The sequence below is a fragment of the Neltuma alba genome, unplaced genomic scaffold (assembly GCF_004799145.2).
Source record: "Neltuma alba isolate B1F8T4 unplaced genomic scaffold, ASM479914v2 tig00011597_pilon, whole genome shotgun sequence".
Lineage (NCBI taxonomy): Eukaryota > Viridiplantae > Streptophyta > Magnoliopsida > Fabales > Fabaceae > Neltuma > Neltuma alba.
Window position 1 is genome coordinate 47,362 of NW_021636249.1, and position 114,038 is coordinate 161,399.

Genomic DNA, 114,038 nt, shown 5'->3' on the forward strand with positions numbered 1-114,038 from the left:
ATACCAGTACTTCGGTTAGCATGAAAAAAACCAGTACTTTAATTTGCATTCAACTTCATGAATAGGCTTCAAAGGAACTAATTGCAGTACTCTCTCTCTCTATCTCTCTCTCTCTCTTACAGTCTTCCTTGGCTTGCTACTTTGGCATGTGGTTCACAATCAGATTTGGATACCATGGTAACCTCCATTGCGGGTGACTAGTGGTTCTAGTAATTACAATCCTTGTTAGAAAAAGTAGTAGCAGTGTAGTTGGAAAGTCGAGCTCATGGATGGCATGTATATTGGGGCAGGAACATGAGCCATTTATTAGTGAGAAAGGAGAAGATGTTGAATGAACCCAGAGGGAAAAGCTCGTTCTAACAAAAATGTTGAACTTTGTTGATGATTTTTAATTTCAAGGATGAACGTTGCTAACGGTAACAAGTTGACGGATCTCATAAAAAAAAAAAAACTTCAGGGACCTAATTCAAAATAAGCCAAACTATAAGGATTTCCATATTAATTTTTCCTTTTTAAAATCCCCAGTTATTAGATCCCTTTTTGTCACAGAAAATAAAGTAAAATAAAAAAGAAAATTGCTAAAACTAAAAAATAAAGGCAAACGCCATAAACTTTATAAACCGAAGTTGATATCTTCGAACTTATTTAAAGCTCAAGGAAATCAAACTGAACGTATTTTAATCAGTCTCAATTTTATTAGTTTTTAGCATCAACCTCATCAATGGGGTTTAGTATTCCTTTATATATATATATATATATATATATATGTATAAAATAGCTGTTTATTTTTTAAGGAATTATAATGGAATTAATTAATAAGTTTGATCCATAAATCACTAAAAAATATTGTGATCTTCAGAATATTGGGTTGCTGTACTAGCTAGCATTTTGCATGTCTAGTATGTGTCCCCTGCTAATCCCAAGCCTTTCTTTCCAATTTCCACTTCAAAACATTTGAGTTTTTCTCTGAAATAAACAACATTAATTTCATTCAATCGAATTCACTTAAAAATCAAGAGAACATGGGTTGGTAACTTGGTATCACGAAATAATATATGGTCTTCAGTGATACCCCTCACAATTCCATACTTCAGATTCGCAGCAATTTTTCACTCAATGCTCAAATTATTCGCAAGTGGCAACTAAACCTTGTTTGTATGGAAATAAAATAGGGAGGAAAGAATATAAGAAGAGAAAACTCTGAAAAATAGTACAAATTTTTTTATTATTTTTGAAAAAAAATTCCTATTATCTCCCCCTTTTATTTTCCTCCCATTTTTCCGTCCATCCAATCCAATCCTAAAAGTGGCATGAACCAACAATTTGCATTTCTAATTATTGCTTCATTTCCCTTCTAGGTAATACAAAGTGTCCATATGCCGATGAAATCTCCACAAGAGATGATCAAAGTATAGCCCCCGCGTACAAGGCTCACAAACAGCTCAAATTCTTATGTTTGGCTTTCTCAATCATAATTAGCAATATCAAGCTTTTATAAAACATTTTCTTTTTTTGGTCATATAGGTCCTTTAAGACTAGAAACAACAAATACAGAACCTTCAATGCTTATACATATTGTTAGAACAAAGCGAACTAACAAAGAGTTTGACTAAGCGAAATAAATCTCTGGTGAGATTATGGAGGATCAATTCAGAGAAAGACCATGCATTCCTCTACCAGCAATACTACCCAGCAGATGGAGGTGAGTATGATCTAGACTGAGAATAACTTGTTTCCAATGTCGTGCTTGAGATTAAACTGCTGCTTTCTGCACTTTCAACTGATGTTTCCATAGCCACACACTGCTTTATTAGATCAATCACAACAGAACTTATATCAGGTCTTTGGATTGCAGATGGTGCGATGCAAGAAATGGCTATCTCCAGGAATTTCCATGCTGAAGCACTACTGAATTTCCCTTCTGATCTTGGATCCATAATGGCTTGGATGTCCCCAGTCTCAAGCTTTGGATTTACCCAATCAGATATGTGTCGTGTGCCTTCAGGGGTTTCAGTTATTGCTCGCTGGCCGGTGATTAGCTCAAGCAAAATTATCCCAAAACTATAAACATCACCTTTTTCTGTTCAAGTTTCCAGTTCTGTGGAACCTGCGAATTTTGCAAGATTAACGAGTCTTTGAAGAAATTGATTAAGCTCAGCAGGTGGTTTAATTTATTTTTAACCATCAATAATAAATTTCAAGGCTGTGGTTATTACCTTGTACAAGGTTTCAATTTGATCCTGTAACTTTAAAAAGTATATTTTTTGTCCTTTAATCCTAAAATTTTTTTAAAAATGATGACATTAAGATTTTAAATATTGATAAAATATTCTCAATCGTTAATATATTAAGTTTAATTTCAAAATATTCATGATTGTTACAAAAAAATATCATTAAAGCCTAATGATTTTAGGGTTAAAGGACTAAATATATGCTTTTTAAAATTAAGGGACCAAATTAAAATCTTGCACAAAGTTAAAAGACCAAATGTATACTTTAATCAATTCATTTTTATCTCCAATATTTATCATTTCTTTTAAAATTAATTTATCTAACTTATAAATTGATATATAATTTAGTATCATACATATGTATTTTAGGGAGATTAAGTTAGACTTCTTAGAGATAACTCAGTTAAATGTAACAAATTTTTTCTTCATTTTTTGGCCATCCATTCTTTTCAATTTTTTCGTTAGTTTTATGCAGCTTGGCAAATAATTTTTCATTAATTACAATATGGTTATGTATATAAATTATATACGAAATTTACTTTTTGCTTATTTAACTATTATCCTCTTAATTTAAAATGTTAAAATGATGATTATTTTGATTGAATTTTAGTTATTTAATTAATTTGAGCCCTTTAATTTTCTCAAAAAATATTTGTTCCCTGAAGAGCTGTAATTTATTATGCAAGTCAACATCTTTCATAAAAGATGAGAGATAAAAAAGTTATGGCGAGAAAGCCAGATGCTTCATAATATCTGATACTGATGAATAGGAAGCCTTTATCTAACCTTTTTGATCCAAGTTCATTGTAACTGAGAACAACATATACTCCTCCTGTCCTTAATATAAGATGTATTTAACTAATTTGATTAGATTAAGAAAGTTAGGTAAGTTAATTAACTATAAGAAATATAACATGTTTTTTCTAAAATACCATAATCATCTTTCTTAACATCCTCCTTCTCTCTTCTACTTGATTATGCGTGAGGGAGTATTCATAAAGGATAATTTAGGAAAAATTGATAAATATGAGAAATAGTCTTATATTGAAGACCAAAATCAATTCAACAATTAGGTCCTATATTAAGGACTGGAAAAGTATTTCAGATAACAAATTCTGCAACCTATTAAGTATTTAAATTATTTAAGGGTTAATACCATTTTAGGACTATAAAATTTGACCTAGTTTTGATTTCGGTACTCAAATTTTAAACGTGTGATTTTAATCCTGAAATTTGTTCCTAAAACAAAGACTAAAACCAAAATAAATTTAAGAAATGAAAATCAGAATAAAATTAAATTTCAAAAATTAAAATCAAAGAAGTCAAATTTCAAGGACAAAAACGATATTAACCCATTATTTAATTAATAGGTGAAATAATTGAGTTACGTGGTTTGGGCAGATTGATATAATTGAGCTGATGTGGGACAAGAGAAGGACAAAAGAATTATGTAAGGTACTTTAATACTCTATGGAAAAAGATAGGCAGGTTATAATGTGATGTTCGAATTATTAAGCCCGTGTTACACGCGCACGATGCTAAAGATGAAATTAAAGTAATTAGTGGGTTGGAGAAATAAAGCTAAAGCAAAGAAAAAGATGGTTGTGACACGCATGAAATGTTAAATAGCAAAACCGACTGATATAAAATTTATAATAAATTTATTATTTATAAAGTATGAGTAGTTCCAAACTACAGTACTTCTTCTTAGATGTTATATATTCTTCTGATTCTTAATATAAAACTTAATCAATTTATTTGACTAAATTAAGGATGTTAGATAAATTAGTTAATACACCACATTTTTTCTAAGACACTCTAAACATCTTCTTTAATTTTTTTCTCACTCTTTTTGTTACTTGATTATTATTAAAAAAAATATCAATAGAACTAATTTAAAAATAATAATAAAAATGTGAAATATTTATATATAGAACTAATATTAACTTTCTAATACATTATTAGAAAAAAAATACCTAGCCGGCTGAAAAAGCTGAAAAAGCAAACAAGTCAGTCAATGCCATGAGCTAATTGAGATATATATAATAAGAGCAAACATGTATTTAACTCGATTAAGAATTAAATTTAATTAATTTAATTGTTTTAACTGTTTTCTTAAAAGCAATGGTGTGATATATTTGAGATGGGAATTAAGGAGATATCCATTGCATCTATGTATTTCTCCCTAATGAGTTAGATAATTAACGATGATATATAGGAAAGGAATATCTATTACATATTTACATTTATGTAATTATTACATAAATTATTTTTTAATAAGTTTTTAACCCTTTATATTTTGATATCTTTGTCTTTATTTTAATTTTATCTAAAATAATTAATATAAATCTAAAAATATAAGTTTACAATTAAACCCCTAGTAACCAATCGTTTGAAAAACAAGACCACCTGTAACTCATAGGATTACCAATAAATAAACAAGCACCAGGCAATGGGCATCATCAAGTCTTGAATAAGGACTTAAAATCAGACTTGCAAACAATGAAGACCAAAAAAAAAATCTTGACTTAAACCAAAAGGCTTCTGAAATATACATAATGAAGAATGAAATTAACTAACAAAGTAAGAGGGGGTGAGATGAAGAAAGGTTTAAATTTACCAGAATGGCCAGTCTGATCTGCCAGAGCGTGTGCTGAGCTGATGAGAAGGAATTGAAGAAGAAGAAGGAAGCAAAACCATGCAAGACAGGAAGCCATTTTAGTGTCTTCTTGTTCTTCATCTTCATGCTAGGTTAAGATTAGAGAGCTGAGACGCCTTGTGTTCTTGTGGGAGGCCGAAAGCCGAAATTGCTCTTGCGAGTCTCCATACTTTGTTCTGTTTGTCTTCAAATGCCCCTCCCCCCCCCCCCCCCAAAAAAAAAAAAACAATAAAACCACCTCTATACAAAATCATACATGTACAGGAAAACTCTCATAATTGGATTATCGTACTTTTCCTGAGCCTGCCAGCATTTGTCAATATCTTCATTCTTTTATGTTTTAATCGTTGCCACATTGATTCATACAAATGAACGAACTCATACATCTACGTAAAAAGAGTTTATGGTATTTTAGATGAAAAAAAAAAAAATCTTTCTTTATTTCTAACTGCGCCGCTGCCCCTGCATTTTAGCGCATGAGGAGAAAGGATATGGATTTTATCGCTCTTATTTTTTCAGGTAAATATTTATTGCTAACTTAAGACAATAATACGTGGGTAGGAAATCCCCACCCGGTCATGGAAGAATTTTATCGCACTTAGTGCCCGTTTGGATTAGCGGTGAACAACTGTGATTTTAGATAATCGTGAATTTTATAAGTGATACTGGCTATAAGTGATACTAGTTAATCGTGATTTCTGTTTGGATATTTTTTTTATAAGTGATTTTAAGAATTGTGATTATGTTTGGTTTTTATTTATTAAAATCACTTATGGGTGTATAATTACTAAAAAGGACATGAAGTTAATAAAATTGTTTACATTTTCATAATTATTATATTTAATAATAAATTTATTAAATATAATTTAATAAATGACATGAATATTTAAATATTATTTTTATTTTAAAATTATTATTATTTAAAATCACTTACAAAATTTATGTGTAGTACAAATATTAAATAAAAGACCCCATATAAATAAAAGATGAACGAAAATATAAAAAAAAATTTGATTAGCAATTTTAGTAACATAGATAAGGAAATTGAATCTTCAATCAAAATTATAACTAAGAAATAAAATTTAAAAGAAAAACAGTTTCATATTGTATGTTTTTTTAAAAAAAAAATTAAAGTAATTACCATTAGAATGAGGGGTAGATTGGAGAAAATTTAGTTACTGAAAATTCATTGGGATTTTTCAAACGCATAAGCTATCTTTTGTTGCTTATCCTAAAAGTGCGGTGAGAGGTTAAAATCACGACTCATCGGGATTCTATAAAAATTATCCAAACACCCTAACCATGCTTCATAAGCACTTATTTGAATTTAAACGGGCTTATTTGATATCACACCGCTTAACCAAACAGGCTCTTATTATTAGTCACTTGTTCAGTTAAACGCAACATGATTTTTACAACAAAAGAAAAGGCCAAAATCAGAGAAGACCGTTACCCGACCCGGCTAGCACCTGGCAGGCTTCAACTGTAGACGTCCTGACTTACTCAGGTTTAGAATGAGCCCACCAACTATTCTAATAATACTTCCAGTCCTAATTATAAAACTTTTTTATAATCTATAAAAAAGTCTTATAATTAAAACTGGAGCTAATAATTCCCAACCACCTTAATCGTTCTCTTCATCTCAACACTCAGGGTCAGAAGAGATAACAAATAGTAAAAGAATTCTTTGTTAAATATCAATATCTTCTCATCAAATGTGAGTTAATAATGAGAATTGATATTGATATTACAAAAAAATAGAATTATGTAAGGATACTAACATTGATGTCATTTTAAAATATTATCTCTAGTCCTAATTTTAAGACATTGTTTATAGTCTACAAGTGAGATATTATAATTAGGACCAGAGTTAGCATTTAATAGTCAAATTTTATAATATTTGAAGTGTAAGGATACTAATATTTGTCCATCAGCTTCAACGAATCCTGTAACAGAAAGCAACTAATTTATAAATATTAAAAGAAAATTAAGTTAACTATTTACAATAAATGTAGGTTGATTTTTTAAAATTTTTTTTAAATCATTACCTCTTGGATAAAATCCTTCTTTTACTATATGTAATTAATAGGAATGGTCTAAAAAATTATGAATTTAAAAAATAAATTAATATTAAGATTTTATATTTAAAACAAAAACAAAGTCATTAATTAGTTCATACATTTATTGCTAAAAGAAATATTATATACCAGAAATAAAATTATTGGAATAAGAAGAGAAAGGCCATGCACATCATATCATTAGTTTTAACTTTTAAGAGGCTACTCTATTTAACATTATTTTTTTTCAAAGCATTTTTTGAGCAAAAATTTCAATACATCTATTCGAGAGAATTCTCAAAGTTCTTATAATTAACATAATATGCCTCAATTTCCTGTCATATATCATATTTAAAATTTGCGGTTGTTATATCCTTCAAAATAATTTTAAAATGTATAGTCTCTTATAATAAGTAGCTCTATTTCATGGTTTACCCAACTTTTCTTTCCTTTTATCTTTTAACTATATGACTTTTGAAAAGAAAATTATCTGTATTTTAAAATTTTAAAGACAATATTAATGGCTATTATTCCAATGAAACATTTTTTTACTGATATTTTTTCTTATGAAATAAGGTTGAAGACAATATTAATTATTAAATAAAAATAATTCTTACGTATGGATTTTTTTTTAATTTACGAGATAAAATTTTGAATAAATAATATCAAAATGGAGGTAGCAGTCTATTTATGAACAGTGAGAATTATCATAGATGATATACACACATATATAATTGGGGCGATCATATTAATGGGAGACAGTTCATTGATTTCGGGGCAAAAACCTTGAGAGAGGGAGAACTTTTTAGATGGAATAAGGCAGGAGTTTCCATTTCTTGCTCAATGGATGCCAAGGCAGGAGCAGATCACCAGAGTAGGTATGACACTTAAAACAATATACTCATCTAATTATTAATATAAAACCTAATTAATTAATTTAAGTATATTAAGGATATTAGTTAAATTAGTTAATATGATATGTTTTTTCTCAAACATCCTAAATGTTTTTCCTAACTCCTTAATTAACTCTCATATTAAAAACTAGATAAATATGTGTGTGTATATATATATATATATGGGAAGAAACATGTTTAAAACTTGAAAGATAAAAGAATGGCATTATTATTTTTTTCCAATTAGCATTGATTTTTCCGTGCGCCCTATGCACAGGTAGAATTTATTTTATTATGAAATTTTTATCACTATATAGTGTCAACACAATAATATTACAATTTATAAATAATTATTACAATTTACTTTGTTAAGAGTTTGCATTTTTCTATTGAACCAGGACCTTCCATGGATATCACCAGGGTAACAGCCTAATTAAGAAAGAGTTATCATTACATCGTCAGTGAATTTAATGAAGTAATGGGCAAAAGATCAATGATCATTACCTCATGTACAAGTCTAAGAAAAATCGAAGCTCTGTGATCATACCTAGAATTCTGCCATGGCAATGCCTCCAACAATGAAATGAAGGGTGTTCCATGGCCTGCATCAATGCCTCCATCTGCTTCTTCGTATCCAACGAATCTGGAAATGTTTAAAATATTGTATAAGTAATTTTTAAATCGTGATTTATAGATAAATATATATAAAAAAAATTTATCCCAATTTATGTAAAACTTATTTATAAATGTTTTTGAATCGTTCCTCAAACAGGCTGTCTATCGTGGTCTGCCTAATGAGAAGATTTGGTTTTCAGGTCTATGTTATCCTCTCTTGCCCCACAACCAATATACGCTGTCTGCATCTAGAAAATTAGAGTCGTATAAAAGCCAACATCAATATTAATACAACCATGTTCTCAAATAATAGTCACTTTGACGTTATCTATATTTAGATTGAAAACTTAATAAATAGCTCATATTACAACGAAATGCAATGATATTTTATTAAAATACCTAATTTATTACATCTCCTCCTCTGGTCCTGTAAATAGAACTCTTTTAACCAATTCACAGAATTAATAGAATTAAGTTAAATTTTCTTTTTCTTTCCGGCCGCAATTATAGAAGGGAGATGGATGTGTGTTATCCTAACTTTATTTCATTTCTTTTTTTTTTCCAAAAAGATTTTCAGTAATTTCACAGCTGTTTTCATTCTATTTTCTCTTTCGCACCTAGTACGCTCGTTAAAAGAGGGGTAATTTAAGACAGGGCACACAATTTTTACATGACAATGATAAATAACCAACTTAGTTAATATTTTAATATGCATAAATTAGTTAATTTATCACTAATTTGTACTATTCTTCTACTATTGCTCTTACTCCCTCCATTCAAAATTTATAAGGCGTTTTTAACTAATGACTTTTTAGGACATCTAATTAAGTTGGAGCTTTCTTAAGGGGTATATATTTTGGTGAAAATATTTAAATGGAGTGGGTAACACCTAGTCGTAGTGAGTCATACTCAAGCCTAGCCAAGCACGTCCAAGACGATAAATAAATAAAATGAAATACTCCTCTGATTCTTAATATAGGACCCAATTGTTAAGTTAGTTTTGGTTCTAAATATAAGACCCATTTCTCATATTTATCAATTTTATCTAAATTATCCCTATAGATACTCCCTCAACCATAATCGAGTAAAAAAGGGAGAGGAAGTATTAAGAAAGATGATTATGGTGTTTTAGGAAAAATGTGTCACATTTCTTATAATTAACTAACTTATCTAACTTCCTTAATATAATCAAATTAGTTAAATAGATATTATATTAAGGACTGGAAGAGTAAAAACCAAGCAAGACACGAGTGCATGCTTAAAAAACTAACGAGTACAAACAGAAGCAACCGAACCAAAAAAGAAGAAGCCTATGTTCCCTCTGTCACAGTCCATGTCTTGCTTGAGAGATGGACGGTGATTAAAAATACAATAATTGCTATCTATTCTAAATGAGAGTTTACTTAAATGATCAGCAGATTTAATTTGCCAATCCCTACGCAATATCATCCTAATTTAATCCGCTAAATCGTTAAAAGGATGCTCACCATCACAGCCTCTAACAGAACAAAGTTGATGGCTTCAATATAACCGGAAAAAAAAAAGACCACAAATGTTTTTTATGCCCCCGGAGCAACACAAACTTAATTTAAATTTAATTTAAATCATAAATAAATCCAACGAGTTTCATTATTGTTGGGAATAGCAGTAAGGAGCTATTTAGGTGAAAACCAAACTATGATTTTAAAAGTAATTTTATGATACGAAATATATATGTGATGAAAATTATCTCGATTTACATAAAAATATTTTTTTAAAAGTGCTTGTGGGGTTGTCAAACACCTCCAAGACAGGAATTGAAGCCAATTAACCATCTATTATTTGTATGAAAGTGAAATTCAGTCGAACGTACGTCTTTAATGGGTTCATTTGAATAGTTAAATCATCAATATTATTAATATATGATATACAAAAAAATTTCATCGAAAAATACATGATATAAGATTTCTAATAAATTTATTATTAGCAGTTCCAAACTACAGTATTTCTTTGATTTTCCATTGCTGGCTAGAAAAGAGGGAAAAACAGACAAGTCCAAAAAGTCGTTGGCATGGAAAGTGTCCGTTTGGAATCATGTCTAAAAGCACATATAAACATGTTCCATGTAAGTCATGCTATAAAACTCCTCTTACGTATTTAACTCATATTTTATAAATCATGATTGAAAAACTATTTATAAGTCATTCTAAATGAATGCTTAGTGAATGCTAAGAATGAAAAGCAAACTGCCAGATGCCTGCTTTGATTGGAATAAGCCAATAATTTTTTTTTCTCTATAGCATGCCAATAATTGAGATCATTAATTTATTCTTATACTAAAAAATTTGCTAAATTTATTCTTATTAAAAAAAATTCTCTTTGTATTTACGAGTAATTCTCACCTCTCTCTTTTCTCCTTTCAACAAGAAATAAAGGTAAAATTACATAATAATCATTAAATACTGTACAAGTAACATATATTTAACATCAAAATTTTTTTGGACCATTTTGACCCTTTATATCTTGTTTAAATAATAAAAATGATTATTTGAAGTTTATTTTGATATCGTTGTCTGTATTTTAATTTTATCTAAATATAATGTTAAAAATATAAGTTTACAATTAAACCCCTACCCAATCGTCTTAAAAAACAGAGTCCCAGTTACTCATAAAATGACAAGTAAATAAATAGATAAATGAGGGCAGAAGGCTTAAAAATTAAACACCAGGCAACAGGCATCATGAAGACATTAGGTTCTTGACGTAAACCAAAAAGCTCCTGAAAAAGAGTGAGTATATGGAGATTCTTAAATGCACCCGTATATGCACATTACATCTAATTTTCCAACATACATTAAGGTTCAACTGTTCAAGGGAAAGAAAACAAAGCTATGGCAAAACCATAAATAAAATCAGAAAGAGTTAGGCCTTGTTTGTTTTCTTGTTTTGAAAACAATTTTTATTTTTAAAAACAGTAAAAAAAAAAAAACCTGTCTGACTATTTGTTTTTAATTAAGTGTTTTTACAACAACAACAATAAACTTTATCCCACTAGGTGGGGTTGGCTACATGAATCACACAACGTCATCATGCTTAGTCAACAACCTAGTCCTTAGATATGTAGTTGACCTGGAGATCTCGTTCAATAACCTCATTAAACGTTCTTCTCGGTCTTCCTCTACCCCTTTTTATGGGACTCCATATTGTACGATCTACCCTTCTCACCGGGGCCTCCAATGTCCTTCTCTGCACATGTCCAAACCATCTTAAGCGATTTTTAATCATTTTTTCTTGGATAGGTGCCATATCGACTCTTGCTCCGATATTTTCATTTTGAATCCTATCTTTTCGTATGACCACACATCCATCTCAACATCCTCATTTATTTGGAACAATTATTTGGATAATTAAGTGTTTTTACAAACAAAAAAAATCTATTTTCAAAAACTAAAAAACTGTTTTAGTTTTTTTTTCTTGTTTTTCTTTTTGGCGTTTCTTTTTTTTTTTTAATTTGGAACAATTGGAAAACTCTTTCTTCTTTGCTCAATGGCTTTTTTTCCCACTTGATGATTTGAGTTCTCATCAAAGTTTCACCTTCCGGTCTGAGTTTATTTGTTTTCAAATGTAATTTTTCAAAACAATATTCCAAATAATTTTTTTTTGTTTTCAAAACTTGTTTTTAAAAACAATTTTATAAAATTGTTTTGAGGAAAAAACAAAACCAAACAAGTCATTAAATTCTCTGTTTATCTAACTCTACTCTGTTCAATGCCCCTTTTCCTCAGCAAGGTGCACTTTTGCTGTAATATGTCATATGTTCGTTGAGTTATTAATCTATTATTGGGAAGAAATTGACAAATACTAAAATATTTAATTAAATATATTTACTGGATATATATATATATATTAGAAGATGCAGGCTCTGTTCTTTCATGTTTTTTCGATTTTTCCAGAGAGAAGATATACATGCAAAAGAGAGTAAGTGGGTAGGTAACGAAACTAAAACACAATAATAAATACTATTTAACAGTTTTCTCCATTGCACCGTTAGTCTCTAACGTCAAAAGCAAGATGATGTAGCTTATTAAAAAAACCCATTTGAAACACAAAAGCTAGATTGCCAAACTGCTGAACCAAACGGTACCAATTACTCAAGTCCAGCTTTGCCAGTTGGGGAGTCAGCTTAGATTTAAAAACGTGATGCCAAACACACCCTTAGACTATGCTTCGATGGGAGACAAGTGAGAGGAAAATAAGGGGAAGTACTAAGAAAGAAACTCTCAAATATAGTAAAAAAATTTTACTATTTTGGAGAGTCTATCCTCCCAGTATTCATTCCTTCTTGATTTTCTTTCTATCCAAACAAAGAGATAACATACGTTTGTACATTTTTAGCCACGGAATTAGCCACAAAATTTTTTGACTAAAAAAATTCCGTGTCTAATTTTAATTATAAAATTTTAGCTACAGAATTTTCTGATGGAAAAAGCTCCGTGGCTAATTCCGTGACTAATTAGCGACAGAATTAATTTCGTGGCTAAGTTTAGCGACGGAATTTTTGTAGGTAATCCGTCAGAAATTAGCAATGGAAATTATTCCGTCACTAATTTCGTCCGTAATTACCTGTTTTTTTGTGGTGCCATCTATTATTTGTATGAAGGTGAAATTCAGTCGAACGTGGTCTTTAATGAGTTCATTTGAATAGTTAACTCATCAATATTATTAATATATGATATACAAAAAAATTTCACCAAAAAATACGTGATATAAGACTTCTAATAAATTTATTATTAGCAGTTCCAAACTACAGTATTTTTTTGGATTTTCCATTGCTGGCTAGAAAAGAGGGAAAAACAAACGAGTCCAAAAAATTGTTTGGAATCATGTCTAGAAGCACATATAAACACGTTCTACGTAAATAAAGACAAAATTCTTCTTACATATTTATTTCATATTTTATAAATCATGATTGAACAATTATTTATAAGTCATTCTAAATATACGGCTAGTGAATGCCAAGAATGAAAAAGCAAACTGTCAAATGCCTGCTTTGATTGGCACTAAGCCAGTAATTGTTTTTCTTCAATAGCATGCCGATAATTTAGATCATTAATTTATTCTTATACTAAAAAAGTCTATTAAATTAATAAAATTTTTAAATTTATTCTTATTAAAAAAATTTCTCTTTGTACTTGCGAATAATTCTCACCTCTCTCATTAAATACTGTGCAAGCAACTTATACTTAGCATCAAAAATTTTTTTGACCCTTTTGACCCTTTATATCTTGATTAAATAATAAAAATGATTATTTGAAGTTTATTTTGATATCTTTATCTTTATTTTAATTTTATCTAAATATAAAGTTAAAAATATAAGTTTACAATTAAACCCCTACCCAATCGTCTCAAAAAACAAAGAGTCCCAGTTACTCATAAAATTACTAGTAAATAAACAGATAAATGAGGGCAGAGGGCTTAAAAATTAAACACCAGGCAACAGACATCATGAAGTCTTGAATGATGACTTAAATTAAACTTGTAAACAATGAAGACATTAGGTTCTTGACGTAAACCAAAAAGCTCCTGAAAAATATATAATGAAGAATGAAATTAATGAATGAAGTAAGAGGATGAAATGAAGAGGGGTTTAAATTTACCAGAATGGCCAGTATGATCTGCCAGAACTTGAACTGAGCCGATGGGAAGGAGGAAGAAGAAAAAGCCCCCGCCGGGAGGAACAAGCAAAACCTTGCAAGACAGGAAGCCATTGCACTGTCTTTTAGTGTTTCATCTTCATGTTATTGTTTTGATTTGAGAGCTGAGCCGCGTCGGGTTCTTTCAGGAAGTCGAAAATGGTATGGAGGGTGTTGTTGAGTGGAAACTCTAGGAACCAACCATTATTGATTCTGAGAATATACATTGGGCGAAGGGGCAGACATAAGTGTAAGAAATTTATATCCACGTTGTTGACAAAAGAGTGAGTATATGGAGATTCTTTTTTTTTTTTTTTATAGTAAAGAAAAGAGACCCAGACCACATCCTACTTGACTGCATGTTTACAGCGCAATCATTATTCAGAATCATAATAAGCTCGGAAGGAGCTTCAACAACAAAGCTAAAACCATGAACTGCCGCGAGCCCTTGTTTGGCGAGATAGTCCGCTGCTTTGTTGCCAGTTCTGTGTATAAACACAACTCTAACCTCCCAATCCCTATTCAGTAAAGTCTGCACCTCTCCAATGACGTCGTAGTCCGCATGATGTTCACTTGGTTCGTTGGCCAGAAGGTCCATCACCCCTGTAGCATCTGTTTCCAGAACGACTTTTTTATGTCCCTCATCCCATGCCAGCTTTAGACCAAGGAGACAGGCCCAGAGTTCAGCACTCAGCGCGTCGCCATCATGTAGACGGTGGATAAACCCTTTCAGGAATTTCCCTTCGAAATTTCTCAGCAAACCTCTGCACGCGACTGCTTGCCGAGAGAAAGAATAAGCCCCATCAGTGTTGACTTTAACCCAACCTTTTTTAGGGGGAGACCACATGGTATCACCTGAGATACGACTTACTCCTGAAATATTCGCACCTTTCAAAAGTCGCCGAGCTTCTTGCGTTTGCCTGACCATAGCTCTCGCATTAGCGATTGCAGTCTCGTTAGAAGCCTTCTTATTCTCAAATATTTACACGTCTTTGAGTGTATGGAGATTCTTAAATGCACCCGTATATGCACATTACCTCTAATTTTTTAACATACATTAAGGTGCAACTGTTCAAGGGAAAGTAAACAAAGTTATGGAAAAACCATAAATAAAATCAGAGAGAGTTAGGCCTTGTTTGTTTTCTTGTTTTGATAACAATTTTTGTTTTTAAAAACAATAAAATAAAAAAACCCATTGGACTATTAGTTTTTAATTAAGTGTTTTAAAAACAAAAAAAAACTATTTTTAAAAACTAAAAAACTGTTTTAGTTTTTTTTCCCTCGTTTTTCGTTTTGGCATTTCTTATTTTTTATTTGGAAAAAATTGGAAAACTCTTTCTTCTCTGCTCGGTGGCTTTTTTTCCATTTGATGATTCGAGTTCTCATCAAAGCTTCACCTTCCGGCCTGAATATATTTGTTTTCACATGTAATTTTTCAAAATATTTTTTTTTCAAAACTTGTTTTTAAAAACAATTTTATAAAATTGTTTTGAGAACAAAAACAAAGCCAAACACATCCTTAAATTCTCTGTTTATCTAACTCTACTTGTTTAATGCCCTCATATGTTCGTTGAGTTATTAATCTATTATTAGGAAGAAATTGAAAAATACTAAAATATTTAATTAAATATATTTAATGGATATATATATATAAATTAGAAAATGCAGGCTCTGTTCTTTTATGTTTTTTTTAAATTTTTCCAGCTAGGAGATACGCAAGCAAAAGAGAGTGAATGGGTAGGTAAAGAATTTAAAACACAATAATAAATATTATCTCCGGTCCTTAATATAAGACCTTATTTGACTTTTATTTTAGTCTTGAATATAAGACCTCATCAATCCACTTTGTCTCCTATATTTATGCACTTTTTTCCCCAAGTAGTCTTTTTAATAATAGTAATTTTAGCCAATACACTTGATTAGCAAAAATATTTTAGGAAAGACAACACCTATTTATTACAAATAACTAACTTAATTTATTTTCTTAATTTCTTCAAATTAGTCAACTAGTTCTTATAATTAGGACCGGAGGTAATACTTTTTAATAGTTTTCTCCGTCGCACACACCGTTAGTCTCTAACGTCAAAAGCAAGATGATGTAGCTTATGAAAAAAAAAAAAAAACCCATTTGAAACACAAAAGCTAAATTGCCAATCGCTGAACCAAACAGTACCAATTACACAAGGTCAACTTTTGCCAGTTGGAAAGTCAGCTTAGATCCCAAAATGTGATGCCACACACACCTCTAGACTATGCTTGGATGGGAGACAAGTGATAGCAAAATAAGGGCGAGTACTAAGAAAGAAACTCTCAAAAATAGTAAAAAAGAATTTACTATTTTGGAAAGTCTATCCTCCTAGTATTCATTGCTTCCTGATTTTCTTTCTATCCAAACAAAGAGATAACATACATTTGTACATTAGCCAACCAAGTAATTCACACGATCATGAAAAGCAGGGCATCAAATCCTTCCTTTGTTCATCCTATGGACAATAAACAAACACACCCTCCTAATTAGCCACCATATAGTTAACATACATTCTCCACCAACCCAAGCAAAGTACAAGCACCAAAGCAGCACCGATCTCAAGACTTCATCTAAAGACATGGGATTTGTTGTATAGCCTCACTGGCTTTGCTAACTAGGGATTCAGGGATGGTGGGCTTAACAGTAACACCACCACTCTCCTTGTTGCTCTCATCATCTCTGGGCTCTTCTTCCTTCTTTCCTGATCTTCTCTCATCATCATTCTGCCCTCTCCTCCCATTCTGCCCTCTCCTCTCATTTCCCTCGTTTGTAGTCTTCTTACGCCCCCAACAAAACGGCAACCTTAAAGCAAATGTCAGTGTCACTCCTGATACAACTGCAGCTCCTCCTGTCGCTCCTGCCACTATGCCAATTTTCTCGGCTTTACTCAACCGGTGGTCCTTCAAATCCGTACTAGCCAGATTGAAAAATGAGAAGGAATTAGAATTTGGGATTCATTATGTATAAAGATCAGTTGTCACAAAGATGAGCAAACCTCAAAGTCAAATTGCGGGTGATCTTCTTTTCCACCAGAACTTTAGGAATTGGACCTGTGAGTTTATTCCTTGTCAAGTTACTGCAAATCAACACATTAGAGTAAGACGTGTGTGTTAATAACAAAGTTAAACCCAAAACATAAAAGGATATATGCTAACTGCCATAAGAGTATTTATAGTGGGAAGTTACTCTATATTGTTACTAGATATGCACGAGAGCGTTACAGCTTACATATATTTTAATTTTTCTGGCTCTGCTAAAAACTCCGGTATTTTTCCCGTCAAACTGTTGTTTGACAAATCCCTGGAAACAGGAATGAGATAGCATTATATGAGTTAATAGCTGACAATTAACGTGACCAGCAAATTAAAAATATGGTGACAATAATTAATTATTCTTTTTTGCCAACGGTGACAATAATTAATTGGACACTTACAAGACAGTCAATTCTGTGAAATTGGAGAAAGAACGAGCTATTTCACCGGACAGATTGCTAGAGCTCAAGTTTCTGCAGCTCATATATCATATCAGTTTAATAATGAAGGTTCTTGGTTGTAGCTTCTCGTATTCAAGCACAAGAGCAAGTAAGAAAAGAGAGACTGGTATGAACTGATGATAGCACATATATAAACTCTCTTTGTTTTCTCATTCTGCAAGTTTTAAAAGATAAGACTTCATCTTCTACTCACATTGAAGTGATTCTTGGAGTTCCGCTATTGTTGCAGGAGAGACCTTCCCATGTATACTGCATTGGCATGCATGGATCTCCTTGCCAACTGACCCTTTTGATGCCATACACTCTTTTAATGTCTCGGATAGCAGCAACTGTTATTCCAAGTAGGGATTATGAATCATTATATAAACTTGGGAAACAATAAATTATATATGTAAATGTAAACATTAAACAATTAAACTCATCACCATCTCTTTTATCAGTGGTGGAATTAGCAGGCTGGGGAAGAACTCTGTAGATTTCATAAGCATTGAGCATGGCAGGTAATTGAGAGTCTGATCTGATGGAAATATTACTAACATGATAGTCTCTTTTGATATTCCTAACCAAAGTAGTGGGCTTCAAGTATTGAAGAGTGAAGGACACATTAACCCCATCGCTGAAAGTAATAACCATCTTCCTCTGCTGATTCTGTGACTTATTCTCGAAGTCATAAAAATGAAGGTACACATAGTAATCACCATCTGGATAATTCATGTTGATATCCAGGGAAGGAGATGACCCGCCAGGCTGAACAGCACTACTCAACACTTCTTTTGGCAGTTTGTAAGTATTTTCATCCGTATGACTGTCAATAGCCATCGACGTATTGATTCGCACTGTGTTTTCCATTTGTCTATTGAACCAGGACCTTCCATAGATATCATCATCTGGGTATCTGCATAATTAAGAAACAGTTGTTGTGCTGAGAAATGAAATTTTACATGCTTCATGCCAAAAGAAAAAGGAACAGTTACCATTACATAATGAACAAAAGACTGTTTACCTGATGTAGGTAGAATCTTCTTCTGACATGCCTAGCTTGGAGCGTGACATGAGCCTTAATAAACTCGAAGGTGTCTGATCATACCTAGAACTCCGCCATGGCAATACTTCCAACAATGAAATGAAGGGTGTTCCGTGGCCTGTGTTTACAAGACAAACATTGATGTCGTCATCAGTTGGAGACACATGAATGACCTCGAAACGTACAACGTCTCCTTCTGTTGGGTTAATTGTCTCCCAGTAATTGACACCAATGTGCAAATCGAACGATGGCATTCCTGTTCTATTAACTTTGTTTCCATATGCGAAGAATGCCCGTACGAGATAGTATGGGTTTTGGCTTGGTGTGGGCACTGAGTAGCAGTTCCTTTTCCCTTCTGGAAAGCTTCTTGATGTCTTCAGCTGATTCCCAATCTGTTCTTTACTGTAATTCGACAATACATTGTGCACTTCGCCGAATTCAACAAATCTACCATCATCTGCTTCGTAAGAAGAGTTGGTTTTTGGGTCTGTGTAACTCCCTCTAGCCCCACAATCAATCCTTGTGCCGCCGTCTGCAATTAGAAAATTCGAGTGGAATAAAAACTAATGTCAATAGTAAATTATTAAGATACGGGTTTGGATTCTCTCTACTTTCTTTTGCTTCTGCTCCTCTATTCACTTCCCAATTCCCATTTCAATGGTTGTTAGATCAAAGTTTGAAGAGCTCAAATTTCATATTTTATAAAATTAATAATCCACCCCTGTTTTCAAATAATAATCACTCTGGAGTTCTTTATATATTAGATTAAAAAACTTAATAAATTTCCAATATTATAACCAAAAAGGGGAAAAAGCAAAAACAAGTCAGTCAATGCCATGAGCCAAAAGCATCCCGCCAGACGCCAGGTTTGATTAGCACTAATCTTTTTTATTGCATGTCAATAATTGACATATATAATAAGACAGAAAATTTATTTAACTCAATTAAGAATCAAAATTAATTAATTTAATTGCTTTAACTGTTTTTCCCCCCCTCAAATCAGTGGTGAGGGCTGACATAAATTTGAGATTGGAATTAAGGAGTATCCATTATATTTATGTGTTTTTCTCTTAATGAGTTAGACAATGATGACATATCGGAAGGGACATTTATTAAATTATTTATGTAATTATTACATAAAAACTATTTTTTAATAAGTTTTTCACCCTTTATATTTTGATACCTTTGTCTTTATTTAAATGTTATCTGAAACAATTAATAATAAATATAACATGAGAAAACTAATTTGAAGATCCTTACCATTTTTATTAATTCTGGATCACTTCCTTATATTTACATTTTTTTTATTGGGTTTAATTTTATAATGTTAAATATATTAGTCCCTTAGAGTAAAATCTGTTAATAGTGTTAAATTTTCTGTTAATCTAAGTCTGAAACATTTTGCTTCCGCTCCCCTTCCACCATATCTAACCAAGCTCTCCCCTCTCTTTCATTCTTTCCATGATTTTGTCTCTTTACCCACCTGTCTCCCTGCTGATAATTGGCTCACCATTGCTTTCAACCTCTCCATAATTTTAGCTATAAATTTAATTTTTTGGCTCGAGGAACCAAGATTCTCGTACTACTTTATTTTTACCTCTGTGGATGATTCTGCAGCAGTACTTATTTTTGGGTGTTGGGCTTAAAAGAATCACTCACCACTTTTCTTCCCACAAACCCAATACTTTCGTCTTTTTTCATGCTTTTCTTGTTACCGTAATTCTCCAAAAGAGGTTCAGGCTAGATGGCAATGGACAAGTGACTGTGGGATGGCCGAAGAGAGTCTCGGTGACATTATAGCCAAGGGAAGGGAAGGTGTTGTGGAGAGGTTAAAAGCAGGGAGAATGGTGAATAAAAAGATAGACTTGTTGAACAAATGAAGGAGAGGGAAGAGCTGGGTCAACTACGGCGGAAGGAGAGAGGGCAAAGATGTTTCAGACTTGACTAACGGAAAACTTAACACTGTTAGAAGATTTAACTCTAAGGGTCTAATAGATTTAACATTGTAAAATTAGAGGACCCAATAAAAAGGAAAAAAAAGTATAGGAACCTGATTTAAAGTTGATAAAAACTATGAGGACCTTCAAATTAGTTTTTCCATATAAAATTAAAAATATAAGTTTAGTAGTTTAAAATTACTATCGTTTAAAAAACAAGAGCAGCTGTTACTCATAAATAAAATTACTTACAAATAAATAAATAAATGAGGACAGAGGACCTAAAAATTAAACACCATACAATAGCCATCATCAAGTCTTGAATAATAGCTCGCTGGCCAAACAAAAAAAAAACAGAATAATGACCTAAAATCAGACTTTTAAACAATGAAGACATAAGATTCTTTATTTAAACCAAAAAGCTCCTGAAATATACATAGACACATAGAAAATAACTAATTTAAACTAATTAATAGACAAAGTAAGAGAGGTGAGATGAACAGAGGTCTAAATTTACCAGAATCGCCAGCATGACCTGCCGGAGCCTGTGCTGAGATGATGAAAACGACGACGAAGAAGTAGGAAGAAGCAAAACCTTGCAAGACACGAAGCCATTGTAGTGTCTTCTTGTTCTTCATCTTCATGTTATTATTGTTTCTTCTGGGAAGCCGAAAATGGTGGTGGGTGCTTTTGAGTAGAAATTCTGGGTACCAACCAGCAGGGTGGCCTGGCTTTTATCTATTGGAGTAGTATTTTAATTACTGATTAATTTAACTGCAATTATTACTCTGCCAAACTCCATGCCCTTGCCTCCTCCACTATTCCACCTTGTTCACCGTGCCAGAAAACGACACTTACATTATTGTCTGATTCTTTTTGGACTCATTGTCCATCATGCGCCTTCTGCGTATTGAGCGAAAGCTGTTTAGAATAACTCATAAATAATTTTTCAATTATAAGTTATGTAATATGTGAAGTATATGAGAGAAGTTTTATTTTAATTTATGTGAAACGTGTTTATAAATAATTTCGAGTATTATAACAAACAGGACTTTAGATAACTAATTAAGTAATTTCAAGATATTAAAAAAATTATTTAACTTAATATTTGAGAGTAATAAATATATATTGATTTTTTTAAGACATTTTATTTGATAACTGTCTTATTAATGTAAACCCCTTTATGAATAGGCTCTGTTTGAAAAAATTTATAAATTTTGGAGATTAAATAAATTAAAATCTTATATTTAATATTAAAATAAACATCTTAATTAACTTTTATACTCCTCCAGTTTTTAATATAAGATCCATTTAACTAATTTGATTAGATTAAGGAAATTAGGTAAGTTAGTTAATTATAAAAAAAGTGACACATTTTTCCTAAAACACCATAATCATCTTTCTTAATACCCCTCTCCCTCTTATACTTGATTATGGTTGAGAGAATATCTATAGGGGTAATTTAGAGAAAATTAATAAATATGAGAAATGGGTCTTATATTTAGGACCAAAATCAATTTAAAAATTAGATTCTATATTAAAGACCGAAGGAGTATATAGAATCTCCAATTGATTAAGAGGTTGTTAGAGATGTTTAATATGATTTGGCTAATGCTCATCATCAATCATTCAATGGTGGTTAGAGATGTTAGGGACGTCAGCATCCCAACGTCAGGCATTTGGCTATTTGCTAATGAATGACCTACATTGACGTAAGGAGGAGTAAATAACTAGTCGATTTTCCTGTAATATTTCAAAAGAAAACACAAAATTTAAAAAAAAGGGATAAAATCTAACTCTGATTTTGGTGGCATTGATTAAAGATGCAGATTGGGACCCATGAAATAGTGAAACGTGGCATGTTGAGGCAAAAAGAAAAGAGAAATTCTTGCGTGCTCCCAGAGCACCAAATCATTTATACTCTGACTAATCAAAATATGCCACATCAATAAATTTAATCTGACATGCCACTTTATTTGTCATTTTTTGAAGGCTTAGTTTCCATTTTTTTCACCCGCTTCTCTCTCCTCTTCCGTCATCTTTTTCTCTTCGTCCTTTTTTGAAATCCTCTATTCTTCTTAACTTTTTTCCTCCGACTCCATCCCTACCCACCAGATGTAGAGCGGCCTTCTTTCATCTTTCCTTTCCTTCTTTCACCCAGCAAAAAATAAAAATAGCAAACCACACATAAATTTCAGAATGTAGAGAAGATAAATTTTTCCGTCATGATTTTAGATCTGAAATAGGAACAATCATGTTCAAGAACTTGAAAGAGGGAAAAGGAGGATCGGAGGAGATAGGGCCGGGGGAGTGACGGTGGGAGGAGTTGGAGGGTGAAATGCAGGTGACGCAGAGGTAGGGGAGGGAGGCAAGATGAGAGAAGATGAATCAAGAGTGAGGGAGATGAAGAAATAGAAGCAGAAAAACGCAGCAAAGAGGAAAAGGAAAGAGAAAGAGAAAGTTAGAAAAAAAAGATGAAGAGAAGGGTTACGATTAAGGAGAGAGAAGCGATGGAAGAAGATGGGCGTAAGTTTTTTTTTTTTTTAAATGACAGATAAGATAACACGTCAGATTAGACTTATTAATATAGTGTATTTTAATTGGTTAGAGTATAAATGATTTGGTGCTCTCGGAGCACGCAAGAATTCCTCGAAAGAAAAAATAAAAGGCAAGAATCCTAATTAAATCTAATTAAAATAGTTAAATTTAAATTCAGATTTATGTTTTTAACAAATTTCTAATCAGCTATAAGGTCCTATTAGGAATTTTTAATTATTATTAAATGGTCAGAATGACCCTCGTTAATTAAAAAATTAATTTTTTACCCTTTCCTAATAGTTCTTCTTTTTTTATGATTATTTTTTGGGATTAAAAAATATATAAATAAATTTATAATGTTTAAATTTCTATATGCAGCCAAAACTTTCAAAAATATTTTAGTCGAACATTTTAAATTACAATATAAGTATCTTTTAAATAAATATTTTGTATTTTTATGTTGTAAATATTTATTTTTAAGATTTTAAAATACCTTATTTATAAGAAATATTTTATTTAAAGTTGTTACAAATTATGTTTTGGGTTGGAATCCAATGCATGCTGAAATAGCTAAAACTAACGTAAATTGTAAGAGCATAATATTAAATATTTTTTGTAATTAAAATATTTTAAGATCTTAAAATAAATATTGACAAACATAGATAAAAAATATTTATTTGAAAGCTATTTATGTTAAAATTTTAAAAAAATTTTAAAATTTTTTTTAAAGCTTTTAGTTATGCATACAAGTTTTGGACACTGTAAAATTTTTTATGATTTTTGTTTCTAAAAATAATCATAAGAGGTTAGAGATTATTTGAGAGGGATAAATAATCAGTTTTTCACTTTAATTAAAGAGAGGTTTTAATTCAGATATTTTAACTAGTGTTTAAAAATCTGGACCAGACCGAATAGTCCGACCGATCAAGCTATCACCGAAACCTTCTTCGGTTTGGTTCAGATTTAAAACTCGTTTTAGAAGTTGGGCCATGTTAACTCGTCATCTGGCTTCTATTAAGCCGTCAACCGTCGTAAGTCCAGGAACCGGAGCAAGTATGTGAAAACCGTCCGGTCAGAATCCTGTCCGTACTTCCACCTCAAACGTGAGAGCTTCGTCTTCTTTCTTTGCAAGTTCGCCATTTTTCTTTGCAATTGAAAGCCCATTCGACTTCTTTTTTTTTCCCCCTCAGCCACTGTGAGTGTCTGTAACGGAAGTTAGGAGGCATGGATGCATGAAAATAAAAGACGGAAGGAGAAGGAAAATGACATCTGAAACGAGAAAGAAGAGAACAAAATACAAAAAAGAAGAAAGAAGGCCAGGGACAAAGGTGGGAATACGAAAATTAAAAAGGACTACTCGTGAGCTTTTGACTTTTGATAGACATTGTGATATGCAACAGTAGAAGAGAAGCAGACCTCGAAAAACTCAAAGAGAAGACTTGGAAACGAGAAGACAAGGTGGATAAAAAAGCTAACATAAAAAATTCAAACCTGAAATAAGTTAAATTAATATTAAGAATATATGAAATTGTTTTCAATCTAAACTTTCATGCGTCAAGTTCTTCAGCTTGGGACATGAAACGTGAGTACCAAAACAGAAATGGATTATATTGATAAATATTTATATTGAATTATTTATTATTTATAATTTCTGCTTTATTTAAAAGTAAATTACAATTTACTGCTACTTATATTAAAATTAATTAATATAAAACTGATAATTTTATTTTAATTCTATTCCGTAACCTGAAATTCAACTATTTAATTTTTTTAAATTACCCAAAAATTATATATTTTATTTTTTGCATATATATTATTATATATGGATACAATACTATTTTTTATTTAATTATTATACTACCGGTCCAACCGATCTAACCGTTTAAACCATGACCCGCTGGTCTTTCTGACTTAACTTCCGGTCTAACTTTTAAAATATTGATTTTTCAACTGAATTTTATTAGGATTTCTCCTTTTAATTAGTCTGGTCCTATTTATAAGTTACTTTCAATATGTTTCACATAAATCAAAGAAAATCTTAAATTTTATTAACTCTCATTTAAAATTCAATAATTTTCTAACTTTATTCATGTTTAATATACATTACATCTTATGTAAATAAAATCAACATAATAATAAATAAAGGACAAAATTGTACATTCATAAAAAAAAATTCTTTCAATGCCCTATAAATAGAACTAAAAAATATTTTTTCTCTCTGTCCTATAAATAGGATCAGAGGATTAATAAACAATGTTCAATATTCATAAAATTAAAGATGAAAATATTCATAAAATTAAAGATGATATAAGTCTACTTGTTAATTAAATGTCACGTGTACTTGTTAGCAAAGTTCAACATCAATAACTACAACAAAGTCTTATCTTAGGTGGGGTCGGCTACATATATGGCATAATGTCATTCTATTCAAAGCAATTTTTAGCAAAGTTCAATACACAAAATTTATAATTTACAGTGCTATGATTGAGAAAAACTTACATGAATTAACTTGTCGCTACAAACATTCTTCCCTGACAGATAATGGCGGTGAGTGTGATGATCCACATTGATAAAAACTGGAATCAAATGTGGTGCTTGAGAATAAACTGCTGCTTTCTGCACCTTCGGGCAATGTGTCCAAGGCCAAACATTGCTTTAGATAATTCTCTACATTACTTATATCTGGTCTTTTCACACCATTTGGTTTAGTGCAACACATGGCTATCTCTAAAACCTTTCTTGCTGAAGAGATATTGAAGTTCCCCTCTAACTTTGGATCCATAATGGATTCTATATCCCCAGCCTCAAACTTTGGACTGATCCAATCAACAATGTGACTCTTGCCTTCAGCTGTTCTCATAATTGCTGATCGACCCGTCATCAACTCAAGTAGAATTATCCCAAAACTGTAAACATCGCTGGATTTGTGCAAGTTTCCAAATCTATAAAATCTGAAACAAGAAATTGTTTATTTTCAGCCCACTCATTGCTCTATTCAATTCTAGATTACTTTAAAAGTTAACAATTATATGTATTGCTAGATGGATTTGAACAGTGAATATGCTACCTATCCTCAAAAATTCTGCTTAAGATTGAGGAGAATATATAGAGCAAACTCTTTAATTATCAAGGATTGAAAACAATATAGTAGAAAATATTTTAATCAATAACATACTCAGGATCTATGTAACCAAACGTGCCAGCCGGACGAGTTGAAATGTGAGTGTCGGTGTCACTTGTAAAAGCTTTACATAGTCCAAAATCAGCAATCTTAGCATGCATGTTTTCACTTAGCAAGATATTAGATGATTTTAGGTCTCTATGAATTATTGGTGGGTTACAGCAATTGTGTAGATAGTTTAGCCCTGCATTTCATCGAACAAATAAATACTTGAGCTCAAATAAAAGGTAAAGAATATAAGTTATAGAAAAACACAAAGGAAAAAGGATAGCTATAATGCAAAGATAAGGAAGAAATTGGGGGGGGGGGAGTTTACATACCACACGCTGCATCTAATGCTATTTGAAGTCTCTCATTCCACTTTAAAACATAAGGGTTTTTACCTGCAAAACATTCATGTTGTGCAAGAAGTCATGCATCGCTCTTTGAAACACCCTGAACCTTGCAAACTGTAAGGAAAAATCTAAAAAAATATTGGTCACCTAAGTTAAAACGAAAAACATACTCTAAATCTTGAATTAACATCATGTTATGTTATAATTTTGAGGTGAAAAATAAGACTTGACAAACCTGACAATTGGTGATGGAGATGTCCCTTTGCCATATATTCATAAATCAATGCTCTTATGTCACCATTGTCACAGTAACCAACAAGAGAAAGCAAGTTCTTATGATAAACCATGGATAATAATTTTGCCTGCAATTTGAACCTTTACCTTTGTCACATATAATGTGTAGCAGTATAATATAATAACCTAAACTTTTGAATATCTAATACTATTAATAAGCAATTTTAATTGCTAACCTCTGATTCAAACTCATTAAATCCTTGTTGTGATGACTTAGAAAGTAATTTTACTGCAACTTGTGTACCATCTTGTAATTTTCCAAGGTACACTTTTCCAAACCCCCCTTCTCCAATTACTGATTCGAAGTTACTGGTAATACTAAGAACTTCATCCTGACAAAATGCTTGACATTTTGGTTTAAGATCACCACCTTTCTTACACAACATCACTGCAGCAATATATACATCAGATCAACAATAGCATTATACATGTATACAACTGAATTTGGAAATGAACCCAAAATGACATATATGATTGAGCAGAATAATGAAAAGCTTTTTATTGGGGGATATGTACTTGGGGAGCTTTCTTACCATTTTGCTGTTTTCTTTTACGTTTGTGCAGCATTATAGGAACATGAACTATTATTACAAGTGCTGCCATAGAAACTAATGCTGAGGCAACAAGTGGTCCGATGAGCTTTTTGGTTTTGCAAGAGCCTGCTGTTTGACATAGACCTGGATTTCCATCCAAACTAGGAGTAGAATATATACAAGACTCAGCTTACCGTACAAGTAAATGATGGATGACGTGTATAATATTAGTAAGACATCTGAAATGAATACGACTATATGTATAGATATATGGAATAAGAACAAACCGCAATGTCAAACCGGATTTCTCCCTCAGAGTCAGAGCCTCAGGAACTGAACCAAAGAAATTATTTCCTGTCAAATTACTGCAAATATCACGTGAGATAATTAAATTGCAAGACTTAGTAAACAAGATATAGTATTATTATACTATGCCAAAGCATTGCAACTTACAGTATTTTCAAATTGGCTAGTTTTGCTAAAGATTGTGGTATTTCTCCAGTCAGCTCGTTGTTTGATAAATCTCTACAACGGAAAACTCATTATTTGTGTGTGTGTGCAGCGTTTGGAAAATGTGAGCTGACTTTACATAGAAGATACTTACAAGGACTCCAGCATCTCGAGTTTAGAGAAATAACCATCCATCTCTCCTTCTAATTTGCTTGAGCTCAAGTTCCTATTCATAAATTACAAAGAGTGGTTTATTTATTTTGGGAGTCACAGCACTTTTTCTGTTCAATAATACTAACATATCATTAATTAAGCAGCATGCATGAAAAATGCTGCAGGACAAAACTACTCACAATGAAATGACCCTTGGAAAGTTTTGAGAGTAATTGCGAGTTACGCCTTCCCATCTATAAGCTTTTGGCATGCAGGGATCTCCTTGCCAACTGATTCTCAGGATATCATAACCGTGTTTGATATTCCGCATAGCATCAACTGTAGTAGAGTTCCAGGTTTTACGAATATTAAGAAATTAAATAACAAGCCAACTTAGCCGTCGTTCATAAGTGAAAAAGGAAAAGGATACAATACAATAACAAAATAGAAATTATCAAGTATACTTGCCATCATCTGGATGGGTTGTTGAATTGGGTTGGCGTTGTACTTTATAGATCTCAAGCATTGATCATGGGAGGCAAACTAGAACCTGGCGAGGATGTGATCGAAATAGTAGTCAGAGAGACTCCTTTTGGAATTGGAAAAGACTTGGTTTGGAGTTGCTGGTATTCAAGAGCTACAGAGTCTTGGATTATATCAGTAAAAGCAATCTTCATAATTCTTTTCTGGTATTGAGATTGCTCCACGAAGTCAAAAAAATGAAGATAAACATAATATTCATGATGCGTGTCATAATCCCAACTGATGTTCAAGGAAAATGAAGGATTTAGTGATTGGATTGCCGTGCTCAAAACTTCCTTTGGTAGTTTGTACTCTGTGGAATCATTGTCAATAGCTTCCGATGATGTGTTGATTGGCACTGAGTTGTCCAATGTGGCTTTTGTGAACCAGGACCTCCCGTAGATATCATCAGAGTATCTGCATTAAGTATTTGAACAACAATGGTCACTGAAATTCCACTTATTTTTATGTTCATCATAATACTACCTCCCATCTTAAATATAACATCTGGTTTGTACCGTAACTTACACTAAAGTTAGTGAAGTCACCTGATGAAAACAGAGTCTTCAACCACACCCAAGCTAGCTCGTGAGATGAGTTTTAATGGCAGTAAACTGGCTTCATACGTGACATGATATAGACGAAATGGCAAAGGATAAAGCTCTAACAAGGAAATGAAGGGTATTCCTCGGCCTATGTTTACAAGACACACGTCAATGTGGTCAGACAAGGCGACATGAATAATGTCGGTTCTTACTATATCATTAGAACCAGATAACTCATCAATTGTTGTCCAATAATTGACACCGAGATGCATCTCAAAGACTGGAATAAAATCTTTGTGGTCATAGTTTCCGTATCTGAAGAAAGCCCTTACGAGATATTTGTTGTTTCTGCCATTTTTGGGTCTGAACGTGTAACAGTTCCTTTTTCCTTCTGGGAAGTTTCTCAAGGTGTTCAGTTGTGGCCCAAGCTGTTCGTCCTCACTCGTCAAGGTGTACTCAGAAGATACTCTTTGTAATTCCCCAGATTCTACAAACTTTGAACTATCTGCCTTATAATAAAAACCATCGTCGTCCCAATAATAACCCGTTTGGTCGAACCCACAATCGATGCTTATCACCCCTGATTATATATCACAAAATAATCACACGATATCTTAAAATTAAGCTAAGCTTGTTAGATCTAAATCATCTATATCTCATTAGGATGGTTCAGATTTGATTTCTTTTATATTTTATTTAGAAATAATCTTTTCATTATCATTTTTTCAAAAAATAGTTAATTAAAGATTTTAAATCTAGATCATTCAAATAAGATATAGATAGTCTAAATTTGATGATTTAGAATGCTCATCAGAGTGATGAGCATCGAAACTAGTTCTTCACTTAATAAGAACTTATTTTACGCCTTATGAGACAAAACCCATCTCATATATTTATCCCAGCATAGTCATTTAAAATAAGGTAGTATATGCATATACCCCTTCTTTTATTTCAGACATTTTTAATTTAACTACGGATGACTCCCCACTTTTAATTTAATCTTGTGGACAATTTGGGATTTTAATGTTAATATCACATTTAAAGAAAATATAAAAAAAAAGTAGCTTACATTCAGGTTAAATAGAGTTCATAAACTACCTTACAACCACCAAGAAAAAAATGTTTACTACCCTCCAGTTCTTAATATAGGAACTAATTAGGAAGTTAATGTTAGTCCTATATATAAGAATTATTTCGCAAATTCATCAATTTTGTTTTTCAAATTAACTCTATTGATATTCCTCCAACAATAATCAAGTAGGAGAGGGGAGAAGGAAATTAAGAAAGATGTTTAGGGTATTTAAAAAAAATTATACTAACTAATGTTACTAATATTTTTAGTCTACTCAAATTATTTAATTAAGTTTTTTTTATTAAGAACTAGAGGAGTATTTGGCATCCCAAGTTTTGCGTTTGTTGTTTTAATGAGCCCTTCTCTAATTACATACAGTTGATTCTCTTAAAATCTAATTACAATAATTAATTATTTGAAAGTGCTTTCAACAATCTCAGGGACATTTTATAGATAAAATAGTAGTATTAACTATATTGCTCTCAAAATTATGAAAAATACTTTATAACTTGAAACATAAGAATTTTGGGAAAAAAAAAACCTTATATTAGTGAGAATGGAGGTAGTATATTTATAACTCTTTATACTTTGTTGATTTAAAGGAAATTCCTCAGTGGGTTTAAGGAGTAGTCATTTTATTTTCCTCTTGCAATCTTGATCTACTATATATGTGTGTGTGTGTGTGTGTGTGTGTGTGTGTGTGTGTGTGTGTTAGTTTTGGTTGATTAAATCCTTGACATTCTTATAGTTTTTGGTGGATCTGTATTTGTTTAGTTATTTTGTTTCTGTGTTATCATATAAATATATATATATATATATATATATATATAGGTGAACTTGAGAAGCATATATGAGTGAAGCATGGAAGAAATTAATAACAAAAATTGAAGAAAATGAAGTGATCAGCTAGGAATCCTCACCCGAGTCGCTGCCATCATCTGCAACAACTTGCATGAATGAAACAATAGTCACAAAGGAAGAAGCCAGAATCCTCAGTGATGATGTGTTCTTCATGTTTTCAAGTTTATAAGAAAGAGGAACAAAGAGAAATGAACTGGGTAGCTTAAACTACTGGCTCTGCTTTCATGAGCAGAAAATGAGTTAGTATGGATATTTCGTAGACAAAAAAGGACTAAAGTAATAATAATTCAATTAATTTGGATTACTAAAGTGGCTTTAGTTAAAAGGAGGGCACAGATGGGTCTACAATATTGCTATAGTTGGTCTCGGAAATGAACTATTTGATGTTTCACTAAGCTTTTGCATGGAATATGAAAATAAGCATGACTGTAATTTATAGCCTATATATTAACAACACGCTATTAATTTTATATTTTATATTGATATTAATATTATATATGATTCTTGAAGTCATTAAACATGAAAAATTGCAATGGAAATTTGTGATGAAAACGGAAAAAAAATTTAAATTAATGTTTGATGGAATATTTGTTGTACAAAAAATAAGGGATTTGCAAAACTTAAATTTTGTGATTTATTTACATTAGAAAATCTCCTGTCGTAAATTCTATCATAATTTTTTTCTTTTGATATAATGGCTGTAGAAAGAGACAGTCGGGAAGAATTTGTAAGGCATCCTTTGAAATTTGCTTTCCACTATACACTAAGGGTGTTTGGATAGAAACCAAACCATGGTTTCAGAAGTGCTTTTACGGATTACGAAGTAAATATGTGGAGGAGGTTACCTCGTTTTGCGGAAAAGTGATTCTGAAACCGTGGTTTTGGTTTTGCCAAACACCCATTAATTCCAGCTTGCCGGCTTAGGTTTCAAGTTTCTTTATTTGGCACAAATATGATTAAGGTCTATTTGGAACAGTTTATAAATAGTTTATAAATAATTTTTTAATAATAATTTACGGAATATGAGACAAGTATGTATGAGAAATTTTGTCTTGATTTACGTAAAACGTGCTTACGGGAGATTTCTATTACTCTGCCAAACGGGGCTCACGTAGTCACGTTCCCTGAAACCAACTAGTATGGGGTCAATGATATATATACGTGTACAGATATATGAGTCCAAAAAAAAAATATACGTGTACAGATATATAGGTTTTATATACACAGACACACACGAAAAAATTCGTCAATTAAGGAAAATATTAAAAAGGGTGGATAGCTCTCCTGAAACATCACCATCTGCATATATCAAGAAGCAATCATCGAACCCCACTTAGATTATTATGCCTCTTCCTCGATAAACCCAAAAAAGAAAAGGCTGACAGAACTCCACTGGATACAAAGATCCATTTCTTTTAAGGATAAAGGGTTTTTTTAAATATGGTTTATAATAAACTTTTCAGTCATAATTTATAAAATATAAATAAATATAGAAAAAAAATTATCTAAATTTTTATGGAAACGTATTTATAAGTGTTGTATATAAGTGATGCTAAATAAACACTAAAATGTCATCTTAACGTAAGTATAATTTAATTGTAATCAAGTTATGCGATTTCCTTACTGTGTTTTAAAAAATCAACATAATTATACTTGAAACATATCAATCCTCTATGAAGGCATAAGTTGTATATTTTACATTAATATGCTATTTAAAGTTTGACAATTATTGAAATACTTAATTGTTAGCCAACGTTAAAGTAATTTTTTATGAAAAAATTAAATAATTTTAATACATATATTTTTTAATTCTTATTAATTATTTTTGTGTACGAAAAATAGACTTGATACTACCTCTGGACCAACTAATTAGAAACAAGTTAGTTAATTTAACTACAACTTGTTTATAATAGACTTGCAGGTGTTATATGAATATATATTAATTAATTTATAAATAAAACTTTTAAACATATTTATTTAAACTTGTACATTTGACACAAGATATTAAGATGAATTAGAGATTTATTACAGTGAAGGGTATATAAGCAAATAAGGCATATGTTAATATAAATTTTAATTAACAATTGGATATATAAACTTTATGTTTTCTAAATAAATAAATGTCTTTATAATTAAGGTAAAATATAACAGAAGGGTGGTTTATTCTAATTCAGATTTGTTAGGAACTTTGAACGATATATAATTGAGGTGAAGCCGGATATTGTGAAAGAACTTATACTTAGAGGAAAAGATAAGTAATATGTGGTTTGAAGGAGTAGTGACCCATGTGTTGCTAAAGAGTGAGGTGTAAAAAATATAAAAGCAAAAGTATAGAAAAAGGTTATAGTGGGAGACACGAAATGTCAAGAAAGTTAGTGCTGACTTGAATGCTAGCATAAAAACAAAGGTAGCTAAAATGGATTTATTCGTCATTTGGAACTACAGGAAAGAAATAAAGGTAATAGTGAGTAGTATCCTGACTGATTGACTCCAAATTGTGTACTGCTTTGTAATTTTTTCCAAATGTATACCTTTTTATTTTACATAATTAAACAAAGCAAGCAAACAGTTTGCCCACCCGAAACAAATCTCTGTAGTAGTTATGATGATCCAGAGAAAGACCACGCATGCCTCTACAAACAATGCTACCTTGCAGATGGTGGTGAGTATGGTGCTGACTGAGAATAGCTTCCTTCCAATGTAGTGCTTGGGATTAAACTGCTGCTTTCTGCATTTTCAATTGATGTTTCCATAGCCAAACATTGCTTTAGATCAATTACAACAGAACTTATATCAGGTCTTTGGATTGCTGTTGGTGTAATGCAAGACATGGCTATTTCTAGAAACTTCCATGCTGAAGCACTGCTGAATTTTCCCTCTAATCTTGGATCCACAATGGCTTGGATATCCCCAGTCTCAAGCTTTGGACTAACCCAATCAGATATGTGACGTATGCTGTCAGATGTTCCCGTTATTGCTGGCTGGCCAGTCATTAGCTCAAGTAGAATTATCCCAAAACTATAAATATCACTTTTTTTATTCAGGTTTCCAGTTCTGTGGAACCTGCAAATTTTGAAAGATTAATCAGTCTTTGAAGAAATTGATTAAGCTAAGCAGGTGCTTTATTAACCATCAATGCTAAAATTCAAGGCTGCGGTTATTACGCTAAGCTGAGTTATATGTATTGCCAGATGGGGTTGAATGATGAACAAGTTGCTGATAAGCTATTCTATATTATATTTTGCTGAAGTTGAGGAAAATAGAACAATTTATATTTTGGGGATCAACAAAGATGAGAAAAGAAAAAATGATAACAAAAATTTATTATATAACAACATACTCAGGGTCGAGGTAACCAAATGTGCCTACTGGACGAGTTGAAATATGAGTGTCAGTGTCATTGGCAAAAGCTCTGGACAACCCAAAGTCAGCAATCTTGGCTTGCATGTTTTTGCTTAGCAAGATGTTAGCGGTTTTTAAATCTCTATGGATTATTGCTGGCTTACAACCATTATGGAGATAGTCCAATCCTGCAATTTTTATTGAGGAACAAGATAATTTCTGAAGCTAACATAACAGAACACTGAAAACATACAGTTAAAAAGAATGAAAGCGAAGGAATATGGATTGATAATTTCAAAGAGAGGAAAAGAGGATTTTACTCACCACATGCGGCATCTAATGCTATCTGAAGTCTCTCATTCCATTTCAAAGGGCACGTGTTCTTATCTGCAAAATATTTAGGTTGTGCATAGAAAAATGTCATGTCACCCACAAACTAAGTAACCTGATTGTTGAGACTTCAAACGCAAGACTTAACAAACCTGATAATTTCTGTCGAAGATTTCCTTCATTCATGTATTCATAAACTAGTACTTTCATGTCATCATCGTTACAATAGCCAACAAGAGAAACCAAGTTCTTATGATGAACAACCATCAAAAGTTCTGCCTGCATTTTGAACTTGAGCTTTATTACCACTAGACAAATTAATGCGTTGGATTTCAATATAAAGGAAAACATTCAACTCCAACATCAAATAATTAACTATTTTTGCTTCTAACCTCTGACTGAAATTCCTTAAATCCTTGCTGCGATGACTTTGAGAGTAACTTAACTGCAACTTGTGTATCATCTTGTAGCCTGCCGAGGTACACTTTCCCAAATCCTCCTTCTCCAATTACGGTTTCAAAGTGATTGGTAATACTAAGAACTTCCAAGTGATTAAATGCACGATTTTTTGATTTTAGATTCCCTTCTTTTTGAAATGAAGAAATCTTCACTGCAATAATGGAAATAAAATTCCAACAGCATAATATATTAATAACTGAATTTAAATAATTTTAGAAATAAACAAATAATAAGTACGATAGACAATCCAAATGTGGTTTCATAAACAACCCAAAGTTTTAAAAATATAATGCACTTGTTTTCAGAAATGGAGGAAGCACGTGGGCAGGGACTTTCTTATAAATGAATGTGGTGAGAAATAATCCAAAAAAGATGGAAAGAAACGTGACACGTATATTAATGCACGAACTTCGCAAACAATAAATACTTCCAAAGATTCATGAAGGGAAAGTGGATATGTGGAAGGGTGAGGGTGTAAGCTCACCGGCATACCTTTCATATCACTTTGTTTTTTCCTTTTACGTTTGCAAAACTTCACGGATATGCAGATTACTATTGCAAGGACTGCTACAGAAGCTACTACAGACGCAGTAACTGGTATAATGGACTTCTGTCTTCTGGTTTTGCAAGCACCTTTTTGGCAGAGAATAGGATTTCGATCCAAGCTAGGGGGAAAAAGCACCAGTACATAACCGTCAGTCGTATGATAGAATATTGTCGGTATACTATGCACCTAGCATATGGCATTAATGTTGTTAATAATATCTAGTACATAGACAATTACTAGCATGTTTGAAACTAAAATAAACTAGTGAGGAAGAGAGAATAGAGCAAGTTCTTCTGAATATTCTCAATCACAACAGAAGAAGTGGCTTTCTATGCAGACAATGCCACTGCAGAGGAATGAATTAAGAGTGTTGCAACAAGCAAACCTCAATATTAAAGAAGTCCCATCCTTCTCCTTTAGAGCCTTTGGAATTGAACCAGATAGATTGTTCCCTGACAAATTACTGCTAATACATCACGTGAGAAAATCACAATATTTGTGGGACTAGAAATACGCTTAACCGAAAAAAAAAGGAAAAAAAAAAAAAAGAAAACAGAAATATGCTAAAGCATTGCAACTTACAGTAGCTTCAGATTGGATAGTTTTGCTAAAACTTCAGGTATTTCTCCCATCAATTGATTGTTGGACAAGTCTCTACAGCATGACAATTTATTACATGAGAATTATTATGAATTGCTTGGATAATGAATGTAACTAAAGAAATTCAAGTTGGCATTACTTAAATACTTACAGGGACTCCAACGATATGAGCTCAGAAAATGAAGTATTTATCTCTCCAATCAATTTGCTTGAGCTTAAGTTCCTGCTCGTAGGTTGTCAAGAATGGAAATTTCACTATAATTAGCACAATCAAGGGCGAAGAGAGATATTGGACATCGCAAGATACGACAGTACAGCTCCTTGAACAATATTCAGCAATGAACAGTATGAACAGCGTATCCTAGTCTTGAACACAAATGATCGCTATTTGGTATGAAAATATCATTGTTTCCTTAGGTTATCAAGTCTAACAAAACTTTAGAACATTAAAAGACTACTCACAATGAAGTGATCTTTGGAATGCTGTCAGAGTCCTCACAAGTCAGACCTTCCCATCTATAAGTGCGGGGCATGCAAGGATCTCCTTGCCAATTTTTGGTGATGTTATATGAATGTTTGACAATCCTCATGGCATTGACTGTTATTTTCGGTATAAGCAGCATCTCAGAGATTTAGTACATAAGCATGTTAAGTCAGAATCAAAGATCTGAGTGTTAGAAACTGATAATAATTCAAGTAAAAGAAACTCCCATACCATTAAAAATTAAAATATGATGGGAGTTAAGGGCCAATTTGTTTTAAATTATTGAAAAAAAAAAGTGATTTTGGTTAGTTAAACATGAGGGGGTTATTGGGGGCATGGGGGAAGTTATTAAAACAAGCTGTTTTCAACTTATTATCAAACTAAGCTAAACGCAGATTTTTTCCCTCTTTACATATACCCCTATGCCCCGCTTATGTTTAACCTAACAAAATCACTCCTGGCTAAAATCTAGAAGAAGAATTAAGTAAAAGGAGAATGATAAGATAATAGATATGTAATACTTGCCATCCCCATCTCGAGTTGGTGAATAAGGTTGGGGCAGTACTCTATACAACTCAAAGGCATTGATCATGGGGGGTAAACCAGAATCTGGGGTCGACTTGATTGAAATGTTCTGAAGATGTACCCCTTTAGGTATTGTCTTAACTATGGTTTTGAGCTTCCGGTATTGAAGAGTTATGTTCTCCCGGATGGTATCCGTGAAACTTATTTCCATCTTTCTTTGCTGATCTTGAGAATGCTCCTCGAAGTCAAAAAAATGAAGGTAAACATAGTACTCGTAATCTGTACCGTAATCCAACTCGATAAACAAGGAAGATGAACCGTTCCGTGATCGAATTGCAGTGCTCAACACTTCTTTGGGTAATTTGTAGTCACTCACATCACCATCAATTGCAACTGATGTGCCGATTGGCTCTGAGTTTCCGATCTTTGCTTGAAGGAACCATGACCTACCGTAGATATCATCTGAGTACCTGCATTATTATTATTTGACGAATAATTCATGCTTAATTTATGCAGGTTAGTAAATGAAAAAGTAAGTACTGACTAACGATCAAAATGATTGAAATAGTTAACCTGATGAAAGCATAATCTTCTTTAGACGTTCCCAGAGAAGAGCGTGTCATGAGGTCCAGCGGCAATAAATTGGAATCGGTTCGATATATAGACTTGTGGAGAGGCCAGAGTTCGAGCAACGAAATGAAGGGTGTTCCATGGCCGGTGTTGATAAGACACACATCAATACTGTTTGTTGGAGAAACATGAATGATCTCCATTCTTCGAACAGTGTCGGCTTCATATGATTGTGTCCAGAAATTGACGCCAAGATGGAAGTCGAAGTCGGGAACAGAACTTTTGTTGTCATAATTTCCATACAGGTAGTAAGCTCTGACGAGAAAGTTGTTGTTTTTGCCTTCTTTGGGTTTAAGGGTATAGCAATTCCTTTTCCCTTCTGGAAAACTTCTCAGAGTGCTCAGCTGCTGCCAAACCTGCTCATCTCTACTGCGATATTCAGAAGATACATTATATATGCGACCTGATTCCACAACATCTCCATCGTCCGCCGCATAATAAAACCCATTCTCGTCCCGGCTTGCTTGGGTTGTTCCGCAATCAATGCTTATCTCCCCTGGTTCAATCGGAATAAGTTATAAAACGTTACGAGGAATCTAAAAATTAGGGAAAACTGATTTGGCAGTACTTATAATTTTACTAAATTTTGAATGAGGTTTCTATAATATTTTTTCTTCTTGGAAATGCTGTTAGTTTCAATCAAAAGAGGTTAGATTGTGCCCAAATTAAAGCGAAGTCCTGAATCTTCTCGTTTACACAAAGGAATGTGCTATAGCCAAACCTTCCAACCCAACATATCTATGAAGTTTTTTTGCAGAATCACTTGCTATCCCTGTTCTCTGCTTTAGTGAATCGCTTCACTTTAGGGTATTGAAATTAAGCTTTAGTAAACCAAATTATTTAAAATCATGAAAATAATTTTGGCAAATAATCAATCCATTTCCCTAATTTGCTTTTAAAACTGAGTTAGTAGTACAGAGAATATGCACATTAATATGTATCTCATCAATCAATTCATTTTCCTGGCAAGTTACTTCTAAATCCTTACATGTACAGATTTTTTTCAGTCTTTGTGAGTTCATTTGCTAGCTCGTAAGAAATCATATATATAAAACCCAACAATCAATATATCTAACGAGCTTTTCAAGTGTGGACGAAGGAGGAGCATGATCCAGTCCTTAAGAAGCTAAAGAAGAAAATAGTGCGTCGCTGATTTTGGCGAACCATGTACACTTAAGGTAACTAAAGGCAGAGAACAGAGTTAAACGAGGAGGACTTCATGAAACCTGACTTGTTGGGTTTGGAAGGTTTGGCTATGGCTGATTCTATTGTATAAACATGGAAGTTCAGGAGTTGGGTTTAATTTGGGTGCAATCTTTGTCCGTATGTAGCGCCCCATCAGCTCCTCTTGACTGCAACGAACGGTGTTTGCAAATATTATCATCCAAAGGACTAACGCTAGTAACTAAGCAAACGGTAAGGAGTGCATAAAAAGAAAAAATATTATAGGGATCTGATTTAAAATTTAATAAAATTATAAACACTATTAGATTGGTTTTTCCCAAAAACTATGCAGCTTTTTAGTAGAGGAAAATGTGATTTTGGTTAGTTAACTTCTTTACTATTCTCCAAGTAATATTTTTGGTAGAGAAAAATGAAAAGGAGGGAAGGAATAAACTCAATTTAAAAAAAATAAAAAATGGGGTTAAAAACTTTTAATTAATTTTTAGGACAAAATATATCAAATTCTTTATATCTATTATGTCAAGTTTTCCAATAACTTATGAACATGTATACTATTTTTATTACTCTTTTATTTTCCATCCTTTTCATTAAACTTTGAAAACCTTTTTTTTTTTAATTTTTTAAATTGAGCTTATTAAAATGTTTTCTCTCTTCCTTTTTATTTTCCATTACCAAACATGAGGTTATCCGTTGATTTTCCCATACCCAACATAAGGTTATATTAAGGATAGAAAGTAATATAAATACCACCATATGTATATGTATTTAGGCTTTTCTCTATTTGAGCTCATCTTCTATTTGAAAAACACCCACTTAAGTTTAAACTTTTCACACAGTAAACAATTTAGATTTGGTTCATTTTCTACTCTTTTTTTCTCCTTTTCTTTCTCTTCATCTTATCGTTAATATTCAATTGCCAAATGAACGATTGAGATTTAATAATTTATAAAATTGTGATTTAAATATTACATTTAAAAAAAATAAATTTAATCTCAACAATAATGATTTTATGAAATATTGAAAATCAACCATGTTTCTTTTTTATTCAGGGGTAGGGACAGGACGAGGAGAAAACACAGATAAGGAGAGGATCCACATCTACAATATTCTAAAAAAATGTTTTATTTACTGATTACCCTCATGCTAAATCTCTAATTTTGGTTAAAATTATTTTAAAGAATTTAAGCGTATTGTTCTTCTTTTCTTCTATGTTTCACCTACCTATTTGTTTAATATTTTTATCATATTGGTATAGAAGCTTCAATGTAAACAAAAGAACTTGATTCAAATTTCAATTAGTTATTTTAATAAATATATACTTGACTAAATATTTTTACAAATGTTAGTAGTAAAAAAATGTGTTCAAAAATTCAAACTATAAATTTATAATTTACATAATCTCTGAAGCAAGAAAGAACATAGCAAAAGAAAAAAGAAATGAACTGAGAATTACTGAAAAATCACAATAAAAAGCAAACAATTAAAACTAGTTATTATTTTCTGCTATGCAACTTGTCATTACAAGCTGCTAACTTGTTGCTATCAGAATTTTTTGTTCCTTCCATAGGATCTTAGTGCAATTCTCCCGTATAATTTCCTATCTACCAAAGAAAAAGCAAAGAAAGAAAGACTGAAAAGCAGATGAAGATCTGACCGGAATCGCTGCCATCATCTGCAACAACTTGTATGAATGAAACAAAAACAGAGCAAGCGAGAATCCACAGTGATGGCGTGCTCTTCATGTTTCCAAGTTTATCGGAAAGAGGAACGACAAAGAAATGGTGGACTGGGTTTGCTTAAACTACTGGTTCTGCTTTCAGGAGCCACAGAAGCTCATATTGCCTAAAAAGAAGACTAACTTAAAGTAACAGCAATTCAACTAAAGCGGCTTTAGTTAAAAGGGGAAAGAGTTTGGTCCAGAGTACTCTTCCAGTTTAGAGTTTGGACTTAATCTCAGTACATTAATATAAAAAATAAATTATTTCATGGGTCATTGAGCTTTTTGCATAGAATATGAAACAAGCATCATTATTGATGAAATAAATTATGCAAAAGAAATATTAAAGCTATAATAAAATAAATATATAAGTGTTAATAAATGAATGAATTTTAATTAAACTGGCAAGAATTTCATTCGGATCACTCCTTTATAATTTTCTTTTCTACCATGTGATTTGGATTCAATTAAGATATGATATTTGTGAAAGAAATGATACTTTAATTTGAGGAAGGGATGAGAAATTGGTGCTTTGAAGGAGTAGTGACCCGCATGATGCCACTTAAAACCTGTAGGGAAGAAAAAGGAAGGGGAGTGAGTTGTCAAATAAAACAAAGCAAAAGAAAAGGGTCATTCAGTGGGAGACATGAAGTGTCAAGAACATTGTGCTGATCTGAAAACTAATTTTTCTTTTTTCCTTTTTTGGAAAAAAAAGGAAGGGGAGTGAGTTGTCAAGTAAAACAAAGCAAAAGAAAAGGGTCATATAGTAGGAGACATGAAATGTCAAGAACATTGTGCTGATCTGAAAACTAGTTTTTCTTTTTTCCTTTTTTGGAAAAAAAGCTACTTCTCAATCCTTAATATAAGACCTATTTAGCTAATTTGATTAGATTAAAAAATTTAGGCAAGTTAGCTAATTATAAAAAACATGACATGTTTTTTCTCAAATACCATAACCATTTTCTTTAATATCTTCTTATTCTCTTTACTTGATTATGGTTGAGAGAGTATCAATAGGAATATTTAGGATTAAAATTAACTCAATAATTAAGTACTATATTAATGACTAAAGGAGTAGCATAGAGGGAAGCTAATATTAGACATATTTTTTCATGTACTGATATTAATGGTTAAAATTAGACTATTCTTCCATTAGTGAACATTAATGGCACTGGCAAAAATCGCCGCTAGCAAATTGACAAAATTGATATTTTGTTTAAGTATTTTAAAAGTGATATGATTGAGATGAACTGGAATTTGTATGATCAAAGTATATCCCGTATATATAAACGGCTCACAAGTCACAAATAGCTCCTAAACATGTTTCCTTCTACGGTCAAATAGCTACTGTAAGACTAAAAACAGCAAATACAGAACCTTCAATGCATACACATATAGTTAGAACAAAACAAACAAACAAACAAACAAGCAGTTTGACTAAGAAAAATAGACAGTTTGATCAAGTCTTGGAAAGACCATGCGTGCCTATGCTACCTAGCAGATGGAGGTGAGTATGATCCAGACTGAGAATAACTTGTCTCCAATGTCGTGCTTGAGATTAAACTACTGCTTTCTGCACTTTCAACTGATGTTTCCATAGCCACACACTGCTTTAGATCAATTACAACACAACTTATATCAGGTCTTTGGATTGCAGATGGCCTAATGCAAGAAATGGCTATCTCTAGAAACTTCCATGCTGAAGCACTACTGAATTTCCCTTCTAATCTTGGATCCACAATGGCTTGGATGTCACCATTCTCAAGCTTTGGATTTACCCAATCAGATATGTGGCATGTGCCTTCAGGGGTTCCAGTTATTGCTCGCTGGCCGGTCATTAGCTCAAGCAAAATTATCCCAAAACTATAAACATCACTTTTTTTGTTCAAGTTTCCAGTTCTGTGGAACCTGCAAATTTTGAAAGATTAATCGGTCTTTGAAGAAATTGATTAAGCTCAGCAAGCGGTTTAATTTATTTTTAACCATCAACGGTAAATTTCAAGGCTGTGGATATTACTGAAGTTGCAATTATTATATGTATGGCTAGACAGGGTTGGATGATATGAACACAATGCTAATTAATAAACTATTCTATGAAGGGATTGTGAAAGAAAAAAGATAATAAAAGTTATTATATAATAACATACTCAGGGTCGAGATAACCAAATGTGCCTGCCGGGCGAGTTGAAATGTGAGTGTCAGTATCATTGGCAAAAGCTTTAGACAATCCCAAATCAGCAATTTTGGCTTGCATGGTTTCATTTAGCAAAATGTTAGAAGATTTTATGTCCCTGTGAATTATTGGTGGCTTACAACCGTTGTGTAGATAGTCCAATCCTGCATTCCATTGACCAAAAGTAAAGTGAATACTTAAGTTATAATAAAGGTAAAGAACAAAAATTGAACAGCAATGGAAAATGAACTTGCAATGCAATGATGGGGAAAAAAATAAAAGTCTACAAACCAGATGCTGCATCTAATGCAATTTGAAGTCTATCATTCCACCTCAAAATATCTGGGTTCTTATCTGCAAAACCTTGAAAACTGTCAGGGAAAATCTTAAAACAACTAGTAACCCAAATTAAAACATAAAATGACTCCTGTATTCTTAATTGTAAGAAGAAAATTCTAGAGCTGACGTAAAAATATTTTTTTAATTGTAAGTTATATAGTGGGAAATTAAGACTTAACAAACCTGACAGGAGGTGCTGGAGATTTCCCTTTGCCATGTATTCATAAATCAGAGCTCTCATGTCCCCATCGTCACAAAAACCAATAAGAGAAACTAGATTTCTATGATAAATAAGGGATAACAGTTTTGCCTGCATTTTGAGCCTTATCATTATATATCATGACTCAATAAAATAATTAAGCAAAAATGATGCTTCCTACGGTTCCGGATATAAGTCACAGGTACCTGCCTCGCACATTAGGAAAATTGGCCACAGATAGTTTTTGTGTTTCAAATAGAATTTCTTTTCAAGTTTGCCTTTGATAATCAATGTTGTTCTCTCTTTGCTCTTTGATTCTTAAAACAAGCATTTAATGGTATAGACGTAAACTCAGTTTTGAAGCCCAAGACTTTTAAAACAAATGACTTACATTTGGAACTGAGGTAATGTAATGTAAAAGAAATGATTTATAGCTGAACACAAATAGTTCACGGTTTTCACCTCTGATTGAAACTCATTCAGTCCTTGCTGTGATGACTTAGAAAGTAATTTGACTGCAACTTGAGTACCATCTTTTAGTCTTCCAAGGTACACTTTTCCAAATCCCCCTCCTCCAATTTCAGTTGCAAAGTCATTGGTAATCCCATGAACTTCAGCCTGAGAAAATCCTTGATTCTTTGATTTAAGCTGACCATATTTTTTGGAAAACAACGCTGTAGCAATGCAAAATAAAATTTCATTTGTATAAGAAATCTAATACAATAGAGTACTAGTATTTCACAGAAAACTTTCCATTTCCAACTAAGCAGGGACCATCTATACATAGACAAGAAAAAGGGTAAGTTAATCACATCTAAAGACTTATATACAAGAAAAATAAATACAAAGGATTGAAGAAAAATGGGGCTCTTGGTCACCTTTCGTGTCACTAAGATGTTTTCTTTTGTATTTGCAGAGAATCAAAGAAATGCAGACTATTATTGCAAGAACCACCACAGAGGCTGCGGATGCAACAAGTGGTTTTATGAACTTCTTTGTAATGGTTTTGCAAGACCCTGTCTTACAGAGACCTGGATTTCCTTCCAAACTAGGAGAAAGTATATATCATCAAAATGCAAGTGTCAGTTTTAACGAATGAGGAAACAAATGATGACCTGCATATATTTATCAATATCAGTAATATAAGAGATGAAGACTACATTTAACATAACAAACAGGGGAAATGAGTTAAAAACAAGTTATATAATCTTTTGAATACTCTTGTTCTGAAAAGAAGAAAAAAAATTCACTTTAGAGAATGCAACTCTACTGCGTAATGAAATTAAATTAAGTTACATTAAATATAAACGTACATCAAAGTTAAACCAGTGGTCGACTTCAAACAGGGGAAATGAGTTAAAGACAAATCATATAATATTTTGAATAGCCTTGTTGTGAAAAGAAGAGAAAATATTCACTTTAGAGAATGCAACTATACTGTGTAATGAAATTAAATTAAGTTACATTAAATATAAACATACATCAAAGTTAAACCAGTAGTCGACTTCTCCCTCAGAGCCTCGGGAATTGAACCTTTGAGATTATTTCCTGTCAAGTTACTGTAGACTTATCAGTGAGATAAATTGCAAGACTTCTTGAACAAGAAATTATTGCTGCTATGCTCAAGATTGCAACTTACAGTAGTTTCAAACTGGGTAATTTTGCTAAAGATTCTGGTATTTCCCCTGTTAATTGGTTGTTTGACAAATCCCTACAATGTGAGACTCATTATATACCGTCACATATATAATTAGTAAATAACAGAAGTTATTTGGCTTGTAGAGACAGACAATGTGAAGTTTCTATAATATATGGTAGGAAAAATATACAAAAGTTGACTTTGTGTAGATGATACTTACAAGCTCTCCAATGTCATGAGACTGGAGAATGAAGTTACAATATCTCCTATCAATTTGCTTGAGCTCATGTTCCTGTTCGGACACTGATAAGAATGAAAATGTTGTTTCCGAGAAAAACACAAGCAAAGAACACGAGAGACAAAAGTGAAAGCAAAGACAAACTTTTTTTCTGCTACTTAAAATAATATCTGATACATCACTAAACAGCATGAACAGATGAAGATGATCATGCATTAGAACTCTGAAAATTAAAAAAGATCAAAAGACCATTACTTACAAAGAAGTGACCCTTGGAATGCTGTCAGAGTAATTACAAGTAACACCTTCCCATCTATACTCTTTTGGCATGCAGGGGTCACCTTGCCAACTGATTCTCATGATGTTATAGGCATGTTTGATGTTCCGCAAGGTAACAACTGTTAAATGGAAGTGACCTTGTGACTTCCTAAATTGAAGAAAATATGAAATATGGTACAAAATTGTGGATGAACAAATGGTTTTTACTCTAATTGATTTAAAACAACTCGGATGATAGACCAATATGAGAGAGAGCTGCCTAAAACAATCAATATATAGCTAAAGCATAAGCAGAGAAAGATCGGAGTAAAATATATAAATATATATATATATATATATATATATATATATATCAATCAGTATACTTGCCATCTTCTTCATGAGATGGTGAATTTGGTTGGGGTAATGCTCCATAAATCTCATAAGCATTGATCATGGGGGGTAAGCCAGAGCCTGGGGTTGATGTGATTGAAATACGATCAACAAGAACACCTTTTGGAATTCTCTTTGCCAAGGTATAGACATCCTGGTATCTAAGAGTTACAGCATCTCGGATCTCATCAGTGAAAGTAATTTCCATGCTTCTTACTTGACCCTGAGAATGCTCCTCGAAATCAAAAAAATGAAGGTAAACATAATGTTCGCTCTCTGCTGTAAAATTAATGGAGGTCAAGTTGATATATAAGGAAGACAAATTATTCAGTGGTCGGACTGCAGTTCTTAACACTTCATCTGGTAGTCTATACTCTTTTACGTCAACGTTAGTTGCTTCTGGTGTAGAGAACCGCTCTGAGTTATCAAGCTTTACATTGAACCAGGACCTACCATAGATATCATCCGCATATCTGCATTATTATGTCAGCAAAAGACTTTAATGAACTCTGACATAAGCAGACAGATATATATATATATTCCGATTATACATAACGTTCATATTAAAACACATACCTGATAAATTTAAGGTCTTCGGACATACCCAAGTTAACACATGTCATGAGGCCTAATCAGTAAACTGGAGGAGGCTCGATATATAAAGTTTGACAAGGGCCACAATTCCAACAGCGAAACAAAGGGTATGCCATTACCAATGTTTATAAGACACACGTCGATGTAGTTTGTCGGGGAAACTTGGGCAACTGTTTTTCGTCGAATAACACTGGCATTCTCAAACTTAATTTCTGTCCAAAAGTTGACACCAATATGTAGATGAAAGGATGGAATGAAGTTTTTGTTGTCATAGTTTCCATAGAACATGTAAACCCTAATGAGATAGTTGTTGTTTTTGCCTTCCTTGGGTTTCAGTGAATAGCAGTTCCTTTTCCCTTCTGGAAAACTTCTCAATGTTCTCATCTGCTCCCACACCTGTTCTTGACCATTATCGAAGTTATTATAAGAGGATAGATTATATATCTTGCCAGATTCTACAAACTCTGCGTCATCTGCGTCATGATAGAATCCATTTGAATCCCGGATGTCTTGAGTTACCCCACAATCAATGCTTATCGCCCCTAATTAAATTGGAAGACAAACAAATTAAATAGGTTAATTTTTACGTATACGTAGTGGGGAGAGTGGCTAGACAAACATATATGAATTGTGAATCATCAATATATGGATGTCAGAGATAAAATCCATTAACGTTGACTCATTGTTCAAGTTCCACGCAATGCCTCGGAAAAATCTCAGTAAATTATTCTTTACTACTCTGTACCGTTCTCTTCATAAAGAATTTTTTTTAACAAGCATGATAACTTTTTATGGAAGGCAATTTTACTTAAAATATTGTCAGATACTAAATATAAGTATTTTTTTTAGTTAAATTTTAGATTGTCGCATTATAAGAAATTAGCTGGCTTGTTGATTTTTATAAGGACTTTTTTAACAACTTTGCCAAAAAAAATGTAAAAAAAAAAGTGTGTCAAAATCCATTAACTTTGAGTCATTGGTCAAATTCCATGCAAATGGCTAGGAAAAATGACTCCCTCCCATTCTTCTTATGAGGACTTTTTAACCACTTCAGCACGATTAAAATTTTTTTGTCATATATTTATTTAGGATCAAGAAAACTTTCCAAAAGAGGTCTTACATATGCAAAGAACCCAGAGAATACGTGGTTATAGAGCACACAATAAATATATATATTTATAGGTATGAGGCTCAATGGTGAATGATGGTTGATGGTCATTACGATTTCAAAAAATAAATTTGTAACTCTCCCTTCCTTTTTTTGTTTTCATTGACATGACGCCTCCTCAATGGCCATGAAATCATCTGAAGGTTGATGTCGGTCAATTGAGGTGAGGATCTAAATTAGCAAATTTTCCCTCTCCAAATCAAATTTGAATAGTCCTGACAATTTTCATATGATTTTTTTAATTAGAGTATACTTGTTTTTTTACAATAAATAAAATATCAAATTAAATTTTAACTTCAAAAATTAAAATAAATAATAATCAATTGCAAGACATTAAACTTAAAATATAAATTTAGACTACGACGACAATTTGAGCAATCATAATTTTTGCAAGATCATATTAATTTTCTGGTATTTGAATTTTACTGAAATTTGTAAATAAACAGTATAAAATGAAAATGAAAAGAAAAAAGATACTCAAAATTTGGTGGCAGCTGCAACTGCATTGCATGGCTTATAAATAGTCGGTAGCAGAGCCAGGAGCAGTATAATACCAAAATTTGTGAAGACCTATTGAAAATTTTGTAAAGATATAAATTACAGAACTGTAAGTTAGTTTTAAAATCATTGTCCATGATAAACCACTCTCATCATAAGCGTTTTGACTTTTGATATGTGAAAATTGGGGGGGGGGGCATGAAAACGAATCATAAATTTCCAACTTGGTGGTGTTAAAAATTACGTAAAACATGAGAAAAACAGAATAATAAAACGAGTCCTGGGATCAGAAGAATCTAAATTGGAATTCAAAGAAGAAACCGGTCGAAGTGCTTACGGCCTGTATCAGTATCATCACCACCGTCTGATGGAACAACTGCTTGCGCAGACGTTCGAAGGTCCATGATTGAAGAAGCAGCCAAAAGCAAAGCCAGAAGCCATAATGCTTCCATCTTCATGGTTTTCTCAGAGTTAGTTTTCAGCAAAGAGGAAGAGAATGAGAGAGACAGAGAGAGTGAGTGAGTGAATTGAGAATCATGAGTTGGGACCATTATCTAATTAGACTGCAATAGCTGAGAATTACTAAATACTCCTCCAGTCTTAAAGGGCGAGTTAAGAGAGTTGCAAGATATATATTAATTCATTTTTATCTCTAATATTTATCTTCTTTTTTTTTTTAAATTAATTTATCTAACTTATAAAATGATATATAATTTAGTATCACACAAGTGTAATTTAGGGAGATAAGTTAGACTTCTTAGATTTTTTTTTTTTCCGGGACTGAAGACCTCTTAGAGTTAACTCAGTTAAATGTCATTGTTTTTAAAAATTAGCATTAATTCCATTTACGCTTAGATCACTTCATAAAACGACAACTCATATTATTGAATTTGATTCATTAACAACCTTTTTGGAAGTCATTCCTAACAAAATTTTTCTTTCATTTTTGGCCATTCATTCTTTTCAATTTTTCCGTTAGTTTTATGTAGCTTATCAAATAAATTTTTCATTAATTACAATATGGTTATGTATATAAATTAAATATGAAATTTACTTTTTTCTTATTTAATTATTATTCTCTTAGTTTTAGAAGTTAAAATGATGATTATTTTGATTGAATCATAGTTATTTAATTAATTTGAACCCTTCGATTTTTTTTTTTAAAAAAATTGTTCCCTGAAGAGCTGTAATTTATTATGCAAGTCAAGATCTTCCATAAAAGATAAGAGATAAAAAAATTATGACGAGAAAGCCAGATTCTTCGTAATATCTGATACTGATGAAATAGGAAGCCTCTATCTAATCTTTCTGATCCAAGTTCATCGTAATTGAGAATAACATACATTCAGAGAAGAAATTCTGCAACCTATGAAGTATTTAATTTTAATTTTGGTCACTGAAACTTTAAATATGTGATCTTGGTCTCTGAAACTTACTTTATTTTGGTTTAGCTAAAGATTTTTTATTCACGAAACAAAAACTAATTAAAACTAAAATAAATTTAAGGAATCAAAATCAAAATCAAATCAAATTTCAGGAATTAAAATCAGAAAAGTCAAATTTCAGGAACAAAAAAAATATTAACTCATTATTTAATTAATGAAAAAAATAATTGAGTTGCGTTTTTTTTTTTTGGGCAGATTGATATGATTGACCTGATGTGGGGCAAGATAAGTACAAAAGAATTATGAATAGTACTTTAATACTTTATGGGAAAAAAAAGGCAATTTATAATGTGATGTTCGAATTATTGAGCCTGTGTCACACGCACATGATGCTAAAGATGAAATGAAAGCAATTAGTGGGTTGGAGAAATAAAGCTAAAGCAAAGAAAAAGATGGTCGTGATACGCATGAAATGTTAAATAAGTATTAACTGACCGACTAATTTACATGTTATTGACAAAGTGATAGTAATCATGAACTTGTTGGCCAAAAAAATATGGACTGGTCAGTCCATAATTTTAATTTCCCAGGTCACCACACGTAAATCGAACTCTTGTATGCTTAACGATGATTTGCTAAATGTTAATCCTCTTTTCCTATCTAGTGTCTCACGAGCACAACACATTATTAAATTTTAAAGATAAATGTACTATTTTACTTTTTATTTATTATTATACAAATTAAATTTCTTGAAAAGTGCAATTCCCAAGAGGGTTACTTCCCCTAATTCCCAGGATAATCGGGGTTAGATAAGGTCATAAATTTTAAGGGTAAAAATAGGAAAAAAACTAAAATATATACATTTAGTTTTTTAACTTTATAAAAAATTTTAGTTTATTCATTTAACTTTAAAAAGTACTATATTTTTTGTCATTTATACCAAAATCATTAACCTTAAATTATAATTTTTTTAACAATTATAATTATTTTTAAAATTAAATTTAATATGTTAGCATTTAAGAATGTTTTATTATCAATACTTGTGTCATCATTTTTGTTACTAGTTTTAGGGTTAAATGACTAAAAGTATGTTTTTTAAAGTTAAAGAGGTAAGCTGAAATTCTATACAAAATTAAAAAAATGTTGGTATTTCTTATGATTTTAGCTTGTTTTTGGCTGGTTTTTGGTATTTATATGTGAGATGCAGGTATTTATTCGAGGTACAAGACATGAGAAGGTCAAAGTAAAATTTGTGATCAGGTGACTACAGAGAACAATGCTGCGATGTTGTGGATTTTTGAAGCCAAGATTTTTCTATGAATTTTCAGAATATAATTAGACAGCAAATCTTTCACGCCTCAAATTTTACAATCATTAACATTATTTTCTTAAAAAAAAATATCGATAAATTTTATTGCATTAACGTATAATTTGACCTTTCAACTATTTTCAGGAATTATTGGTTTTTATTTGTAATTTTTATTTTTACATAATTCATGTTAGGTGGTTGTTTTCTTGTTGTATTGTTCGTGTTCTTACATTTAAATTGATTAACGTTATTTTCTCTCGCCCTTAATGTAGATATTAGACGAGTAATGTAGAGACTAAGAAAATTCAACAGCTGAGAATTAATTTAGTTAATTATTTGTGAAAAAAATGTGCATTTATTTTTCTAAAATATCATCCATAATAATTTACATTGAAATTGCTCCAATTAATAGAAACTCCTCCATTTAATATGTGTAGTTAACAATACTTGACAAGTAACTAATTATTTGTTTAAAGGAGTACTGATCCATATGGCTCCAAAGCCTCCCCAAAAAAAGAAAGAAGATGGAAGGGGAGTGAATTGGCCAACAAAACTAATTAAAGACAAAAGAAAAAGTTCATATATAGTGGGGAACATGAAATGTTGTTGGTGACTTAAACAGTAATTTACATTTTTTCCCAGAAGATATATGCTTGCACAAAACAAAACTTGTAGATGAGGACCTCATATTACTTGAAATACTTATATTCTTATATATGCATAGTACTATATGTTTAAAAAATAAACCATGCTAATCACGACTTATGAATAATGCAATTTATACCATGTTGATATTAGCGATGGTTAGATTGGGCTTTTTCTTTCCATTATTGAAGATTAACGTCATTGGCATGAACTGCAGATAGAGCGAATTTACAAGACAGGATCGGAATTTTTGAAGTGATATTTGATTTGACATGAAATGATGAAGGAGGACACATATATACAAAAGAAATTTTATATATATTGCACTTTGTGGAAGAGATAGTAAAGGTGCAGGCTTTGGCTAAAAGAAAGAAAGAAAAGGAAGGGGAGTGAGTTGTCGTTGTTAATTGTTAGTGAGAGATAAAGTACAAAAAGGAGAGAGTGTGAGGCATGAAGAAATATGTTAAAATTGTTATTGCTAGCTAGAAAGTATTTTTGACTGTATCTCTTTGTAATTTTTCAATTTATACCTTTTAAAATCCTTACTCATGGCAAATACTTAGATCTCATTTTGGCACAAAAAATAAAGGGGAAAAATGATGAGTACCTCCAGTTCTATGTATATGACCTTTTTGACTACTACATAGAAATTAACCAATTTAGTTAACCAATATTTTCACAAGTGGTTAGCAGAGTATAACCAATACATCAATGGCTCGTAAAAAGAGGTCAAATCCTTAAGTTTGACGTTTCTTGCTCATAGTTAGCACTATGTAGCTCCTATATATCACTTTTTTTTTTTTTTTTTTGTGAAGTAGCTCTCCTTTAAAACAAAGAAAAGACAACAAATACGGAACCTACATTGCGTACGCATATCATTGACCTAGTTTGGTTCATGGATTTTGCAAATTTCTCTCTCTCTTGATCCAAGCATGATCACTTCATAAGAAATGGGTACGTTAGAACAAAGAAAACAAACAATTTGACTACACAAAACAAATCTCTGGTGGGATTATGGATGATCATCAATTCAGAGAAACACCATGCATGCCTCTTACATTAAACAATGCTTACCTAGCAGATGGAGGTGAGTATGATCCAGATTGAGAATAATTTATTTCCAATGTAGTGCTTGAGATTGCACTGCTGCGTTCTGCACTTTCAACTGATGCTTCCATAGCCAAACATTGCTTCAAATCAATTACAAGAGAACTTATATCAGGTGTTTGGATTGCTGTTGGTGTAATGCAAGACATGGCTATTTCTAGAAACTTCCATGCTGAAGCGCTGCTGAATTTTCCTTCTAATCTTGGATCCACAATGGCTTGGATATCCCCATTCTCAAGCTTTGGATTTACCCAATCAGATATGTGACGTGTGCCGTCAGATGTTACGGTTATTGCTCGCTGGCCAGTCATTAGCTCAAGTAGAAGTATCCCAAAACTATAAACATCACTTCCTTTGTTCAAGTTTCCAGCTCTATGGAACCTGCAAATTTTGCAAGATCTATTACTGTTTGAAAATATTGATTAAGCTAAGCAGGCGGTTTATTTTTAACCATCAAAGCTAACTTTCAAGGCCGTGAGTATTACTCTAATTAAGTTGCAATTATATGTATTGCTAGATGGGTTTGAATGATGGGTACAAGATCGATCCTGATAAGCTATTCTATTATATTTTGCTGAAGTTAAGGAAAATAAAGCAAATTTATATTTTGGGCATCAACAAGGATTAGAAAATGAAAAAGGATAACAAGATTTATAAAACAACATACTCAGGATCAAGGTAGCCGAATGTGCCTGCTGGACGAGTTGAAATATGAGTATCAGTATCATTGGCAAATGCTTTAGATAATCCAAAATCAGCAATCTTGGCTTGCATGTTTTCACTTAGCAAGATGTTTGAAGATTTTAAGTCTCGGTGAATTATTGGTGGCTTAACACCATTATGAAGATAGTCCAATCCTACATTTCCATTAACCAATGGAAAAGTAAATACTTAAGCTATAACAAAAGTAGAGAATATAAATTAAACGACTAAGGGAAAATGAATCGCCAATGCAATGATGGGAAAGAAATAAGTAGTCTACAAACCACATGCTGTATCCAATGCAATTTGAAGCCTCTCATTCCACTTCAGAATATATGGGTTCTTATCTGCAAAACAATTGTCATGTGTCCCTCCAAACTAAGTAATTTTGTGATAGACGAGTCTTTAAACTTTGAAAACTGTTATGGAAAATCATAAAACAACTAGTCACTTAAACACATAAACCTAATATAGAGAGAGAAAGATGGAAAATTCTAGAGCTGACATTAAATTGTTCTTTAATCTTAAGAATTGAGCTTGGGAATTAAGACCTAACAAACCTGATAGTAAGTTCCGGAGATTTCTCTCTGCCATGTATTCATAAATCAGTGCTCTCAAGTCACCATCATCACAATGGCCAACTAGAGAAACAAGATTTTTATGATAAATAAAGGACAACAGTTTTGCCTGCATTCAATTTGAACCTTATCTTTATATATCATGATTGAATAAAATAATTTAGTAGTATAATATAATATTTCACTTCTAACCTCTGATTGAAACTCATTGAACCCTTGTAGTGATGACTTAGAAAGTAACTTGACCGCAACTTGTGTACCATCTTTTAGTCTTCCAAGGTACACCTTCCCAAATCCCCCTTCTCCAATTTCAGTTTCAAAGTCATTGGTAATACTATGAACTTCAGCTTGAGAAAATCCCTGATTCTTTGATTTAAGCTGATCATCTTTCTTGAACGAAAATATTACTGCAGCGATGTTCAATGAAATTTCAAAAGCATTATATCTCTGTGTACTTGAAAAATCAATATATAGAATATAATTAAAGAAAACTGGGGCAATTTATCACCTTTCTTACCACTGTGATGTTTTCTTTCATGTCTACAGAGCATCAAAGAAATGTAGACTATTGTTGCAAGAACTGCCACAGAAGCTATGGATGCAACAAGTGGTATTATGAACATTTTTGTATTGGTTTTGCATGAGCCTGTCTTACAGAGATCTGGATTTCCATCCAAACTGGGGAAAAATATATATCATCAAAATGCAATTGTCAGTTTTAACACATGAGGAAACAATTGATGATATAAGAGATGAAGACATGGAAAATGAAAGAAAAATGAGCCCAACAGTAACAGTGTTTCATTCTTTTGAATAGTCTTGCTGTAACAAAGAAGAGAAAAAACATTCGGTGCAGAGAATGCAACATACATCAAAGTTAAATCAGTAGTTGACTTCTTCCTCAAAGCCTTAGGAATTGAGCCTCTGAGATTATTCCCTGTCAAATTACTGATAATGCATCATGTGAGATAAATTGCCAAACTTTTTAAACAAGAAAAGAATATCGCCATGCTCAAGTGTTGCAACTCACAGCAGTTTCAAATTGGGTAGTTCTGCAATGGATTCTGGTATTTGTCCTGTTAATTGGTTGCTCGACAAATCCCTTCAATGTGAGACTCATTATAACCTTCACATTATAATTATTAAATGAGAGCCATGCCAAGCATATATGATACTTACAAGGCCTCCAACATCATAAGATTGGAGAATGAAGTTGCAATCTGTCCTGTTAAGTTGCTCGAGCTCATGTTCCTGTTTATAAATTTTTAACGTTAAAAATGTTGCCAAGAAAGACACAACCAAAGAATAAGAGAGATGGAAGTCAAAGCAAAGACAGACATTTTCTGTGCTACTTTGATAATATTACACACGAAAACAATCACACATGATTAAACAGCATGATGGTGAGGGGATACAAATTATATTATTTGGTGAAGTTCGATTTCCATGAAGATGATCATGCATTAGAACACTGAAAATTTAGAAAGATCAAAGGACAAATACTCACAAAGAAGTGACACTTGGAATGCTCTCAGAGTAATTGCAAGTCACACCTTCCCACCTGTACTCTTTTGGCATGCAGGGATCACCCTGCCAACTGGTTCTCATGATGTCATAAGCATGTTTGATGTTCCGCATAGCATCAACTGTGAAATAGAAGTAACCTTGTGATCTTTTAAATATATGATAGAACATTGATGAAAAACAAATTAGATATGATACGCCAACTTGAGAGAGCAGCCCAAAACGATGAGTGAAGTTAAAGTAAACACGGAAAGATAAGATAATAAAATAAATCAATCAGTATCCTATATACTTGCCATCTTGTTCACGAGTTGGGGTATTTGGTTCGGGCAGTGCTTTATAAATCTCATAAGCATTGATCATGGGGGGTAAGCCAGAACCCGGGGTCGATGTGATTGAGATATGATCAATAAGAACACCTTTTGGAATTCTCTTCACCAAGGTATAAACATCCTGGTATCTAAGAATTACAGACTCTCGGATTGCATCAGTGAAAGTGATTTCCATGCTTCTTACTTGACCCTTAGAATGCTCCTCGAAATCAAAGAAATGAAGGTAAACATAGTGTTCGCTATCTGCTGTAAAACCAATTGACGTCAAGTTGATATATATGGAAGCCGACTCATTTAGTGCTCGAACTGCAGTTCTTAACACTTCATCGGGTAGTTTGTACTCTTTTACATCACTGTTTATGGCTTCTGATGTGTAGAATCGCTCTGAGTTATTTATTTTTGCATTCAACCACGACCTACCATAGATATCGTCTGCATATCTGCATTGTTGTACGACCAGAAGACATTAATTAGTGAACTCTACTAGTTATTCTAGAGCAATTTAAATGAACACATGTCATCATTAGATACATACCTTATAAATTTAAGGTCTTCAGACATACCCAAGTTAACACATGTGAGGAGTCGTAATGGCAGCAAACTAGAGGTGGCTCTATATATAGAATTTGACAGAGGCCATAGTTCTAACAACGAAATAAAAGGTATGCCTTTACCAACGTTTACAAGACACACATCAATGTAGTTTGTTGGGGACATTTGAATGACTGTTCTTCGCCGAATTACATCAACAGTCTGTAACTTAATTTCTTCCAGGAAATTGACGCCAAGATATAAATAGAAGGATGGAATAGAGGTTTTGTTGTCATAGTTTCCATATGAAAAATAAGCCCTAATGAGATAGTTGTTGTGTTTGCCTTGCTTGGGTTGGAGTGTGTAGCAATTCCTTTTCCCTTCTGGAAAACTTCTTAGTGTTTTCATCTGTTCCCAAACTTGTTCTTGGCTATTATCAAGTGCGTCCTTATAGGATATATTATGTACTTCTCCAGATTCTACAACGTCTGCATTATCTGCCACGTGATGAAATCCATTTGTGTCCTCACTTTCTTGAGTTACCCCACAATCAATGCTTATCTCCCCTGATTAAATTGGGAAACAAACATGGAGGTTAATTATTATATAAGCATATTATAAAGTAAGAAAGTGGCGAGGCTTCAGGCCAAAAAAAAAAAGTGGCGTGACAAATAGATATGAATAATCAATATTAATGTCAAAAATAAAATTCATCAATACTGACTAATGAGTAGGAAATTAAAACATGTCTCGTTATTGTGTAATACTTCCCCCATTAGGTCATGAATAATCAAATCAAAAGGTTGATCAAATTTAGTTAAAAATAATAAATATATAAAAAATAATTTTTTTAAAAATATGTTTTTATTTATAGAGAAGGTGAACGAAAGAGAGAATAAATGAACAAAGAGACGAAGAAAAATGGGTAGAAAAATGATTTGAGAGAGATATATAATTAATTAAGAGTAAAAATAAAAAAAATTAAATTTCCAAAGAAATACAAAGTAAAACTTATAAAAAGCACCAAGCCTATCCCAAAAGTATAATTTATATAAAGGATGGGAGAGAATATATGACTATAGAACATAGTAAACATTAAGAAAAACAAATATTTTTGTTCTCAAAACAAAGCGCAATAATGATCAACAACCAAGTTACACTATTCAGTATTCAGGTCAAGTTTGGATGGTCCAAACATTTTATATGATTTTTTATTTAAATTTTCAGCATTTTTATATTTTAAAGAAGCAAAAAAAATGAAATACTCCCTTTGCTATCTAATATAAGTAATGGATGAGGTTAAGGACACAATTAAGAAATGGTTGTATTTGAGAAAAATTATATTCTCTATTTTGGCCCCAATAAAATATGTACTAGTAGTATAGATGGTAGCTGGGTAATAAGTCGATAGTTAAACGGGTTATATCCCGGGTGCTTTTGTAAACATGAAATTAAATATTCACTAAAGGTTGTGATATTGCTTATACTACATAGCAGAGGGAGTAAATTTTTAACTTCAGATATTAAAACGTATACCAATTAATAAAACAAATATTAATTTGGACCATGGAATGACTAAACAGTTTGGGTAATCATAATTTTTTAAAGGGAAAAAGCACATCCAACACCTTCAAATATTTTTTTCAGGTGCATATAATATCATAAAATATTTTGTAATGTATCAAGTATCCTGAAATATTTTTTCCATGCACATCCAAGACCCAAAAATATTTTTAGCACAATTTTACACTTAACAATTTTGGATGCCAAATACATCAAAAAATAATTTAGGGTGCTGGATGTATCTGAAAAAAATATATTTAAGAGTATTGGACACAATAGAATATAGTCTACAGTGCTGAATGTACCTAATTTTTTTTTTAAAAGTGTTAGATACACCACAAAATATTCTAAGACAATGAACACAACTGAAAAAAAAAAAATACTAGATGCAACTTAACCTCTCTTTAAAAACAAGATATCTTTTTCCATAATAAATCACGCTACTCATAAGTCATGATTGTAGAAAATTATCAGGTACTTAACTAATATATTTATTATACTTATTTTCGATTATCAAAATCATAATAGCAAGAGTCAGTTACATGACAAATAATTGGTAAACAAATTCACATGTTATGATTAGATTTTGAAAAAAAAAAAACAGAGAGCATATTATATATACAGGGTTTAGTATTTTATTTTTATGGGAAAATCACTATCATGTCCCAAGTAAAGAATTTATCACCTCTAGTCCTCAATATAAAATCTACTTTGTGGTATAATTTGCACTACAATTATATTACAAAGTCAATATTATATATTTAGAACCAGAGGTTGTAGTAATTAAAAAAGTCCCAATAAGAAGTAAATAATTTAGAATTTGTTGTTATTTTTTACTGTGTAACTTATGACTTTACTAGTTATGAGACTTTATAATTACTACTTCCGGTTCTAATTATAAGACCTCGTTTATACTTTACAAACGAGATCTTATAATTAGGAGCGGTAGTATAATTCTTCCCCGACCACACAGTAACCCCCGGCGAACAACTCGGGCACTGCATAAAAACGTATCTACTAATATAAACTTATAATACGTGGTGGTATCAACATTTGTGAAGACTCATTTATAAATTCCAGATTCAAATTCTTACAGACACACATACACACACTGAATAAATATATCGATGTTCTTACTGCCCGTATCAGTATCATCATCAGATGCAACAACTTGAGCTGACTTTGGAAGATCCATCATAGAAGGAACAGACGCAAGCAAAGCCACAATCCAAAGTACTGCGATCTTCATGGTTTCTCACAGAGAGAGAGAGAGAGAGAGAGAGATGAGGAGCATAGGTTGAGATGATTATTGTCTGTCGGGCAAAATTTACCACTGAATTAATTACCAGCCAACATGCAATAATTGGCAATTAATAATTAATAAATATTAGGAGTACTATCAAAAAGTGTCTATCAAGAAGACAAAAAAGGTTTATAAAATTATCACGGAGGATAAGTGCTGACTCAATCAAATTTGCCTTTTAGGACGACACTCTCAACAACCTTTTTGGTAGCCATTTGTAGCAAACTTTTTTTTCCAGGATGTTCATTCTTTTGAATATTTTTTTTCGTTTTACGTAGTTTAGAACTTAAATTTTCTCAGTAATATATGGTTATATATATAAAAATTAAATATGAAATTCACTTTTTGTTTATTTAAATATTATTCTTTTAATTTTAGATGTTAAAGTTGTTTTTGTTTTGAATAATTTTTAATTATTTAAACCATTTGAAGATACAAAACATTTTATTCTTCAATAAATAATTCATATCTATCTTTTTTTTGTATTTTTTCAAATTATATTATATGATTGACTTATTAATCTTTATAAATAATGAAGCTCCAATTGCTTCGCTTCCAAATTTTTCTTAACACAGATGGAGTTTTAAAAGTCATATAATAAGTGGTTTGAAGTCGTGACCCATGTGTCAAGAAAGTTAGTGCTGACTTAAAAAGTAATTTTCTTTTTTCCTGTAGTCTTTTAATTTTTTTATTACATAATCAGGTCTTGAAATTTTTCCCCCCCTTTTATCCGTGATTTGAAACTATGGTTCTCAATATAAGTCACTCGTGAGGAGAAGTTTTAGTCCTAAATATAAGTTATTTATAGTATATTTAATATTTGTTTTTTAATTTTATCTTTATTTAATTCTCATTAAAAAAAGGAAGAGATATGAGAATTATTTGTAAATATAGAAAAAAATGAAAGCTTTAATAAGGACAAAATTGAAATTTTTTTACAATTTAATACATTTCTTGATATACAAGAATGTGTTGCAAGTGACTTATATTAAGGACAAGAGTGATGTAGGGATCTGACTAAAAATTAGGTAAAACTATGGAGACTTGTAGATTAATTTTTTCAAGTTAAAGTTACCCAGACATATTTGTTCAAGTATTATATAGATAATGTAGCACGTTTATATATTTTATATTATATATCCATATATTAATGGTTGAATTAGACTTTTCTTTCCATTATTGAATGTTACTGTCATTGCCAAAAATTGCAGCTAGCGAATTGCATGACAAGGATGCTCCTAATTGAACTTTGTTTTAGGCATGTTAAAGTGATGTAAAGGGGAATTTGTATGTAAAAGAAACGATGAGGCAAAGTGGGCAAAGAAATAAAGAAAAAGAAAGCGGGGTGAGTTGGTGTTGTTGCTACAGTGAGAGGCAAAATAAAAGAAACAAAAAGAAATAATTAAGCCTTCCTTTTTCTATTAAAAAAATAGTTGGTTGTTTATGCGATTACGGTGGAATTAATTAACATAATTTGATCAATACAGCATTAAAAATTATTGCATGTGAACTTCAGAATATTGGATTGTTGTAGCAAGCATTTTGCATGTCTAGACGTACGCATCTCCTATAATCCCATGCCTTCCTTTAATTTCCACTTCAAAAACATTTTTCTCTGGCATACTTGAACATTAATTTCCTTCAATCGAGTCACTTAAAAATCAAGAAAATCAAGAGAACATGGGGGATTGATATTACAAAATCTCCTATAATCCCATGTTGGTCTTAATTGACTTGGGTTTTGTCCAAAAGAAGAAAAAGAAGACTAGGTTCAGTTTATGTAAATTTGCAAATTTCTTTATCTCTTGAACCAAACATGATCACTTTAGAAGAATTGTCAGAACAAAGCAAACAAACAAACAATCTGACCAAGCAAAACAAATCTCTGTGATGGGATTATGGATGATCAATTCAAAGAAAGACCATGCATTTCTCTGCCAGCAATGCTACCTAGCAGATGGAGGTGAGTATGATCCAGACTGAGAATAACTTGTTTCCAATGTAGTGCTTGAGATTAAGCTGCTGCTTTCTGCACTTTCAACAGATGCTTCCATAGCCAAACATTGCTTCAGATCAATCACAACAGAACTTATATCAGGTCTTTGGATTGCTGTTGGTGTAATGCAAGACATGGCTATTTCTAGAAACTTCCATGCTGAAGCACTGCTGAATTTTCCTTCTAATCTTGGATCCACAATGGCTTGGATATCCCCATTCTCAAGCTTTGGATTTACCCAATCAGATATGTGACGTGTGCTGTCAGATGTTACGGTTACTGCTCGCTGGCCAGTCATTAGCTCAAGTAGAAGTATCCCAAAACTATAAACATCACTTCTTTTATTCAAGTTTCCAGTTCTATGGAACCTGCAAATTTTGCAAGATCTATTACTGTTTGAATATATTGATTAAGCTAAGCAGGTGTTTTATTTTTAATTACCAAATCTAAATTTCAAGGCCGTGGATATTACTCTAAGTTGCAATTATATGCATTGCTAGATGGCTTTGAAAGATGAGTACAAGATGCTGATAAACTAGTCTATTATATTTTGTTGAAGTTGAGGAAAATGGGTTAAATTTATATTTTGGGCACAACAAGAATTAGAAAGGAAAAAGGATAACAAAATTTATCATATAACAACATACTCAGGATCGAGGTAACCAAATGTGCCTGCTGGGCGAGTTGAAATGTGAGTGTCAGTATCATTAGCAAAAGCTTTAGATAATCCAAAATCAGCAATCTTGGCGTGCATGTTTTCACTTAGCAAGATGTTTGAAGATTTCAAGTCTCTATGAATTATTGGTGGCTTGCAACCATTATGGAGATAGTCCAATCCTGCATTTCCATTAACCAATAATAAAGTGAATACTTAAGCTATATATAAGAAAAGTAAAGAATATAAAATAAAAGACTAAGGTAAATGAACTGCCAATGCAATGATGGGAAAGAAATAAGTAGTCTACAAACCACATGCTGCATCCAACGCAATTTGAAGTCTCTCATTCCACTTCAAAATATCTGGGTTCTTATCTGCAAAGCAATTATCATGCACATCTCAAAACTAAGTAATTCTGTGAGTGAGTGAAAGAGAGAGGTGGGGGTTATAGAACTGACATTAAATTATTATTTAATCATAAGAGTTAAGCTTGGGAATTAAGACTTAACAAACCTGACAGTAGGTTCCGGAGATTTCCCTTTGCCATGTATTCATAAATCAGTGCTCTCAAGTCACCATCATCACAAAAGCCAATGAGAGAAACAAGATTTTTATGATAAATAAGGGACAACAGTTTTGCCTGCATTAATTTTGAATCGTATCTTTATATGCCATGATTGAATAAAGTAATTTAGTAGGGTAATATAATATAAAAGAAATGAATGAAAATAAAATATATTTAATTAATAATTTTTTACTTCTAACCTCTGATTGAAACTCATTGAACCCTTGCTGTGATGACTTAGAAAGTAACTTGACTGCAACTTGTGTACCATCTTTTAGTCTTCCAAGATACACCTTCCCAAATCCCCCTTCTCCAATTTCAGTTTCAAAGTCATTGGTAATACTACGAACTTCAGCTTGAGAAAATCCTTGATTCTTTGATTTAAGCTGACCTTCTTTCTTAGACGCCAATACTGCTGCAGCAATGTACAATGAAATTTCAAAAGCATTATATCTGTGTGTACTTGAAAAATCAATATAAAGAATATAACTAAAGAACTGTGGGGCACTTTATCACCTTTCTTACCACTATGATGTCTTCTTTTATTTTTGTAAAGCATCAAAGAAATGTAGAATATTATTGCAAGAACTGCCACAGAAACTACGGATGCAACAAGTGGTTTTATGAACTTCTTTGCATTGCTTTTGCAAGAGCCTCTCTGACAGAGACCTGGGTTTCCATCCAAACTAAGAAAAAAATATCATCAATATGCAAGTGTCAGTTTTAATGTATAAGTAAACAATTGATGATCTGTATATACCTTCTTTTTTTTTTTTCAGTAGGGGACAATCACATAAAAAGAAAACACACGCACCCACCAAACCTACGCACTAGAATTTGAACTTGCAACCTCCCTGTAATTACAGGAAGTGTAAAGGTGCCATGTTGGTAATAAACTTCTAAGAGTTTTTGTTGAACATAAACATACATCAAAGTTAAACCAGTAGTTGACTTCTCCCTCAGAGCCTCGGGAATTGAGCCTTGGAGATTATTCCCTGTCAAATTACTGAGAACGCATCATGTGAGATAAATTGCAAAACTTGTTAGTTAGACAAGAAAAGAGTATTGCTATGCTCAAGTGTTGCAACTCACAGAAGTTTCAAATTGGGTAGTCCTGCTAAAGATTCTGGTATTTGTCCTGTTAATTTGTTGCTCGACAAATCCCTTCAATGTGAGACTCATTATTACCATCTCATATAATTATTGTTAAATGAGAGCCGTGCCTTGCATAGATGATACTTACAAGGCCTCCAACGTCATGAGATTGGAGAATGAAGTTACAATCTGTCCTGTCAATTTGCTTGAGCTCATATTCCTGTTTACAAATTGGTAACAATAATAATGTTGCCAAGAAAAACACAAAGCAAAGAATGAGAGAGATTGAGGTCAAACAGTACAGACACTTTCTGTATTGCTTAAATAATATCACACAAACACACACACTCACTCACTCACTCACTCACACAAAAACACAAATACGATTAAACAGCATGAGAAACAGGGGATATATACTCTTGAACGAGGATATACGTTATAGCTATTTGGTAAAGTACATTTTATCTGAAGATGATCATGCATTAGAATTCTGAAACATAAGAAAGATCAAGAGACAATTACTCACAAAGAAGTGACCCGTGGAATGCTCTCAGAGTAATTGCAAGTCACCCCTTCCCATCTGTACTCTTTTGGCATGCAGGGGTCACCTTGCCAACTGATCCTCATGATGTTATAGGCATGTTTGATGTCCCGCATAGCATCAACTGTTAAATGGAAGCAACCTTGTGATCTTTCAGATATAAGAAAATTGTTGAGCAATAGATTTTGGCTTTGATTGATAATAAAATAAATCAATCAGTATACTATATGCTTGCCATCTTGTTCATGAGTTGGGGTATTTGGTTGGGGTAGTGTTCTATAAATCTCGTAAGCATTGATCATCGGGGGTAAACCAGAACCTGGGGTCGATGTGATTGAAATACTATTTAATTTAACCCCTTTTGGAATTCTCTTAACCAAGGTATAGACATCCTGGTATTTAAGAGTTACTTGCACTCGGATTGCATCAGTAAAAGTAATTTCCATGCTTCTTACTTGACCCTTAGAATGCTCCTCGAAATCAAAAAAATGAAGGTAAACATAATGTTCGCTATCTGCTGTAAAATTAATGGTGGTCAAGTTGATATATAAGGAAGTTGAATCATTCAGTGCTCGGACTGCAGCTCTTAACACTTCATTTGGTAGTCTATACTCTTTTACATCACTGTTAATTGCTTCTGATGTGGAGAATTTCTCTGAGTTATTCAACTTTCCATTCAACCAGGATCTACCATAGATATCATCTGCATATCTGCATTATTGCGTAAGGGAAAGACATTAATGAAGAGAACTCTACTTATTCAAGAACAATTTAAATGAACATATGTCATGAGAGGCATACCTGATAAATTTAAGGTTTTCAGACATACCCAAGTTAACGCATGTCATGAGGCCTAATGGCAGCAAACTAGAGGTGGCTCTATATATAGAATTTGACAGAGGCCATAGTTCTAACAAGGAAATAAAAGGTATCCCTCTACCAACGTTTACAAGACAGACATCAATGTAGTTTGTTGGGGACAGTTGAACGACTGTTTTTCGTCGAATTGCATTGACGTTTTCAAACTTAATTTCTGCCCAGAAATTGACACCAAGATGTAAATGGAAGTATGGAATAGAGTTTTTGTTGTCATAGTTTCCATATGACATGTAAGCCCTGATGAGATAGTTGTTGCGTTTGCCTTGCCTGGGTTTGAGTGTGTAACAATTCCTTTTGCCTTCTGGGAAACTTCTCAGTGTTTTCATCTGCTCCCAAACTTGTTCTTGGCTATTATCAAATGTGTCCTTTGAAGATATATTATATATTTTTCCAGATTCTACAAACTCTGCATTATCTGCATCATGATGAAATCCATTTGTGTCCTGACTTTCTTGAGTTACTCCACAATCGATGCTTATCTCCCCTAATCAAATTGGGAAACAAACGTGGATGTTAAATTAGCAGGAAGTGCCCAGGCAAATACATATGAATAATCAATATTAATGTAAAAAAATGAAATTCATTAATACTGACTCATGGTTCAAATTTCATGCAATGAGTTAGGATATTAAAACATGTCTAATTATATTGTATAATATATATAGTTATACACTACTCAGAAAAACAAATGTTTTTCTTCTCAATACGAAGTGCAACAATGATCAACAACCAATTTACACTATTCAGGTGAAGTTTGGATAGTCCAGACATTTTTTATATACGATTTTTTTATTTAAATTTTCAGCATTTTTTATATTTTAAAAGGAAAAAAGCATAAAATATTCCCTTCGGTACTTAATATTACCTTCAATCCTTAATAGAAGAGCTAGTTTGACTTCCAATTTGCTCGTCAATATAAGATCCCAATCCACTGTCTCTTTTTTTTCCCCAAGGTAGTCTTTATAGTAGTTGTACAAGTTAAAAGTTTCATCGAATAGTAGTTTTAACTAATATACTTGATTAGTAAGGATATTTAAGAAAGACAACATATTATATTACAAATAACTAACTTAACTAATTTTCTTAATCAATTTAAATTAGTCAACTAACTTTTATATTAAAGATCAGAGTATAATGGAACGCGCAGAGTGCATGATTAAGTAATGGTTGGTTTTGGGGAAAAAAAGCTAGTCTATTTTACTCTCATTAAGCGAATGTAGCATGCAACAAATTTCCACCACTATTGACCAAGTTTTTATTCAAGAATTCCATACTCAAACCGTTCCTCATTCTCTGACTTACGTAGAAACCCAGTAAGAGACGTCGGAGAAGCGAAATACCATACGAAATAGGATAGCTAAATCTGTAAATATTAAAATGTCCAATAATTACAAGGGAAAATCCCAAAAAAAACCATCAGAATAGAAAAATTACAAATAGGGACTCATTACAATAATTTTTTTTTCGGCCAAAAGACTCATTACAACATTAGTATTGGTCTTGAGTCTTGACAATAATAGTATGAGTTTTGACAATAATTTTTTTGAACGGATCCCTATACGTAATTTTTCAATTTTTAGGATTTTTTTTGTGATTTTTTCTAATTACAAGTACAAATATTAAAATTAAAATATAAAACTTGGACAATAAACTAACCAGGCAATTTGGGTACTCACAATTTTTTAAAAACTAGATGTATTTCTCCACAATAATTCACAGCACTCACAAGTCATATGAATTATGTGTACATAGTATAATTTGCCATAAGTACTTCACTAGTATATTTATTTTCAATTAAATTAAAATAAGTGAATGTTAAATTTAAGTAGAAATTAAAAATCATAATAACCTGACTTAATTCTTAGTCACATGACAAATAATTAATATAAAAAATTCAGATGCTAAGATTTGATTGGGAAAAAAAAGATTATATATGCAATTCTAAGTGTCTTAACTCTATCCTATCCATCTGACACCTCATCGAATGCATAAAAAACACATCTACTAATAAAAACTTAAGATCAAGGCCAAAAAATATAAATTTAAAATATATATATGTATAAATATAAGATATCAACGTTTTGGAAGACTTAATTAAAATTTAGTCAAAATATAAATAATTTTTCATATATTAAATTACACCAACTTAAGATGCTGGTTTGAAAATCATGGTCTACGATAACTCTCACACGCTTTCTGAAATGGGGAAAAAAAATGCAACTGGTGTTAAAAGTTAAACAAAGAAATACTCTTGATGAAGGAGGATAATCTTGTATTGTTTTATTTTGTTTAGTAAGAGTTCAGTTTTCACTAAAAAAAAAAAAAGTAAAACACAATAATAATCATACGAGTTCTGGGACTACAGGCATCTAAAATTCCAGTTCGAATTCTTATATGTATTATAAAACACCCACACACACAAACACAGATTAAATCAAAGTTCTTACTGTCTGTATCAATATCATCATCAGATGCAACAACTTGTGCTGATTTTGGAAGGTCGATGATGGAAGAGACAGATACAAGCAAAGCCACAATCCATAGTGCTGCCATCTTCATGGTTTACACAGAGAGAGAGACAGAGGTGAGGAGCACGATGAGTTGAGAGCATTATCAGTTGGGAAAAATTAAGCACTGATCATTATTATGAAAAAAAGTAAGTGCGGATCAAGAACGGAAAAAAAGAAGACTTGGAAAATTATCACCGATTACATTTACACATCGAATCAGAAGACGACATCTCACATTATTGCATCTACTCCAAAGAAAATAAATGTTGACTCAATCACATTTCTTTTTTCAGACAATACTCTTATCAAGCTTTTTTGGGGGACCATTCCTAACAAACTATTTTTTGTCGTTAATTAGTTTTATGTAGTTTAGCAAATAAATTTTTGTAGTTTAGCAAATGAATTTTTCATTAATTATAAAAAACTAAATATGAAATTTACTTTGTATTTATTTAACTATTAATATCTCGATTTTATAGATGCTAAGATTAGTGCTCCCTTCAATCTTAAATATAAGACTCATTTTGTAGTGTAATTTGCACTACAAAATGGGTCTTATATTTAGTATCAGAGGAGTACTATTTTATTATTTAAGCCATTTTGTGTAAGGTTGCTTTTTTGTTGTGTTTAAGCTTATTTTGTGTAGCTTGTTGTTTTTTAATCCAGCATAATGATAGCAAAAAAGTTTATTTTTCTTTTTGAAAAAAATTCCGAATTGCTGGATAATTATAAGCTGTAAGTATCACAAAAACGTAACATCTCATATTTCACATCAGAGATATTCTGCAATCTATTATTTATTTAAGTTATTTAGTATGTGAAATAATTGAGCTTCTTTTTGGGCCAGATTAATAATTGAGCTGATGTGGAATATTTATAAAAGAAATTATACTTTATGGGAAAGCTAAGAAATGTGTTATGCTAGAATGAGTTTCCACTCACACTTTGCCAAAAAGAAGAAATGAAAGGAACCGTGTGGAGTGGGTAGGTGAAATAAAGCAAAAGAAAAGAAAAGAAGAAAAGATATAGTCATGAGAAGCACGAAATGTTAAACAGTAACACTTGTCTCCCTATAAGTAGGAGATGGCATGCTTGATTTCGTTGTTATGAATCATACAATAATTGGGTGGGTTTTCTTAAAGGAACCACCTTATAAAGCTTTGGGTTCCTCAACTCTACAACTGGCTTTTCAGGTGTGTAGTTCTCCTGTAAATTTGTGCTTTTTATAACGGTGTTTCACTAAGAGCCGATTAGCCAGACAAGGGCTACCTGTTGAGTGTGGTTTTTAAAAAAACTTAAGCTTCTTATAGTCGTTCGGACCATTAGTCTTTGTTTCCTTATATAGGAAAAAAAAACATTACTCCTCTGATCCTATTTACAAGACAAAGAAGGTTTTTATTGATTTTATTTATAAGTAATTTTATTAAATTTTTGACATGAGTATACTATTTTGTTCTTTAATTATTATAGTATGGACAGTTATTTCTTAAACAGTGCATGTATCATTTGACTGAGTCATGGAGACATAGACATATAAAATGAAGCAATGATTCTTTGGGATATGATCATGCGTAGTTTTGGTATTAATTATGGACTGATATGCAGTCGGATCGATCGGGCTCATTTTCCCTGGGCCCATATAATACGAACTGTTGTATGCTTACCGATTACGATGATCTATTATTTAATTATTTGTAGGCCCAAATATTATATATCTCAAGAATTATTATCTTTTATAAAATATTTTATCTAAAATATTTTGTTTTTCCAATTAAGTTGTTGGAAGATAATCTCACTTTTGCTTGGGACTGTATGCTTATATAACTCTTAAAATTGTAGTAGACAATGATGCTTGAATCTCAAATTCAGATTCGGATACCCCATCCGCTCCTTATTATTAAGGAAACTAATTAAATTGCATTAATTAAGTCGTCACAAATTTATATAATTCTCCAAAATTATCCTTTGTAAAATTAAAAAAAATGAAATTAGCTTTTCTGCATATTTGCAGTAAATTAATAGATTTTGTATTTTATTTGGAAGAGAATTTCATGGCAAATTCTACCATAATATTTGTTTTTGGTTTGTTATAATGACGTTCCAAATAAACACAGCAAGGGAAATATTTTAGGGAGAATTGAAACAAGGTCTCAAAAAAAAACATATTTACAAAAAAAAATTTATAATAACTGAACGGCTTATAATGACAAGTTACAAAATAGAAAATAATAACAGATTTGCTCATTTATCATTGAAACATTTTAGTAATTATATATATATTTTAGGATCTCGCAGTAATTCTACCAATTTTTATGGCTTACTATGAAATTTGCCTCTTACACTAATTCCAACTCATTGGCTAAAAGATAGAAAGTATCTTTGGCTGTATCTCGCTCAATGTACCCCTTCTAAAAATTATATATTGAATATAAAATCGTAATCTTGCTGAACAAAATGATGGTCGAGAATCAAAATATAAATACTGAATATCATTTCAACACAGCTAAAACCTTCTCTGTTTTTCCCTCGTCATCAGACCCAATATTATTACTTCAGATGAAGATAGAATCTCCTTACTTGCTAAGGGAATTCTTCTTAGTTAGTTATAAATTTCAAAGTCTCGTACTTTATATTGTCCCCAGTTATACATTACTACGTGAACATAACCAGATCAATAAATTCTACTGTATCACCATTCACCAAGAAAAAGCCAACAAGCTTTGAAACTCATTTTACATATCTGCTTTTTTATTCAACAAATATCCACATAACATACCAATTTACCAAAATAATAATAATAATAATAAGATTCTTCCTCTACCTTGTAATAAGGAGTGCATGCCATGGCAGTCTTTATAGCTTTCTGCCCAGAGTGTGTGCTGAGGTTTCTGGGTAACATAGGATTCATTAATGTTCTGGTTATCTCCCTCTCAATCATGTGAATACAATTATCAAGACTATTTATTACTGCTAGCTTCCAAGTAAAATTACCCCAAACAAAACCATCAACCCTATAGATGTGGCTCTTCTTTGATATACCAGAACCACAGAGAATATCATCATCAAATAATAACACGAAAACCAAAATCAAGAGTTCTTGCAGTAGTGACTTCTTTCTCTATCCATTTAAGAGCTTCCACACTATAGAAAGCTTCAAAGTGTTCTTACACAGACGTTATCAATTACATGAACATTAATGACATTCATATTTGTATGATTGATATGTGAACATTAAGGTTTAAAAATCTAATGAAAGGTTATGGAGGCCCAAAGGATAAATAAATCTAAGATAAAAAACTTCAGAACAAACTTTATATATAAATATAATGATTAAAAGTTGCCTGAGACGATTGAGAAACAGATCCAGTGCTTACCTGAATCATAACTATCTGCAATTACTAGTGCTGAGTTGCCAAGAACAATGATGAACGAAATGAACTGATCTAAACCCGGAATTCATTGCGATGCCCTCTTCATGTTTCAGAAGAAGGGAAAAAGAAACCGAAATGAACTTTATATGTAATGTCGGATGTTTTCATGTCTCCGTCAACTAGAGGTGGATTACTACCATTATTTAGGTATAGAGTTCAATTCACTAAATCCATAATGGAGAAAGAAAATTGAATGACGAACAAACTGATATATGAGGGCCTTGTTTCCACTTGAAGACATACATGAGTTTTTCACCGAATAGAAAAGGGAACAAAACAAATCTCTTGAACATAGAGCGATAATACCATGGACAAACAGGCTTATTGGAAATATATAGCAAAGAAAAGGATTTCTAGGCTGAACAAAACAAGTCTCTCCGCTTGGCTCTGCAAATAATCCTAGCCAGAACACGGAGCTGAGTTTGATTCAACTGAAAAATAGGTGGTAGTCAATGCAGAGCCAGAAATTGCACTGTTACTTTCCGCACTTTCAAGGGACATTTCCAAGTCCAGACATTCCCTTAAAACAGCTTCTACGTCTTTTATATCAGGCCTTTCAATAGCTCGTCCAATGCAAGATATGGCTATGTCTAAAAATTTCTCTACAGAAGCAGCATTGAATTGTCCCTCTAATCTTGGATCCATAATGGATTGGCTGTCCTTACTTCTCATCTTTGGAGCTACCCATTCCGATATGTGCTTTTTGCTGCCATCAGGTGCTTCTATTACCGCGGGCCGACCGCTTATAACTTCAAGTAAAATTACTCCAAAACTATAAACATCGCTTCTCTTGTTCAGATTTCTACTGGTATTGATTCTGTAAAGAATTTGCATTTTCATGGATTTGGCCAAGAAAAAAAGTGATGCTAAATCTGTTTAAATGATGAACGTACCATTTTCAAGTTATTCTGCTAAATTTTGTTAAAAGTGGAGCTATATAGATGTTCACTGCTAGAGAAATTTCACTAAATTTTGTTTCGATTTTCAGCATTGTGGAATCTATAAATTCTGCATGATTAATTAGCCATATAAAGAAAATTAAGCTAAGCAAATATGATATTTTAGTCGCAATCGCTGCTACGTTATCATTCGTGGATTATTTTGAGTTGCACTTTTATACATGTGTGTGTGATTCTAGATGTGTTAAAAATGATATATTTACAGTTATTATACTTTTCTAAAGTTCTCAGGTAAACAGAGCAGATTTGTATCAATGAATTGCTCAAAAGTAAGTTAAAGAGTTTTCACGTCAAGAACTGGTAAGAGAAGTTTAAAAATTAGAAGGAAAAAAAACGTACTCAGGATCAAGATAACCAAAAGTGCCAGCGGGACAAGTTGAATATGGAATGCTAGTATCATCAGGAAAAGCTCTCGACAATCCAAAGTCACCAATCTTAGCTCGCATGCGTGTGCTTAGCAAGATGTTGGAAGGTTTTAGATCTCTATGAATTATGGTTTGCGAACAACCATTGTGGAGATAGTTCAATCCTGCATTTTTATTGAACAACAAGATAATTTCAAAAGTTATAATAAAGGGAGAAAATCGCTAAAAGTAACAATGAAAAGAATAAAAGCAAATATGGATTGACAATTTCAAAGAAAGGAAAAGACTATTATTTTACACACCACATGCTGCGTCCAATGCTATTTGAAGTCTCTCATTCCATTTCAAAGGACATGGGTTCTTATCTGCAAAATATTTGGTTGTGCATAGAAAAATGTCATGTAATACCCCCACAAACTAAATGATGATCTATGACTTAGTTGCCATCCTTTCTTTTGTTTTTTTCCCTTTTTATTTTTAAAAAGTTGTCATAATTTGAGAAATATGCCAAATTAAAGTTCATAGAAGAATTTCTATCTAATAAATTAGAAATTCAGCTCTCTCTCTCTTTCTCTCTACATGCATATATAGTGGCATTATGGAATGGATAAAGCTCTAATACTTAACGAACCTGATAATTTTTTTTGGAGATTTCCTTCAGCCATGTATTCATAAACTAGAGCTTTCATGTCATCATCATCACAATAGCCAACAAGAGAAACCAAGTTCCTGTGATGAACAACCATCAAATGTTGTGCCTGCATTAATTTTGAACTTCAGCTCTATTATCACTAAACAAATCAATGTGTTGGATTTCAATACTAAAAAATAATTAATGATTTTTGCCCCCAACCTCATGATGAAATTCCTTATATCCTTGTTGCGATGACTCTGAGAGGATCTTGATTGCAACTTGCTCACCATCGAGTTCGCCCAGGTACACTTTTCCAAACCCCCCCTTTCCAATTTCTTCTTGAAAGTTATTGGTAATGCTACGAACTTCCCAGCCATTAAACACACGACTTTTGGATTTTAGAATTAGAAAATTCCCGTATCTTCCAATCGAAGAAATCCTCTCTACAATAATGAAAAGTGAAATTCCAATTGCATCATATATTAGTAGTTGAACTTCAATTCTTGTAGAAATAAACATACACTATAATTAGCACTTCATAACCTTTCAACTTTAACAGTTCTCCACTTGATTATAGTCAATCAATTTAAGAGTACTCGGTCAGGTTTTTTTTCCAAGGAGCTTTTAACCATTTGTAATAATTAGTAAAGGTAATTATTCTAGTTAAAAACAATAAATTTATCAATAATTTATACTATTTTGTCAAAAATTCTCTTCAATATAATTAACGTGAAAACAACTCCATTAAGTAACTTTGTGGATATTTAATAAAGGAGCGTTTTTGTCAAATAATAATAAACATGGTAGGTAATTGAGAAAATGGTCTTATAAAAAACCCAAACGTGAAAAGAAAAAAAGAGAGACTCCTATATATTCAGAAATGGAGGGACTTTCTTACAAATTGAATCCTCCTCTTATCCTATTTATAGAGAAGAGAGAGAAGAAAGTTTTTGGTCCTATTTATAACAGAGAGAGAGAGAGAGATATTTTTCATGTAAGTATACAATTTTTTCTCTATTTATTATTATGTTAACTTTGTTTTCATAGTGTATAATGTATATTAAAAAGATATAAAATTAGAAAGTTGTTAAATTTTAAATAAGAGTTAATAAAATTTAAGATTTTTCTTTATAAACATGGTAGGTAATTGAGAAAATAGTCTTATAAAAAACCCAAAGGTGAAAAAAAAAGACTCCTATATATTCAGAAATGGAGGGACTTTCTTACAAATTGAATCCTCCTCTGGTTCTATTTATAGAGCAGAGAGAGAAAAAAGTTTTTTGTCCTATTTATAAGGGAGAGAGAGAGAAATTTTTCATGTAATTACACAATTTTTTCTCTATTTATTATTATGTTGACTTTGTTTTCATAGTGTATAATGTATATTAAAAGATATAAAGTTAGAAAGTTGTTAGATTTAATGAAGTTTAAGGTTTTTCTTAGTCTGTGTAAAACATGTTAGAAGTGACTTATAAATAGATTTAAAGATGCAGTGAGAATTAATCTAACGCAACAAGTAAATTAAAGCACAAACTTGGCAAACAATAAATGCTTTTTAAAGATTCATAAAGGGAAAATGGATATAAAGAAAAGTGAGGATGTGATCTTACCAACGATACTGTGTCTTTGTCTGCAAAACTTCACGGCAATGCAGACTACTATTACAAGGACTGCTACAGAAGCTACTGCTAATGTAGTGAGTAGTATGATGCGCTTCTTTGTTTTGGTTCCGCAAGCACCTATGTGACAGAGACTTGGATTTCCACCCAAACTAGGGTGATAAAAGCACCAGTACATATATAACTCTCAGTCATTTGATAGAACGTAACATTATCCGTATATTATTCAACTAGCATATGACACTAATTAACGCTGTTAATAATATCTTAAATCAAGACAAGTATTATTATACATATTTGAAACTAAAATACACGAGTGAGAGGATGTAGAACCAATTCTTCTGAATATATATTCTCAACCAAAACAGAAGAAGTGCCATTCTATGCAGACAATGCATACTACTGGAGAGGAATGAATTAAGGGTGTTGCAATAAGCAAACCTCAATGTCAAAGAAGTGCCGTTCTTCTCCCTCAGAGCCTTTGGAATTGAACCACTTAGACTGTTCCCTGACAAATTACTGCTGACACAACACGTGAGAAAACCACAATATTTGTGGGACTGGACAGTATTATACTACAGCATTTCAACTTACAGTAGTTTCAGATTGGGTAGCTTTGCTAAAACTTCAGGTATTTCTCCTGTCAATTGATTGTTGGACAGATCCCTACGACATGAGACATATTAATCCTATGAAATTATTACCTGAGAGTAATTAAGTATTGCTTGGATAATAAATGTGATTAAAGAAATTCAAGCTGCTATTACTTGAATACTTACAGGGACTCCAGCGATGCGAGATCGGAAAATGAAGTACTTATCTCCCCAGTCAATTTGCTTGAACTCAAGTTCCTGAGAATGGAAATTTCACCATAATAAACACAAGCAAGGACAAAGAGAGATATATTGGACGTCACAACATATATATACAAACTTCTTTACAACTCCTTGAACAATATTTATTCACATATCAATAAACAGCATGAACAGCGGAATATACTAGTCTTGAAAAAAAAAATGTTGGCTATTCGGTATGAAAATATTGTTTCCTTGGGCTATCAAGTCTAATAGAAGTTTAAAAGATCAAAAGGCTACTCACAATGAAGTGACCGCTGGGATGTTGTTGATGTAATTACAAGCCAGACCTTCCCAACTATAATTGCTTGGCATGCAGGGATCTCCTAGCCAATTTCTGGTGATGTTATATGCATGTTTGACAATCCTCATAGCATCCACTGTTATTTCCGATATAAGCAGCATTTTGGAGTTTTAATACATAAAGATGATGTCAGAATCAAAGAGCCGCGTGTTAGAAGCTGATAATAATTAAAGTAAAAGAAGCTCCCATACGTTGTTTAAAATTGTTAAGGAAAAAGTAATTTTCGTTTGTTGAACACAAGGAAGTTATTGAAAGCATCGGAGAACTGTGTAGAGAACTCTCAATAATAAAAAAATTTAGGTGAATTGGGTCCCATCAATCTCAAGCATGCTTTCAGATTTAAAGAGCACTTCCAAAAGTGAGTTGTTGAGAAAACTTTATGTTAGTCATAAGGATTTTATTACGGAAAAAAATTAGTTTTTCAACGTATTATCAAAAATAAGCAAAACGCATATTTCTTTCCCACTTACCCCCAATGCTCCCAACAATTTCTTTATGTCTACCTTAACTAAAATCATTTTTTAATAATCTTGAAAGAACTGGCCCTGAATCTAGATAACAATGACTGGTTTTGGCTCTAGTTGATTTAAAACAAGAAGATAGACCATCTGAAAAGTCGCCTAATTAACATGGTCGCTCATTCTTAAGAAGTAACTAAAAGGAGAATGATAAGATAACATCAGTATATGTAATACTTACCATCCCCTTCCAGAGTAGGTGAATTCGGTTGGGGCAGTACTCTATAGATCTCAAAAGCATTGATCATGGGGGGTAAACCAGAATCTCGGGTAGATGTGATTGAAATGCTCTTAAGATATTGCCCTTTATGAATTGACTTAACTACGGTTTGCAGCGCATGGGATTTAAGAGTTATGGAGTCTTGGATAGTATCCGTGAAAGTAATTTCCATCTTTCTTTGCTGATCTTGAGAATGTTCCTCGAAGTCAAAGAAATGGAGGTAAACATAGTACTCGTAATCTGTACTGCAATCCAAGTCGATAACTAAGGAGAACGAACCGTTCTGTGATTGAATTGCAGTACCCAACACTTCTGTGGGTAATTTATAGTCACTCACATCATCATCAATCGCAACTGGTGTGGTGATTGGCTCTGAGTTTTCGATATTTGTATTGAGGAACCATGACCTACCGTAGATATCATCTGGGTATCTGCATTATTATGTGAAGAATAAAACATGGTTAGTTTATGCTGGTTGAATGAATAAGTAAGCACTGGATAACAAATTGATTGAAATATATAGTTAACCTGATGAAACCATAATTTGCTTCTTCAGACTTTCCCAGAGAGGAGCGTGCCACGAGGCCTAGCGGCAAGAAATTGGAAGTGGTTCGGTATATAGAAATCTTGAGAGGCCAGAGTTGGAGCAAGGAAATGAAGGGTGTTCCCTGGCCAGTGTTGATAAGACACACATCGATATTGTTTGTAGGAGAAACATGAATGACCTCCACTCTCACAATGTTGCCGACTCCTCTTATAACTGATTCTGTCCAGAAATTGACACCAAGATGGAACTCAAAGGAGGGAACTGAACTTTTGTTGTCGTAATTTCCATACATGTAGTAAGCTCTAACGAGAAAGTTGTTGTTTTTGCCTTGTTTGGGTTTGAGCGTGTAGCAATTCCTTTTCCCTTCTGGAAAACTTCTTAGAGTGTTGAAATTACGGAGACGGCTAATGTATTGAGAACTTACGTTATAAACACGACCCGATTCCACAACATTTCTGTCATCTGCCTCATAATAAACCCCGAGCTCGTCCCATCTTGCTTGGGTTACTCCGCAGTCAATGTTTATCCCCTCTGTTAGCATGAAATGTTACTAATTAGAATTGATATGTAAATGAAAATTTTTGTTTAAGAATTATATATGACGAATCACGATTAGTAGTTGTCAAGAATGACAAAAAGCTTCATCTCGAAGGCTCAGAGGGTAGTGTTTTGAGGGTGTATAAAATAAAGGATGAACAAAGCTTAAGTCTCAAGTCAAGTTTCGTGAGCTGAGTTTAAACAAAAAATGAAGAAAACCTGGCCAAGTGCGGTAATTACCTGAATTTCCATCAGCATCCTCTGCAACAACAATAATGAGGAGTGAAACAAACACATTCAAAGCCAGAACCGACAGTAATGTGCTCTTCCTCATGTTTTCTAGTTTGTTTGATCAGTAACCAGCAAGAGAGAAATAATGAACTAACTGGGCATAGCACGAACCATCTAGCAGAAATGTTGAGTATAAATATTGAGGAATGGAATAATGTGACACTGTAACTTCACGCGGTTTGCGCGGACCGAGTTGGGTTTGCTCGCTTTTACAGCACAAGCAGAGGCGAGGAATAATCATTCGAGTCTTCTGCAAAGAAGGTCAACGTTCACTCAATCAAATCTCCTTCTTGACTTCCAGGCAATACTCCTATTACTCTTTTATGTTTTTTTTTTTGGGAGCATTCCTAACAAACTTCTATTTTTTTGGCCATTCGTTCTTTTCAATTATTTTTGTTATTTTTAATTTTTATGTAGCTTTGCAAAAAAAAAAATCATTAAGTATATGGAAATATAAAAAATAATAATAAATATGAGTTTATTTGAATATTAATCTCTTAATTGTTGGCAAAGAAAAAGTTTTTTTAGGGGAAAAACCCCCATTGCCGGATAATTATTAAAATATCGTATATTTCATACCAGAAATTATTCTGCAATCTAGTATTATTTATTGAAATGATATCATACGTGAAATAATTGAGCTTTATTCTGGGCCAGGGTGATAATTGAGCTGCGGTGGAATATATACAAAAGAAATCATACTTTATAAAAGAAGTGGGTTACAGTGCTGAAATAAAGCAAAGGGAAAGGAAAAAAGATGGTGGCCGTGAGAGGCAAGAAATGCTATATAGTAGTATTAGTTGACTGACCAACGTTATTGACAAAATGATTGTCATGATACTTATGAACCGATCATACATATATAGGGTCGGGCTCGTTTTCCCAGGGCACTTATAATATCAACTGTTGTTGTATGCTTAATGATGAAGTTGATCTATTAATTCATTATTTAAAGGTCAAACATCTGTTATCTCTGTCAATATTATTTTATCTGTAATTTTTAAATTTTCTAATTGGTACCTTGTGGGGAGAAAACATTAATGGACTAGACAATTTGAAATAACTATCTGCAATTATATTACTGGTGCTAAGTTGCCAGGAACAATGGTGAACAAAATGAACAGATCTGGGGGGAAAAAAAAACCGGAATCCCTTGTGATGCCCTCTTCAAGTTCCGGAAGAGAAAAAGAAACCGTAAGGCATAAAAATGAGGCTTCGAAAAACACAGAATGGTGGGTTGGGTGTAAATTCAATAAACATAAACTTGAAAAACTGATGAAAGCAAATATGTCATTTTGCCTCAAAACTGAACTACACACCGTTCCTTCCAAATTAAAAACGTGTTGAATTGGAAACTAGCACTCAATGAAGCTCATTATCGTCACCTAAATCAACAATCTTCGCTTGTATCTGTTCATTTGGTAAAATGTCAGATGTTTTCATGTCTCTGTCATTTATAGGCGGATTGCGAACACTGTGTAGTTATATAGTTAAATTCACCTCCATAATGGAGGAAGAAGAAATGAAAAACGAACAAACTGATATCAGAGCATTTTGCAGAATATGATTATTCTATGAGGCTTTGTTTCCACTTCAAGACATGAGTTTTTCACCGAATTAAAAAAAGGAACAAAAGTAAAACTTCAGCATAAAGCGGTAACAATGGAGGTCAAGTTGATATATAAGGAAGATGAATCATTCAGTGCTCGAACTGCAGTTCTTAACACTTCATTTGGTAGGCTAAACTCTTTCACATCACTGTTAATTGCTTCTGATGTGGAGAATTTCTCTGAGTTATCCAACTTTCCATTGAACCAGGATCGACCATAGATATCATCTGCATTATTGTGTAAGCAAAAGACGTTAGTGAACATAACTCTCTACTTATTCCAGAACAATTTAAATGAACATATGTCATGAGAGACATACCTGATAAATTTAAGGTTTTCAGACATACTCAAGTTAACACATGTCATGAGGCCTAACGGCAGCAAACTAGAGGTAGCTCGATGTAAAGAATTTGAGAGACGCCATAGCTCTCACAAGGAAATAAAAGGCATCCCTTTACCAACGTTTACAAGACAGATATCAATGTAGTTTGTTGGGGACAGTTGAACGACTGTTTTTCGTCGAATTACATTGAACTTTTCGAACTTAATTTCTGCCCAGAAATTGACACCAAGATGTAAATGGAAGTATGGAATGGAGTTTTTGTTGTCATAGTTCCCATATGAGATGTAAGCCCTGATGAGATAGTTGTTGCGTTTGCCTTGCTTGGGTTTGAGTGTTGTAACAATTCCTTTTGCCTTCTGGGAAACTTCTCAGTGCTTATTTAATTATTTATCTCTTGTTTTTACTTTTTAGACTTTAAGATTGTTATTATTTTGAATGAATTTTAATTATTTAAACCATTTCAAAATATAAACGTTTTCTTCTCAAATAAACAATTAATTAATATCTATCCCGTTTTCTTTTTGTATTTTTTAGAATTATATTATATGATTAACTTAATTAATCTTTATAAATGATGAAGTTCCAATCTGCTTAGCTTTTAAATGTAATTTCCTCAACACACTTAATTAGGGTAGATTTTTTCCTTAAAAAACAACTTATCAGTCAGATTGACTTGACCCACAGAAATTAAAGTTTCCTGATGTGGTTTGGTGGGTTTTGAAACTTCTGTTTCTCTGTTTGTTTGTTACGGTGTGCATTTTGTGTAAGCTTGCTTTTTTGTTGTGTTATTTTGTGTAGCTCGTTGGTTTTTTATCCAACATAATGATATTTTGGCAAAAAAGTTTATTTTTCTTTCAAAAAAATCTGAATTGCCGGATAATTATAAACTGTAAGTATCATAAAAACGTAAAATATATCACATTTCATATCAGAGATTCTCCAATCTATTATTTATTTAAGTTATTTAATACGCGAAATAATTGAGCTTCTTTAATTTTTGGGGCCAGATTAATAATTGAGCTGATGTGGAATATTTATAAAAAGAAATGATACTTTATGGGAAAGCTAAGAAATGGGTTATGTTCGAATGAGTTTCCACTCACACTTTGTCAAAAGAATGAATGAAAGGAATGGTGTGGAGTGGGTAGGTGAAGTAAAGCAAAAGAAAAGAAAAAAAAAAGGATAGTTGTGAGGAGCATGAAATGTTAAATAATACTATCGTCTAATTATAAGACCTCGTTTATAGTTATAAAACCTCATTTGTAAATTACAAATGAGATCTTATAATTAAGACCGGAGGTAGTAATACATGGCTCCTTATAAGTAGGAGATGGGATGCTTGATCTCACTGTTACGAATCATACATTCATTGGGTGGGTTTTCTTAAAAGAGGGACCTTATTAGGCTTTGGGTTCCCCAGCTCCACAACTAGCTTTTGAGTTGTGGTTCTCCTAAAAACTTGTACTTATTCTAATGATGTTTCATTGAGAGCTGACTAGCCAGAGAGTGCTGCCTGCGAATGGGCTAACCTTCGTTGGCTCTTGAGAGATGCATTATTATGAGCCCCACGTTAAATGGATTTTCTTGAAAGAGAGGCTTTATATGTCTGTTTTTTGGGTTTCCCAACTTCGACACCTAGCTTCTGAAATGTGGTTCTCCCAACAACTAATGCTCGTTCGGCCGTTATTTTTTGTTTTCATAGATGAGAAAAGTATTAATTGACTGATGACTAAGTCGTAGAGACATAGACATATAAAATAAATTGATGATTATTTAGGATAAAGATCATACATTGTTTTGGTATTAATAATGGACTAATCATGCAGTAGGGTCGATCGGGCTCGTTTTTCCGGGCCCATATAATACTATTGAAGCCCAACACTTAAACAAGCCCAGTATAAACCCATAACGTAGCCTTTAGTTTCTGTAGCCTTTTTCTCTTTACACGTGTATCTCTTGTATTGGTTATCATCCTCTATATATTGAGCCAACTACTGTACACAAATATAATAGACAATATATTCTGAGATGATTTCTTTAGCATTTTCTCTCTTGTCGCTCTGTTTACATTTCTGCTCCATTATGGTATCAGAGCTAAAACGGCTCTAGCAGCCCTACAACATGTCTGGTTCACCCTCACCAAATATGTCATCCACTACCACTCCACCTCTCACACCCTCGTCTTCCACCATTACTCATCCAACCCCTCCATCCACTGTCTCTCACTACATTACCATCAAACTTACTCAGGACAACTATTTGATCTGGAAAGCTCAGATCACCTCCTACCTCTATGGTCAGCAACTCTTTGGTTATATTGATGGCTCAATCCCTTCACCACCAAAATTATCTGCCGGTCTGCCCAATAAAGATTACATTGCTTGGTTCCAACAGGACCAACTTGTTCTTTCCATTCTGCTTGCCTCCTTATCAGAAAAAATTATCCCTCAGTTTATCAGACACAGAACCTCTCGAGCAATGTGGGTAGCATTAGAAACATCCTTTTCACAACAAACCCAAGCTCGTCTTATCTATCTGCACCAGTAGATCACCAATATAAAAAAAGGAGGAGAATCAGTCAATGAGTACTACAAACGAGCCACTATTCTTGCTGACTCCCTAGCTGCAGCTGGGAAGCCCGTTGCAGACGACGATTTCATCACTTATCTCCTGGCTGGACTAGGATCAGAGTTTGATGTTATAGTGACTGTTCTAGCCACTCAACGCTCCTCTCTCACTGTTGAAGGAATATTGAGTCATCTTTTAACCTTTGAAGAGCGTCTAAATCAACAAAACTCTGTTTTACTTTCAACTGAAATTAATGCTAATGCTGTTGGGAGATTTCCAAGTGCGTTCTCTTTCCGTGGAGGCAGAGGCGGTCGCTCTTTTAGCTCTGGACGTGGTTTCACTAGTTTTGGCCGTGGTCCCTTCTTTAACAGCCGTGGTCGTATGCGTGGTGGTCCCCACCGGGGACGTGGCCCTGGACGTGCATATCGTGGAAGAGGACGTTACTCCACTTTTCAGCCTCCTTTTTCCACTTTTCAGCCTGACGAAGAGATTCCCTGTCAACTGTGTGACAGTTTTGGCCACACTGCCTTGACCTGCGTCCAAAGGAACAATAATGCTTTGCAGGCACCTCCTCCTCCTTCTCTTGCAGCGCACTACTCAGAATACTCCAATATGGACAACTCTCTTTGGTTTCCCGACACAGGAGCCACTCATCACATGACCAATGATCTCTCCAAACTAAATCTCAACTCTGCTCCTTATCACGGCACTGATTCTGTTCTTATGAGCAATGGTTCTCCAATGCCCATTCATCACCAAGGCTCTGGCACTCTTAACACTTCCTCTGGCAAATATCTTCTCTCTAATCTCTTACATGTTCCTAGTCTTTCAAAAAATTTAATGTCTGTTTATCAATTCTGCGATGACAATAATGTGTTTTTTGAGTTTCACTCTGGTTACTTTTGTGTGAAGGACGAGGAAACCAGGAAGCCTCTTCTTCAAGGTCCAAGTCTTAAGCGCATGTATCCTCTTTCTCCACAAGCTCACTATGGCGTCCGTGCTTCTGCCTTTCACTGGCACTAACGTCTTGGTCACCCAGCCTTCCGTGTAGTCCAGCAAGTTCTTCGCTCAAACAAGCTTCCTGTTACTAGAGTCAATAGTCATCATCACCACTGTCCAGCATGTAGAACCTCCAAAAGTCATCGTCTTCCATCTCCTGTCTCCCCTCACCGTTCCTCTTTTCCTTTTCAATTAATATTTTGTGATGTATGGGGTCCATCTCCCATTGTGTCTGTAAACGGTTTTAGATATTATGCATCTTTTGTTGATGACTTTTCCCGTTATATATGGTTTTATCCTCTTCGTGCCAAAAGTGAGCTCCGCACAGTCTTTCATCAGTTTCGGTCTCTTGTTGAAAACTTTTATAACTCTAAAATTCGTTCATTCCAATCAGATTGGGGAGGTGAATTTCGGTCACTACACAAAGATTTAGTTTCACTTGGCATTTTTCACAGAATCACATGCCCCCACACTCACACTCAAAATGGCACTGTAGAAAGAAGACATCGAACAATTGTTGAAACCGGACTTGCACTAATGCATCACGCCTTTGTACCTCAAGCATACTGGTCTTTTGCTTTTTCCACGTCATCCTTCCTTTTAAACCGTCTACCCAGTCCAGTGTTAAAGGGAAAGAGCCCTTTTGAAATTCTCCATAACCAAAAACCTGACTATTCTTTCTTAAAGGTTTTCGGCTCTGGCTGCTGGCCCAACCTACGGCCCTATGCCCCTCACAAACTTGGCCCACAATCTCTTTATTGTGTTTTCATTGGTTATGCTCCTAATCATTTGGGTTACCTATGTTTGCATCTTCCTTCAGGCCGCATATATATCTCTCGAGATGTAATTTTTGATGAATTCATTTTTCCCTTCCAAGCCCAACATGATAACCGTGAGCCCAATCCTCCCACCCCTCTCCCTCCTTTCTCTATTCGGCCCAATCCTCCCATAACCCAACCCTCTACTGACAACCCCTGTACCTTTCCTTCTTCTCCACATACCCCCTTCTTTGTCTCTTCTGACTCCACGCCGCCCTCTCTCTCTCCTTCCCCTGTTCTTTCGCCTGCACCACGTTCCTCTACTCCACCACCACCTGCTACCGTGCCGTCACCCCATCGTCCTTCCCACCCCATGATCACTCGCTCCAAAGTAAATACCTTTAAACCTAAAGCTCTACCACTTGACTTTCTCTCTCATATACCCCCTCACGCTCACCTGTCCTCGGTCTCTGCCCTCTCTGTCCCATCTTCTGTCTCTCAAGCACTCAGAGTACCCGAATGGCGACAGGTGTTGCAAGATGAATACCATGCTCTTCTTTCTACCAACACATGGGATCTGGTTCCCTATTCCCCTTCTATGAACGTCGTCGGCTGCAAGTGGGTCTTCCGAACAAAATTTCTTCCCAATGGTTCTCTTGACAAGTTCAAAGCGAGACTTGTTGCCAAGGGCTTTCACCAACAACCTGGTGTTGATTTTGCTGATACTTTCTCTCCGGTGATTAAACCAGTGACCGTCCGCCTTATTTTGTCTATCGCCGTTTCAAACGGTTGGCCAATCAATCAGATCGATGTTCAAAATGCCTTCCTCCATGGCTTTCTCACTGAGGATGTCTACATGCACCAACCACCTGGATTCGTCCATCCTGATTTCCCTTCCCATGTCTGTAAATTGCGCCGAGCAATATATGGCCTCAAACAGGCACCCCGCGCTTGGTACGCTCGACTCAGTGCTCGCCTCTCTGACCTCGGTTTTTCTCCTTCTCGGTCAGACTCTTCCCTATTTATTTGTCACAACTCAAAATGCACTGTTTATGTTCTCATTTACGTTGATGATATCATTGTTACCGGCTCATATGTTGCTGTGGTTCAAGAACTTATTACTGCCCTTGGACTCTCATTTCCTGTCAAGGACCTTGGTAAATTACATTATTTCTTAGGTGTTGAGGTTCTTCATTCTTCCTCTGGCCTAATTCTCTCTCAACGCAAATATATCCTGGATCTACTTGAGAAAGCTCACATGTCCAAGGCTCGTCCGGTCTCTACCCCTATGGCATCTGGCTCTGTTCTCACTGCCTCCCTTGGTCCTGATTTTACCGATCCTCATCACTACAGAAGCATTGTCGGTAGTCTTCAATATCTCAGCTTTACTCGTCCTGATATTACCTTCGCTGTCAACCGTGTTTGCCAGTATATGCATAATCCGAAAGACCACCACTGGACGGCTGTTAAACGTATTCTCCGTTACCTAAGAGGCACTTCACATCTTGCTCTTCACATTACGCCCTCTTCATCACTTACCCTCTCTGTTTTCTCTGATGCTGATTGGGGGGGAAACCCGGATGATTTCAGATCTACTGGTGCCTTTGCTATTTACCTTGGTCCTAATCTCATTGCTTGGAGTTCAAAAAAACAAGCCACGGTGGCTCGTTCCAGCACTGAGGCCGAATACAAGGCTATTGCCACCAGTGCAAGTGAGGCTATTTGGGTGCAAAATTTGTTACATGAGCTTGGTATATTTCTGCGAGAGGCCCCCTTTCTTTACTGTGATAATTTAGGCGCAACCTATCTCGTCGCCAATCCAGTCTTTCACTCTAAGGCCAAACACATTTCCCTTGATTATCATTTTGTCCGAGAAAGACTTGCAGCTGGCCTCTTACACATTCTTCATGTCTCCTCCAGGGATCAAATTGCAGATATTCTCACCAAACCTCTACCCACTTCTCGGTTTGTTACCTTGCGATCGAGTCTCACTGTGCTTCCAACTCAGTTTCACTCGCGGGGGAGTATTGAAGCCCAACACTTAAACAAGCCCAGTATAAACCCATAACGTAGCCTTTAGTTTCTGTAGCCTTTTTCTCTTTACACGTGTATCTCTTGTATTGGTTATCATCCTCTATATATTGAGCCAACTATTGTACACAAATATAATAGACAATATATTCTGAGATGATTTCTTTAGCATTTTCTCTCTTGTCGCTCTGTTTACATTTCTGCTCCATTAAATACGAACTGTTGTATGCTAGCTTAATGATGAAGATGATCTATTAATTAATTATTCATAGGCCAAATATTAGTTGGCTCAGGAATTATTATTTTATCTAAAATATTTTGGTTTTCCAATTAAGTTGTTGGGAGATAATCTTATTACTTTTTGCTTGAGAGTTTATTCTTATATAACTCTTAAAATTATAGTAGACACTGATGCTTGAATTTCAAATCCAAATACAAATACCTCATCCGGTCCTTATTATTAGGGGGCGTTTGGTACGAGAAAAATGGAGAGAGAGGAGGTAATGAAAAATTGTAATGAGCTCATTTTAAAAAATTGAAGAAGTAGAGTAACAAGATTTTGATAAAAGGAAGATATAACATAAAAGAGTAAGAAAAAATTAATTAAAATGTTTTTACCCCATTTTTTCAAATTTTCAAAACCAGCTCATTAAAATTTTTCCATCCCTCTCCTTTCTTCCATTTTTCTCATACCAAATGGGCCATTAAGAAAACTAACTAAATTATATTGTCACAAATTTATAGAAATTTCCAAATTTATCCTTTATAAAATTAAAAAATGAAATTATTTTTTCTGCTTATTTACAGTAAATTAATAGATTTTGTATTTTATTTGAAAGAAATCATGGCAAACTCTATGGCAAACTCTATCATAATTTATTTTAGGTTTGTCATAATGACGTTCCAAATAAACACAGCTAGGAAAATTTTTTATGGCTTCCTATATACTTTGCCTCTTACACTAATTCTAATTCACCGGCGAAAAGAGAGAAATTATCTTGGACTGTCGCTTTGTAATATTCCAATCTATCCCTTCAAAAATTGAATATAAAATTCTAGTCTTGCTGAACAGAATGATGGTTGAGACCTTCTGATTATCATTTCAACACAACTAAGACTTTCTCTATTTTCCCTCATCCTCAGGTCCAACATGATTATTTCAGATGAAGAGAATCTCTTTACTTGCTGAGCAGAATTTTCCTAGTTATAAATTTCAGAGTCTAGCACTTTATGTTGTCCCCAGTTGAGAATATCTTTCCCCCCTCTTTTTAGTCTTGTTACCTGTAAAAATTTTATGATTATAGAATAAGAAAAATAGACTCAGACGTGAAAAGTCACTTCTCTGTAAAGAGCGATTGTCTAGGTCAATTCCTTTCTAATTGGGGACTTTGAATGTCACCAACTACACATTACTACGTGAACATAAGCAAATCAATAAATTCTCCTGAATCACCATGTCAAAGCCAATAAGCTTCAAAACTCATTTTATATAGCTGCTTTTTATCATTAACAAACTTCCCATAACATGCCAACTTCAACTTTACTGTCTTTGGCTTTCTGTGCAGAGCTTGTACTGAAGTTTCTGGGAATCTCCCTCTTTAATAACAAGAGGAAAAACCAATTCAAGTATGTGAATACAATAACCAAAAGTGTTTGCTACTGCTGGCTTGCCAGTAATTAGCTCAAACAAAATTATCCCAACGAAAAGAAGAACAAAAACAAAACTTTCAGCATAAAATGGTAACAATTTAGTGCAAAGTCATTCACAAATTTCTTCATCTCATGAACCAACATCACCTTGGACGACAAACAGGCTTACTAGAAATACAGCAAAGAAACGGATTACTTGACTAAACAAAACAAATCTCTCTGGTTGGATTGAATGATTGGTTGGGAGAGACTATTTGGATCTGCAAATAATCCTCATGGACCGAGTTTGATTCAAGTGGAAATTAAGTGGTACTCAAAGCAGAGCCAGAAGTTTCACTGTTATTTTTGGCATTTTGAAGGGATATTTCCCAGGCCAGACATTCCTTTAAATCAGCTACTACATGTTCTATATCGGGCCTTTGAATTGCAACTTGTGGGATGCAAGACATGGCTATCTCTAAAAATTTCCATATTGAAGCATTATTGAATTTTCCCTCTAATCTGGGATCCATAATCGATTGGATATCCCCAATCTCCAGCTTTAGAGCCACCCAATCAGATATGTGACTTGTGTTGCCAGCAGGTGCTCCTATATATTACTGCCGGCCGACCACTCATAAGCTCAAAGTAAAATTACCCCAAAACTATAAACATTGCTTATCTTATTCAGGTTTCCAAAGCTATGGAATCTGTAAATTTTTCAAGATTGAGTATTCATCAATAAATTTGCATTTTCATGTATTTGGCCCAGAAAAGTGTGATGTTGGATGTGGTCAAATGACGAACATGCCATTTTCAAGCTATTCTACTAAATTTTGCTAAAAGTTGAGCTGTATAGTTCATTATTGGAGAAATTTCTCTAAATTTTGTCTAGTCTTCAGCATTACGGATCTATAAATTTCGCATGATTAATTAGCCATTGAGAAAATTAAGCTAAGCAACTATGACATTTTAGGCACAATCACCACTATATTTTCTACACCCCATATATATAGTCACATGTCTGATAAAATATTTTGCACTAGTAACATAACCTACATTGCATATGCATCCTGTGGGTTAGTTTGTGCAATTTGCAAATTTCTCTATCTCTGGGGCCAAACATGATCAAATGAGTTCGTTAGAACAAAGCAAACAAGCAAACAGTTTGACTAAGCAAAACAAATCTCTCTGCCGCGATTGGATGATCAATTCAGAGAAAGACCATGCATGCAGCTACAAACAACCCTACCTAGCAGATGGAGGAGAGTATGATCCAGACAGAGAATACTTGTTTCCAGTGATGCTTCCATAGCCACACATTGCTTGAGATCAAATACAACAGAATTTATATCAGGTCTTTGGATTGGTGCTGGTGTAATGCAAGACATGGCTATCTCTAGAAACTTCCATGCTGAAGCACGACTGAATTTTCCTTCTACTCTTGGACCCACAATGGCTTGGATATCCCCAGTCTCAAGCTTTGGATTTACCCAATCAGATATGTGTCGTGCCCCGTCAGACGTTTCAGTTATTGCTCGCTGTCCAGTCATTAGCTCAAGCAGAATTATCCCAAAACTGTAAACATCGCTTTTCTTGTTCAAATTTCCAGATCTATGGAACCTGCAAATTTTGCAAGATTAATCAGTTTTTGAAGGAATTGAGCAGGTCGTCTATTTTTAATCATCAATGCTAAGTTTCAAGGCCGTGCAGTTACTTTAAATTGAAATTATATGTATTGCTATATGGGCTTGAATGATGAACAAATGCTAATAAGCTATTCTATTATATATTTTGCTGAAGTTGAGTAAAATAGAACAAACTTATATCTTGGGTATCAACAAAGATTGGAAAAGAAAACAAGATGAAAAAATTTACACACCCAGGGTCTAAATAGCCATATGTGCCAGCTGGGCGAGTTGATATATGAGTGTTAGTATCATTGCCAAAAGCTCTGGACAATCCAAAATCAGCAATCTTGGCTTGCATGTGTATACTTAGTAAGATGTTGGAAGTTTTTAAGTCTCTATGGATTATTGCTGGCTTACAACCATTATGTAAATAGTCCAATCCTGCATTTTTAATGAGAAATAAGATAATTTCTAACGCTGAAATTAACAAACGGTCACTGAAAGCAATGAAAATGAATAAAAGCAAAGGAAGTGGGTTGACAATTTCAAAGAGGGAGAAGAGTATTTTGCATACCACATGCTGCATAATACCCCACAAACTAAGTAATTTGAGAGACATACCACAGTGCATTGAAGAATTTCCATCTAATAATTCAGATATTCAGTTATATTCTGGCATTATGGAATGGATAAAGCTCTAAATATTATATATGAACGAACATAATCAATTAAAATTTTCAATTCATTGCCTTGATGTTTCTTAGGGCATTATTTTCAAGAAAAATCTTAGAAAAAGTAACATTAAAGTATATTTTTAGTCCCTTAATTTTAGTCCCTTAAATTTAAAAAGTATATTTTTAGTTCTTTAATCTTAAAACCATTAAGAAAATAATGTTATTGAGATCTTGAATGTTGATAAAACATTCTCAAATACTAATATATTAAGTTTAATTTTCAAAACAACTATGATTATCAGAAAATGTCATCATTTAATACTAACGATTTTAGAGTTAAATGACTGAAAACATATGTTTTTTAAGTTAAAGGACCAAACTAAAGCTTTATATAAAGTTAAAAGATTAAAAGTATATTTTAGCCAAAAAGTAATTAACAAACCTGATAATTTCTGTCGGAGATTTCCTTCAATCATGTATTCATAAAGTAATGCCTTCGTGTCACCATCGTCACAATAGCCAACAAGAGAAATCAAGTTCCTATGATGAACAACCATCAAAAGTTCTGCCTGCATTTATTTTGAACTTCAGCTTTATTATCATCAACAAATTAATGTGTTGGAGTTCAATATAAATTAGAGGAAAACATTAAAATCCAACATCAAATGATTAATCATTTTTGCTTCTAACCTCTGACTGAAATTCCTTAAACCCTTGTTGTGATGACTTTGAGAGTAACTTGACTGCAACTTGTGTATCATCTTGTAGTGTTCCAAGGTACACTTTTCCAAATCCCCCTTCTCCAATTACGGTTTCAAAGTCATTGGTAATGCTAAGAACTTCCAAGTGACTAAATGCACGATTTTTGGATTTTAGACTCCCGTCTTTTCTAAATGAAGAAATCTTCACTACAACAATGGCAATGAAATTCCAATAGCATCATATATTAATAATTGAATTTGAATTATTTTAGGTATGAAAATACATATATAAAATTTGAATTACTCATTTCTGTCGTTTTTATAAAGTCATATTAACTACTTTTATGAGATTATATTAGTTAAAACCAGTTAAATATTAAAACTTTTTACAAATTTCCAAAATTTCCCTTTGATTGATCTACATATATAGTTCATTGTGGGGAGGATATCAAAGCCATTAAGTACTTACGCTAACAAGATTTAAGAAAACGGCATTTTTAAAAATGCATCATGCGATTTTCATTAAATTTCGTAAAGGATCTTATACTCCTCCGTTCCCATATACAAGAAACAAATGATTGACTTACGAAGATGGATAAAACTAGTTGAAAGCATTTACGTTTCATAAGTATGTCACAAGTGTAATCTTTTTAAAAAATACATGTATCCCAATTAATCTTGAACTTTTACTAAATATTTAATGAGACTTATCAAGCCATTTATATTTAATGTAGGGAATGAGGGTGTAAGCTCACCCGGGATGCCTTTCATATCACTTTGTTTTCCCCTTTTATGTTTGCAAAACTTCACAGAAATGCAGACTACTATTACGAGGACTGCTGCAGAAGCTACTACAGATGCAATAAGTGGTATAACGGGCTTCTTTGTTTTGGTTTTGCAAGCACCGATCTGACAGGGACTTGGATTTCGATCCAAACTAGGGCGAAAAAAAGCACCAGTTCATAACTGTGAGTCGTATGACAGAACATTGTCTGTATATTATGCAACTAGCATATGGTATTAATAAAGCTGTTAATAGTATAGACACTTACTAGTTCTGAAACTGAAGTATACTAGGTAGTGAAGGAAGGGAGAATAGAACATGTTCTTCTGAATATTCTCAATCAAAACAGAAGAAGTGCCATTCTATGCGGACAAAGCGACTGCAGAGGAATGAACTCAGAGTGGTGTAATAAGCAAATTAAACCTCAATATCAACGAAGTGCCGTTCTTCTCCCTAAGAGCCTTTGGAATTGAACCACTTAGATTGTTCCCTGACAAATTACTGCTAATACATCACGTGAGAAAATCACAATACTCCTCCGGTCCTTAACATAAGACCCATTTAACTAATTTGATTAGATTAAGGAAGTTAGGTAAGTTAGTTACTTATAAGAAATGTGACATATTTTTCCTAAAATACCATAATCATCTTTCTTAATACCCCCTCTTCCTCTTCTACTTGATTATAGTTGAGAGAGTATCCACAGGGGTAATTTAGAGAAAATTGATAAATATGATAATGGGTCTTATATTTAGGACGAAAACCAACTTAACAATTGGGTCCTATATTAAGGACCGGAGGAGTATTTGTGGAATTAGGTAGCATCATTTCTGTATGCGCTAAAGCGTTGCAACTTACAGTAGTTTTAACTTGGGTAGTTTTGCTAAAACTTCAGGTATTTCTCCCATCAATTGATTGTTGGACAAATCCCTACAACATGTGACATATTAATCATATGAAATTATTACACATGAGAGCTATTATTATGCATTGCTTGGATAATGAATGTGACTAGAGAAATTCATCAAGTTGGCATTAACTTAAATACTACTTACAGGGACTCCAACGATGTGAGGTCGGAAAATGAAGTAATTACCTCTCCACTCAATTTGCTTGAGCTCAAGTTCCTGCCCATATGTTGTCAATAATGGAAATCTCGCTATAACAAACACAGTACAAGAAAGGACGAAGAGAGATATTGGAAGTCGCAACATATATATATATATATATACACACTCCTTTATAGCTCATTGAACAATATTGATGTATCAATAAACAGCATGAACAGAGGAATGCATTATAGTCTTGAACTAAAATGTTAGTTAACGGGTATGGAAATAATATCCTAGTTAGATTACCAGGTCACGTCTAACAAAATTTTAAAAAGATCAAAAGACTACTCACAATGAAGTGACCGATGGGATGTTGTCAATGTAATTACAAGTCAGACCTTCCCAACTATAACTGGTTGGCATGCATGGATCTCCTTGCCAATTTCTGGTGATGTCATATGCATGTTTCACAATCTGCATAACATCCACTGTTATTTCCGATATAAGCAGCATTTTAGAGTTTTGATACATAAATAGGATGTCAGAAGCAAAGAGCCGTGTGTTAGAAGCTGATAATAACTAACGCAAAATTATAGAAGCTCCCATACGAAGAAAAATTAAAATATAATAGTAATTAAGGGCCAATTTTTTAACGTTATATTATTTTAAAACACAAAGTCATTTTGGTTAGCTAAACATGAGGGCGTTTTTGAAACCATGCGGGAGTTGTTAGACAACTCTAAGTTAATCATAAAGATTTTATTAGGAAAAAAAATCAGCTTTCAACATATTATCTAAATAAGCTAAAGACATACTACCTCCCTTGGGTCCTTAATACAAGAGCTCATTAGGTATTTAATTTGATTATAAATACAAGATCTCAATCTAATTTGTCTTCCGTATTCATTCCATTTTTTTTCAAAGTAATATCCATGGTGATTGCACATGTTAAAATTTTTTTATTAAAGGGTAATTTCAATGCACACGATTAACAGGTATATTTTAGAAAATATAGCACCCATTTACTACACATAACTAATTTAACTAATTTTTTTAATATTTATAAATTAATTATCTAGCTCTTATATTAAGAAGGAGAGGTAGTATTTCTTTCCCTCATATACATCCCTATGCTTCCAGTAACTTCTTTATGTTTACCTTAACTAAAATCATTTTTCAATAATATTAGAGAAATTGACCCTTAATTTAGATAAGAAATTAAGAATCACTGATTTTAGCTCTAGAGTATTTAAAACAAGATATATAAGTGTAAAAGGAGAATGATAGGATGAAAAAATATACATGTACTACAAGACTTACCATCCCCTTCTCGAGTTGGTGAATTCGGCTGGGGCAGTACCCTATAGATCTCAAAAGCATTGATCATGGGGGACAAACCAGAATCTGGGGTGGATGTGATTGAAATGTTATAAATATGTACCTCTTCAGGAATTGTCTTAACCACGGTTTTGAGCACCCGGTACTGAAGAATTATGTTCTCTCGGATGGTATCGTTGAAAGTAATTTCCATCTTTCTTTGCTGATTTTGAGAATGCTCCTCGAAGTCAAAGAAATGAAGGTAAACATAGTACTCGTAATCTGCACTGTAACCCTCCAAGTCGATAACTAAGGAGGACGACCCGTTCCGCGATCGAATTGCAGTGCCCAACACTTCTTTGGGTAATTTATAGTCTGACACATCACCATCAATAGCAACTGATGCGTCGATTGGCTCTGAGTTTTTGATCACTCCAGTGCGCTCCCACGACCTGCCGTAGATGTCATCCGTGTATCTGCATTATTGTTTAAAGAATGAACCATGCTTATTAATTTATGCAGGTTAAATGAATAAGCTAGTACCGAGTAACGAATTGATTGAAATAGTTAACCTGATGAAAGGATAATCTGGTTGATACACTCCCAGGATACAGCGTGTGTTGAGGGCTAGCGGCAAGTATTTGTTAGTGGGTCGATAAATAGAAATCTTGAGAGGCCAGAGTTGGAGCGTGGAAAAGAAGGGTGTTCCATGGCCAGTGTTGATAAGACACACATCTATATTGTTTGTAGGAGAAACATGAACGACCTCCACTCTCACAATGTTGCCGACTCCAGTTATACCTGATTCTGTCCAGAAATTGACGCCAAGATGGAACTCGAAGGAGGGAGCAGAATTTTTGTAGTCATAATTTCCATACATGTAGTAAGCTCTAACGAGAAAGTTGTTGTTTTTGCCTTGTTTGGGTTTGAGGGTATAGCAATTACTTTTCCCTCCTGGAAAACTTCTTAGAGTGTTGAAATGAGGTATATGGTCAGTGTATTGAGAACTTACATTATAAACTTGACCCGATTCCACAACATTTCCTTCATCTGCCTCATTATAAGCCCCGATCTCGTCCCATCTTGCTTGGGTTACTCCGCAATCAATGTTTATCCCCTCTGTTAATATGGAATGCTATGTGGGTTTAATTAGAGTTGAAATTCTCATCTGGTCCTATTTGTAAGATATTTTCAACATGTTTTATACACACAGATTAAGGGGAATTTTAAACTGTATTAACTCTCTATTAAAATATAACAACTTTTTAACTTTACCCCTATTTAATACTACCTCCGGTCCTAATTATAAGAGCTAGTTGACTAATTTGAATAGATTAAGAAAATAAGTTAAGTTAGTTATTTGTAATACATAGGTGTTGTCTTTCCTAAAATGTCCTTACTAATCAAGTTTATTGGCTAGAACTACTGTTATTAGAAGGAATATCTTTGAAAAAAAATGGAGTATATAAAATATGGATGAACAAAACTAAAACAACATAGTAGAACTACTTTAATGATGAAAATCACTCTCAAGTCAAGTTTCATCATCTGAGTTAAGACAAAAATTGAAAAGCTGCAGAAGCTCGCAATTACCTGAATTTATCACATCGTCGGCAAAAACCTGCAGAACTGAGTGGCTAACAATAAGGAATGAAACAAACACATCCAAAGCTGGAATCCACAGTGGTGTGCTCTTCCTCATGTTTTTCAAGTTTATATCGGTAAAATGAGGAAAAGGGAAATGAACTGGGTGGCTTAAACCATTTAGCAAAAATGTGAGTATAGATATTACTATGAGGCATGTGATTTTAACTTCCAGATGTTCACTCAGTCAAATTTCTTTTTTCACTTTCAGGCAATACACCTACCAACATTTTGCGTTTCTTCTTGGGGGCAATCCTAACAAACTTTTTTTTTTTTTGGGCCATTCGTTCTTGTCAATTTTTTTTGTTATTTTTATGTAACTAAGCAAGAAAAACATTAATCATATGGTGATATATGAAAAACAATAAATATGAAGTTTGTTTTTTGTTTATTTATATATTAATCTCCTAATTTTTGGCTAAAAAAATTTCATATCAGAGATTATTCTGCAACAATGAAATTATAAAATACGTGAAATAATTGTGGGCCAGGGTGATAAGCTGAGGCGGAATATCTATAAAAGAAATCATACTTTATAAAAGAAGTGAAAAAGATCAATGGTGGGTCGGCGAAATAGGGCAAAGGCAAAAGTAAAGGTAAAGAAAAAGATGGTCGTGACAGTACAAAGAAATGTTAAATGACATTAATTGACCGACTAACATCTTTTTTTTTTTTTGGGTCAGAGACTAACTAACGTTATTGAGAAAATGATTGGCATACACATTAAAACAAAAGATGAATTACAACCGCCTCAAAAAAAAATTATCAATAAGTCCTAATGATAACTGAGCACTTTTATCCACAGGGTCCGGCTTGTTTTCCCAGGGCACATAGTTCGAAGTGTTGTTGTTGTTGGATGTTGATGATGGAGTTGATCTATTAATTAATTATTTAAAGGCCAAACATCAGGTACCTCTAGCAATATTATTTTATGATTTTATGTATAGTTTTTTAATTCTATAATTAAGCTGTTGGGAGAAAACAATCATTTGCGCTAGACAATTTGAAACGTGTGTTATAAAAAAGGTTAAATGGGTATTTGGAACACTTTCAAAAATTACTTGAAACAAGTTAAATCAAATACTGAGTATGGCAAACATCCCGAAAAATTCCTATAAAAATAAAATTGGAGGCCATACTAAGAAAGACGAATCCCCAGCTAACTCCTTGATCAGATGGCAGTGTTCGAAATTTCATTTAGTGGTTTTTATCACTATGAAGAGGTACAGAGTCAAAATAATTATCTTAGAGCCCGTTTGATTGGAGAAAAATTCTGCAATGAAGATGAAAAATTGATAAAATGTTTCACTGATGGTAAGCATTTGGCTCGAAGAAGTGGTGAATATAGCTGTGACAGAAGAACGACGCCTAAAGAAGAATCTGGAATAAAGAACTGCAGACTACAGATAGGATGAAATGAACCATATTATCGGGCTTATTATTCGGCAGATTTTGTGTTTCTACAGTTCATAGTTTCTTACTTTTCCTTTTTTATTAAAAAAAATTGGGCTAATATAATTTTCCGTCCTTTAAATTTGTTTTCATTTTGATTTTGATCTATCAAGTTGTAAATAATAAGCTTTGGTCCTTCAAATTTCTTTTTATCTAAAATATTGGTCTTTATAATTTAGTAAAAGCCTCATTTTATATCTTGAGGTACAAAACTCATAATTTAAAATTTAAATAACTAAAACCAAAATAAAAACAAACTTATGGGACCAAAAATTGTTTTAACCTAAAAAAAACATAGTTGTTGGTTTCTTCCAAAGGTTTAAAGTGGAGTTAATTTATACATTTCGATAGATAAATCAATAAAAAAAAGTAGGAAATTTCAGAATAACGAATTATTGTCCAAGCATTTTGCGTATCTCTCCGGTAATTTGATGGAATTGAATCACATGATTTCCTCATACTTCGTTTGGATTTCAGTGGAACTTCTTACTTACCTTAGGTTTGAATGGGGAGAAATTTTTGGGGTGGGGGGGGAGTATACTAAGGGGACAAAACTTTTTTTGGCCTGACGGGGAAAAAAACTTTGAAAAATGGTAAAAAAATTTACTGTCTTTGGAAGTTTTTCTCCTTGGACTTCCGTCCCTCCTATTTTTTTCTCACTTTTTCCTCCGTCCAAACGGACCCCTTATATTTGTAGCGCATGGCCATATAGAGCCTAGAAGAGGAGTCACCGCTAACCACCCGTGAATGTCATGGTTTCTTGGCCGACAAAGCGCAGTTTCCCACGCGCCACCGTCTCCGTTTCTGATACTTCGTGGCATCTTCCATTGAGCCATTCAAATGCATCATTCATCTTTGCCCTTTCATTACTCTTGTACTCCTTCGGTCCTTAATATAAGACCCATTTAACTAATTTGGTTAGATTAAGGAAGTTAGGTAAGTTAGTTAATTATAAGAAAAGTGACACATTTTTCCTAAAACACTATAATCATCTTTTTTAATACCCCCTCTCTCTTTTGCTTAATTATGGTTGAGGGAGTATCCATAGGGGTAATTTAGAGAAAATTGATAAATATGAGAAATGGGTCTTATATTTAGGACCAAAACTAACTCAAGAATTGGGTCCGATATTAAGGACCGGAGGAGTAATATTTATAAGTTATTTTTAATATATTTGACTAAAATTAAGAAAAATCTTAAATTTTATTAACATCTAAATCTAAAATATAAAGACTAAAGAACTTGTCTGAAGATGCGTTGCAAATCATCTCCCTCATATTTGAAGGTTTGAAACTAAGATCTTGAAATTTCATATTTTGATTACTAACCCCCTTTTTTTTTTTTTGTAATTGAGCAACATGCCATATTACTGAAGCAAATGAGATATGGAATTTTTTTAATTATTTTATTCCCTTTTCCTCGCCCGCAAATCCACCAAAGGAGATTGGTCAAATAACGGCGATCATCAAAACCTTCCAACTTTCTGATTTTCTGGAATCCATTTTACTTATCATACATCCCTTATTGTGAATATGAGTGGGTGTGTCAAAAGTGAAGTCCTACATTGCTTAAGAGAGAGGGAGCTCAAGTGTATATACTATTATATATTATTAGGCTAGTGAATGGGCCTAGAGGAGAAGGATTTCACACACATGGCGATTCCTGGTGTCTATCAGCACAACTCGAACCAGATCAATATTTAGTTCCAGTTTCCTCAACATCCCTTCCGACGCAAAAGTAAATCATTGATTCTTCAGCATTTTTCCCATCGGGCTCTGATCATGATTAAGGATTTTGTCCCCATTCTGGATCGATCTTAGCAAGAACAGCCATTCTGTCTATGAAGTAACCTATGTGATAATAACGATCATTGTAATATCCCAAATCCAAAATCTGCAGTAACACTTGTAGATCCTTGTTCGGTAACAATTCCTTTCCATTTTCTCTCGTAGAGGAAACCATTTCCTTTGAATGTTCCATATACAACCATGGCTCGATGGATTGCTTAACAAAAGTTCTTAATCTTTGGTATTACTTCAGGATATAGGACACTTCCTCTGCTATGAATGCGAGTCCATATTGCTTGTAGGAGAAACATGAATCACCTCCACTCTCACAGTGTTGCCGACTCCTGCTATACCTGATTCTGTCCAGAAATTGACGCCGAGATGCAGCTCGAAGGAGGGAACTGAACCTTTGTTGTCGTAATTTCCATACAGGTAGTAATCTCTAATGAGATAGCTCTTGTTTTGCCTTGTCTGGGTTTGAGTGTGTACCAATTCCTTTTTCGAAGGCTCAGAGAGTAGTGTTTTGAGGGTGCATAAAATAAAGGATGAACAAAGCGAAAACGAGAGAGTAGAAGTAATTAAATGATGACGAGAAATATGCTTAAACTAAATAAACACCAATCACTGGTCTCAGTCAAGTTTCGTGAGCTGAGTTTAAACAAAAAATGAAGAAAAGCTGGCCAAGTGCGGTAATTGCCTGAATGTCCTTCAGCATCCTCTGCAACAACAATAATGAGGAGTGAAACGAACACATACAAAGCCAGAATCCACAGTGATGTGCTCTTCCTCATGTTTTCTAGTTTGTATGATCAGTCACGAGCAAGAGAGAAATAATGAACTAACTGGGCATAGCACGAACCATCTAGCAGAAATGTTGAGTATACATATTGAGAGGAATGGAATAATGTGAGACTGTAACTTCACGCGGTTTACTCTGACCGACTTCCGGGGTGCGCTCCCTTTTGCAGCGGAAGCAGACGAGGAATAATCATTAGAGTCTTCTGCAAAGAAGATCAATATAATGTTCACCCAATCAAATTTCCTTTTTGACTTCCAGGCGATACCCCTTTTTTTGAGCATTCCTAACAAGCTTTTATTTTTCTGGCCATTCATTGTTTTCAATTATCTTTGTTATTTTAATTTTTATGTAGTTTTGCAAAAAAAAAAAAATCATTAATTATATGGCTATATATAAATAAAATAACAAATATGAGTTTATCTAAATATTAATCTCTTAACTAGCATGTGCTCCCCGTGCCATGCACGAGAAGCATTATCTACAATGCTTGAATATACATCACTTGTTTTAAAAAGTATTCACGAAAAATCACAAACTAATCTTACTTGAACTACATACACTCTTCATTGCATTTTCAAATTATTACTGAAAACCAAAAAAAAAACATATTGTAAATATTTATTATGGTGAAAAAGTTGATAAGTATTAACGGAGAAAGAATATTAATATTGCTAAATTTTATTCTCATAAAAAAAATCCACCACAACAGTAAAGTGTAAAAAAATGCATGAACAATAAATTCAACCTGACTAAACTAAGTCAATAAAAAAGTTAAACATTTTTTAGAACATTACCTTGCCATTAATTTACTAATCAAGATGCACGCAATTTATATTTTCACAACCTTTACATTACTTATCCATAAAGGCCACGACATTGGTTCTAAAAAATTCCAGCAAAACATTAAAGAGACAACAGCACCTCTGCAAAACTAATCTTACTCAAAATCAAAAGTACCTAATTTAGTGCGTGTAAATATCTCAATCAGTTAGGTAACATTATTTAACATCTGTGATGAATCAAACCAAATTCCTAACAGTAAAAATCACATCAGCCAATTACTGGGTTGGAAATAAATTAACCGATCGAAAAATTTAACTTCTATATATCATATGGTCCTAATTATTCAGTTTCATTAAAAGAACACAATCAAAGCACTCTTGCCAAATTAAATACCTCAGCAAAAAATATAAGGGGATAGTTAATATGCAGTTCACATGATCCAAAATTCTTCAACAAAAGGGCTCACAATGACTTGGAATCCTACATAATTTCCCTTCCGAATCTGTTACTAACTCATGCAATCCAGACAGAAAGTCACACCAATATCACTTGAACGATTGAACGTCAAAAATAAACCTCAACCAATTAAAACATCAATTCACAGCATTTACACATGTCCGTTACCATAGTCCAATAACTAAACGTTACAAAATGTGCATCAAATAACGCAATGTAAGAGCAAACTGGATAATGAGGATGGTATTATAGTGTCAGCAACATTCTCTGATTCAACTTCTTCGTAAGGAGCTGAGGAATATTAATTAGGTATTTACATGCATGTTTACATGGATACTAACTAAACATATAATGCGCTACATTATTTTTACCATAATGCTCAATTGTATATCAGTATGGATATGAAACAGGAATATTAGCCATTTCAAACCGAATAAGTCTCACATTTGCATCAACTAAAATCCTTATTTGAAAATAAGTATATGTGCTACTTTTATATTAGAATTCATTTGCTGATCCACGTCATACAGAAATTAAGGGACTGTATATAAAATATCAGGTTTCATCACATGAAGGCATAAAAATTCTTGTCATCCACAAACTATATGTACCTAAGTTGTGTAAATCGATCAGTACCTTGCAATGCATAATAATGTTGTGAATTAATTTTGGGATTCTAATAGATTATTGAAGTAGATTTACGAACAACCTTGTATCAATATCTCCCTCACCGTCTGGTTTGGGCCTCAAAAAGAATCAGGAGCAGGCCTGTGTGAACCCTCATGAATAAAAATCTACTATGTCTGTGGATAGGTCTCAGAAACCCGCATAGCTGGATAATTAATATAAGCTGTAAGTCGCAGAAACGCAAAATATCATATATTTCACCCCAGAAATTATTCTGCAATCTAGTATTTTTTATTGAAATGATATAATACGTGAAGTACTTGAGCTTTATTCTGGGCCAGGGTGATCATTGAGCTGAGGTGAAATGTCTATAAAAGAAATCATACTTTATAAAAGAAGTGGTGAAAAAAAAAGTAGTGGGTTACGTTGCTGAAATAAAGCAAACGAAAAAGAAAAAAGATGGTGGCCGTGAGAGGCAATGAATGTTAAATAGTAGTATTAGTCGACTGACTAACGTTATTGACAAAATAATTGTCATGATACTTATGAACCGATCATACATGTATAGGGTCGGGCTCGTTTTCCCAGGGACTTGTAATACCAACTGTTGTATGCTTAATGATGAAGTTGATCTGTTAATTAGTTATTTAAAGGTCAAACATCTATTATCTCTGTCCATATTATTTTATCTGTAGTTTTCTAATTAGTACTCCCTCTGCCCCTTTTTATAAGTAATAATTATTATCTCCCTCTTGTCCCTAAATATAAACAATATTTGCAAGTTGTCTTAAATTTCTATAGCATATTTCCTATTTTACCCCCATTAATTACTTATTTTAATATTCAATATATTTATTACCACATTTCTCAAATCATCATCTCTCTCCATCACACATTCTCTCTCTTTCATAATTTTCTTTATTATAATAAATTTTTTTATTTTCTTTCTTGTATCCTCTTACCTATAAATAAGGGTATTTTAGAGAAAAAAACTTCCAATTTTTACTTATTTATGATTTTTAACTAATCTTTTGATCTACGTAATGAAATCCTATATTATTTATAAAAAAGGATGGAGGGAGTACGTTGTAGGGAGAAGACATTAATGCTCTAGACAATTTGAAATAACTACCTGGAATTACATTACTAGTGCTGAGTTGCCAAGAACAATGGTGGACAAAATGAACAGATCTAAAAAAAAAAAAAATCGGAATCCCTTGTGATGCCCTCTTCGAGTTCCAGAAGAGAAAAAGAAACCGTGAGGCATAAAAATGAGACTTAGAAGAACAGAGAATGGTGGGTTGGGTGTAAAATCAATGGACGACGGACCATAAACAGTGCAATGTTCAACTAAACAGTACATTGTGATATAATAAACATAAACTTTAAGGTATGTGTTTCCTTTCTACTGAAATATTGTACTCTACTGAGCCGCAAAATTACATTATCAGAACGGATTCATATAAATTTAGATTGTGATCTTCCAAAACTGATGAAAGCAAATATGTCGTTTTGCCTCAAAACTGAATCACACATCATTCTTTCCAAATTAAAAACAAATGTTGAATTACAAAATACCACTAAATGAAGCTCATTCTCGTCACCTAAAATTTACAGTCTTGGCTTGTATCTGTTCATTTGGTAAAATGTCAGATGTTTTACGTCTCCGTCGTTTAGAGGCTGATTACTGCCACTATGTAGATATATAGTTCAATTCGCCTCCATAATGGAGGAAGAAGAAATGAAAAACGAACAAAGTGAAATCAGAGCATTTTGCAGAATATGATTATTCCATGAGGCCTTGTTTCCACTTCAAGACATGAGTTTTTCACCGAATTAAAAAAAGGAACAAATACAAAACTTCAGCATAAAGTGGTAACAATTTGGTGCAAAGTCATTCACAAATTTCTTCATCTCATGAGCCAACCTAACCTTGGGCAACAAACAGGCTTACTAGAAAATACAGCAAAGACACATGATTACTTGACTAAACAGAACAAATCTCTCTGGTTGGATTGGATGATTGGTTGGGAGAGACTGCTAGGCTCTGCAAATAATCCTACCTAGCACATGGCCCTGAGTTTAATTCAAGTGCAAGATAAGTGGTACTCAAAGAAGATCCAGAAGTTCCACTGTTACTTTCGGCATTTTGAAGGGACATTTCCAAGGCCAGACATTCCTTTAAATCAGCTACTACATTGCCTATATCAGGCCTTTGAATTGCAACTTGTGGAATGCAAGACATGGCTATCTCTAAAAATTTCCATGCTGAAGCAGTATTGAACTTTCCCTCTAATCTGGGATCCATAATGGATTGGATGTTCCACTCTCCAGCTTTGGAGCCACCCAATCAGATATGTGACTTTTGCTGCCAGGTGCTCTTATTACTGCTGGCCGACCACTCATAAGCTCAAGTAAAATTATCCCAAAACTATAAACATCGCTTTTCTTGTTCAGGTTTCCGCAGCTATGGAATCTGTAAATTTTTCAGGATGGAGTATCCATCAATAAATTTGCATTTTCATGCATTTGGCCGGAAAAAAATGTAATGCTAGATATGTTCAAATGATGAACATGCCATTCTCAATCTGTTCTACTAAATTTTGCTAAAAGCTGATCTATATAATGGAGGAATTCTCTAAACCTTGTTTAGATTTTCAGCATCATGGAATCTATAAATTTTGCATGATTTAGCCATCGATAAAATTTAGCTAAGCATATTTTAGGCACAATCACTGCTCCATCATCAGTTGCTGATTATCTTGAGTTGCACATGTGCGTGTGTAAATCTAGAACAAATTTCTATCCTAATGAATTGCTCAAAAGTTAGTTAATTAAAAAGTTTTTGCATCCAGGAGTGGTAAAATTTCAGAAATCAGAAAATAAATACGTACTCAGGATCTAGATAACCTATTGTGCCAGCAGGACAAGTTGAATACTGAGCATTAGTATCATCAAAAAAAGCTCTGGATAATCCAAAGTCAGCAATCTTAGCTTGCATGTTTTTGCCTAGCAGGATGTTGGAAGGTTTTAGGTCTCTATGAATTATGGCTGGCTTACAACCATTATGTAGATAGTCCAATCCTGCATTTTTATTGAGCAGCAACATAATTTTTGAAGTTATAATAAAGGAAAAATCATGAAGAACAATGGAAAAGAGTAAAAGCAAAGGAACATGGATTGACAATTTCAAAGCAGGGGGAAGAGACTATTATTTTACACACCACATGCTGCATCCAGTGCTATCTGAAGTCTCTCATTCCATTTCAAAGCACATGGATTCGTATCTGCCAAATATTTAGGTTGTGCATAGAAAAATGTCAAGCACCCTACAAACTCAGTAATGATTTATCACTTATATAGTTACCATCCTTTCCTCTTCCTTTTTATTTTTCAATTCATTGCCTTGATATTTCTTAATTAGAGCAATAATGGCAAGACAAATCCTAAAACAACTTTTAACGACTTGTAATTAAGCTAGAGGAATAAGTATTGAGATATGATTGTAATCAACAAACCTGATAATTTCTGTCGGAGATTTCCTTCACTCATGTATTCATAAACTAGTGCTTTCGTCTCACCATCATTACAATAGCCAACAAGAGAAACCAAGTTCCTATGATGAACAACCATCAAAAGTTCTGCCTGCATTTCGTGTCACCATCAAAAGTTCGATATAAGGAAACATTCAAATCCAACGTCTATAATTAGTGACTTTTGCTTCTAACCTCTGACTGAAATTCCTTGAACCCTTGTTGTGATGACTTGGAGAGACTGCAACTTTTGTACCATCTTGTAGTGTGCCCAGGTACACTTTTCCAAACCCCCCTTCTCCGATAACGTTCTCAAAGGAATTGGTAATACTAAGAACTTCCAAGTGATTAAATGCACGGTTTTTCGATTTGAGATTCCCATCGTTTTGAAATGAAGTCGCTACAAAGGGAAGCGAAATTCCAATAGCATCATGTGTTAATGATTATTGAACTTGGATTACTTTAGAAATAAACATATGTAATAACATGTTCAGACAACTTGAATTTCTCTCTTTTATAAAGCCACATATTAACTACTTTTATGAGATTAAATAAATCAGTTAAAAGTAGTTAAATGTTACAATTTTTTTTTTTTACAACTTTCCAAAATTACTATTTGATTGTTTTAAATAATTCATTGCGGGAGGATGGAGAATTCCTTGATTTAAGGGTAAAGGTGCAATTTTACTCCTGCCGGGTGCCTCTAACACTCCAATCTTTTTAGTGGTATAATTTTACCCATGATCTTTGATTGCACCAAACAAAAGGATTATAGGTAAAATTGCACAAAATTTTTTTATAACTTTGTGCATATTTAATGTAGGAGCGTTTTTGTCAAAAATAATAAATGCGATAGACAAGTGAGAAAATGGTCTTATGAATAATCCAAAATTGCCAAAAGGTTCTTCCTATATTAAAAAATGGATGGAGTAGCTGGGCAGAGAATTTCTTACAAATAAATGAGGTTAGAATTAATCCCAAAATCATGGAAATTAAAGAAACTCGACAGGTAAATTAAATTAAAGCACGAAATTCGCAAAACAACAAATGCTTCCGAAAAATCATAAAAGAAAAATGGATATAAAGAAGAGTGAGGGTGTAAGCTCACCTGGGATACCTTCCATATCTCTTTGTTTTTTTCTTTTATGTTTGCAAAGCTTCACATAAATGCCGATTACCATTACGAGGACTGCCACTGAAGCTACTGCAGATGCGATAATTGGTATAACGGCCTTCTGTGTTTTGGTTTTGCAAGCACCTATTTGACATAGACTTGGATTTCCATCCAAACTAGGGGAAAAACAAAAGCATCTCAGTACATAACTGTGAGACGTATCATAAAACATTATCAGTATATTATGCAACTAGCATATGGCATTAACGCTGTTAATAATATCTTAAATTAAGACAATTACTGGCATGTTTGAAACTAAAATACACTAAGCTAGTATGAAGTAGGGAGAGAATAGAACAAATTCTTCTGAATATTCTCGATCAAAACAGAAGTGCCATTCTATATATAGATATGCAGACAATATAATAATATCATCATTAATATAAGAGCTAATTGACTAATTTGAGTAGATTAAAGAAGTTTGTTAAGTTAGTTATTTATATTAAATAGGTGTTGTCTTCTCTAGAATAGCCTTGCTAATCATGTATATTAATTAGAACTACTATTTGATGAAATATTTAACATATGCAATAACTACAAAGATTACTTTGAAAAAAAATAGATAAATATAGAGACAAAGTGGATTGGGTTGTACTTAAAACAAAATTAAAAGTCAAACTAGTTCTTATATTAAGGACTGGAAGTAGTATTAATGCAACTGATGCGCAGAGGAATGAATTAAGAGTTTTGCAATAATCAATTAAACCTCAGTATTAAAGGAGTGCCGTTCTTCTCTCTAAGAGCCTTTGGAATTGAACCGGTTAGATTATTCCCTGACAAATTACTGCTAATACATCACGTGAGAAAATCACAATATCTGTGGAACCAGAAAGTATTATTTCTATATATGTGCGCGCGCGCGCTAAAGCATTGCAACTCACAGTAGTTTCAAATTGGGTAGTTTAGATAAAATTTCAGGTATTTCTCCCATCAAGTGATTGTTGGACAAATCCCTATAACATGAGACATATTAATCAGATGAAATTATTACACGGGGGTTATTTTGCGTTGCTTGGATAATGAATGTAGACCTTAAAAAAAATCAAGTCGGCATTACTTAAATACTTACAGCGACTCCAACGACATGAGATCAGAAAATGAAGTATTTATCTCTCCAGTCAAGTTGCTTGAGCTCAAGTTCCTGTTCATATATATGTCATCAAGAACGGAAGTTTCACTATACATAATAAACACAAGCAAGAACGAAGAGAGATATTGGAAGTCACATCATATATATAAGCGAGAATTACAGTGAGGTTCCAAAGAAACAAGTAATTACTGAAAAGTCTCAATGACAAGTGAATAGCTGAAACTAATTGTCATTGTCATTTCTTATTCTGAAACTTATCGTTAAGAGTTGCTTACTTGTTATAGGACTTTTTTGTAAATACATTTCTTCTATGGGTCTTTATTTCAATTCTCTCTATATATAAACTCCTTTACAGATCCTTGAACATTAATATTGACTGACGACAGGCAATTAATAACAAAAATGTTAGCCATATAGGTATGAAAATATATTATTTCCTTAGGTTATCCAGCGTAACGAAATTTTAAAAGATCAAAAGACTACTCACAATGAAGTGATCCTTGGAATGATGTCAAGGTAATTACAAGCCAGACCTTCCCAGCTATAATTGCTTGGCGAGCAGGGATCTCCTTGCCAATTTCTGGTGATGTTATACGCATGTTTGACAATCCCCATAGCATCGACTATTATTTACGGTATAAGCAGCATTTTATCAGAGTTTTTCAATACATAAACATGATGAGTTAGAATCAAAGAGCGATGTGCCAGAACCTAATAATAATTCACGTAAAAAAGAATATCCCACAGGAAGAAAAATTCAAAAATGATAGGAATTAAGGGCCGATTTGTTTAAAATTATTAACATGAGGAAGTTATTAAAAGCATGGGGGAGTTATTCAGAGAACTCTTAGTTAATCATAAAGATTTTATTAGGAAAAACAACCAGTTTTCAATATTGTCAAAATAAGCAAAAGACATATTTCTTTCCGTCTTACACAGCCCCTGTGCTCCCAGCAACATCTTTATGTTTAACTTGACTAAAATCATGTTTTAATATAATCTTAAACAAATTTTGGCTCTAGGTGATTTAAAACAGGATGACAGACCATGTAGAGTCGCCTAACATGCATCGACGCTCATTCTAAAGAAGTAAGCAAAAGGAGAATGATAAGATATCAAAATATGTAACTTGCCATCCCGTTGTCGAGTTGGAGAATTCGGTTGGGGCAGTACTTGATAGATCTCAAGAGCATTAAGCATGGGGGTAAAGAATCTGGGGTGGATGTGATTGAAATTGTATTAAGATATTCCCCTCTAGGAATTGGCCTAATCACGGTTTTGAGCACCCTGTGTTGGAGAGTTATGTTCTCTGGTGGGATGGTATCGGTGAAAGTAATTTCCATCTCTCTTTCCTGATCTAGAGAACGCTCCTCGAAGTCAAAGAAATGAAGGTAAACATAATACTCGTAATCTGTACTGTAGTTCAAGTGGTGGATGACTAAGGAGGACGAATCGTTCCGTGATAGAATTGCAGTCCTCAACACTTCTTTGGGTAATCTATAGTCCGAATTATCAGCATCAATCGCAACCGATGTGCTGATTGGCTCTGAATTCTGGATCTTTCTACCCAGCCACCATGACCTGCCGTAGATATCATCTGGGTATCTGCATTATTATTTGAAGAACAACAGCATGCTTAATTTATGCAGCTTTGAAGATGATGAGCAAAGTAAGTAGGGAGTAACGAATTGATTGAAACAGTTCACCTGATAAAATCAGAATTTGTTGTAGACTTCCCCAGAGCAGAGCGTGTGACGAGGCGTAGCGGCAACAAATTGGAAGTGGTTCGATATACAGCCTTACTGTGGAGAGGCCAGATTTCCAGCAAAGAAACGAAGGGTATTCCGAAGCCAGTGTTGATAAGACACGCATCGATATTGTTAGCTTGGGAAACATGAATGACCTCGGTTCTCACAACGTTTGGATCCTCACCTAATTTTTCCCACGAATTGACGCCAAGATGCGACTCGAAGCGTGGAACAGAATTTTCGCTGTCATAGTTTCCATACATGAAGTAAGCTGTAACTAGATAGTAGTTGTATATGCCATGTTTGGCTTTGAGGGTATAGCAATTCCTTTTTCCTTCTGGAAAACTTCTGAGAGTGTTCATCTCTTGCCAAAGCTGCTCATCTTCACTGGTAAGGGTGTGTTCAGAAGACACATTATATATTTGACCCGATTCCGCGACACTTCCATCGTCTGCCTCATAACAAAACCCATTCTCGTCCCAGCTAGGTCGGGTTACTCCGCAATCAATGCTTATCCCCTCTGTTAAATTGAAACGTTAAATGGGTACGCAGTAATCAGGATTGGTTGATCCAAAAAAAGAAAAAAAATCAGGATTGAAATACGTAATGTTTTAAAATATTGATTCTTTGAATATAAATATAAACAGCTTGCAAAGTAATCATATGATTTACTGCTACAAATGAATTTTCACTTACTATATATGTATACCCTTGACGTGACGATAAAGCACATATAGATATAGTGGAAAAAAGAAACATTTAAAATTTTAAAAGGAAATTTTTTGGCCAAAAAAAGTTTTAAAAGGAAATTTATTAAATATATTTTATATAATGATATTTATTGGTACTGCTTTTTTTAAACTGAAAGAATTAAAAAAATATTAATACCAGTAAATTCATAATAAATGACATATCACAAAATTAAATTATGTGGATGAATATAAGAAAATAAACAATGATAACGAAACATTTATTTTGAAATAAATTAGAACTTGTTATAAAGCTAAAGAAAGAGTGGAGAAGCATAGTGGGAAAATAGAGAGAAGAAAAGGTAAGGGTATTTTTTTAATTCTATTCAAGGTACTGAATACATAATACATGCCTTCTATTTATACACATAGCTTTTCATCTTTAATAGAATCTACAGATTATATAATAATAAGAAATAATTGTAGAATATAGAGATAATGAGAGATATTAGAGATGACATGAGATAATGAGATATTAGGACATCCACATGAATATTATTATATTCAGAACAAAACTTTCTGTTATTACTAAAAATCACTAGAATCTATCTTGATATAAAAACTATATTATAATAATTTTAATTTTATATCAAAAACCAATATACCCACCGATTTTATAAAATATAGTATAAATTAAATAAGGGGGTGTTAATATGCATTTAGGCGTTTCTCTATCTGATCCTGTCTTTTTTTAACAACTTCTGGCCTTATCTTTGCCTTTTTAATATTGGTTTAGTATGTAAATAAAAAAATATTTACAAATGACATAGGTTTTTTTAATAATTTAAGTTGGACCTTGAGAAATAAAGATTTATCGGTACCGTTTTATTATATATACTCATGAATTACAAAAAGCTTATAAAATAAAGGATCGATGAACAAGGCTAAAACAAGAGAGTAGAAGTATGAGAAAATGGTTAAAAAAAAAAACTGTCAAAATAGAAAAATTATAAATTAGGACCCATGGCAACATTAGTATGGGTTTTGACAATAATTTTTGTGAATAGGTCCCTGTATGTAATTTTTCTATTTCACTGGTTTTTTTTTTTTGCAATTTTTCCTAGAAGTAATCAAATGATGAAGAAATATGCTTAAAGTAAATAAACAACAATCACACTAGTGTCAAGTTTCGTAAGCTGAGTTCAAGCAGATCGAAAATGAAAAGCTGGCCAAGCGCAGTACGTAATTACCTGAATCCAGCATCCGCGGCTGCAACAGCGATGAGGAGTGAAACAAACGCATTCAAAGCCAGAACCCACAGTGGTGTGCTCTTCCTCATGTTTTCAAGTTTATATGATCAGTAATGAGGAAAAGAGGAATAATGAACCGACTGGATAGCTTTTGAACTACTTGGCTGAAATGTTGAGTATAAATATTAGGAGCAATGAACTCGGACTTTGGACCCGGTCGAAGATGAAAGGGACAAGAAGACGAGGAATAATTCGAGTCTTCTGCAAAACCAAGTTGAATGGCCTCACTGTTGATCTTATATGAACTTTTTCCACAGTGCGTAGCTAACACGCTTCGGCTTACCCTTCAAGTTTCTTTCATAAAGATAGTGATGAGAAGTTCTCTGAAGCCAACGATTAATCGAAGAAATTGATTAGAAAATACAAATTAAAGGCGAGTCGGACCAAAGACTTTTCAACACACATAACTCAGATCCACACAAACCCATGGATCCCAGTCGTCCAACTAATACGATTGGATGACAAGTTGAGCCATATGGATATTCTAATTTCCCTGGTCCCCCATTATGAATGCACTGTTCAGCACGCAGTGCCCATATTACGATCCATATAATGCAAGAATTTTTTAAACATATATCATGATTATTATCTTGTATCTTTATCTGAACACTAATAAAGTTATTTGTGTAATTATAATTGATATGATTTGGTTTGAGGTGATTTTTCTCTTATTACTTTTAACCAAATTCCCATACTTATTATTTCATTCGTCATAATTATTTTAGAATAATCTTGTTGCAATTATTAGCATTATTTCTTTCATGGCAATTGGATTGAATATAATAGAGTTGACTTGATGATAGTCCTTAAGTAAGTCTAGAGTTTGAACTAGTGAATGGAAAAACCATTTTGAAAAAGCTATCTTCTAAGGGTGTGTTTGAATGAAACCAAACCGTAGTTTGGAAAAGTGATTCTGGAGAATAGATTCTGAGAAGAATAGATTCTGGAGAATAGATTCTGGGAAGAATAGATTCTGGAAAGAATAGATGTTATGAAAAAGTGATTTTGAGAAGTGAAAGTGTTTGGATAGTTGTTATCAGAAGCACTTTTTATATATACAAATTACTAAAAAAGACATAAGTTAATATGATAATTACAGAAAAAATAGATTTTATGATATATTTTAATTTGAAGAAATAAAATTGTTAATAATATATTTTTTATTAACATAATTAATAATACATAAGATAATATAATTAATAAATAATTAATATGTATATATATTTATAAAATATAAGATTAAATATGTTTATAAAAAAAATATGTTTATAAAAAAAATAACAAGGTACATATCCTATAGGTTCTCACACTCTTTCTTTTTTCTCCAAAAGCAAAAAATTTTTGCTTTTTCCAAAACCATGGTTTTGGCCCAAAACCATGGTTTTGGTTTTTGGGTGGGTGTTTGGGTGAGTCAATCTCACAAGACGTATGATTCGAGCTTATTTAAAAATAATAAAGTTCTAGTTGCTTTGCTTCCAAATTTTTCTTAACGCAGATGGAGTTTTAAAAGTCATATAATATGTGGTTTGAAGGAGTAGTGACCCATATGTTGCCAGAGGCATCAAAATTATAAGAGCGGAAGTATAGAAAAAGCCAAAAAGGTTACAGTGGGTAGCGGGAAACACGATATGTCACGAAAGTTAGTGCTCACTTAAAAAGTAATTTTCTTTTCTTCTTTCAGTTTTTATTTTTTTTTTTAATTCCCCAATCAGGCCTTAAAGTTTTTTTCCCCCTTTTTATCCATAATTTGAAACTAAATTTTAAATATAAACCAAAGGAAAATTTTTAATTCTAAATATAAGTCATCTATAGTATATTTAATATTTTTTTAATTTTATTCTGATTTAATTCTCATTGAAAAAAAAAAGAAAGAGATATGAGAATTATTTGTAAATATAGCGAAAATAAAAACTTTAATAAGAATAAAATTAGAAAATTTTCAGTATACAAAAATATGTTACAAGTGACTTATATCAAGGATAAGAGTGATAGAGGGATCTGATTAAAAATTAGGTTAAACTATGGAGACTTATAGATTTATGTTTTCAAGTGAAAATTACTCAGACAAATTTGTTCAAGCATTATATAGATAATGTGGCACGCTTATATATTTTATATTATATGTCTTTACTTTTACACCTCGATTCAGAAGACGACATCTCGCATTATTGCATCCACTCCACAGAAGATAAATGTTGGGTCAATCACATTTCTTCTTTCAGGCAATACTCTTGACAACCTTTTTTGTGAGGCCATTCCTAACAAACTAATTTTTTGGCCGTTCATTATTCTTTTCAAGTTTTGTCGTTTATTAGTTTTATGTTGTTTAGCAAATAAATTTTTCATTAATTGTATAAAAATTAAATATGAAATTTACTTTTTGTTTATTTAACCATTAATATCTCGATTTTATAGACGTTAAAATTAGTTTTATTTTATTATTTAAGCCATTTTGTGTAAGGTTGCTTTTTTGTTGTGTTTAAGCTTATTTTGTGTAGCCTGTTGGTTTTTAATCCAGCATAATGATATTTTTGGCGAAAAAGTTTACTTTTCTTTTTTCTTTTTAAATTCCGAATTGCTGGATAATTATAAGCTGTAAGTCTCACAAAAACGCAAAGTCTCATATTTCACATCAGAGATATTCTGCAATCTATTATTTATTTAAGTTATTTAGTACGCGAAATAATTGAGCTTCTTTTTGGGCCAGATTGATAATTGAGCTGCTGCGGAATATTTACAAAAGAAATTATACTTTATGGGGAAGCCAAGAAATGTGTTATGTTTGAATGAGCTTCCCCTCACACTTTGCCAAAAGAACAAATGAAAGGAACCGTGAGAAATAAAGCAAAAGAAAAGAGAATAAGATATAGTCGTGAGAAGCACGAAATGTTAAATAATAACACTTGGCTCCCAATAAGTAGGAGATGGAATGCTTG

General features: G+C 33.1%; 5 protein-coding genes and 1 pseudogene across 5 annotated transcripts; all 6 read right to left on the reverse strand.

Moving 5' to 3' along the window:
* Positions 1 to 16,428: 16,428 nt before the first annotated feature.
* Positions 16,429 to 21,253, reverse strand: LOC114715530 (probable LRR receptor-like serine/threonine-protein kinase PAM74). The gene is made up of 8 exons (XM_028900400.1): positions 21,127 to 21,253; positions 18,652 to 19,204; positions 18,074 to 18,543; positions 17,842 to 17,977; positions 17,589 to 17,660; positions 17,384 to 17,455; positions 17,151 to 17,231; positions 16,429 to 17,068 (listed from the first exon to the last, which is right to left on the reverse strand). The coding sequence occupies exons 1-8, from the start codon at positions 21,251 to 21,253 to the stop codon at positions 16,726 to 16,728; spliced, it is 1,854 nt and encodes a 617-aa protein (XP_028756233.1). The 3' UTR covers positions 16,429 to 16,725.
* Positions 21,254 to 25,631: 4,378 nt separating this feature from the next.
* LOC114715545 (probable LRR receptor-like serine/threonine-protein kinase At4g29180) lies at positions 25,632 to 27,373 on the reverse strand. Its single transcript, XM_028900413.1, has 5 exons — positions 27,134 to 27,373; positions 26,899 to 27,025; positions 26,649 to 26,711; positions 26,323 to 26,512; positions 25,632 to 26,098 (listed from the first exon to the last, which is right to left on the reverse strand). Exons 1-5 carry the CDS (start codon positions 27,341 to 27,343, stop codon positions 25,663 to 25,665), a joined length of 1,026 nt encoding a protein of 341 aa, XP_028756246.1. The 5' UTR covers positions 27,344 to 27,373; the 3' UTR covers positions 25,632 to 25,662.
* A 6,081-nt stretch (positions 27,374 to 33,454) lies between these two features.
* Positions 33,455 to 67,660, reverse strand: LOC114715531 (probable LRR receptor-like serine/threonine-protein kinase At1g51880). The gene is made up of 27 exons (XM_028900401.1): positions 67,572 to 67,660; positions 65,047 to 65,608; positions 64,481 to 64,956; positions 55,645 to 55,783; positions 55,317 to 55,388; positions 55,168 to 55,239; positions 55,008 to 55,085; positions 44,502 to 44,671; positions 44,086 to 44,297; positions 43,608 to 43,734; positions 43,377 to 43,439; positions 43,060 to 43,249; positions 42,404 to 42,820; positions 42,031 to 42,053; positions 40,850 to 40,990; positions 37,954 to 38,506; positions 37,381 to 37,850; positions 36,834 to 36,969; positions 36,523 to 36,594; positions 36,354 to 36,425; positions 36,157 to 36,234; positions 35,717 to 35,889; positions 35,158 to 35,375; positions 34,918 to 35,044; positions 34,760 to 34,822; positions 34,434 to 34,623; positions 33,455 to 34,156 (listed from the first exon to the last, which is right to left on the reverse strand). Exons 2-27 carry the CDS (start codon positions 65,448 to 65,450, stop codon positions 33,739 to 33,741), a joined length of 5,154 nt encoding a protein of 1,717 aa, XP_028756234.1. The 5' UTR covers positions 65,451 to 65,608; positions 67,572 to 67,660; the 3' UTR covers positions 33,455 to 33,738.
* A 6,926-nt stretch (positions 67,661 to 74,586) lies between these two features.
* LOC114715532 (probable LRR receptor-like serine/threonine-protein kinase At1g05700) lies at positions 74,587 to 78,021 on the reverse strand. The gene is made up of 8 exons (XM_028900402.1): positions 77,863 to 78,021; positions 77,067 to 77,616; positions 76,500 to 76,969; positions 75,741 to 75,876; positions 75,422 to 75,493; positions 75,237 to 75,308; positions 75,084 to 75,161; positions 74,587 to 74,794 (listed from the first exon to the last, which is right to left on the reverse strand). Exons 1-8 carry the CDS (start codon positions 77,954 to 77,956, stop codon positions 74,587 to 74,589), a joined length of 1,680 nt encoding a protein of 559 aa, XP_028756235.1. The 5' UTR covers positions 77,957 to 78,021.
* Positions 78,022 to 89,059: 11,038 nt separating this feature from the next.
* LOC114715533 (receptor-like protein kinase At3g21340) lies at positions 89,060 to 94,224 on the reverse strand. Its single transcript, XM_028900404.1, has 10 exons — positions 94,014 to 94,224; positions 93,046 to 93,181; positions 92,697 to 92,768; positions 92,500 to 92,571; positions 92,065 to 92,142; positions 91,613 to 91,794; positions 90,847 to 91,064; positions 90,599 to 90,725; positions 89,734 to 89,923; positions 89,060 to 89,474 (listed from the first exon to the last, which is right to left on the reverse strand). Exons 1-10 carry the CDS (start codon positions 94,222 to 94,224, stop codon positions 89,060 to 89,062), a joined length of 1,701 nt encoding a protein of 566 aa, XP_028756237.1.
* Positions 94,225 to 103,514: 9,290 nt separating this feature from the next.
* Positions 103,515 to 107,973, reverse strand: LOC114715534 (putative leucine-rich repeat receptor-like protein kinase At2g19210; annotated as a pseudogene).
* Positions 107,974 to 114,038: the final 6,065 nt, after the last annotated feature.

Excerpts from the sequence above, each read along its gene's own strand:
- LOC114715530 (XM_028900400.1), bottom strand. The coding sequence starts at position 21,253 with ATGAAGATGAAGAACAAGAAGACACTACAATGGCTTCGTGTCTTGCAA. Across the intron at positions 19,205-21,126 it reads AGGTCATGCTGGCGATTCTG|ACGGCGGCACAAGGATTGAT; the intron begins GTAAATTTAGAC and ends TTCTAATTGCAG. Across the intron at positions 17,661-17,841 it reads ACTCCAAGAATCACTTCAAT|AAACTTGAGCTCTAGCAATC; the intron begins GTGAGTAGAAGA and ends TATGAGCTGCAG.
- LOC114715545 (XM_028900413.1), bottom strand. The coding sequence starts at position 27,343 with ATGTTGTGTAAGAAAGGTGGTGATCTTAAACCAAAATGTCAAGCATTT. Across the intron at positions 26,712-26,898 it reads TCTCCATCACCAATTGTCAG|GTAAAAACCCTTATGTTTTA; the intron begins GTTTGTCAAGTC and ends AATGTTTTGCAG. Across the intron at positions 26,513-26,648 it reads AGCATTAGATGCAGCGTGTG|GGCTAAACTATCTACACAAT; the intron begins GTATGTAAACTC and ends GATGAAATGCAG.
- LOC114715531 (XM_028900401.1), bottom strand. The coding sequence starts at position 65,450 with ATGAAAACACTGAGAAGTTTCCCAGAAGGCAAAAGGAATTGTTACACA. Across the intron at positions 35,376-35,716 it reads AAAACAAAGTGATATGAAAG|TGAAGATTTCTTCATTTCAA; the intron begins GTATGCCGGTGA and ends CCATTATTGCAG. Across the intron at positions 34,624-34,759 it reads AGCATTAGATGCCGCATGTG|GATTGGACTATCTCCATAAT; the intron begins GTGAGTAAAATC and ends TAAAAATTGCAG.
- LOC114715532 (XM_028900402.1), bottom strand. The coding sequence starts at position 77,956 with ATGAGGAAGAGCACATTACTGTCGGTTCTGGCTTTGAATGTGTTTGTT. Across the intron at positions 76,970-77,066 it reads GCAAATTATGGTTTCATCAG|ATACCCAGATGATATCTACG; the intron begins GTTAACTATATA and ends ATAATAATGCAG. Across the intron at positions 75,877-76,499 it reads ACCTACTCTGGAAGGGGATG|TGGATGCTATGAGGATTGTC; the intron begins GTAAGTATTACA and ends CGGAAATAACAG.
- LOC114715533 (XM_028900404.1), bottom strand. The coding sequence starts at position 94,224 with ATGGAAATTACTTTCAACGATACCATCCGAGAGAACATAATTCTTCAG. Across the intron at positions 91,795-92,064 it reads GGCACTTCGTTGATATTGAG|TTTGGATCGAAATCCAAGTC; the intron begins GTTTAATTTGCT and ends TTTTCGCCCTAG. Across the intron at positions 89,475-89,733 it reads TATGGCTATTTAGACCCTGG|GTTCCATAGATCTGGAAATT; the intron begins GTGTGTAAATTT and ends CAAAATTTGCAG.